The sequence below is a fragment of the Nyctibius grandis genome, chromosome 30 (assembly GCF_013368605.1).
Source record: "Nyctibius grandis isolate bNycGra1 chromosome 30, bNycGra1.pri, whole genome shotgun sequence".
Taxonomy (NCBI): Eukaryota; Metazoa; Chordata; class Aves; order Nyctibiiformes; family Nyctibiidae; genus Nyctibius; species Nyctibius grandis.
The window spans coordinates 2,553,272-2,659,807 of NC_090687.1; the positions used below are offsets into that span (position 1 = coordinate 2,553,272).

A 106,536-nucleotide genomic window follows, 5' to 3' on the forward strand; every position below is an offset into this window, starting at 1 on the left:
CATGGAGGAGGACAGCAGGCTGGGGACCATGGAGAAGGACAGGGGGTTGGGGACCGTGGAGTAGGACAAGGGTTTGGGGACCGTGGAGTAGGGCAGGGGTTGAGGGCCATGGAGGAGGACAGGGGCCTGGGGACCATGGAGGAGGACAGGGGTTGAGGTCCATTGAGGAGTACAGGGAGTTGAGGTCCATTGAGGAGTACAGGGAGTTGAGGTCCATGGAGGAGGGCAGGGGTTGGGGACTGTGGAGGATGGCAGGGGTTGAGGGCCATGGAGGAGGACAGGGTGTTTGGGAGACCAATGAGGCGAGCAAGTACCTGGAGCGCAGCCCTGGCTTCGGCTGGGGCTGGGGCTGCAGCTGCAGCTGACTCAAAATTTCCATGGGTTGCAATGGGTCAGAGGCGGCTGGGGCTCCTTTCCTCCCTGCCCAAGCCCCTGCGGTCGGGAGCTGCAGGCAGGATTAAGGAGAAAAAGCAACGTACAGGTCATGGGAAGAGGGAAAAGCGAAGCAGCTCAGCGAGCCGAAGAGGAAACGGCGGGCCACAGCTGTCTGTGGAAAGCTGAAGCCACTTACAGAGGATGCGTTTACTCTTATTTCCTTCCACTATGGCTTAATTGCAATGGTTTTTAATGACAGGTAGGAAAGGAGCTGGGCTTCTGCCTAAACACTTCTCCATCCTGCATAAAAGCGCTGAATTTAATATTAACAACAATTAATCACAGCTACCAGGAAGCACCCGGCAGCGTTCCCCGTTCCCGGGAGCGTTCGGTTCCCGTGCTCAGCCCCGTTAATTCCCATCTCCAGGCAAACGGCACCGGGAAGCAAAGACCTTCCCCATCCTGCCGAATTTAGATCCAGAGTTGAAGTCACAGCGGCCCCTTCTCTCATTAGCAGCACTAATCGCTCATTGCATATTTTTCATATGTATACTAGGATTTTGGAACAGCTCATTTTTGCATCCTGTAATTAAATGACCACTAATGAACGCGTTAGAAAAGGAGCAGCCAAATGAGATATAACACGTGCGGGAGTGTTGGGCAGATATATAACTGCGTGGGGATTCCCTACAGCGCAGCACCGAGCTGCTTCCCGCGCTGCCCCGGGAGAAAGCGGCGTGTGAGCACCCTGTGATCCCTCTGGTCTCTGCTCTGCTTCAAGGGACCCCCCAGGTCCTGGCCCACCACCCACCTCCCTCTCACCTCTTTCATTTCCAGCATCCAAGCAAGCTTCTCGGTTGAACGTCCCCCCACCCGCCCTCCATCCCCCCATTTTGCAGGGGTTATGTTTGCTGGACCCCAATTCTGGGTCCAAGCCCCCTTTGCAGCCTGCGACCCTCCTCCCATGGGTATCACTTGAGGGAAGTGTCCCCAAAGCACCTGCACGCTCCATGGGACACAGCTTTCCTTGCCCTCCTCATTCAGTGTCCTGCACATGCACATCTGGGGCAAAACGTGCTGATTTTCGGGCTCTCCGCAGACACAAACTGCCCGTAGGGCTCTGGGTGTTCGGCTGATGTGACCTGCAGCCACGCGCTGCACGTCAACGCTCGATGTTCAAACTCTCCCAACTCCGAGCAGCGAAGCAGTGATAAATCTGAGCCCGGGGGACGGCCCGAAGGCTGGGGACGGTGGGAGCCAGGGTGTCCTCTGGGCTGCAGAAAGCTTGAAAGTCCCAAAAAAGAGGGACCTGCATGAAAGGGGTGTTTTGTTTGCTCCGGGGGCTGTAAACAGTGGCTTGAGCCGGTCAGGTGGGTGCAGCGGGGAGCCTAAAATTCGAGTAGAATTCGGAAAGATTTTGCTGGGACCACAGAGCCGCTGAATAACTATTTTTTCTCCATTGCTCTCAGACTTCGTCATCTCGTACATAAACACAAACTGCCAAAATGTGAGTCAGCTCAATGGCAGTTTGGCGTCCGCACAGAACCGAGCCGATAAACGGCAGGACTGCAGTTTGCAGAAGTGAGTTATTCCTGTTTCAGGGGTTTTGTGGCAGGTAGAATACACTCCCATGACACACACAAAAAAAAAAATTAAAAAAAAAATTATAAAGACATAAATTTTTGTTTATTAGTTGCTTCCAGTCAATAAGGGGAAACTTTTCAGTCTCTGCTAGTGGCCAAACACACTTTTTTTTAGCTCTGATGTACATTAGAGAGCGGAAAGAAACGCAGACGATATCTTCCCATGAGCAGTAGATTTAAACTATATAAAGGTGGGGGTATTTTTTAATAGCTGCTACATAAGTTTCATGGCCCAACGCCGTGATCGGGCACAACAAAAGCTCCCATTCACCCGAGGGAGCAGATCTGAGACTGCCTCAGGAATATTAATGCCTGAATTTCTCAGCTTTTTTTTTGTTTTTCCCCCTAACATAAAGAATCTCAATAAGCCAGTTATGGAGACCTTGATATAACAAATGCTATAGTTCAAACTCCGCTCTGTAAACACTCGGGCTCGTACTCACACCTACACGTGTAAATAATCCCACACAGGTCAGCAGAACGAACCACGTATATGAAGTCGAGCGCGTGTGAACAGCGTCTGCAGGACTGAGGCCAGTGATTGCAAAACAGTTTAAACTCCAATCCTCCATTTTCACAAGTTTCTTGAAAAACTTTCACTGTGGGCTCGAAATTCTTCCCATTTTCTTGAGCCAAAGGTGATTTTTCTCCCTGGGCAGTCTGAGCTAAAAAAACTTCCTGGTGTTTTTAAGCTGTTAGGCTTCAAAAATCACATTTCCCACTAAGGACATTCTGTCTTTTTAATTAGAGAGTTCAACGTTGACGTCTATCGTGTAATTAAGCTCACTAAAGACAGTTATTATTTGCTATACATAAAAGTCCTCCACAGTCCGATACATTTGGCTCCTTTTGCTAAATAAAGTGGTACCCGCAGGCACCGGGAGCATCCTTTATTCCTATAAATGAGGTGTCAATATTTCAGCCTAATATATCATTTAAATAACACCTCAGCCTCAAAACTCGACGTGTTCATCCTCTTCCAGGATGCTGAGCGGCGCAGAAGTGGGGGGCTCCAGGCTTAAGCTCTGTTCTCTCGAAGAGGGGGACATCCACCCATGAACGGAGCTAAAACATCGCTGCCGTGCTGTGCCGTGCTGGGAAAAAATCGAGGCAGTGGCCAGGGGATGCTGAAGTTTCCGTGGTTAATGAATCACGCTGCTGGTTTAGGGGAAGAAGGTGGGTCGCGGGCTGGTTCGCAGCCTGGCTGAGGTGAGGAAGATGGTAATCTCTCCGCGTTTCTGGCTTTTAAGAAGAAGTTTGAGGCTGTGGTGAAGCGATGAAGCGGGTGCCTCCTGGTCTAAGCAGCCCGGCTGGGAAGGTAAGACAGGGCGGGATGAAAATCAGCACAGCTCCCTTCCAGACAAACCGCCTCTGAAGGAAGACGGCACGTGCCTTGAGTGTGAACCGACCGTGGCAAGAAAAGGAGCCAAGAGAGCCAGATTAAGGGAAAATCCTTCATTAGGAGCTTAAAGGGTCCAGATAAAAAATAAAATACAGCAATCATTATTTGGGTTATAATAAAATGGGATTTAATAAATGTGTTACACCCATGAAAACGGAATAGAATATTTTCGCTGCTCTTCCATGGAGCCGAAGCTGAGGAAGGAACTGAAATGAGGACGGTAAACGAGGAGAAAGGAGAAGAGAGGAAAAAGCCCCTTAGCACCATAAACCTGCTCCTCAGCCCCCACCTGCCCCGTTTATGGCCGGAGCTTTTTCTCTCTCCATGGCCACGTGTCTTTGCCTCCTGAAAGCGCTGCAGGGATCTGCAGAGGACGGGGCAGCCTGGTTGTGAGACACGGAGCCCTCGAGGGAGGCGCGAGCAGAGGAGCCAGCACTGAGCATCACGTACCCCCAGTGCAAGGGCACATCGCTGCCGCACGGCACGGCCCCATCCCGGGGCAGAGGCGAGGCTGCCCTCGCTGCCTTGCAGAAACAGCACCTGAAGATGGGGGGAATCTTTTTTTATATATATATATTTTTTATATATATATTTTTCAGCCACCCTTCAGCTTTGTAGCTTATTCAGGTTCTCCAGGCACCCAGGAGTTTAATATTAATAACTGAAATGTTTTGACTACACACATAAGACGTACAATCTGCTTGTTTGTTTGTTTATTTGGACCGAAGAAATACTGAGAGGCAATTCCAGCTCCTTGTTTTGTTTTCTAAGCGTTCTAGGAAATAATTTACTAAATTAACAGGCAATATGTGGGACAGTTTCAGGCACACGGTGACAAGAAGGGGTCACACGTCGTAGCACAGCAGCCAACTCGGTCTGCACCGAATTCCCTCTTAGAGAAATCCTTCGGTAAATAACTCAGATGTCTAAATCTACCGAAACGTACCCGGGGAGCAGCTCCCGTGGGTACAACTCACGCAGAGCCTCTGAAAGCTGCAGCCTGGAGGAAACCTGTGATGGGAAGTTACCGAAAAGCCTGCGATGGGTTATGGTTTTTCCTGACCGTGTCATTAAGAGTTTAGCGTGTGCCACGAAGCACGAGGGTTATTTGATCTGTGCTTATCAAGTGTGACTATCAGTCCTCCTGCTCCCCAACTCAAGGAGATTCCTGGGTTATGAAAGGATTAGGGCCCCATTCCCAAATCCTGATTGCATCTAGCCAGTAAGTGCTGGATTGTTTCATTCCTTCCTCCATGAGCTTTCATTGCATCCTCTATGCCTCTTTGTTTTGCCCCCCAACTCCCCTTTTTAACAAACATTTGCTGTTTTCTCAGTACCCCAGGACCGATATTTCCCCTTCGCGGCAGAAGCATGTGCTTTCTCTCACCTTCATCAAAAGGTATTTAATGTATTTGCCCAGTCCACAAGCAGCAGAACTCAGACCTCAGTGACTTCACATTTTATTTCCATAATATACCGCAGTTGTCAGGGCAGCAACACAGGTAAAAATGGGTGGGAGACGCGATAACCGCCTCTGCCAAAGCCTTCTGCATTCGTGTTCTCAGCAACATTTTCTTCCCATCTCGTTCCCTGGAAACAAAGCTGTGTGCGTGGCAGAAACACACGTTCATACTCAGCTTTAGACACGGTTCTTTGGAAGGTGTTTGCTGCTCGTTCTGCACTCACGGTCCATCGATAGCCCAGCAAAAGTCCTGAATACTCAGCGAGCATCAAGCGCTCCGTGGATACCATTTGAGAGTGTCAAAGTGCTAAAATTAATGTCACCTTTTTGTAATTTTGAAGTACTTGACTCTCAAGCCTCAACAATAATCTTGTAGTGTCGTCTTGTCTCTGTGCGGTGTAAATAAAACCTGGAAGTCGTAAAGTGTGAAGTGCAGCAGTGACAACTTCAGAAGGAAATCAGGTTTTAATCAACACAAATGCTGAATATACCACCTGGCAGTAGCATCAGTGGGCTGCGTTGGGCCTCCCCAATTTTAGTCAAATCACCCTGTATCATTTCTTCGTGTTTCAACAAAGGCTTAATCCCACCACTGCAATAAAGTGAAATAACGACCGGTTCATGTGTTTGCAGGCAGGAGAGGAGAACTCTTTCCGAGCTTATAGAACACAAGTGGGTAGAAACCATCTTAAATACAAACTAAAAATTGATGTAATACTTTCTCGACACCTCATCACAGCTCGGTAACTTCCACATCATTGCTAAACTGCTCAGCTCTGTGCTGGCTGGAGTCGTGGGGGTCATCTATATTCCTAGACAGCGTCGGAGTTGCAGGCACGCAGGTGAAATCTCCAGTACAGCGGAGAAGAATGCTCCCTTCTACCCTTTGTGAGGAAAAAAATAAAAAAGAATATCACCAAAAATCCAATATTACTGAGTTGGGTTATTTTTAAAAAATTATTCTGGCACACGCAGTGCAGAATAACAGATTTGTAGTTAAAATCCACTGTGACAGCCTGCGCCAGGGAAAGCGAATCTATTCAGGGACACGGCTGGGAACGCTCTGAGCGAAGGCTCAGCTCAGACACCAACGGCTCTCGCCACATCCATGCCCAGCTCAGCCGTGCTTGGGGTCACCTTTCTGTTGCAGGTCAACAAGGGATCAAGTCACAAAAACACCACAGCAATTCTCCCCAGAAAGCCAAATTTAAAAAGGGCTTGGTGCACACACAGCAAAGGTTTTACCAAGTTGTGTAATTCCTTGCGGCGCTTACAAGCCCGTCGCCAGGATTTTCGGCAGTCTTGCAGCAGGTCTTTCTTCCAAACCTGCACAAGATGATTGCACAAGCCTGTAATTGTGCCGGTAAATTCCCATCCCCACCTCTTTTCGGTTGAATAATCCAAAACACTGAATATAAAACGTGTTGCAATTTGCAACTGCGCTGTTGCAAAGATCAGAAAATGGTAAAATTGTGCGCTGCAACGTTCACACCCATTGCAGAAATGACAAGCTTTCCAAATCTCTGTCGTTTCCTCCGTAGTACTGCAGGAAAACCCCGTACCAAGCGTCACCCTAGGAGGAAACTCACCTGCGAGGTTATATGGATAGTTTAGACTAGTTTAGTTCTGAAGAGTTTACACTAGTTTAATTTTTCTACTTCTTGGCCTGACTTGGAGCCACAGAAACTCCTCCCTAATTTATATCACACAGGGACTATTTTTACACGCCTTTTCACTGCCTTCCATCTGCTCACTGAAGCCCTGCTGATGACTTTACAGTGTCACTTCCCACTATCTGACTGCAACTGTTGGTCATTTTCCCTGTTTTTAGCTATTTTATGCTGTGCTACAAAGCAGAGTTACGGCATGGCAGCGAGAGTGACCCAGCTCCCTTCAGGAATCCTGGAGCAGCACTGCCGTAGCTGATCTCCTGTCGACTGTCTTACAGCTTCTACCCCGTCTTCTTGTCGTCATTTCTTAATAGCTTAAGACTTTCCTTTAGCCTGGCTGTAGTGGAGTGGGAGCTTGGTGCTTGGCTAGTCTAGGTGACATCAGTGACTGCCACCTGTACAGTCCTTCTCCTGCTGTTTACGCCTTGGTGCTTCCACACCCAGCCAGTCGCATTCACAACGAACTCAGCACTCCGATTTCAAGTAAGAAAATGCCTTATTTTTGCCCTTTTTTTTGCCTTTTTTTTTTTTAAGAAGCAGAACGTCATGCAAGTTCCTCGACCGAGTGTTCGCAGTTACAAAAGCAGGTTCGACGTGGCTGTATTTGCAGACAGCAGTGGTACTTCCTCTCTTCGGAAACAGAGCAAGTTTCTATTTCAGGCTTTGCTGACTCAAGGGTGAGGTGCCCAAGCTGATTCAGCAGCTTGGCAAGCCAGGAGGACTTCTGGTTATGAATGGAATGAGCAATAAATTTTGTCTTCATCTTACAGAAACGTATGTTTGAGTGAAGCCACCTCCTGGTGGCAGACATTTTGCCAAATAAGTGGTATGGTCTGCGTTGCTTTCGGTGTAGAATGAGACAACCACAGAGCCTGCAAAAAAAATCCCAGTCCTATGGGAGCCAGTGATTCCCACTCAGCCAGGCCAGGTTTTATCCTCCCTCTTGAGGTCCAAGTCACATAAAAAGATCTTCTACTGCTTACTCACATATTTTATCGATGCATCTCATCAGGGACCTGAAATCACGTCAGTAATACACATAATTTGAACCACGATTTTGGAAGGATGAAAATACAGAACACAAATAAAAGCAACTTGGCTACCCCAAGGAAGTGAGAAGAACGCACCACTCACTCAGCTTCCGTGGCTTCATATGGAAAAGATGTCAAAGGTAATCCTTGTGCTCTTCTGTGATGGAAAAGTGAAACAAACATCGTGACACTTTTCTGAATTTAACAAGCATGGGGGAGTAACAATCCTCCAAAGGATTTTCTCATGTTTACCTCTTAGCCTGTGAAGTCAGAAAAGTATTTTTTTTAATCCATAACATGAGCTCTTTCACCTAGAGGTTACCAGGGCTCAAAACAAAGCTCATCATGAACGCTGCACGTGCCAGCAAGGATGGGGACACAGAAGTTTGTCAGGGAGTGAGATCCTGCTATTTATTAAGGTAAGAAGGCAGGGAACGGGGCACCTGTGCTGTCTCCTTTGTGCCTTTCTCCCCGTGGATGGACTGAACAGGTTTTAACACATTTTCCTCCCATATTTATGCTGTTTCCAGAGCCAGACAGGATGAATACCCTCCACCCATGGCACCCACCATGCCTTTTCTTCCAGGCTGTAAGTTTTCCTTTGACAGCATACAGTAACAGCCACAAACTTCTAACCAGCCACACCAACACCGGCGTTAATACACGCTGCTGTTCTAGCCAGCAGTTCCCACGTCATATTCTTCTGCCTCGTGAAGGTGGTTTGTGAAGCCTAAAAAAGCATCATGTGGGTTGTCACATTTCAGAAATCCCCCCCGAACAGTTTCACACAGCTCCATCAGATAAGCGGTGAAGTACAATATTGTGAGTGTCAAACAAAAGCGAATCATTAGCACTGACAAAGCTGTGCCTCTGAGAAGGGAAGTAAATCCAATTCTATAGACTAAATACGTATACTTCGTGGCATGAAGTTAAAAGAAATAACAGACACCACTTCAAACCACTTCTTGCCCTCTATGACAAATTTTACTCACACTTGAAATAAATACAGGCATCACTGGCATTTCTTGATCACTGCTTACAAGTATTTAATCTGCTTCTTGAATTCAACAGAGAAAAATATTCACGATAAAAGCAAAGTGAAAGAATAATGTCCATGACATAACACTCCGTTTAAAAAATTCAGCCTTTCTGGAGGCAGCAGGAGGTCTTTCCCTGCCAGTAGAGAGCTCACAAAAGTCAATCTGAGGTAACTGCTCTCGCTACTGCATACACGGTGTGTGCTTCCACAGGACTTCTTAATAATGACAGAGGAAGGTGGGGAATGGCTGGGCTGGTGAGGAATGGTGGCTGTTTCACCCAAAAGATCAAAAGGAGGAGCAGGACGGGAGCCTACGAGTAACAAACCTAGTGGGCGCTCCTAGAGGAGCAAGGATTCTGAACAACCTCGAGGTCGTGCTCTGAAGCTCACCAAAGGAGGGTTTTGACAAGTCAGATGTCTTCTTCGGTCCCATTTCACTGTCCTTCAAATCAGTAAATGAGAGCTGGGAAAGAGGGGACTACTTCATTAGTGGAGATCAAAAGCAGTCTCTGACTAGTAGCCAGACAAAATTTGGGATCATGTGGGTCACTCAGTTAAAACTTGTGATGTAGCCAGTATCTTTGATGTGATTCTGGCTATTCTAAGAACACACAAAGTCCCGCTTTATTGGGCACAGGGGGAACAAGACACACTTCTCTTGCTTCTCCGTCTGAGCTTTGCTTCTGCTCCTCCTCTGCCTCCTGCGCACACGTACCTCCATGCCCAAAGTGTCGGTCTCCTCTGTGTGCACGCAGGGGACACACGTATGAACGGCCTCTGTCCTCCGACTGTGTGAGCACACTTGTGCACGTGAGCACCCGAACCACCTCCCTCCTGCGTGCTCACTTACTGCTGCACGCACACACACCTGAGAGTTTTATTTTGAATGAAGGTAGGATCCCGCATCTTCATTTCAGATGAAACTTGAGTTAAAGCCTACCCAAGTAACAAATACCAGTTCGAAGGGCCTCAACTTCTGCTACACTCTAGACCGTGTTTTATTTATTTACCACCCATCACTCTTAATCCCCCTGGACCAAAGGCACTGGATGAAATCATGACTTTGTCGGTACCAGAGGGAAAACTCACATCTTCAACTGGAGGAAAACTTACCCTGGTGTTCTGTTCAACGACACCCCGATTTACTTAGAAATAATAAGGGCTGAAATTATTTCCTGTTCCCCCCCATATTTTAGCTCTTGTAGTTTCTACCCTTTTCGGAGGGACATGCAGCTGACCCAGACTGGCAGTTGAGTAAGGGTGTCATAAGCAATAATAATAAGCCAATACTATCATACAGCAAGGCTTTGAACTTCAGTCCCTCTTACATCTTGATGTTCAAATCACCCAATCTCTACAACAACACAAGTCTGACAGGTTTACAGAACAAAGTTAAAGAACACAGGTAGTTTTACCTTAAATTCTTTGCCATTGAGGTAAAAACTTTTTTCCTTTTCCCACCAAATTTCTACAGTATCTTTGAACCCTTGGAAGTTGTCACACTTATTTCATCCTCCAGATTAAATAAATTCGTCGTCCTTTATGAAGTAAAAATGTCACTTGAAGTACATTTAGACGAATCAATAAAAAGGTTGCAAAGAAGTTTTAGTAAATTTAGCAATAGCCAAGCCCAAGAGGCCATCCCTCCTTTCTGCTCTGTCAGCTGAGGGATTTCTTGCTTCCTAACAACGTTTATGTAAGAGCGGCATGTTGAGCAGCACTCACGATGAAATATTGATGAGCCGAGTCATTAGCTGGGATTGGAGAGACAGCTATGCAAAAACAAAGCAATTATTACTATTGATTGGAATTTTTTATTACAGATTGTTTTGCTATTTGTCAGGAAATACAAATTTCTTCAAAATAATAATAAAAACACATTTTACAGCCTGGTTACTGCACAGTGATATCTTTACAAAGGAAATGGAAAAAAATACGGGTTTTGGTTCCAGTAACTGTGTGGCCACATATTTTCTGTTACTCTTCAAAAAAAGGGTGTATTTTACTGAATAGTGCTGTCTTCAGAGCAGAAGGGGCTCGCTGCTGGGTAGGAAGCACTGTTGGGTGTCTGCTTTGCGAGCAGCCAGCTGGGAAAGGCTCACCTGGAAAAGAGTAAATGGGGTTCAGGGCAGCAGGAGCCCCAGCAGGGCCGGGGGCTGCAGGCAGGGACCGGAAAGGGGCCGAGCGACGGGGAGAAGGTGGCGGGACCGAGTGCTTGGGCCCATCACCTGCGAGCAAGGGTGAGGGCTGGGGAGAGGAGGGAAGAGGCTGAAGGAAGCGCAGAGAGAAGCCCCACGAAGGAGGGAGAAGATACGGGCCGTCTGGGAGGAAGAGATAATAAACCGAGGGAGCGGTGCGGGCGAGACAGCGTCAGCTACGAACAGGCGAAGAAAGAGGAGAGGAGAAAAATAACCCCGCGCGTTTCCAGCTGGCCGCGGGGCCGCGGCACGGTGACCTGCCCGCCGTAGCGCCTGTGGTTCGCGCATGGCAAACGCCAGCGGTGCCAGCGGCGGCGCGTCCCGCCCCCCCCGCGCGACCGCGGCCCTCAGGGACCCGCCGGGAGGGAGGGACCCCCCGCACGGCGACAGGCCGGGCCGCGGAGAGCGCGGGGGGGACACCCCGAGGGAGCCGCCCGGCCCCGGTTACCCCGCGCCGTCCCGTCGCTGCCTCGCGGCGGGACCGGCCGCCCCCGGCCCGTCCGTGAGGGAAGGGGCGCCCGGGGCGCTGCGTGCGCGTGCCCGCGGGTGTGTGTGAGGGGGCCCCGCCCGCGCCCCTCGGGCCGGGAAGCGCGCGGGCGGGGTGCGCGCTCCCGCCGCGGCGCCGCGCCCCATTGGCCGGCGGGGACGCGCACCCGCAGCCCCCCCCGCCCCCCCGCCGAACCCTCCCCACCAGGAAGATGGTGGCGGCGGTGGCCGCCCGCGCCTGAGCGCGCCCCCGCCGCGCCGCTCCCCTCCGCTCCCCTCCCACGGCGGGCGGGCCGGCCCCCGCCAGGGCACGGAGCTCCCCGCGGCGGCGCGGCACCACCCCGCCGGGAGGGGGGACGGGACGAGCCCCGCCGGGCCCCGCGGCAGGCGAGGAGGAGGAGGCGGCCGAGCCCCGCGCCGAGGGGCGCCGCAGGGACACTCGCTCTCTGGCCCGGGCGCTGCCTGGGGCGCCAGGAAAGCGCGGGGCGGCTGAGGGCGCAAGGCCCCGGCGGCGGGGAAGGGCCGCGCAGGCCGGCGGAGGGGCGGCCGCCGGTGCCGTCCCGGCTGGGCGGGCGAGGGAGGGAGGGAGGCGGCGCGGCGGGAGCCGGCCCCTTGGCGGCGGCCGCGAGGGGAGCGCTGCCCGGCGGGCGCGGGGAGGAAGCCGCGGCCAGCTGCAGCCGACATGGAGGAGCGGTCCCCTCCCGGCGGGGGCCCGGCGTCCCCCCCGCGGGACTGAGCGAGCGGCCCGCCCGCCCCGCGCCTCGGCAGGGCTGCGGGAGCGAGGCCAGTGGCGGGCGGCAGCCCCGGCCCTGCCCGGCCGGCGGAGCCGTGCGAGGCGAGGGGGAATATGCGGGGCTGCCCGCGCCCCAGCGCGCCGTGTGCCGAGCCCGGCCAGCGGCGGAGCGCCGCGGCGCTGCCCGGCCGCCCCTCCGCGCAGGCGGCGGTGGCAGGAGACTAGAGGCGGCTCTCCGAGGAGCCCGGTGGCTTTCGCAGCCCGAGAGACCCAACTCCTGAGCGGGCTCTTCGGGAGGAATTGACAACATGGCTTCCCCACCGCACCAGCAGCTGCTGCATCACCACAGCACCGAGGTGAGCTGCGACTCCAGCGGGGACAGCAACAGCGTGACGGTGAAAATCAACCCCAAGCAGCACCAGGGCTGCTCCTCTGCCAAGCACTGCAAGTACAGCATCTCCTCCAGCTGCAGCTCGGGGGAGTCGGGGGGCACCCGGCGAGCCGGGGGAGGTGGCGGCAGCGGCCCCGGCCTCCGCCGGCAGAAGAAGCTGCCGCAGCTCTTCGAGAGGGCCTCTTCCAAGTGGTGGAACCCCAAGTTCGACTCCAACAACCTGGAGGAGGCATGCATGGAGAGGTGCTTCCCGCAGACCCAGCGCAGGTTTCGCTATGCCCTCTTCTACATCGGCGTGGCCTGCCTTCTCTGGGGCATCTACTTCGGCATCCACATGAGAGAAAAACAGATTGTTTTCATGGTGCCGGCTCTGTGCTTCCTCTTGGTATGTGTAGCGTTTTTTGTGTTCACTTTCACTAAGACTTACGCCCGCCATTACGTATGGACTTCGCTGATACTCACCCTCCTGGTTTTTGCTTTGACTCTTGCTCCGCAGTTCCAGGCTCTGAAACCTATCTCAGGAAGTGGTGACATGTCCAATCGGACTCCCCCGGCAGATCCCACAGACACTTGTCTTTCTCAAGTAGGCAGTTTTTCTATGTGTATTGAAGTGCTCTTGTTGCTTTACACGGTGATGCACTTACCCTTGTATTTAAGCTTGTTCCTGGGACTGTCGTACTCGGTCCTCTTCGAGACCTTCGGTTATCACTTCCGCGATGAGAACTGTTTTACACCTCTCGGAGCCGGTGCGGTGTACTGGGAGCTCTTGAGTAAAGCCTTCCTGCACATCTGCATCCACGCCATCGGTATTCATTTATTTATCATGTCCGAAGTCAGGTCGAGAAGCACATTCCTGAAAGTGGGGCAATCCATCATGCATGGAAAAGACTTGGAAGTGGAAAAAGCCCTGAAAGAGAGGATGATTCATTCTGTTATGCCAAGAATAATAGCCGATGACTTAATGAAGCAGGGGGACGACGAAAGTGAAAACTCCGTCAAACGTCATTCCACCTCAAGCCCCAAGAACAGGAAGAAGAAGCCCTCCATACAGAAAACCCCCATCATATTCCGTCCTTTTAAAATGCAGCAGATAGAGCAAGTGAGCATTTTGTTCGCAGATATCGTTGGCTTCACGAAAATGAGCGCCAATAAATCTGCCCACGCTCTGGTGGGACTCCTGAACGACCTCTTTGGGCGTTTCGACCGTCTGTGCGAGGACACTAAATGCGAGAAGATAAGCACTTTGGGAGACTGTTACTACTGCGTCGCTGGCTGCCCAGAGCCCCGGGCAGACCACGCTTACTGCTGCATCGAGATGGGCTTAGGTATGATTAAAGCCATCGAGCAGTTTTGCCAAGAGAAAAAAGAAATGGTGAACATGAGAGTCGGTGTTCACACCGGGACAGTCCTGTGTGGCATTTTGGGAATGAGGAGATTCAAGTTTGATGTGTGGTCCAATGATGTCAATTTGGCCAATCTGATGGAGCAGCTCGGGGTGGCTGGAAAAGTCCATATTTCGGAAGCTACTGCGAAATATTTGGATGATCGTTATGAAATGGAGGATGGAAAGGTGACGGAGCGAGTCGGTCAGAGCGTGGTAGCTGACCAGTTAAAAGGTACGTGCCTTTATTTTGTGCTTATTTATTTTTTTATTTTGTGTTTATTTTTTACTTTGATGAGGGAATATATTTTCCCTAGTGCATGTTTTGTGCTTGTTGACTTGCAAATTGAACGCATTTTGCGTTTCACTCCATGTGCTGGTGATCAGAAACACCATGGAAATTACAGAATAAAAGATGCCACGGAGATAAGTGTGAAAGATCTTCTGGGGTACTCAAAATGTACTTAGATTTCAAAACTCCTTAGTGCTCCTGGTGAGAGTATCGCGTCATAGAGAGGAGAAGGTTAATGTGTTTGCTGTCTGCAAGAGGTTTTTGTTTTGTGTGTCATCCTTTAATGCAGTAAGTAAACTTGTTAATTGACTTCATGTGCCATACATAGAGCATATGTGTTTTGCAAAATTATGTATATCTGTGAAAAGGTTTTTTTGGCATTGGGAGAGTTGGGACTGCGAAGGCATTTGGGAAAAATGACAGCTGGATTCACAGAAAGAAATGAGCACTGTAGATTTGGCAGTTTGATATAGCACGTTGCTGCAGTTCGAAGTTAGGCTGGAAAAAGTTACTCAGGTGGTTGAGGGAGCTGGCAGAGGCTCTTGGTTCTGCAGCGCTGAGGATTTGGGGATGAAACTGCAAATTTGCCGTTCGGAAAAGAAACTGAGGGATCCTTCGGTTCCCCGTATGCCTTGGCTGAGGGTCCCGTTTTCATTTTGCTAGAGAGTATTCGTTTTGAAACGAAACCCTCGGCTGCTTTCTAGCAGCGCTTAGGAGCGCGTGCAGGAGGATTGTACGTGCTGAGGGTTTAATTGTCTCTTCAGTAAAAGCTGTGTCTCTAGTGCTGTGCCTTTGTCTGGCCGAGGTTGTATGGTTGTCTGCAGTGCTTGTAGCCCAAGGTGGGGAGCAGACAAATCAAAACGTGAGTGGAATATGTTGAAAACCCTTTTATGTTATATGAGTTTATTAATTCTGTTTATAAATGCACCCATTTTTTAAAAAGTAAGCGTGGAAAACAAGAGTGGCAGGAACTGAAGGAGTCGTAGGACAGCGTTGTGATGGAGGAAGGAGATATTTGCTGCAACAAATACAAAACGAGGCCAGGATGGTTGTGGAAAGGTCAGTGAGTAAGGACGGGGGGGAGAGTGTTGCAAAACAGTGGTGGAAGCGGCAGCGGCAGGCCGGTCGCCTGTGGCAGGTGCTTATTTTGATGTGACACAAATACTTATTTTTGGTGAGCTGGCTGTCCGCATGCGTGTGGCAGCGGGGCTGAAAGGAGGGCAGGAAGAGTATCGGCAGTGACATTGGTGGCTGGGAGCCATGGAACTGAAGCAAATGCGTGTCCCTGGGCTTTGGTTTGCTGTTTGGCTCCTAAAAATACAAATTCAGTTAATTTCTTTGAAAACTGTTGACGCTGATGTGTTTCAGTGCTTTCAAGAAAAAAGGATCGGACATAGTCTCTGCGTTACTCTAAGCTGAATCTTGCTGTTCTGGTGAAAATAAGCTGAATAGGTTGTAGAGAAACAACCTGGCGATATTTCCCCCTTCCATATACCTTTAGAGCCAGATGCAGTGTGAAGGCCGTGTTCTAGAAAGAAACAAAATTAAGTATTTTTGCTAAATTTCTAACTATACTCAGTATCATTAATCACAAAATGACATGAACTTACTTGTGGAAACTGATGGCGCTGCTCTTAAGTATTTTTATTTATTTGTTTTTATTTTTTAGGAGATCACAAGAGCACTGTGTAGAGCAGTTGTACCCCATGCCAGGAGAGGTTTTTTCATGGTCTTTCTCAGACTTCTGTTCTGTCCTTGGTTACATTTCTTGCCAGAGAGCACAGGCTGCTGTGTCTCGTCAGTGCAGTGGTTCGGATTTTGCAGCTTTGAATGCCTTTCACGGGTCCTGCTTTAGCCAGGGTGCTACAGATGAACAAATCGAAATGCAGTCTGGCTAAGATGAAGTATGCTTTGTGGACTGACATTTTAATGGTCTCTTCTTACCCTGAAACCTGGCTATGAAAGCAACTGGAGCATGTGGTAAGAATTACTTTAACGAGGAATATGGGTTGGGCTGGTTTTTGTCCCCTTTCCCTTCTGTATTTTGTTGTGGAACTGTAATTAGCTTCCATTTCTGATCAATATCTTATATAAATCAGAGTCTGTGTGTACTTTTAAACCACGTCCCTTTCCCACCCATGCCCAGGCCCTCAGGGGCACATGGTGAGTGCTGTGGAGTTGCCCGTTTTTTCCTGTTTCCTCAGTACTTTGTTCCGCAGTCAGGTTACTTGGCTGTCAGGTAAATGGCATCGGGGAGGGGGGGGGAAGGCAATGATAAAAGCAGCCTAACAGCAATGCCACAGGCTGGCGTCTAGAGCCTGCTGCAGGGGAGGGTTTTGTTAAGGAGCAGCTCTGAGATTTAAGAGAGTAAACTGAGATTTCACCTCTTAATGAATTGTCCTCTGCCAAGCACCTGCTCGGTTTTGTGGACGGAGGTGCTGTTAGGAAGCTTTGCTTTGCTGTTTTCCCTGAGAATTCGTTGATAGCAGCGATAGAGAAGAGGAAGCTCGTTGTGGTTGTTTAATTATGTCATGCGTCGTACTCTTTTCAAGTATGAAAGTGCTGCGGAGATAACAGACAGAAGCTTTGTTTCCCCACCGCTACTTCATTTCTCAGCTTCCTTTCAACCTTTGGTATCTTAATGATATCCTATTTTTTATGTTGTATGTCTAGTATATTATCTCTTAATTGTCTGAGGTGCCGCAGTAGTAGCTATCTTCCCAAGGCTGAGTCAACATGGTCAAGTAAACTCTTTAGAGGGCAAAGTGGGAGGTGCCGAGGGCTCGGTGTCCACGTTACGCACGTTTTGGGACTTCTACCTAAGACTGGTTCTGGACTGGGTCTTTGAACAGAAGTACCTCTGTGGTCAGAGCACACCAAGCGTGCTCCTGGAGCGAGCCTCGTGGCTCGGTTCACCAGAAGGAATCCAGGTACAACCCCGCAGCGTGCGCCAGAGCAGGGTACGTAGGAGTGAGCTGGGCAAACGGCTTCAAAGCCCTGCTCCCCGTTCCGTTTGGAATGCTGATGTAGATGTACACCGACCTGTCCTAGTACTGCTCCTTTTTTCTTTGGAATAGATGAGACGGAACAAAATTTTTCTTTCCTCGTGCTGTTTTGTGGTTCATGGAAATTTTTTAGGATGGAAATATCTTTTCTTCCTCCTTTGATGCTTCCTCGGCTCCTTATTGCAAGAAGTAGGGCCCTGGTATGTTCCCTCCTGTTTCTGACTTCTGGATGAAGTAGCTGGTGTGTAAAACCAACAGAGAGAGCGAGCCGTTGGGTGACCTTACAATGCTTTTGCCTGTTTCTGACTGCTGTTTGTTTCAAGATTGCTTAGGCCGTGTGTTTTCACAGCACCTGATCCCCTCAGATGTGAGGGGAGCACAGGAGAGCAATGTTGCGGTGATTTTTTGAGGTCCACAGATAAACCCTAGACATCAGTTCATTTATACCTTCCGTGATGATTTTTCCATACAATTTGAGACAATTCACTTTTTCTGTTTTCTTGCTGAGCTGCCTAGCAAATTTATTGAAGACCATGAGATACTGAGAGTCACATAATACACGTTAATGTGTCCCTTCTGAACTCAGTGGAGTCAGAGGTCTCTTCTCAGGATATAAAAAGTTCTGCTTATGGAAATATTTTTGTTTTGCTCTGTTATTCTTGGTTGTTTGCATTTTTCTCTCTGGTTACTTAGGAGGTCACAATATTGCTATTTGCCAGCCAGCCAGCAACTCTTCCAGAAATACCAGGGTCACCGGCATCTCTTTTTGAGTGCTCAAAATACGTAAGCATGTTGGGGCAGGAGTGCTTTCTCTGTGTTTATAGAGCATAGCACAGCGCAACCATGATTTCATTTGGGGCGTTTGTGTGTATTCTGGTACTCTAGTAAGAGTCGTTGTTAAAGTTCCCCTTTAAAAAAAAATTCCCGAACGTTCTGCAGCAAGGCATCTCCTTAAAGCCTCCTCAAGGAATGGCTTTATCGCTGAATTTCTGCTAGAAGCCCTTGAAGATACAGACAGGTTTTCTCTGTGATGTGCTGTTTGCTTCATCGTGGAAAAAATGTAAGTGGATCTTGTGCACTGTCACCTGGCTAACAAAGCAAGCCGTCGATGGCTTCAGAGGGAAGGTCAGCTTCCACAGTGCTTGCTGGGGGAAAATCCGCCAGTTCACCTGTGGCAATGGAAATATGGAAACCTTTTAGCATAATTGAAGGCTATTATTTCCCCATAAATAGCCTCGCTCTTTGCGTGGTAGCCACCTGTAACCGATGGGGTGCTTTTCCCTTGGCAGACCGTGGGATGCTGCTCTGCCCGGTGACTTGATACTCTGCTGCTGCTTCAGGTTTGGGTTACAGGGAACACGGTGCGGGTGTTCCTGAGAGATAAAAGTCTCGGATAAGGTTATGAAGAGATAAGTCATGGAATTTTTCTTCTCTTCCTCCCCTCTGCGGCTGATTTGGGGGACACCCTGACTACCCCCTGACAGCAGCGAAGTCTTCCCCGCCTGCCCCGTCTTTCTGTCTTTTACCAGACCTGTGCGCAGAGGACCCGTAGCTGTCTTGTGCTTCTGGAAGTTCACAGGTAGATGAAAGATAAGATGGAAGTTTTCCTTAGCTTTTCGAGCCCAGCCTGCTGGGCTTAGCCTAAATCTAGAAGGCTTGTGCTTGTGCCAGCAGGACAGCTCTGCAGAGCTCTGCGCAGATTCAGCTTTGCTCTGTGGCTGGCCAAGAGCAGCTTTAGTCTCTAACTGGTGAGTGGTTTTGGGGTGAGCACAGGAGGTTCGGGCGCTTGTCTTGTGTCTTGCCAGCTGCTGTGCAGCTCTGCCCGTTCACCCTCATCGTGTTCAAGAAATGTAAATCTTTAGGTACTGGCTTTTTATAGTTATTGAACTCGTTTGTGCCAGACACTGTAATTCTGGATTTCATGTTTCTGATCCTAATCTGACGATCAAGCAACAATTGGTAGATAGAACAAATGCCTTTTTTTTAAAAAAAAAAAGTGTTAATGAAGTAAGCATGTGTATGTATTTCCACTTCCCCACAAAACAAAATTTTGAGTGCTGAGACAGAAAATTTTAGTGACTAGTCAGTTTATCAATTTTACATAATCTGACCTATTAACTGTTGTTATTGAGGTAGTGGTTCATGATCTGATTTTCAAGTGTGAGGCTGAAAATAAAATATCACACAGGTTGACTTCACTCCTGTATTTAAAAAATGAAAAGTATTCGGTGACAGATAAAGAAAAATAATTAGAGGTAATTTGCATGAAGGCATATTGCCAGGAAGAAGTGAATTCTACACTGATTTAACGTTTTGACGTGACCTGTAATTTTACTGTGTAATAGCAGAAAGAAAAGGAGTAAATAGTGAATGTGGTTGCTCAACCTGGTTCTTGTCAAGTTTTCACACGGTGGAGGTGTGTTTCGTAGCTATAAACAAAAGAACGAACTTTGGAGGGAAACCTAGTGATTATTGAGATTTCCAAATATTGTACATGATGCAATAACAACTTTTTCTGGAAGTAAACCTAGGTATTTGTGCATTAGTACTGATCAGCTTTACTGCCAGGTGGGTCTTGTGACCTCTGCGGGAAGGATTTCTCCTCATTTTGAGGGAGATTTGTTGAGTTACTCTTGGTTTTATTTGTGCAAGACCAAGTGGAAAAATACCTCAATTAAAAAATATTCACACTTAAGCTGTTTTTATTATTGAAGGGAAAATTGGATGTTGGCTTTTGAGGCTTTGAGTTTTGACAACATGCTTAAGGGCTTATTTGACTGTGCACAGTGAAAAAGAATTTATAAGGATGGTTAGTATCTGTGTAAGATCCTCCACTTTGTACGGGATGGAGGTGGGCTCTAACCATATACTTTGTTTAACAGCGTGGGCTCCAGTTTCAAGGTGTTGTGTGTCCTGACACTAACTAAGAAGTAAGTCAGTGCAGTCCTGACAGTCTTACAGGTTGTGAAGTGTTGCAGCTCTGCCTGCTTGAGCCCTGTGTAAGCTCTGTAGAGTGAAGTAACAGTTGCAATAGACCTTAAGACATTTACATCCTACAAGAGCTGAAGTGAGCATGGCAGGAGTGGAGCTTTGCTCTAGACCAGGAGAAGGATCAGCGCTGAAATCCGAGGTCCTGTGATGTTGGAGGGACGCCATGGCTGCTTCTGCATTCGATGGTCATCATCTGCAGAGTCTTTCGCTTCTGGTTCTCTCTTTGGTTACCCAAAATGTAGGTGCTGCGGTGTAAACAGGTATCCTGCAAATAACAAATCTGAGCTCTCTTCTTCCTTCCTTCCGTTTACATCAGTCAATCTTCAGAGGTAGGTGAGGTACTATTTAAATGCAAGAGAACTTCTTTAAAGAAAAGCTTTGATGCAGTGGCTTTTAGGGGGAACAGATTGATGGAAAAGACAAAACAAAGTCAAAGACACGTAGTTTTTATTCATCTTCTGTCCTGAGGAGGATGCATGATTTGAACGGGTTGTTTAAAACTTTATGCAGTTATTTCACAATATGTGCTTCACTTTTCCTTCTGGCAGGCAAGGTACATAAGAATTTACATTCACCACTTTAAAACAATGCAGTTTCATTGGATTTCAAGTTGCTGTAGGTTGTCCTGGAATATTACTAAAATTAGTAAATTAAAATGATTTTCTACCATCTACAGCTTGTGTGTAAGCTCGCTCTCTGTTGATCCTGAATCACAAGCTCACTCCGTCCATCCTGGCTCTGTAAGGAGAGACAGCCATTCCTCTTTCCGTTACAGCTGACACTTGAAAATTCTCTGCTATTTTTAGATGATTTTCAATCTCATTTCTGTCCTTTGAAAAGAAAGGAAAAAAAAATTCCTAGCCTTCAAATTTTTAACTTCCAGTGGGAGCTGCTATTGCGAAGAAGCCAGCTAGTCAGTCGAGTCTCATTAACACATTTTAACAGGTTCTGGTGTGTAAGTTTGCATTATTGCGACTGCTGTTTCATCGGTGTGTAGGAAATCGTTGGAACTCGGTTTAAAACAAAGCCATGCAGGTTTTGAAAGTGTAGCTGCTTGCTCCTGGGTAATAATTTGTGAATATATAAAGTAGCAGTGGGAAGAGAAGTGTAGGCTGGAGATTGTACCGTGGTGGTACAGCTTTTCCTTCACCCAACCATCGTGTTGGGGCACTGGTACTGTCTTAGGCAGTAGGACAGATCTGCTGGTTAGGCTTATCCTGCTAGGCACTTGTCGGTATTGGACTGTACCAGAAATCTCTACTGCCCTTCCAAGCCAAGTTTTTTTTCCTCAAATGAATAGTCTCTTTCAAATTTTTTTCCCCCCAATGTTTTAACCTAGAGCAATAGGCCTACTACATATATGGCTTTAGGGACAGGTATTTTTCGTGGTTCTGAAGTTACTTTGTGAAGGAACAAAACGTTCTAGGTACATTTCTTCAGCTAGCATCCCTCAGACTCAAATGCCCCTTATAATTGCCTGAAAACTTTGGGGGTTTGTATCTGCTACAGTAACTTAATGTGGGAATTCTTAGCAAACCACATAAATAACAATAATTATGTTACAAGTCTTTATTTCACTGATAGCACTTACTGTTCCTCTTGTTCACTTCTAAAGCTGTTGTCTTCGACTTAATTTGATAAATTTAGAAATCACGTTGTTATCATCAAATAGCATTACTTATAAAATCTCCAAAATCGCAGCAGTGCAGAGGAACTAGTGGAATAAAATCCACTAGCTCGCTAATGGAGCTTTCCTTCTGTCTGCTGCTTAATGTATGCAGAAATATGCAAACAAGGGAGAATGTCTTTTGCTGTATGTGTAAACATCTTGAATATCTACTAGTCAGAGAGCAATTTGCTTTCCTTTTGCTTTTTTTTTTTTTTTCCCCCTTCAGCTGTCAGCTGAACTGAACTCAAATTGACTTGTGTGGATGTCATCGTGGGCTGGAAGGTTCCCGCTGGCCACGTGATTCCTTAAACCAGAGGTTCTCCCATTGCACGGGGAGGAGAGCAGCCACATGGAAAGAGAGCCAAAAAGCATCCAAATCCAGCTGTCTGTGAAGCCTTAGTTTCCTTCCACTCTTGTTAGGTTATAGGCCTTAACAGAAAAATTCCTTTTTTTCCTCCTGAGAAGAGAGGGAGGAGGAGAAAGTGGAAAGCAAAGCTAATCAATAATCAATAACAACAATATTAACAACTGTTCATAGGTTTTAAGAGCCAAAATGGTGGTGGTTTGGTTGACTGTGCTTTAACTGCACAATGAGTGAAAAAAGGTCTATAATGGAAATCAAACATGCTATTAAATAGTGATTCAGCCTACAGGAAATATAGGAAAACTTCTGCTTCTGATACTGGATGCTTAATCCTTTACATTCGTTAGCTAAACAAGGATATTTGAGTCAGAAATGGAATCTTGTTATTTTTTAAATGTGCAGCTTTGATGTTTGACTTAGGTGCGTCTGCCTAATATACGGAATGGAAGTTAATTATTTTTTGCTTTACAGGGTATTACATTAGGTACGCTATTTTCAGAAGACCTCCCTGGTAAGCTTGTGCGTAGCTGTTCCCAGTAGTCCTTGGAATCAGATTCTTGCGTTAAGTCTTGTTTAATGGACATGTGAAGTCTGTCCTGGAAGGTACGAAGTGTCTTTAACCTCTGACCGACTTGGACGAAAGTACAGCAGATAAATCTTTTGGAAATGCTCAGGGCTTGACAGGCCCGGTGTTACAGACAGGATGTCATGAGGAAATGTTCCTGTAAGGGCATTATTTGCAAAGAGGCCAGGTACAACATCAGCTCCAAATTTCCTTTGTTTAGACAGCGTGATGCTTGGGAAGAGCTGTCTGTGTTTCTAGAAGGTCTGCGTTTGGACTGTGCTGAGAGAAGAAATGGCCACAGGCTCCCAGAGGAAAGAGGGAGACTTTGCAGTGTTGCACATGCCCGCAGTGAAATCACACCAGCAGATAACCAGACTTTGCTCCAAGGCTTCTCTAACCTTTCCCACCTATATCCAGTTTTTAAAACTTGGCTCTGATTTGTTAACAATATGTAGGAAAGCAAAAGGATTTTACTTGTTTTGCTCTGTCCGACTCCCTGGTTGGGACTGACCTTGCTACTAAGGCACAGGTTGTGAAAGAGGTTCTATCTTGTACGTACATATAAGTTACTAATGAGACAATATGAATAATATTTAATGTTTTACTTGCTGCCTGGCAATGTGTCATCAGCTAGAAGCAGAGAGCATTCTTAAAAATACCACGTGAGGATGAGAAAATTTATTCTAAGTTGTTTCATAATCCCAATAAACCATTTAAGAGGAACACACACACCCCACGCCTCACCCCAGGTTCTGGAATCCATAATGATCAGTAACTGGATTTTTCTGCTGAGGATGTTAAAATAACATGTATGTTTTAGGTTATGAAACATTGCTGCTGCTGGAATTTGCTGTGGATACAGCGGTAAACAAAAGGTCTGCTAGTCTTCGCTGAAGTCACGTTTTCTTACCTGTGTCGGATGCTTTAATTTGGTATTTGACGACAGTTTTCCACAAATAAGTCCAAAAATCTTAATTATGTAAAGCTGTTACTTGCTTTTTATACATATATATATGTGTATATATAGCATTTCAGTCAATATGTGCATCCTTAGGATGTTTCTCACGTGAAAATCCTCTGCGTTGTCTTTGCAGTCTGTTATTCCTGAATAATCAGATGCTTGAATCATGTTTAATCAGCTTGGCAAGTGCTCAGTTCTTGCAGCACAGATGACTAGGTGTTCATCGAGTGGGTGCCATTTCCAAATAGAAGTTTTACTTAGGTGCCTATATTGAATAGGGAGCATCGTAAAACCTACCTGTTGGTGACTGAAGGTGGGAGCCGTGTCTAAGAGAGGTTTTTGGGGTGCACTTGTCTTTAGCCATGGTTGTTTCGGCACAACGTGGGATCTGCCTGGCTCTGCAGGAGAGCGGCTCTGGAAAGGGAAGGTGGTTGGTGCTGTAGTGGAGGTGTGTTTGAACACGATCTGCATGCTCGTGGTAACTGAGCCTGCGACCTCTTGCTTTGTCTGATGTAGGGGATGGAAAAAAAAAAAAGGAGATAAAGGATGGCATTTGTTTTAAACGTACAGATGGAGGCTACCGAGAGGAAGGTGCTGGTTTCTGAGCCCTGGGGAAGCACTGGGGTGACCGTTGTGCTTTGTCGCTTGCCCCTGCTCGGAGGTAGAGACAGTTTGGTGATGGCTGTTTGCTCTGCAGGCGTTGGTAATGATTTTGTGTCTGTAGTCAGGTACTGCAAGTGATACAGAAGACATTTTTGTTCAGGCACAGAGTTTTCTAAGTGTTATAAAAAAAAAATGCGTGCGCGATGTGGCTATATTTAACATGTAGGACATCTGTTAAGCATTTAATTCTTTCCAAGATTTCAGGAACTGACAAAGTTGGAAATTGTCTTGAAAATTTAAATTAAGATTATTTTTTTTTTCCAAATTAGAATATTTGCGTGCTAGGCTTCCACACTTACCAGTGCTTCATTAAGTAGTGTATTTGATTAAACACTTAGATAAACTGCATTACATATGTATTTGGGGACTTAGATTAGGGTTTGACTTGTATGAGCCTAATATCAGCCATAGATGAGGGTGCAGCCAGTACGGTCATAAATGTGTGTGAGTTGTTCTGGTGCTGCTGTAACGGAGAAGGCTTTGTGGTGTTAGGTTGTGCTGACAGTGCGTTATTTGTCCGACCCGTTTGGAGTAAAGGATTTGTTAATTCTTGCAGTGCTTAGTAAGCGCAGGAGTTGGACCGTGCCCCACCAATGTTTTGAGCAGCTTTTTAGACACTAAATCGTCCTAATTCGAGTGGCACTCTTTGTTAAATTGTTTGCATTTCAAAGAAGAGCCAGTTGTTTTTAATAGCAGAATTGTCAATTTGTGGAAATAACTTGATTGTGCGTGTGTATTAAATGCGATCTTCGGGACGTTACGGTATCACAACAGTCTGCATGGGGGAAATACATAATAATTCAGGAACTGCAGTTACTATACCTTGAGTATGTCTATAGTTTATCTAAATAAGACAGCTTTAAATGTAGCAAATGACTTTCACAAATATAAGCAAAGCAAAATGGTGTTCTGAAAGTCCTTGCTGCTGTATTTAGGTGATTCAGTACAAAATGAACACAAAGTACAAGAGTTCCAGCTATAAACACAGCCCTGGGGATCGGAAGGAGGAGGGCTGGGAGTATTTATAAGAGTTTTTATTGCCCTTTCAATGCATATGTAAAATTACAACTCAGCTGCAATGACTATTAGAAGATGATCTTGTGGAAAATTAACCAGTAAAGTGTAGCTGATATTAGCTGGTCATTGACAGGGTTCATCCTTTGATCTGTATTTATAGGATGAGGCACTCCTCAGCCAAAAAGTGGTATTGAATTAATTAAGAAGGCTGTGCTGCTACCTGGGCTTTTCAGCTGAGGAGGAGGCGGCGGTGCCGAGCCCCCTCGCGCCCAGCCAAGGCAGAGAACAGCGAGCCCCAACCCGATAACTGATTCCAGATGTGCTGCCCCGCTCCCCGCCACGGAGGGGCCGTGCGTTACCCAAGCGGGGAAAGAGGGGGAAGGCAGCTTGAATTCAGCATTGGGCCGTAATCTGGCAAAACCAGCGAGGATCCCATCCCTGCACCTGGGCTGGTAACGGCTCAGTTAGAGCCTTGTAGGATAATGAAATAGTTTTCATTTTTTGAGCGTAGTTAGCTTTTTTTTTTTCATTATGTGACTTTGCCATGTCTCGTAAATTGAAGAAAACTCTCTTCCAAATGCCTTTGTTTCAAGAAAGCTTAAAATAAATGTCTGGATTTATATACATTTGGATATTTTTATACTAATATTTAGTGAACCATAACAAATGGAGGATGAAACTTTACTCTCTAGTATTTACAGGGGATAAAAATCTGCCACCTAGGCACAGTACCCAAACTGGAGAGATCACCGAGTATTTGATAACTAGCATGGTTTATATGTCTGTTACTCGTCCATGGGTACTGTGGTAAGAGTGAGCCAAGTGCTTGGTTTGAAAACTGTCTAGAGCCCCTATCTTTAGTTTCTTAATGAATAAACTCATCTGTGGCTGTGTAGCCCATTCCTGAAAAAACATTGTCTAGATGTTTGTCTGGCTGAATGTATTATTTTTCTGACGTGCCCATTCAATAACCTGCCAGAGGAGGTAAGTCATCCCTAATCGAACTCCAGCCATAGCTGTTGTCAGGTGTCTCGGTGTTTTGTGGTGTTCCTGCTTGCTCTAACAAAGCTTCTGGAATAGTTTACTTCAGTTTCCTGTTCTGTGAAGTTTAACTATTGCTAATGTAAGGGGTTTTTTAGGTGAAGCTTACCAGACACATCCTGAAAATGTGACGATGAAGCATTGGCTTGCAGTAACTGAGATTTTGACCGTACATTCTACTATGTGACTCCTAAAACCAGGTTTAAATCCCTAGCAGTCATACGTGTATTCACTTCTACAGCGTGTTTGTGGTAGAATGAGCGACGTGGAGTGCTGATATGTGCCGAGGTCAGGTAATGAGCTCATTTATTGACTAGAAGCTGTGCTAATGCTTTGTTGACAGCAGTTCCCAAAACGCTGTATTTGAGGTTTGTCCAGAAATCCAGGTGCTTGCTGCTGTAGCTGAGTTAAATAGATTAAATAATGAGTAGTTAAAATTAGTAGTACTGTTCCATGGGGCACAGGGTGTATTGCTTGATAATTCTGTGTTGGACACAGTTTGTCTGCAAAGACTCTTTTTCTGCCGAGATGGGAATATTTTCTCATATCCCATCACAGTCCCGCGTTTTCTACCCATAGCGTTTTTCCCCCCATGTTGAAGTAAAGAGGAATATAGGGGAGAATTGTATAAATAATTCGAGGTCTTAAAAAGGTAAATCTGTGTCCAGATATTAGAATGAGAAGAGATAAGGGGATGTGGCAATACCAGGTGTCATTGTTTCAAAAACAGCACGAAGAATTGCAGGTTCAGCCCAGCAGCATTTGAAATCTCTTTACGGATACGGGTAGGTGCAGTATTTGTAAGGAGAAATGTCCACGTTATGGCCTCAGTACGTTCTCAGCGTGCAGTTCTGCTCTCCTGTGCTTGGGGGGCAGGTACTCATTTTCCCAGTTGCTCGTCTGCATCTTTTTGTTTGGTTTTCAGTTCCTGTACTCGTGTTATGCCTCAAGACTTAGAGAGAAGTTGTCATGAACATTTTTCAGTAGGGTTTTTTTTCCTCTTTAATACAAAACAGATAATGATTTATCTTTCTTACTGCGTTACGGTAGTTCTAGGAGAGAGAGGATTTTTAAGTGACATTTATTTGGGAGGAAGGAAGTGATTCTTTCATGGTCTAAAGTTTTCTGATGCTGCCTAGCGTTTGGGGTGATTCCTGCTGTTTCCTGAAACAGAATTTAGCTTTTTGGTTGTTGGGAGATGGAAAAAGTATATTGCAGCAGCAACAGTATATCCAAGATGGTTTTTATTGTTCCCTTTTAATAAGCTCTCCCAAAAGTAATTTCCAAGAGCTTTAAAACATGGAGGAGCCTCTTCTTGTCCCATGTGTAGAAGAATTGATTGATTCCGTAAATGTATCCAGGTAATGTTTGGCTATTTTGAATACAGACACTACTTAACATGATTGTTTATGTGAATACTACTTCTGATGTGAACATGTCTCCATGTGTTTGGTTTTGAAGTATCAGTATACATTGTACAAAAAAAATTACATATTTTTAGTTGCAGTTTTATCAGCCAGGACAGCAGAGACGAGTGTATAATAATTCATGAAAATCTGAAAGGCAAGCACTAATGCGAATGTTTACAGCACAGTCAGTAGATTGTTGAGTTCCCTCATGTTTGCCTTTAGAATATACAGTTATGAGATTTGGAGCTTTAATTACTTGATTTTTAAACATATTGCGTTTTTTTTAAATTTTAAATATAAAAAAAAATTTCAACTAAGAAGTTAGTTGGGGAAAAAAGATGTTTTAAAAGAACCTGACGTGAGACTAAGGTTAATGGCTGATTTTTGGTCCAGCGGGAGATGATTAGCTCCCATGGTCTTCTGAGCACGGGGATGATGGTGCTTCTCTATTTTGTGAGCTCGGTCGCTGGGGTCTCTCTGTGAGGGTTAGTTCTTCTTCTTGGATGCTCCTTTACATTCTTGACTGCAGATTTTAGGGGCCACAGAGGAGGGGAATTTTCTCAGTGAAGCACAAGCTACTACCCATGATAACTTGTGCACTTCTAAAGAAAGACTGTTTTTGCTGGTAGATCATTCTCCCTCCCTCTCAAAAACCCTGACAGCTGTTTTAAGAAGTTATTTTCAGGCTGGAACGTGAAACTTGGAAGAGACTCAGACTCCTTCATAAACAAACCGAGCAGTTCCCCCCCCATTAAAAATGACTCTGTGCTTTTATTTACAATTTAATGTAGTTGATCATGTTACTGCTGTAGTTTATTTCCCTCCTTTTATTTACTTTAATGTTCTTTAGTATTTGTTTGCTAATAATTCGAAAGCATAAACAACTGGAGGTAGTGGTGGACTTTGTGGTGGGAGTTGTAATAGTGTTTCCAGTGCAATTTGCTGATGTGAAATACGTTGTGAAATAGGAAAGGTAGGGCTTACAGATACTGGTGGTGTTATGGTTTCTGGCCATAGAACTGAAGAGAAGAACTTACTTCTGAGCAATACCTCACATATTTTGCTCCAAGTTTCCAAGGTCCCATAGCACCATGGTGGCTTCTCTCAAAATATTGTGGCTTATTTAGATAAATTTTCAGTGTTTGTTTTCTTTGTTCTCTTGCAACTGAAGATAAACCCCGTAGGCATCATAGCAGCAAAATATTTTAATGGGATGGAAGCTGTTAAGGGAAAACAGTTATTCCTGAATTTTCTTTTGTATTTTTAATTACCCATTAGATTGTATCTTCTGAGTAGTAAATTAGAGAGGCATTTTGTGGTGGTATTCAGAAAAACTGGGAGGGAGTAGGGAAGTGAAAAATCAAAGGGCTGTTGGGTGACAGTGTGAGGAAAGAGACTGTAAGAAGTTGAAATCTGTAGAAAACTAACCTGAATCACTTTGTTTCTTGTTTAGTGAAATCTCATTAATTTTGCTGCAAAAACACTAGCACAACAGCAACTTAAGGAACTCTGTAGGGACTGCTTCGGGTGCCTGGCCTTGGGGCAGGTGAGTGCCTGGACTGGCCAGCAGTCTTTCAAGCCTTATCATTTACTCCTCCTGTGTAGGTAACTTACCACCTTCTAGAAAGGATCGGGAAGCTGGGAATAGTGATTGATGGCTGCTGATTACAGCCGTGCGCTGTAAATAAAGGCGCAGTATTTCAGCAAGATGGCATTAAAAGAATTTTAATCCTCTTTTTGAATAATGTGGCATAGAACAACATGTTGCAGATTTACTGAGGGGGGCGGGTGGGAAAGATTGTTGTTTTGGGGGTGGGTTTTTTGTGTTGTGAACTGACTTGTCCAGGACACAGAATAAGAGAGAATTGCTCCACTTGAAGTGGATAGAGATGATGTTTGCTCTCATCAGTAGCTGCATGGAGTAATAATGTAATGCTAAACCTATGCCTTTCCTTTCTCCAGAAGTTTAGTACCCAGCAGTCTCGGTAGCCCAGCCCAATAGTGTGTTCCCAAGGAGCCCAGGGGTGCACACGAATGCAGGTTTGCCCACACAGGTCGCGAGATGGTGACCCAGATGTGTTGGTATCGTGGTACCCATTTCTGGCATGCAAGTGTGGTGTTGAACGGGTGGTTGTCCACTCGCTCTACCTCCCAGTGACAGCTGCCCAACACAGCAAGGCGCTTCATAGGGTCAGCGTTCCTTTTTTTCGTTTCTTTTTGTGACACTTAATCAGTCTCTTCTCATTACCAGAGTTTTTCCTATAGGTAGAAATTCAACATGCAGTGGTATTACTTTTTATATGCACACATGCGTAGGTACATAAATAAATGCATCGATTCTGTTAGTTCAGAGCTGTTAGTTCTGAAAAAAACACACTGCAAACTAATGTTTTGGGGGGTTGTTTCGCTTTTAACGTGAAAACCTTTGGATGCTGCAGCTGTATAAAACACCACGGTAGAAGCTGGGTGTCTGTTTCCATCCGAGGTGTCGGTGAAGTGGGGCAGAGGCAGGTAGATGTGACAGGCCGGGTCAGTGCTGTCCGGGTGTGAGCGACTCTGGCTGTTGTGTCTTCTCTTTCTGGGCTTATCTGTGTTTGCCTTGGCCAGCGGAATCCAGTTCCACTCCAGTTAGCCAGGCCGCGGTTTGCAGCGCTGGCGATCCCTGCTCTGGAGGTGGCTTTGTTGTGGGTACACTTGTGTGATAAGTTTTTGTGATTGCAGACGTATTTGTTGTTGGAATTTATTCCGCTCTGGTCTGCAAGCCCTGCCGTAATGGTTCCAGGTCTGGTTAACTGGAAACTTCCCTCATCCTGTCTAAACTTGCAAAAACAAACCAGACGTAACCATTTGGACAGGTTGTTGTGTGAGCTGTTCTTACTGTATATTTTCCAAATTTATGTTGCAGACAGTAAGATGAAAGTGAAAACATAAGTGATTTGGGTGAAAGTATGAGCCATGAATAGCGAAAGGTCAATTTCCTCTTGGGTTTTGTGTAAACAAGGGCACAAGTGTATCATGAAACATTCTCAAATATTTTCTCTTCTTATTTTTATTTTTTTCTTATCCACTAGTACAATTGTATAGGCTTGCTTATTGATAAGAGGGTACGTATCAAAGTGCTTGTATCAAAGATTAAGAAAATAAACTTGATTTTTTGATTGAGACTAAGTTGGCAAGTGATGGAAACAATAAATGTGTGTGAGAACATTCTCTGAGGTCAGTGAGCCTAATGACTTTATTGGTAATATTTCAGACTTAATGCCTCTCTCAGCTATGAGGGGAGACATCACATAATTAATTTAACATCATGTTAGCAGTTCTCTCCTTGCAGTTACCTACAGGGAGACTAAATAAAAATACCGTAGAAAAAACATGTGACCAAGATCAAAATATCCTTAGGGGAGGATCACTTCAGGGGCTGTTTTTAGGTACCTAAAACTTGAGACTGCCTCCCCCACCCGTTTGGGTTTGTGTGGTGTTTTGGTTGGGGTTTTTTTTGTGTGTGTGCTTTTTTTTTAATCAATTCTGTTTATTTTCATAATCAGGAAAATTGTTGTCTTGAAGTAATGTATTTTTAAGGGTCTTGGGAAGTTTTAGGGGACTGTATTGTTTATATTAATCAATTTATACCAGGTCTCTTACCCGAAGATTTCTTTGCATCTGTTTTAGTAATTTTTAGATCTCTTTAATTTTCTTGTTGAATTGCACAGGGCCATGTTTAATACGAAAGGCTGCCATTGTATATATCCAGTTTCCTCAATAATTTGTTCTCTCTTTGAGTTTGAAACTTGAGTCTTTTATTTGGTTTTGTTCAAGTCAGATGTAACAGTGCCAGATCTAATTATTTAAGTTTCCAGTTGTGACCTCTTTACAACTTAAACATTTTATACAACATTGAACTTTCCCAAGTCTTGAACTTACCCAGGTTATACCTTGCATGTAGTTTGCAATTTGAAATCACAGTGGGAGCTGTGTCCTTAACTCACTTCGATCTATCTATCTACAGGTTGTGGAAATTGAGTTTTAAACTCAGTTTGGGGAAGAAAATCAAAGTATAAATATATTTCGCTCCCCTCACTGGGGCTGTTTTACTAGAAAGCAAGCTGTGTTGAGAGCAATTTGAAGTCCTTACTTATTTGGTACAGCGCGTTCCCAAGAAGCACCAGGGAGAACTGGTGGCCTGTTTCTCCAGTCTCCCACGCGTGTCGGATTGATGCAGTTGGGATAGACCTGAGATTTAGTCCAGTAAACTAAATCCTGTCTTTTAACATAGAGAGTTTTTTAATTTCTCCATCCAGTTGCCAAGCGCAGTTTATTCAGGATTGCTGGAGCTGGACGTTGTTAGCTGGAGGACAAGAGAACACCTACCAGGCTGGTGGCCACGATGCATTTCTCTGCAGGACTTTCCATTACGGGAGGTTCGGGGTTTCCCTGCAGTGTCTGCAGTTTTCCCATGTCCGTAAGCTTGTGCAAATAACTAACCAGCAAAGCTACACCCCTACAAAGTGTCATCCAGGCTCGGTGTTAACACTCCTCAGGCTGGGTCCCTCAGTTGCTTCCATGAGTTTGCCTCCATACAAAATTTCAGCTTTTGCTTTTAGGAAAGAGGCAAAGCGAGATAAGGGTTTCTAAGGAGGGGAGGTAATGAGGCTTTGCTGCTGGTAATGTGATGCAGACAGCGTTCGCTTGGCTGCGTGGCTTTTTTTGCCTTCCCCCTCCATGTAGATTAGGCTTGTTGAATCGCCTTGGCTTCCCAGTTGCCATTTGGAAAAATTGTTTTACCTTTAATAAAATCTTAGAAATGTTTTCCTCCCCCGCCTCCAGCTCCTTACTTTTCCTTGTGCCCCTTCCCTTCCTTCCAGTCCTTCCTTCCAGGTTTCCAGTCTGAGATTGAAGCCACAAAAAAAAGGTTGATGGGGTGTTTGGTACAACTCGAGGAATGAAAAGCTGAAGTGAAGGGAGTAAATGACGTAATGGGAGTAAGGAGCTGAGGTAGGGGGGTTGGAAACTTGAGCAGCAGATCTGCTGGTGGACACGCGTTCCTCATCGGCCTGCAGCAGATCCTCTACAAGGGGTTCCCTCTTCCTCCAGTCTCTTGTTTTCTTCCTCATGGTTGTCCAGCTAATGTGCCCATCAGGACAGGATTCCCGAAGAAACAGCCAAGATCTTGGTTGGAAAGGGTCACAGTCATCTTTTAATTTTATATGGGCCCTGATCTGGAACATTATGCGATCTCAGTGTTGATGAATTGGCAGTGAATCTCCAGGCCATTCATTCTTCAAAACCCATTTTAGCTGTTTTTAATAGCAGGAAAATTTAAAGATGTAAGTGGCAGAGTAGCCGAGCCCCTTGTTGGTTCCTTTGCAGGAGAGGAGCCCATCTCTGGTGGGCTGGGAAGCGCCCGTAAACCTTCTTCAATCCAAGCAGTTTGTTTTAACTCTGGATTTATAGACAATATCCGATCTGGAGCATCTCTTTTGCGTTTGAAAATGAGTGAGTACTAGGCAGGGAAGAAGCAGGGTGGCTGTGGGAAGGACGGCTTGCCCAGGGATGAAGCGGAGGGGGCTCGCTGCCTCCCCCCGCGCACACCACAGCCACCAGCTCTGTGGGCCGTAAAAGGAAACAACGTTTCTTGTCAAAATACAGCTGCCCAGCCCGTCCGCTTTCTGGGAAAAATGTCCAGTAACCCTGCTGATCCAGCCCCGCGATGTGCAGATTGAAAGTATAAACATTTACTTACTCCTCACTACGATCATCGGCTTTTCAGAACTCATAGGGCAAGGGAATAACACAATGCTGCCGAGTGATGAACGGCCGCCGTGTAGCAACATAAAGCCTAGACAGAGGTTTAAAGTTCAAAACAGTTTGCGTTTTTAAAAAGTCCTTTATTTTATCAGGAGGAATCTAGCAAACAAACTCATTATTTGCAAAATTCATGCATCTTTGCATTAAATTCAATTTTGGATAAAAAGTAGCAAAGTTTTTTTTTTTTTCCCCTCATCATTTAATTTGAATTATTTTGTAACTCTTTTCCTTATTGCTCAGAGAATTTTAAATTTCTATAAGCTGTTTAAACGACGCAAGAAAGTACTCTGTTGGCATATGATGTAAACTAAGTGAGTGGAAAAGTAAATATTTAAGGTTGACATATTGAAGTATAAATAGCGGTTACTTTGTGTAATGTTTCAATTGTGGAAATATTTCTGGGAGTCCGTTAGTGTGCACCATCGCTTGCTAAAATGGTGGTGTTTTCTAAAAGTTGCATTTATATTTTGGAGAGTCTATCTCAAATTGGTCACAACTCCGTCTTGGACAGCCATGCTGCCTCCGACCCCTGACGCGTTCGTCCCTCGTCTCCTGAGAATGTCTGAACCCCTTGTAGCGAACACAAATTGATGGGTGGTGAAGTTTATCATTCTTGGAGGTTTATCCGTGTATTCCAGGCTGGATTTGGTTTTTCTCCCTCTCCTTGGAACTTGATCTTTAGCACTTGTGTTTTGCAAGAATAGGGTATTTATCGTACCTTGTGTCTCGAGGTACCTTGTCCCGTGGCCTCGGTTGAGGGACTCTCTCTGGATTTCCTGTTCTTGTGGATTTAAGGAAGATCCTGAGGGTTGTTTTAACACAGTTCTTGTGTTCAGCAGTGATGATACAAGCTTTGCTCTGTCCCATCTGGGTCATCAAGACTGGCGGGCTTCCACGTGGGCACGGAACCGGTGAGGTGGGAGCCTTTAGCGTGCTCTGACATTGCACAACAGCTGTACGCTCCTTAAAGCTAAAGTTTAGCTCAGAGGGAGCCAACCTGACGTTCGAACTTAATGTTTAACGTGGTTTACTTTAGAAATAATACTACAGGGAGGCATCCCTCTATTGAAAAGAATTATTATGATGGCAGGTAACACATAGCTGGAATTCCAGTGATAATTATAGCTAAATCAGCTTTGGGAAGTTTATATTTTGTATGTAAAACATGTTTTTACTAAAAGTTTTGTAAAAGGGAATAGTTTGAGAGATCTTTCTAAATTTCAGCTTTTCCAGCTCTTAAAATACCGAGTTTAAAATGCAAAAATTCAGTCTTGGATAACACTGCAGAATGTGAATACACTGGTGCCTTTCAGAGTGTTTTCTTACCTTTCTGAAATGTAGCTTAATAAATTTGCCAGCGATGTGCACAGTTATAAATGTTAATTCTCATGGTCTCCATAGATGCTGCTGCTATCTTTGTCAGCTCCTGCTTTCTCTTGTTTATTCTGTCTTTAATACTGAGGCATATTTTGAATTTCCAGGACCACAAGCTCTCCACCGGTGAAGCGCTACCTTGCGTTACCTCCTCTAGGAGCAACTTCTTTTGGTGGTAACTCCTACCCCCTTGGTCTCCTCCTGAACCGCCTGCCCTCTTCACGGCAGAGTGGGATTTTGGGTCAGAGTAGCTCAGTACACGATGAGCTTTGCATAGCAGCACGGGGACGGCGGCCAGGCAACTTCTGTTCCTACCTGGCTGTCCTCGTGACGGGATTATAATATTTATGGTAAAGGTGTTTTCGTGCCACTGGCTGGGTCCAGCAAGAGGAGATGGAGGATGAAGGGCAACTGCTTCTGTTTGAACTAAGTCATCTGGCTGTCACGGCATGAGGAAAGGCAACTGGGAACAACACAAACGTCCCCAAGTAACGGTCGTAGTTGTGTTGTTTGTTGACTGAATTCTATCAGTAATTCTTATTCAGTGAAAAATGAAGTGGTTCATAAAAGCTTTTGTGGCCAAGAAAGTCATCTCCATTTTTTTTTATTTATTGGTTGTTCAGATGTGCACAGTGAAACACAGTTATATACTTGACAATAAATACTTGCTCTACCACTCCCATACCTGTGATCAGGGTGATTAGTAGCATTTTTATTATTACCCTAATATAAATAATTTATTTAGTAATTTGTTATTTTATATATTAGTTTCTAATGTAGTATATAATTATATAATAATGCTAATGAAAATCAAGGACATTCTTTTAAGTGCTCTAAAAACAAACCAGAAAAATCTCGCTCCCTGAGAACTCTGGTTTAAACAAACAAGATCGATGCAACAGAGCGATACAGGCCACAGCAGAAATAAATCTGTATTCAGGATATGAATATACCTAAATATTTTCTTTTAAAATGAGGTTTTAAAAAGTACTATCTAGTGTCCTGTCTTATATATTTAAAAGTCTAAAAGCTTTGTTCATAACCCTCAAAGGCGCTGTGCTGATCATGCAATACAGATAATTCTGAGGCTGTTGAACACTTAACAAAAGTCTCCTCTTGCCAACTTTTCTGTTGCAGGTTTGTTCTCTCCATCTGATCTGCTGCAGATCGTGCAGCCTAGTGCTGCTTTTCCATCTCACTAATTCTGTAATTTGGTTATTTGCTCTCTCTGGCATATCTGAACCAGTGTTTGGAAAGCTGGGATGAGTGAGGGTGCCCTGCAGCCTGCTGTACGGCAGGGACATCCCCAGGCACGCCGCGGTGTCGGGACGGGCTGGTTGTGCTACTGCAGGGCTCACCACAAGCTCTTCTTACCTTCTGTTTTTCTCTAATGGCGCTTATTTTTTTTTAATCCCTTCTACAGACTGCTCGTTTGCTATGTTTAATCATACTCATGTACTTCATCCACATGGCTGTTTGGAAACGAGCTATCCAAACTCACGTAGATACTAAGTGTGAGCTGTACATTTATATCCCATTTTACATTTTATTGTGATTTGTAAATCCTGTCAGTAATTCATTAGAAATATTCTTCAGGGAGGCTAGATATGGTACAGTCCGGTTTCTGAAGGCGCTTACTTTATGCTTATTTCCTTTCTATTGCTAAAAAAAATAGATTTTCCTCACCATAGTACTGACCGTCGTCCAGCTGTGTGAATGCTGCAGTGATACACGTAGGGAGAACATAAGAGTGGCCACCAGATCCTTCCCCAGGCTCAGAGCTCGGAGAGAGCCAGCACGCTTTGTGAGCTAGGAATCACTGATTTGACTTCTGTGAATAGTATTTATTTCTGCCTTTAGTAGTGTTAGCTCCAATACATTTGTGCAATTTATAAAGCTTTAATCCCAACAGGTTTTACAGGTTATACGTAGTTAATTCTAATCCCACAATGATACCTTGAGCAAATACTTGATTTCTTTTATTGCCAGAGAAATGCCAAGTGCTAATTTACGATGCAGTTGCATTCAGGTTGAATCTTGATTTTATGTGTGTGTCACTTAACAACAGATGCTTTGGGGAGTAAGGACTCCTATAATTAGATTTGGCATATGTTTTCATGATAGGTGAAATAGTTTGCATGCTTCTAGAATAAATATTTTCTGCAGCCCGTATTTATAATGACGGTAAACAATTGAACATGTTAGCTGTAGGTCCTGCATGTTTGGGGTAAGCTGTGGCTTTTGGAACATGTACCCTTGTGATTCGAAAATATTGAGTCCTTTCTAATGGCATTTTTTGGTTGTTGTTTTATACGCCAAAAAAGGGAAAGATCAAAGTGCAGTCTGTTCTTTCCTGCCCTTCTAGATATACAAAACAGCTGCGAAGCACAATCAGCTATTGTAGTGATATGTGCCTGAGGTCTATAAATAGATGGAAAGCTTCAGGCTTGAACTGTGCTGCTAGAGAGGCCAGGGGATTTTTGCTTGGGGTTACTAAACATTCCCTCGCTTCTTTGTGGTTTAGAACCATAATTTCCTAGGCTGCTATATTTCAATTAAATTTGAATTCAAAATGATTTTACTGTGAAGGCTTTACACGAGTTCACTGTTTGCAGTTTTCTCATTCCCTGTTTTTTTTTTCTAACCTATTTTTTTTTTCCAACACACAAGAATTTTGCCAGCTTCTAAAGTAAACCAATTTACATACAAGAACTAAATTGTTTACCAAAAGAATAGTGCTGTGATGTATGGCCTTAGTGGGAAGCTTGTGGAGGTCTGTAACGTGATTCTGATTCTCACTCTTCATACATTCGGTTGTGGTCTGGGCTCTCCTTCGACCTGGAGATGTGTAGTGTGGTGCTTGATAAGAGCTTCATGTTCTTTTGAACTGGAAAGTAGGCGGCTGCTGCGAGTACACTCTGCCTCGCTGTGCAGAAGAGTAATAAAATCTGTATGGCATATTTCGAGCTGTTCCCAGATTTTTTTAATTCAATATGTCGCATACTTTTTATTCATCATTTTAGCTCGTATTGGAAGAGCTGTTGCGAATGTGAGAGCTAGGGACTTGTTAGATGATGAGAGAAAAATTAGTGTATTTGGCAGCAGTAAGGTGTTGGAGATAATTTGGGGTTTGAGTATCCAGGATGTGGTTGGAGCTGCTGCTGGCAGAGGTGAAGGAGACTTGAAACTGCTCGTCTCCTTTCCACGCTCTCCCTTCCCGAAAAACTATTGATTCCCATTGCCTTTCAGCAACATGAGCACCGAACAGTATCAGTAGTGCTGTCCTGCTTTAAATTTAAATGAGCTGGAGTGCTAAAAATAACTACTTTAGTGGTTAAAATTGGTACTTTTCAGATGTAACCTTCATGCTTTGAGTCAGGTGAACCAATTCATCCCTTGGGTCTTTCTTCTTTCCACAACAAGACTTGAAATTTGGTTTGTCACTGCATATCAGGAGGGATTTAGAAGGTCTGGTCCCATATAGGCACCTCACTGAAGGTGTTGCATGAAGCTTTCGGTGCATAAATACAATTTCAGTGTATGTGGTCAGCATTTTCCAAGGCCATGTGATGTTATGGTAGAAATTCCTCAGTCAGAGAACAGAGTCGGAATTTCTGATGCACTTGATGTTAAACAGTGTTGTTTCTGAAGAAATAGCAATAAAAATGTTGAAGGAAACATGTTGACATTTCAGCTGAAAAATATACTTCTTTTTTTTTTTAATAATGTACATGATTACAAATTTTATTGCAGCACCCAGAGTTTCGTTGAAGATGCTGGTGTCTTTATAGGGCTGCCGTTCTGGACGGTGGTGTTGGATGCTGAGGGCTGTTCGCCCACGGATTTTGTCAGTCTGATAAAATTCACAATGAATTCAGATTTACCTGAATTGATAAAATTCGTCTAGTACGACCTTTCTTTGTGAAGATTAGGGCGTGAAGGGGAATTTTTAAATCCAATATGATGAAAACTGGGAAAACTTTGTCCTCCCTGTGTATTCTTCTGCTCGATCAATGAAAATCTGAACCAAGCAGGCACACGGCAGATCTTTGTGACAAAGCTTTTCCTATAGTTTTTATGTGGCAGCCATCTGGCTTCACAGGATAGCATTGGTTGTTCAGGGACCTCTGGAGGTGTCTTGTCCAAACTCATGCTCAAAAGAGGTTTCGTTAGAGCTGCTTGTTAGGAATCTCCCCAGCTGTAACTTGTCCTTGTCGTACCTTGTTCTCTCGCTGTGCACCTCTGAGAAGAGCCTGACTCTGTCATCTCTAACCTCCCGTTAGGTAGTTGCAGTCTTCATCTCTCAAAGCTGCCAAAACCCAGCTCTGTCCTCGCCCATCGTGTGCTTCAGCTCTCTAATCGTCATGGTGGCCTTCCCTGGCATCACTCCACTGTGTCAGGTGTCTCTCTGGTCTGGGGAGCCCAAAACTAGACATGGTTCTCCAAGTGCCGTCTCAAGTGCTCACTGGTATGCTTTCATTGCTGAGGTCTCACTGAATAGCACCCTGGTCTGCCAGTCTGTTGACTGCTTCCAGCATGTCATCGTGTCCCATCCACACCAGTTTGGCGTTGGCCATGAACTCAATGGTAACGTAGAGTTGTTTTCTTACTCCAAAATGAGATCTGCAAATTGAGGGGCTCCTGCTCTTTGTAGAGAGGAGGCAGACCAAACCTGTGTACCAGCACTAGGTGACAAGTAACTCCATCTGAGACATCTCCAGTATTTTACCTCTTCAGCTTCAAGAAAACAGACCATTTCTAAAGCGCAGCAGAATGGGGAGGGAAAAGTGCCAAACCTTGCTTTCACGTTGAGAGAGTTACGAGCAGAGAGGACTCCTTTCTCCATAACCACTGTGACTTATCTGTGTGGAGGCAAGCGTAGTAGAAGAGGCTGAGAGAGGAAAAATCAGTCTCCTGCCCCCTTCCTGCAAATTGTATGGAGGATTTTAGCTGTTTTGCAAGGACTTGGGCTCTTCCTTAGTATATGTTTTGGTGAAACCTGGTTCCTCATGTAGGAGAGAGTTCCAGAGTGCAGCTGGAGAACTTCATCACAAACACTCTTGCACTTGATGCAGTCAGTGGCTCTTCTCCACAGTGGAAGGATGGGTTGAGCCTGCTCAGTAAAGTAGGGAACTTTCACGCTGGTTTGCTAGAGCCAGTCTGATACATTTAATTTCTGACCATCAAGGAGCTTTCTTTGTAGTAGTGCTGGCAGCAGAGGAGTTTGCGGAAAGGATCTAGAGAAGGCAACGTGCAACTTGGTAAGTGATCCTTGGAGGCCATGGTTGTGAAGCATGTCCCGACGGCTGTCTAACCTGTTGGTGGGTCAGCTTTGCTCGTGGGGAAGAAGCTGGCCAGAAGTTCCCATCGGACTGCCAGGCTTAGAGCCTGATTCTGCCTCCTCTCTCGTGCGACCTGCCTTGTGTTGTCTCTTGAGTGCAGCGTAAGACTTGCAAGTTCCACTCTGTGCTCAGTTTAACACAAATCCATGGTTTTATCCCACTTTTTTTCAGGAAAAATATTACAAAATATAATGAGAAGATTGACTTCTTCTCTTCTCATTAGAATGAGAGAAACACGGGGTGAAAAAGTGCAGATAGAGATGTGCAGATCCATCTGGTCACAAACAAAAGCAGAGGGAGGGAGAGGAGCATCTTTTGTTTTCATTTTCAGAAGAGTGCAACAAGGGGGGTTCCTCTGGAGGCACTGCTGCAAGCACCGTGTGAATCTGCGTTCCTCACACGCGTCCATCCGCGGGTGCCCGAGGAGATACTGGCCGTCAAGAGGGGCTGAGTTGCTCTCGTTACGCGTTCTGTCACAGATAATAAAGACGAAGAAGGGCCTTTGGGGAGGTCAGTGGGTTCTTTGTTTTGGACTAGAAGAGGATGTTGCCCTCTAAGTTTCTTTTCCCAGGAAAGAGCGTATGAACTGAAGCATTGTAGGGCTGGTTTCTCAGGGCAGGTTCCGTGTTCTGTGCTCTCTTCTGGGATCAGGGTCTCTGCCCAGCATTTTTAGTGTATCAGGCAATTCATTTAGCCTTGCTTCAGTACCTGGTGTTTTTATTTGCTTTTGAGAGCAGCAGCTATTCTGTGTCTTCCTGAAATACTGTTTCCATGAAATCTGATTTGGTTTCTGATGTTGTTACTGGCCTGTCAGCTGAACTCCTGAAATCACCTTGTTATCTGGAACAAAGCGTAGCCCTTGTGATAGTCCTCGCAACAGTTCCCTGTTTGAGTTGGCAAATCTTTTCCTGAACTTGCTGTACCCTCCGGTAGATACAGTGGCAGTCTAAAAGCAACACAGGCTTCACACCAAAAGATCACATTCAGGCTTCACTGAGCGCAGCTACTTTTTATTATTTTTTTTTATTTTTTTTTTACCTCCAGGCTTCTGTGCTTGCTCGTTTGCCTTGGAGAGAAAATGCAGCTGCCCTGGCTGTGCGCACCACGCTGCTCCAGCTGAAAAGACAAATGCTTTGGTGCTAATGGGAGAGCAGGCTTAAAATAATCTGTTTTCTTCTAAAGTAAACAGCTTTTGTGCTTCTGACATAAAAGATGGGAAGCACACCTCCTTTTCAAACTGGAGCTGGCTCCTTAAGATTGTGTCAGCTTCATAAATTAAAAAAAAATATATATATATGCTTCATCTGAGAGATTATTTTTAAGAAACACTATATGATTTCCATATTCTATATATTCTTCATATTCTACAAACAGGACACCCAGCTGTTGTGTAATACCTTGGGTAGATGACTATGACTCAGTGGAGCCCTCCAGTAACTATTAGAAAAGTATTTCCTCTCTCAGTTGTAAGTTTATACGCTCCCGGTCCAGTTTCCCAAGTGAACTCTTGCGTGAAATTCCAGTGGCCTGGATCAATGAGAAATTAAAACGTTCTTTCTTGGACTAGGCAGCTAATTGGGGAAAAAAAGACATTGAATGATGGGTTTAGCACAAGAAGTTTGTTTTCAGTTGGATTTTGTGCTCTGCAGGAGGATAATGCTGTTCATTTTGAAGTTTAGTTTTCCTGAGAGACATGAATGGAGGTTTCCAGCCTGGGGAAGTGGAACAAAAGCTGCTGGCCGTGCGTGTGAGCTGTTGGGCCTTTCTCTGTTACGCAGAGAGCTGGAGCTCTGTGCTGGGAGGTCAGTGAAGCCTTCGTCCAGGATTATTAGCTGCATAATGCAATTAATTTTACCTTGCCCATTTTGGTACAGCTGTTGATTTTTTTTTTTTTTTCTTGCTGCAGAAGTGATCAATCTATAAGCTCCAGTGTAAAACTGCTGTATTAGCAATATATATGTGCGTGCTTATATATATTGTAATATAATTCTGATTTTCCTGGTGGTTCTAAGATATCCTATGATGATGCTTTCTAAGGGAGAAAAATCTCTCCCTTCTACATGATAACCACAGTATTGACGCATCTTCCTTTATATCAAAAATTATTTTCACAATGTATTTGTTTAATTTGAACTTTTTTTTAATAAGTAAACTTCTATTAAACAAGTTTGTTAACAAAGCTTTTTAGATTTAATCATTTGAGAGGGTACTCTTTATTTTGACATAAAAATCTTCTCTAATTTTTATATTGCTGGTTAAGGAAGGAGAGTGTGCAAGAGCAAGAGGCAGAGTGAAGTGCGGTGAGAAGTCCACTCAGGAGGTGGGTGAAATGCCTATAAAGAGTAGAGATCTCACTGTGCACAAAAATGTTGTGAGAACTGAGATGTAGACTTGCGTGACTGAGGTTTTGATGTTAGTGACAGGGAATACGTGTACTGAATAACCTGTGAACTCGCCTGTAAGCCACATGCTCTGTTTAAGAGTGTTTGTGATATCAGTGTCTTTAATTTCACTATGGTGTTGTTTAATTTCTGTTTCCTTGAAGGAAGGCATTGCCAATTTGAACCCTGTCAGTTTTTCTGTTTGGAAACTTCCTCTGCACCCCTGAGTCCTGCAGCTGCCTTGCTGTACTCTAGATACGCTGTTGCTTCTAAACCAGCAAGAGATAATACTGGGTCAGGGTGATACTAAAAAGTGTCAGTCCTTGGTTATAAAATGCTCCCTTTATATAAAATAGCATATACAAGTGTGAGGGTAACAAAAACCATATCCTCTTTCTCATTCAGACAATCTCATAGTGTTTCTTAGATATTTTTGAAAAAAGAATTGTTATCAGTTTAAAAAAAAAACCCGCTTTTTAAGACGAGTAAGCTAAAACCGCTGTGGTTGCTCATGCTTCTCAGAAACCTTGATCCCTGGCCTCGGGGAAAGAGTAATCCCACAAAATATTTCATTCTTCATTGAGGAATTTTGTTTTTGAATGCTTGGATCTTCAAATAAATAATGAAAGATTTCAGTAGGCAAGTGATTCGGTAGAGTTACAAAGAGCTCGGACCAGGGAGGTGCCCCTTCCAACTCTAACGCAGTTCTGACAGCAAACGGCCACAGAAACACAGAAGCAAATATGGGGTCGGGGAAATATTTGAGCCTTTAGATTTCCTTCAACTTTGCTGAGTATAGCCAAGAGCCCTGTTTTAGGGTTTGGTAAGGGAGGTGATATTTCTTTTGCTTCTGTGCTTTCACTTGTTTTTTAGGGTCTCTTTTTAGCTCGTTTCCACATATATAGCTACCATTAAATACGTAATTTTCACAAGAATCTTCTTCTGGAGATCTGAAATGTGATTTTTACTTTTCCCAATGTCCTTTACACCTTACTTCGAAGTGATTAAGAGACTTCTAATAACTCTACATATAAATGAGAAGGGATTTAAGTTATGCAGGTACAGCACATCACCAGCCCCAAGCCCCAAAAATCAAGCTGGAAGGGGGGCTGATCCCCTAATTTCCGTAGATACCTGGGCCTGTTTATGTAGGTACTTTGCAGGGCTACTTTCTTGCTATGAGCTGTAACGCCCTTGGTAGAGGGGCTGGAAAAAGAGAGCAGCCTTTCATGCTCTGTGTGCTGGTCTCCTGGTTTATTGCTCTGAAGATGCTCAGGCACTACAAGGTGGAGGCTGAGGCAGGAATTTGCATGGACTAAAGTAAGTTTTTGTAACAGAAACTTTCTGTCAATAAACCTGTTATGTGGTATCATTTAACCATAAAGAAAGCTTCCACAAGAAAAACTTTTTCCCCATTTCTTTCCAAAATGTGAAGTATTTGGCATATCCCAAAACTACTGTCTCTTCCATCAGTTTATCGACAGATTACTCAGGGTAGTTAGCTATCTAGCATGCAAGCATAACAGAAACAGTATTTATATTGTCTTTTCTGTAGATAGGAGATGCCTTTTCCTAGGAGACTGGCTGAATCAGTTCACCAGTAGATTAACTAGAGGAGATAGTGGGCCAGTGTCTTGTGGTTCTGGTTTTTTGAGAGATGAGTTTCCGTAGTGAACTATCTATTTATACCAGCTCAGAGCCCACTGATTTTCACCCTGGTTGTTTTTGCATTCCAGACACATTCCTGTACTCCCCAGTAATAACTCTTAGCCTGAGGGAAGTTTGAAATGTAATCAGCTAGTTATTAGTATGAAGTCTGAGAATGTTTTTGCAAAGGATGAAGAAATCAAATACGGGACGTGAGCTGACAGAGGAGCTGGTTGTTGGGGGCTTGCTTTGGTATGAAGCAGACTGCCAGGTTTGGACCAAACACAGAGAATAATAATAGCTGATTTATGGAGCATTCAAACCTTGGAACAACAGAAATGCTCATTTTTACCCATGTCTGTTTTATGTCACCTGAAAGACTTCTACTTGCTTGTCAGCTGGTGGTGTTACTATCTCCTTCGGTCTTAAAACTAGATCTGAGTATCAGCACTGGGCAAAGGCTTGTTGCTCTTTGGTATGAGGATGAACTCATTTCAAACACGGTAACAAGCCAAAGGAACATGTCAACGGACTTGGATTTGGAGAATGGTTATTTAACTGTATGTTATTTCATGTCATTCACACTAGGTAGATTTAGTGACATGACGTAATGATGATCAAGCAAATCTGTTGAGTAACAAGTGACAAATCTCAATATTCATTTCATCAGGCAGTTTACCATTTGGGCACATGAAAGAATTCATTACATATGTTCTATATTTTATGGGCATGTTTCATCTAAGTTATGATTAATCTATCACATTATATTATATGGTGAAGTACAAGTTGCTGAACTGGATGGTGATACAGCATTCGAAGTGAATGCACAGACGTAGCATGGGTTAAGTCTGGGCATGAGATACCTGTTTGCTCTAGTGGCTCTTGACCCAGGTGTTTGGCTCCTGTATGCTGGGAGCTTTGAATGATGGGATGAAGACCCTCAACTCATGTGACAGAACGTTTGTTCTCTGTCCTTGTAGTTGGGTGGGTGGGTCATCATCCTTCTTGCCTGTTGTGTTGTTTTCTAGTAGTAAGCAATGCAGCTTACTCAACTGGACAGTGGTATAATGGGATAGGACAGGGGATGATGTCCTAGAAGATGCCATATTATGTTGCTGGTGGTTGTGGTTTGCAGACCTCTGAGTATAGGTGCTTTGTCACGCTTAGAGAGTCAAAGCCAGTTCTCAGCAGGCTTGTTTTCCTTGGTTTTCATTTGCAACCCCCTAAACAAATACTCCATAAATTAACAGAGCGTAAGGATCACATGCTGAAAACATCTGAAAGTCAAATCAGCTGTTGGATAAGACTCTTCCAGTGGAGACGTTGGCTGCGTCTTTCTCATCGGCGTGACTAGCCAAGGGCACGGCACCCTTCGCGTGAGCTGGCTGGTGTCATCTTGCAACCAGCCATTGCAGGAGTCATCGTGTCCTTGAGGGTCTGCTCCGTGTGTAGCAACACATGGTCAGTCTCCCCGGTGGGTTTAGTGCCGTGTCCCAGGTAAAAGGGATCAGTGTTGGGAATCCAACCTGGAATCCCAAACTGTGGCTGCCGTGGGGAGAGGAAGGGGACGGTTAATGTGTTGTTAGGACTAGAGGTTGTCTGAATGTTGTACACCGAGGAAATGGAAGGAATCTCAGAAACGTTTTGACTGTGTGAACAAACATAGTTCTGGAACTTTGTTTTGCGACTTTCAAATTCTTTTTATTTTAGAGAGGGACTGTTTGTTTATATATTTTGCTTAAGGAGGGGAAATAAACTGAGAAGATAATACTCTGCGCTTGGGGGAGACAACACTCAGTAGCTGTTCTCAGCGGTGGCTCTCAAATTAATCTTTCTTTTGTGCTAGAAACACTGCAAGTACTCTGTGGTTGAAGTTTGCCAATTAAATTAAAAATACAGCTGTATGGTGATGCATACTTACGTGGTGGCTGCACTTAGGGATTTCTTCACCACCTTACCAGTGTTTATAGTATATATTGTTATTCTGAAGTGCCTCCTGCAGCAGTTTTATTTGCATTAGTTTTATTTTTCAGTACTGAATTAGTAACCATTTAAAACTGTCAACCACATGTAAACAAGTGGTGCATAAGTTGTGAATAACAACTTACCTTGAGCTACAACTGCCTGCTTGTTATTGCACAAGGCACGGTGCCGGAGGAGTTGTGAAATGACTGAAGTCAGTAGTGCAAGATCATTTCTATTCATCTGATTTCTTGTAGCCCATTTCAATAAATATCTGGATGCTGACACGGTTCCCACAGCCGGCGAGCCTGGTCGTGGGCTTGCTGGATTGCCACGCTGCGGAAACGCGCTGGCTCCGCTCCCGGCCGGCTGCCGCGTGATGAGCAGCGTTTTTGCAGGCTCTGTAGAAGCTGTGCTTGCTTCCCTCTGAGGGAAGAGCAACAGAGCTTGGATGGGTGGGGGGGAAAGTCATTATTTAATGGTTTAACAGTAATAAATGTATTGAACGAACACTTGATCTAAACATTAATTCTTCAAACGGTGCTGGTAGGCTCTGATGACAGGTGGAAAAATGGTGATCTCTTTCTTTGAAAACTGATACAGAGATGTAATTTAAAAAAATTAATATCCTCTTATTTTTAATGCAGGAAATATCTGATATGCAAATTCATTTCTTTTGATTTGGTCCCTTAAGGACAAATCTTTTATGTTCTCTGAGTATGACTTAGGCTAATCAAGTTAATGAAGCATTATTCAAGGTAACGTCAGTGCATGGACTTCAGTAAAATTTCACAAAACGTTCTCATTGTCTGGAGAATATTTCTGTCCCGTTCTTTTCCATTAAGTGTTTAGGGTTGCTTGCAGGGTGAAGGGGTCATCTGCAGATGCCCCAGTGCAAATGGATGTGGAGAAAAGCTGGCCAAAGTTTGTAGTGAAGCTGAGTAGCAGAACCAGTGGCGCGTGTTCCAAAAGCCCTTCCATAGCTTCTCAAATAATTGCTTTTATTTAATTACCACATTCTGTCATAGGACGAGGTGACAAGGAGTGCGTGTGGGTAGCCAAGTCCGAGGAGAGGTTAAAGGAGAAGGATCATATACCCATATACCCATCACATACCCATATGTGATGGATATTTGAAAACATGAGTTAGGTTTTGTTATATGTGGTCACAAAGATGCCCGAGATATTTTCATTTTGACTTCAGTGAAAATGTGGGTGCTTGCTGTGTGTTTTCAGTATTGTTTGATCAGTTGCTTGGAAAAAAAAAAAAAAGAGAACTGCTGATGCCAGTGCGACGTCTGGTTGTCACTTTACCTTTCCAATGTCAGACTGTGGATTTTTAACAGCGACCAACCACAGAAGTTCCACGTGCAGAGCCCGCCAGCTCGTAGCAGGTTTGCACGCACATCTTAATTGATTTACATCTACTTGCCTGCGAGTCCGTGGCGAGTGCTGCAGTCGCACGGCTCTGCGCGAGGGCATAATTAGCCCGTAGGATTGCCCTGGCATAAATAAAATGCTGATTTAGCATGTCAAATCCAAACTACCTGCATTATGCAAGAGGGAAAGAATTTGCCTGATTGTAGTCCTGTCAACACAGAGAGAATTGCACCAGAAGAACAAAATAGACTTCTAAAGTCTTGTTTAAATTGGTGTGTGCTCTTGTCTGGATTCTATTAAAAAAATGTTAGTACCGAGAGCCACAATAGCTCACTCTGTTACCAAGGGCCGGAGCAGGCTCCAGTTGCATCAGACTATTGTTTTTTTATTGGAATCTTTTTCGTGCGTCCTGCACGTTTGCTATTCATCATTTCTACAATATCAATCAAAAAGATAGGTGGCATCATTTGGTCCCGAGTGCGATTTTCCTGGGTGGGATTTCTAATAAACTTCTAACTGCTTTCAATCTGGCCATGCCTTTTTAGTTTAAAATGAATAAATTCCCATTCCTGAGAGCCTGGAGCTCACAAAACTTTCACTTGGAGCCTCTCTCTCTTCAACTTATTAAATTCTGCCTGTATTTAGCAGAGACTGGTACAGCCATCTGTAGTTCCTGACATGCCAGCCAGTATGTGGGCAGAAGAAAATTTAATATATAGGATGTCTTTCTGGAATGCTTGTGGCTTTGTATAATTATCCCATCTAGAGGAGTGGAATTTCTCTTGAAAAATCCTCATCTATCCATAGATCCCTGTTTTATAATGCTGCTGTTTAAACAGATTGTTTGAAGTCCTTGCCTTGGAGACATCCCCCATGCAGTTTTCCGATCTCTTGTTTCCCTCCCACAGTAAAATGTAGTTTTAAGTTGGAAACACTTTTTGTGCTTGTAATAAAAGGAAGTTTTGGAAGTATGTGCTGTATGTCCCCAAAGGATCGTTGCACTCTGAGCGATCTGGAATGTCAGAACTTCCCGCTTGTGCAAATTCACCAGGGAAACGTTGACAGAAGCTTGGATTGAGGAGACTACACGGGAAGCTACTCCCAAAGGCTTCCTCCATCGTCTTGCTGCCTTCCATGCCGTTATCGTGGCCTGGCCACCAGCAGTAATTTCATGTAAGTACAGGGATACACGTAATACAAGTGCATTATGGAGGAACTCCTGGGTCTCGTTATGTGGTCCTGCATTTGTGGAGGGCTAGGCAGAAGTTCAGGTTTTTTATTGCCTTAGCCATCTGGTTTTGAACTTTGGGTACTTTCTTGTCAATTACAGAATCACAGAATCAACCAGGCTGGAAGAGCCCTCTGGGATCATCGAGTCCAACCATTGCCCTGACACCACCATGTCAACTAGACCATGGCACTAAGTGCCATGTCCAGTCTTTTCTTAAACCTCTCCAGAGATGGTGACTCCACCACCTCCCTGGGCAGCCCATTCCAATGTCTAGTGACCCTTGCTGAGAAGAAATGCTTCCTGATGTCCAACCTGAACCTCCCCTGGTGAAGATTGAGGCTGTGTCCTCTTATATTATAAAGAGGAGGAAAAAGAACCCCAAACCCACATTTGCACCCAAAAAGAAGAAGAAACTAGAAAATGCCTCTTGAATGTCTTCAAAAGACTTCAGTGTTGTGACCTTATCATTTTTCTTCAAGAACAGAATCCCTAGCATGCCAAAACAGGCATGTTGTGTATCTAAAATGTATTTACATCTGCTTTACATCACTGCAGCCATGCAAAGCAGGCTGTATGTCTCCATACCACAGCTCACAATTTACAGTGGGTGTAGCAGTGAGCAGGGCAGTGCCGGAGAGTGGCTTTACTAGGGCTGAGATTGCTCAGATGTCATCCCTGCTGCAAAGCATCCCTTCTGCTCCTCTGCAGTTTCTTCAGCGCTGGTGGGAATATTATAATTTCTGAAGAAGTTTGAAGCCCCTGAAGAAGCCGTGCTGCTGCATGCTTGGTTGACTCCTGTTTTGGCAGCAGCATTGTTCAAAAATTTCATTTTCTCTCTTCGTGCGTATTCCTTCCCAGGTGTTAAAATTAACACAGAGGGCAAAGGGATAGTCAATAAATGTGAAAAATGATGCCAATAAGATAATAGCAGATGCTTTTTCGTGCACGTAATTGCATCATGGAATTTGTTTTCACAAAGGTATTACAGAGACCAAGACTGCAGGAGAGTTTACAGGAGGATTGAGCAGTGTGAGTAAAAGCCAGACAGTAGCTACCAGTTAATCCCAAATATCCTAGAGCTGGAATTAGGCCCTCTTTTTGCTTTAAATGTAGGAACATCATATATCTCTTAGGTTGTGTGAGGAACCCTTAGGATAGAGATAGTCTTTTTATCTGCAGCACGTTACTAAATTTGCTGGACGTGAAGCTTCCCTTGTGGAGCACGCTATTTCCCCCGGCAAGCCTGAAAAATCCCAGGCTTACCTTTTGACTCAAACCTACTTTTCTTTCCTATTAAGGTGTCAAGCTGTGAGCTGTATTGAGTACAAAAATGAGTTCAAAACCCAGAGAGTCACTCTGGAGAACGGGCTCGTCTGCCGTTCGCTTTCAGGCCATGGGCACTGGCAAAGCTGGTGGAGCAGAAAGTAAATAAGGGCAGTTGTAAACCCCAGGATAGGGATCAGTCTCGCTCGTCAGCCCGTCTTTCATTTTGCCAGTGGAGTTTAAAAATACAGATGTAAATATATTCCTGAGCCAACAGCGGTATCTAGACCATTGTGTTTGAGCTGCGTGTCCGTGCTGCATTTGCCTAGGCATTTCTCTCCCCCGTGTTTTTTGTTTGGTGGTTTGTTTTTTTTTTAATCTCACACAGGTGAGAAGAAGATAAAAGAGACTGAAGGTGGAGAGACTGGTGGCCTGCAACTTTATTTCTGGAGTTTAGCTATAAATGTAGCTTGTGGGTTTGGGTACAGGGTTCCCCACTTAAAGCTGGCGGATGTTGAATACCAAAATTACACATGTGTTGTCGATCAGCATTTTCCAAGCCCACTGTTGTCTGTTAGCTGATCAAAAGTAAGCATTTCGCTAAACAAAAGAGACATAAGAAAAACAGTGGTTTTCCATAATACAGAAGATGCCTCTGGTTTCTTTGGCTCTTTGCAATTCATCTTTGGAGGTTATAAAGATCGGTTTGGGGGGTTGTTTTTTGGAGTTTCTTTTGTGTTTTCAGTCTGTAAAGTTCTGTTTCTTATTATCATTGTTTCTGCTTTCCAGAGACCAAAGATAACAAGTTGGCTCATAAATTTCTAATTTTAGCCACAGGAAATGTTGCTCCATTCATTCGAAGCGCTTTTCCAGGTAGGCTGGTTTGTTAGAACCCAGGCGGTTTGGGTTACGTGCTGGTGTTTGCGCTGAGCTGGAAGTGGTTTCTACGGGTTAGAAGGTGGGACTTGCTTCCTCGGAAACGCAGCTTTGCAGGTTGGAGAAAATTACTTCTATTGTTTGTAAAATCATCCAGCGTCGTCTTGCGCCGTGTGAGTGATGGAGAAATGCCTGTTGATATAAAAGACAGTGATGTGCTGTTGGTTTCCAACTATATTGCTGAAATATCTGGAGATAAGAAGCTGAAATTCAGGACTACAGCAGGACAATTCTACAGAGTATTTTTAGAGCTTTAAAAAAAACACCAAAACAAAAACCTCGTGGAATTTTTAAAATGTCTTTCTACATAGCCATTTACCGGCCTGGTGGGTTGTGTTGTGACTTTCCTGGCACTGCCACCGCTGTTTTTCAAGAAGGATGGATATCATCATGTGGGGGGGTTTAGATTTTATGTAAAATCTTTGCGTGGCCTTTGGTGCTGCACGGTCCTACGAGTTCTGGGCTTCTTCAGAGATTCAAGCAGAAATTGATTAGTTTTTTAATTATTATTATTTTTTCCTGACATGCTCGACTGCAATTTTCTCTTCAGGCAATCTAATTACAATGCAGTCGCTTCCTTGAAATTAAAAATGGACCTATAGGCCTTTACATGCCTAAATTTCTGAAAGGCAGAAGCCTAAAGTTCACCTTCAAAGTCAGAGCGACTTCATTGAGTTGTGATGTAGAATAACTACTAGAGCATCGCATTTCTGCTCTCACAACGTTCAGTGGGCTGAAAGATGGTTTGCAGGGATATCCAACCCCTTTGATTATCCAGTTTGTATTTGCCAGGTGCTGTTGCCCAGGTAAGGACATTCCTCTGAGCTTTTGCTTCTCTCTTCGTTTCTGCGTACTTGAATCATGAAATTATTAGAAGCTTCAAAGAGAAAAACTCATTGTAGTTATTGAAGTGTTACAATCTTTTGGCAAATTAAGATTGCAAAATAGGAAAAAAAAAATATACATAATGACCCTTATTTGCATTTAAAGTTGCACACTTTCCGTCGTTACGTTCAGTTTGGTTACTGGGTACCTCTGGATTTTAAATTTCATATTCACCTGTTGTCACATTTGCTCTCTAGTGAAATAAATGAAAGTTTCTGTCATTCAGTAGTTCAGTAGATGAGAGCGTTGTGCTCGGGGGGAGGAAGAGCTTTGCATGAACTCTCTGCAAGAGCGAGCCTAATAAAGTGAGAGAACAGTCCCCATAAACACATATTTGGCAACTATTGAATTTTAAGAACGAGGGAGAGTATTAGCTATTGAAAATCATCTTTAGATTCAGCAACAGCTTGGACCCAAAGGACACGACAGCTCCTGCAATGATGGTATGCTCGATATTATTTCTTGCGTGCATGTTAGGCTGGGTTAGTACCTGAAAAATTATTTAAGGTTTGACAAGGGAAAAAAAACCAATATGTAAAAGTTAGGAGAGAGATGCCAAAAAGAAACTGTAATTAGAAGTAGTAAATAAATTTCTGGTCAGTTTTTTACTGTTATTTGCCTGTCACATTACATTCCAGAAGTTGCAGTTAATAATTCATTTTGCAGAACAAGTCAGAGACTAAGGAAAGTGTATAGCAACATATTTTATTATATGAGGAAACCTAAATTTAGGTCTCCGTTTCCTTTCCCTGGAGTGGCAGTGGCTGAATACCAGTATTTTCACTCCCAGATTTTTGGCAAAGTGTGAAGATGACGCCTTTAAAAGGCACGGAGAAAACTTTTTATTATATTTCTAAAAAGAGAAAGCAAGAGCCTGATTGATTGCAGAGAAGCATAACCCAAAAGTGAGTTACTGCCCATCAGCTCAGAAAGAAAGGAGCTAAAGCTGGTCCTGAACCACAAGCTTTTTTTATGAGCTTGCTATACCACTGCTAGTTACTTATATCAGAGTTAAATTAAACAAGATATTAAATTATTGAAAGATAATAGCTAACTCTTCCTCACAGCAGGCTGTGACAGGTGATTAAAATGACTTTCTAGCTGGCAAGTAATTCTTGCTCTCACGTGGGAGTGACAGTCACTGGTTTTCACACGACGAAACCGTTTTCATGCAAATTCTAATTTTGTGAGGCAGAAGTAGAGGATCGTGAAAATAGAGCTCGGTTAGTTTTGTAAATTTATATTTATTTATTTGGAAAGAAATGTGATTAAATGGTTAAAGTGTGTAGACACTAAGGGAAGTGATGGAAAGAGAAATAATGAAGGAGAATTGTTAATATAAAGCTATTTGGTAAAAGGGGCATAATTAATATAATTTGGATTTTATTACATCAATCCAAGGAGTGATGTAGGCTTACAGAGCAGAGGGGAAGCAGTTACTCTGAAAAGGAAGGTCACCTGTTAGTTAAATGCTGTTTCCCCGTACTGCGACTAAAAAGGTGAAGCGGTTCATGGAGGGAGGAGCAGGGATATATAATAACAGTGGGATTTTATTTTTATTAAATGAATCAGTAAGACCGTGACTGAAATATTGTCATCATTTTATGGTGTCTCTTAGAATCAGTGCTGGAAAGCGTTTCAAAAGCATTTGAAGTTCGTTAGATAGAGACGTGAGAAGTGTGACACGTTCACTTTGCCAGAAAGTAATTTTCCTGTCCGCTATCAATAGGTGGCTAAAAACTTTCAATTCCACAGAGGTGGAGCATCAGAAATTGAAACTTGGCTCTTACCTTACCAAGGAATTGCTTACCGGTGTTTGTGTAAATCTTGAGATCTCCTGGAGGAGAAGGCAGCCCATCTTTAAGAGATGCGTGGAGGGATGCGCTCTGCTTGTGTGCAGATCAGATTAGACCAGCATAACAGCTGCTGTCCTGAGGATAAATGAGCTGAGAGAAGGGAAATAAATGACTTAATTAAGGACTTGAAGGACCAGAACATCTTTTTTCTCCCTTTCCCCATTCCTTCCCAGCAAATGACTTCCCACTAATTACCTGAGATGGTTTTTCTCTGCAAACACACATAGTTGAGGATGGCAGAGTCGCTCCAGCTGGACCCATCTCGGTATAACCTGGGTTTTCTCACGCTACCAAAACCACGTTGAAGACTGGGATGTTTATACACAGCCTTGTTTATACTTTTGTTTATTTTTGTGCATACAGAAAGTAATTTGTGCGTGAGTGCACACATATGAAGTTTGTTGTTGTTGCTGTTAGGAGTATTTTTTAGTGTTTGGGATGATTTTCTGTTTGTACGAGTTCAGAGAAATGCCACTGATAAAAAGAAAAGCTGACTGAAGAGAGGAGCCAAGTACAAAAATTCCCTAGTGCTTCTAAAGTTCAATGATGGTAGGACTAATAAGCCCACCGCAGTTCTATGGAGATCTCACCTGTTAACTGTTGTGTCAAAAATACACTTTACAGACGCTGCCCTGTCAATATTCAAAGTGGTCAAACTCAAGAAATGAGTGTTTTGGCTCAGCGTGCAGGAGCTGGTAATCTTTATAACGCTTATAGATTTTCAGAACTTGAAGACAAGTGAAGGAAAAGGCTTGTGTTTCTCAAAGATAAAAGATGTAGCTAATTTTTTGTCCCCAGGGCAGAAAATACTACGTATGTTAAACTGCTGTGTTGGGGGGTGGGTTGTTGTAGGCAGTTCCCCCCTCTGCTTCCAAGAACCATCCCTGGAAAAAGCAGAAATATGGTGCAGGGTAAAGCCTGCCACAGGACAGATTTGCTGCCAGGCAGTTTGAGGTCGTCTTATTTTTCAGCATTTATTTTGAATCAATTTGGGGGAAGGAAGCGAGCGTAAGGCTGAGAAGGGCAGGAGGGGAAGAAGGGGTGAGCGTTGCCTTTATAAATGGCACTTTCTTCATCGCCGTGTCTTGGGTTGCGTCGTTGTGCAGCAACACGCACCGAAAGTCACCCCGTGTTTGCTGGTTTTCCCATAAAACAGCAGCTCCTCCGTTGTCGGCTTATTCGTTTCATATTGCTGCGTTACCTAATTGATTTAAACGTGCTGCGTGGGGATGTGAGTGTTTCTCACTCCATACACTGTTTGTATGGAAAATGACAGTGTTGATCGTACTAATTCACTGGAGATGGAGAAGGAGGAAGAACACTGTTCTCGTATAATGCGTTTTAGTTACAGCGATACAGTTCTACTGAATTAATGATCCCTTTTTTATACCGAAATATTTCAGACTGAACATAGGAGTTGCTTTGTGAAGCGTCACAGAGTTGCAAGGAATACTAAAGCAAATTGAATTTTCCTATTTTAAGGAGGATTTAATGACAAACAAAGTATGAGGTAGGCGATGTTAGTAAAGTTCTGTAAAGGTGAAAGGTTTTTACACCTCCTGATTTTCCAAAACTTCCCCAAAATAACCTTTTTCCCTTATTTGCTCTCCTCAGACCCTGACCTTGCGGCAGCGGCTGTGGGCTGGTGGATTTGCCACGGATGGGCAGGACGAGGGGTGGAGCGGGGTCGAGGAGCCGCAGCCCGCTGTGGTTTCAGGTTGGGGCGAGGGTGGGTTCTGCTTTCCCAAACACGTTTTCAATTACTGCCGTGCTGTAGCCTTCTCCCTTTTTCCTCGGTGCGGAGCTCAAACTGGAGATAATTTTGCTGTGTGCAACAGATTGACAAAATAATTATACTGAGCAGCACAGTAAGACAGAAAAAATGCCTTTTTGAAAATATAAAAAGCAAAGAAAATATGTTTGTTTAGGAAAAAAACAGAGGAATAATAGGAGTGGTAAAATAATCCTGTTCCTTTAAGATAGCTTTTAAAAATAGGAGGAGTAAGCTTAATGCTCCAGCTTTTACCCCAGTAAACATGTAATTGTAAGCTGATTGTGGAGAATTCCTTAAATGACAGCCCCCATCGATACAGGTTTTAAAGAGACAGCCCTACATCTGGAAGCAGCAGCTCAGGGTTTTATTAAGTGGCATTGCCAAATAAAATCCAGGCGCTACTATAAACGATATAAAAATAAAGACTGGCTGTAGCGTAACATCTCAAATACCAAGCGAGCGCTCGGGGTTTGGAGCACGAGGTGAGAGCACTGTAGGTTTCCCAGCGGCTTTTGAGGCCAAGGGTGAAATGGTCGATACGGATGTGGGTTTCTGCGTTGGTTGTAGAAGTGTTCAGGAGCTTAACTTACTAGTGGAATAAACAGATAATCTGCAAAATTGCTATTAGTGTGCCTAACTTATTTCTTATTTGATTGGAAAGGTTACAAAGTACTGTGTTACATGTTAGATGAAAAAAAAGTTTACAGAATATGATTTTTCTGTCTGTAAAGAAGGCTGTGAGTGAATGACCTTATCGTAAGGACCAGAAACCTGCCCTCTTCCAAGGGCTGTGACTCGACGTATTTATTTCCAGCTTTCATGCCACGGACGGAGGCAATTGAGTGCGGTCGATGGCTGTGACAGTCATGTGTCTGACTGCAACTGGGTGATGAGTATCCGTAAAAGGGAGGGGGGTGAAGCCCAGCTGACCCAGATACAAACCCAGCAGCCATCCCGTGGGGCTCGGGCGGCGAGAGCTTGGCTGCAGCATCGCACGGGACAGCAGTCTCCGGTACCGCAGAATAACGAGCGCTTTCCAGGTCTGCGAGCTGGTGACCTCCACACGTTTTGGAGCACGTCAGTGCCCTTCCTTGCTGAGTGGGAGATTTCCCATACAGTGGCAATAAAATTAACTCGTTTGGATTCAGAAAGCAGCATCATTAGTAGCTCCTTCTTAGTCTTTGTGCCTAGAAATAACCCAGAACATCATAACACAAAGGTTCAAGGGAATAAAATAAGTGATATTCTGAACAAAACTCAGATCTTTTCTTTTTTGCACAGGTTTTTGATACAGCCCAGCTTGATACAACATGGTATTTACCATGGCCTTTAATATTGGATCTGCTTTCCAATTATGCTTCAATTCATACAACAGTTGCAGAGAGAGCGTGTGGGTGTGCGTGTGAAAGAGATTTGATTTTGATGTGAAGCCTGCACTAACTATGAAAACCCATCAGAATTTCTAGCACTTAAATGCCATTTCCTTTCTCTGTGCTACCGGCATTAAGCAACCTTCACGACATCTCTCTGACAAATGGAGAGTGCAAGCGGAGGAATACATGCCGAGTTTCCAGCAGTAGAATATTAACACAGATATCGCTGAAAACCAGGCTGCAAATCCTTTCCAGAAGCAAAGAGTTAATGTGGGAGCTCAAATGACAACTTGGAAGCAAATACATAAGGTCTTAGCTCTGTTTTTCAGAAGCACATGAGTGAAAATGGAATAAAGAAAGTACGTGTCAGTCCTGGCTGTTGCTGTGTGTTGAGTAGTCTCTTGTGGCCGGGACAGCAGATGTTGGACAATCCTAATTGCTGCCACTTTACACAGAGCATCTTTATGTTCCTGCTGGCTGTTCCCAGCCACTGTCTTTTTGTGTGCTGTGTTCCCAAACCTTAGCAGTGCTTTGATGGTTCCTGTATTTCATATCTGAGAAGTCCCAAGGAGTGTTATTTTTGTCCTTCTGTGGTTCTGACCGTTCATTTTGTTTTTTCTCTAGGTTTGAAGACCTATCTGATCTCAGGTCAGAAGGTGAAGGAGCCCCACTGCAGCTGTGCACAAGCGTTGCTTCCTGGCCTGGAGCCCGGAGATGGAGCCAGGGTACAGGGAGCGTCGTCAGCCGAGAACGCCGGTGACTTGACAAAGACTCTCAAACACGTGGAAAAACCTAAGGTGAGTTCTTGTTTCCAACACAAGCAGCGTAGATCTCAAACTGTGCAAACCAGGGAGAGGTGTGTGGGTGGGGAAACCTCACAGGTTTGTTTATCACAGGTTTGTTTATGCACTGCTTTATGTTTGTATATATATGCATGTATACGTATATATATATAGTGACAAGACGTAGTTCGAGGGACAAAAATATTTACCAAGTAAAATGCCTCCCGAATTGACAAGAAATCCCTGAAGTAAGGTGAACACTTTTTAAAGGTGGTTTCAGATAAATATTTGGGTTTTTATATTTCAGGACTGAAAGGTCAATGCTGCTTTTTTGATGATCTGGATTTTATGGAGGAATAAAGAATATGCTTTATGCAGCTACTGTAATTCTCTGATTTTCTGCCTTTGCTGCAGCCTGCTTTTGCCATTCCTCTATCGTGCATATCATGTACCTGTGAACCTTTTCGTATGAGTATATAACAGAAATCCCTGCAAAAAGACAACGGGATTGTTTGTGTGGTGGAAGAAAATGCTCTGGTAGGCTATGAGACTGTGCTTTATCAGCTTGCTCCAGAAACCTATATCTAGAACTGAGGGCAATGATTTGTAGGGATTCAGCTTAGAGAAATGATGACATTTTGTTATGTTCACACCTCTCACAAGATCTCTTGACAAGGAAATCTGTGAAACAATGTGTATTGCTTCGAAGCTTTGCTGTTACTCTCCATCTTCCAGCTCAGAACAGATTTCCCAAACAACAGATGTCTATTCTCTGTTTTCATTTGTGCTGAGAGTTTCCTCGTCCTGGGCTGCCTGAGCTGGGCACAAATGTCAGAACCATGGGTGGTCATCTGCAAGTCGCTGTCCTCAGACTTCAGTGTGTTTAGTCCGGAGAGGATCTCTTCAACACATGTTTGGGATTGAGCTGACAGGGTTGATGGGGGGGGTGACTTTCATGCTACTCCATGCTACCTTTACCCTGCCTCTGTGCCTGGTTTCATGTTTTGGAGTAAAAACACTGAATCGTAAGCAAGATCAGCTGGAAGCCTGGCCCAAAGATATGGTCCAAAGTTAAGCAAGCTCCTTGGAGAGCAAGCCAGGACTGTTTAACTATGAAGGTAGCTGTAGTCATCTTTATCCCTCCCCAAAACATGCACCGTGTGTGGTTTGACTGAATCCAAGCTGCTGGTGATACTTTTCTATTCCTTCTCCCATGTAAGAAAGAATATATTTGGCATCCCTCAGGTACCAGCTTTCCAGCTCGCTCTTGTCTTTCAATGAAGATACTAGCAAATAAGGTAGGAAAATACATCTCGGAGCAGTCAGTGGGTGTCTGTACAAATCAGTCTGTCTGTGCTGCCCAGCACGTGGCCGTGCAGAGGTGCAGATGTGGCAGTAAGGGCTAGAAACTCCTTCATTTCGAGTAGTGAAGGAAGAAGAATGTAGCAGGTGGAGCGGTACTGCTGAGCTGCCTGTCCATGGGGCAGGGGGGAGAGAGGAGGGATTAAACAAGGCAGTAAAAGTAAGGGTGCTGTTGTGAGAGAAAGCAAGGGTGCCTTGTTAGTGTCAGACAGCAAAGTGGTGACTGGAAGATCGTGAAACTCCAGCGAGCTACAGGTCTGACCTGCCTGCAGCCAGGATTTGGTAAAATTTGGTGTGTGTTAACTTGGGGTACATGCTGTTAAAATAATCCAAGTCCAAATTGAAATCTGTTGTTAAGGCTCGGCTGCGGTGTGTGTTTCCTAAAACACAGGGTGACTTACTCTGCGGAGGGGTAGATACAGATGCACCGCTGTTCCTCAACAGCTGGTGTGCAGTGCGAGGCATGCTGCGGGCCCACGACGCTTTGTTCACTGCCTAGTCCCTGATTTTCTACTCTGGGACCATCTTGGCTGGGTGTTAATTGTTTAAATGCTGAATGATGGTCTGCGTGGTGCAAAAGTGCCAACGTGGCTGTCTGAATAAGTGAAGGAGAAGCTAAAAGTAGCTGCTTGAGAAGAGCATCTAGGACAAGTGCCAGCTCAGTTTCAGCCCTCTCGGATACCCTGTCTGCTGTTGTGCCACAGCTACTGCATCGAGTCTGTGCTTACAGGTACCTGGTTTTATTCATCACCATGAGCACTGCAGCTCTGGCCAGGGATTTCCTAAGCAGCCTCACAGCTCTTCGAAAACACGGTGCCTGTCTTGCCCAAAATATGCCCAAAATGACCCCAACCTCAGCTTTCCCTGCGGTCTGATAAGCATCTGTCTGATGCGTGCCACAAACCGTGCCAGGATGCCTGTGGCATAGTGATGGAGCAGTCGTGTGGATGCTGAGCACTTGCTTAAAAATGTGTGCTGCGACTGCAGTTGCCGCGTCGGCGTGCAGAGCGGACTCGCTTCTCGCAGCGTGGCTGGGGACGGGTATTCCAGACTCCACAGCACGCTTTCGGGCGTAGATGTGCACCAGCCTTCTCTCTGCTGGGTAATCCCTTATTGGAATGGTTGCAGACCAAGCAGGCTGGGTCAAGCTTTCAAGGAATGTTTAATTTGCCAGCCGTGCTACAGTAGGTCTTACAGTGTTAAAACAATAAATATATATGTATTTTTCAAAATCCCCACAAAGAATAACTGTAATTTAATCACAGATCATGCACAATTTTTGAAAAGGTGTGGGTTTCTTTCTTAACAGGTTTGGTGGTGGGTTTTTGTTGTTTTTTTTCTAAAGCCTGCAGCTTGCTGGTGGGGTCTGGAGATCATAATTTGCAAAAGAATCATGTCTTACGTGCCAACTGTTTTAAATACAAAGCTGTAAACAGTGTGAGCGTAGGAGGAGATGACTCCAGCTCTGCAAAAGAGACTTAAGTAGGAGGGGCAAAATTACAGGCAAGTTGAAATATTTTCATTTTAAAGGGAATAAGTGGCCACATTGGATGCAAAGGATGACTTTCACATTTTGGGCTTGAACAGATGTTCTAGCGGACATGGTCTGTTAAGGAAAGTCAGGAAGGAGAATGCAACAGTAATTGATCCATGAAAGGAATTGTATTTCCTCCTCTCCTCCAGTGTATCTGCAGTTCATTTAATTGCAAGCCTTGTTGCAGGATGGACATCAATAAAATGTGTGTACATAATTAAAATGGTGAAGATAGAGGCTAAAAACTATAAGTAAATCTATAATAGCAGCTCATTTCTTTGAATGAAAATGCTATAACCTGCTTAAGTGGTTTTGGTATCAGTTTATTTTCCCTGTCATATATTATAACATCCCTTACTTGACTGGGAATCTTAAGCTGCTGTAAAAATGTTTTAATCATCTCTTGGTATGAAAACAGAAAGTACTTTTGCTTGTCCTGGTGTTTGCTGGAAGTGCATTAATGTATTATTCATCGCGATGAGGTCGCACACACGCTGAGCTTGTGTGGACGTCTACAATAGAGAGTGAAGTTAATGATGTTGGCTGGAGCACGTGGGTAAGGCAGAGGGGCTTCCGCCGCTTCTCCAAAGGTCGGGCTGCTCTTCTGAGATCTTTGTCTTCTAGTTCAGCCCCAGGAGCTAAGCGTGTGAGGTGGTCTTGCTGATTCATTAGCAAGATCAAACAGAGTATTTTCTTTGTTTTTTGCTAGAGGTATTTGGGTTTTATTACCATTAACTGATGGTTAAATATACTAACTAGTGCTCTAGGAGCATGGAAGACTCGTTAGCCCATTGTCATATTCGTTTCTAAAGCCATCTAATAGTGCCTTCCACAAAGCGGCCAAGGCATTCATGATATTTAGTCCTAGATTATTTTTAAACAAAACCATCTGAGAAACAACTTCCTAGTTTCTTCAAATGTGCTGGTATTTGTCAGGCTGTACTGGTTCAGAACTGGACGTAGCTTGCTTACCTGATACCAGATTAGGAAACTCACAGTAATTTCAGTGCCCCAACCCGGACCATGCCCCTGAGGAACAGCAGATACGATGGTCGGCTGGCTGCTACGAAGGCTCAGAGTCTTCATGAAAGCCTTTGAGAGGCATTGTTGAGTGATCAGGTGGATCAGCAGGCACAGGAGGAGTGGGCTGGGAGAAACACCACACCATAACAACCTGAACATTGAAGGTGCCGCATTATTCCATTTCAGGTGCGACACCAGAGATGGAAAAGGGGCTTTGGGTGAAAAGTCAGTTCTGAAAAGACTTACACACTGGTCTCTGAAATTGGGAGTGAATGTGAAGGCAGAAGTTTTTGTGGTTTTAGATCAGGAGAATGATAGAGTACAGAGGCTTGAACGAGTGCCCCTGAGTCCAGAATAAACAGATAAAATAGACATGGGGTGTTGAGTTTGGGACAAAAGGCTCAGGTTGCTGGTTGGAAAATCGATCAAGATGTTTAGTGGTTCACCTGCCACCATTTAATATATAGTGAGCCAAATTTAGTGTGCTGTTCCCTGTGACTGATGTCTCTGTACCCATTAGTAGACTTCTGGCACGCCTGGTAGCAGTAAACCATCTCCAGAGCAGAGGAATTGCCAACAGGGATCAGACACAGGGTCCCTCTGATGCAGGATCCTGCCTGTACGTTGCCAGGACTGGAGAAAAGTATGAAGAACTTGGAAGATACAGATACAGGGTTAATGTCCCTTAAGAAGATCACGTTTTAACTCTAAGGGTTAGGTGGTTTTAAAAGCTGAAGTGCCACATTTTAGGTTGCTTCCAAAATGCATAACCTGCAACAAGTCCTGATGATTTTGCTTTCCTTGTTTCCTGTGACATTTGCTGGGTGTTTGGCTTCAACAATGTACCATAGCCTGAGCTCCACTCTGCTGTCTTAGAGCACTACATGAAAAAGTATTTCCCTTTATTATTTTCAGATTTGTTGCTTTCCATTTCCCTGTACTGTTCATAATGCATCACGGTGTTTTGTGCTGGTTTTGAATTTTGCTGCATTTTGTGCTGTCTTCCCTCATAATGCCATTCAGATCCTTCTGCAGGCAGTTTTTAAAGAAGAAAATTGCCTTCCTCTCACTAAAGAGTATTTTGTTCTTCTTGGGGAGGTCCTTTGCTAGGATGCAGTGATTACAGTGTATCTGTGATCTTACACTAGCAAAGCTTTCCTGGATTAGATTTAGCTTCAGTAAACAGAAAATCTGCAATTTATTTTGGAAATGGTGCATTCTGTTCCAGTCAAATCTTGCTCCCTGCTCCCCATTCTGTAGCTTTGTTTATCTTTTAACCGTGCCGCAAGTACACAAGTGGACCAAATTATAAATTGCATAATACTACGAGGACACCAGAACGTTCCTGGCTAAAATTTTTTTGTCTCATTGCAGCCTTGCCCTTCATGTAGTACCACCCTTGCTCCCCACTGTGATGTCAGCATAGACGAAGGAGCTATCCAAAATGGTTGTCAGGATGAGCATAAAAACAGTACGAAGGTAATCTGAGTATTTATCACTTCCCTTCTTTTCCCTTATTTCTCTCCTTCACTTAGCTTTCTAACATTTTGGCATTCCTATTCCTTTATTCAAGCTCTTAAGCAGCAGAACTCATTTCGATTTTGAGTGGTTGTGTTCTAAAATTTAGTTGAGCCACCTCCCAAATTTTCAAAATTATTAGTAATTTTATGGGTGCAGTCCAAAATTTGGACTCTTTATGCTGAGGCTACCCAAAGAAAGAGGCACAAACAGCACTACCACGCTCTGCATCCCTTACACCAAATGGCTGTGTGTCACCTGGCCACCAGTTACACCTATGCCTTGCCAATGTCTTCTGCGTCGTAGCTCTAAGACAGTCATTCCTGTTCACGTGCACAGCTGAAATTCACAGCCTCTAAGTCAGTTCACATCCTTTTTCTGACCGACAGACAGCGCCTTACACACTCAGCGTGCTGCTGCCCAGATTGCTTTCCTTGCCTGTTGCTTACATAGTCCCACTGAAGCCACCTGCTTCCTCTGCAATACCAGGCGGTGCCTATTTGTCGTCTTGTTCGTGGCCTTTGTAGCTTCTCTGCTCTGCCTGTCGCCTCTCGCTCCTTCCTGAATATTAAGCTCCTGCCTAAATGCAGGCTGGATACCCAGTGCTCATCACCTGATCATTATATTTTCAAATAAGTTTAATGCATTCCCTCGCTGGGGAGAATCACTTTATAAACATGCTCAGAGATAGCTGTCTTGTTCTTCACATCAGTCTTTGCAGCTCTTCTCACGTATAGAGCTAATGGAAAAACTTGCCAGCACTTATTCTGCTGACGAGCTACTGCGTTAATCTGTCTTTGTCTCTCTGCTCTCTGCCTGTATTTGACCTGTTGTCTCTTATGCTGAAATTGTAAGCTCGGAAGCAGGGACTGCCTCACTGGGCTGAAATGGTATGGAACACAGCAGACCATGTTCTGTGCCAGGAAACACAGTTCCTTCTCCTAGGAAACAGCCTAGGGAAAAAATAAAATCAGCTCTGAGCTGAGATGGATAAAATAAAATCAGCTCTGAGCTCTGAGCATCAGCTCTGAGCTCTGAGCTTCAGCTCTGAGGGAGATGGAGCAGAGTGGCCAGCAGGTACTGGTCTCAGAACAGCAGGAGATCTTTCAGACAGAAAACACTGTGGGAGATGTGCCCAGGCTGCCAAGATGGTTTGCGTGAGATGCTTCTTCCCCAGGCTGCCTCTGCCCACGTGCCAGGGGTCTCCAGGAACCGACTGCAAACAGAGATTTTCCTTAGGTACCCGCTGCCTCGTGTCATGTGTTGTCTTCGTCAGAATTACCCTTAAAGTTTCTTCCTGCCACAGCTGTATTAGCTTCATGTGTGCTAATCAGCAAGTCATCTAACCTTGCTTAGAAGTCATCTGTACAGTCCTGAATAAAACGTCTGTAATTTCCCTGGAAGAAACATGCTAGTGGAGACCAAATCACATGTCCTTTGATTTGGTTTTGTTGTTGCTAAGTCAAAAATGGGACTGGTTAAGTGGCTCTCCCGTAAGTCTGGGACGCCTGTTTAACTGAAAGCTTAAAGAACAGCTACATGCACGAAGTTGCCGTGGCATTTAATTTCCAGCTCTTCATTGCAGTCTGTTTTCTTGGGAAGAAGAGCCATAAGCTCCCTCTGCCCACGTCTGTTCCCTTCCCTTGCCACGTCGCTGCGCCTGGCCCTGCAGCACCCATGTCCCCTGTCTATAGGGAATGTTAATGATGTTAACCACGTCCTTGGACCTTCGTGGGTCCCAAGAGCCTCTGGAGCCTCCCTGTCTCTTGAGAGGAGACTGTCCCAGGGTGCATCAAATCTCTTGAGTGCTCAAAAAAACCCGTACAGCCTGTTGCCATCAGAAACCACAGTAACACTGGAGCTAGCAACATTTAATAAATAGGGATTTTCTCCTCACACACAAGCGGTTTCACACTCTAATCCCCTCCTGTTAAGATTAACAGAGTGGAGACAGCACAGGAAAACCTTGAGCTGACTGAAGGGAAGAATTTTCTTAGGGATTTGAGCCTTTGCCAAGGAGCTAAAGAGAAAAGGCCAAGAGACGTCCATGCTGACCTCTGAAAGAGCAGAAATTTTCACTGCATTTTTCAGATGAACTTGAAGAACAGACAGGGAAGGCAAACAGTGCCCAGGAGTCCATATCTTTTATTTGAGCTGCTCATAGCAAAAATTGTGTTCTCTCAGTTACAGCTTTTGAAGTAACGACATCTGTTGCAGGGGTGAGGAAGAGGAGGAAGATTCTTTATCAGGAAAAAAAAAGGTGATAACTACGACCACCTTTTTTTTTTTTTATTTTTTTTTTTAGGCCTCAAGTTGTTCTGGAAAGTGCTCTGAGCAAATATAATCTTTAGCATAAATTAAAAAAAAAAAACCAAAACCAAAAACAAAACAAACCAGACAACAAAGACCCTTCACTTCTAGCAACTTGCTGGACAGTTCTCTTTGGTTTGCCTTTGTTAGTATTCCTCATCTCAAAACCAGTGAGGTTACCCAGGCACTGCAGTGCCTCTGGTGCTCCATAGCCGGGTTCCCTCTGGGCAGGCTGGAATAACCTGTTACGGTTGCAGGAGGACGTGCTGGGAAGCTGCTGAATGTTTTCCCTTAGAAAAGAAACTGGTGACCTTTTAATGTGAGAAGTTCTTGTGCCTCTGGCTTACCCAGGGGAGTGCCCTTCTGTCATACACAAGCCCCTCTCCGCTCCGAGGTGTTTTGATCTGCTTTTGCTGAGATTTGTGTTGCTGAAATCACCTTTCTCTCCTGTTGATTACATTCTTCAGCAAAACATTGGCAGCGCACCAAGGTAACTACTAAATTCCTATTGTACTTCGTCAGCTCCTGTCACTGGGCTGTGAACACCTGCGAGCTGCCAAAACAACTGCTGTGAGTGGTAGAAGGGGCTAGACTGGGAATCCTTCCATCACGTGGCTCCAGGGGCTCACGCCTCCACCGGGGCAGCCCACAGGGTGGGGATCCTGCGTCTCTCCCGGGCAGGAGGAAGGGGAAGCACAGCCCACCTTCCTCCTGCTTTTCCTGTAGCTCCAGGGAACCATTCCAACACACCTTGTTATGGCTTTAGCTCTCGAGGTCTTGGCAGCGATAGGGAGCCAAGCCTCTGTGTGCTTTCTGACTCTTCCCTGCACGAGGTGACGTTCTCCTGCTGCCCCATCAGTCTTGTACCTTCACTGCTTGTGTCTGCACCTTTCCTTATCTCTCCCTGTATTCACGTGCCTCATTTGCTTTACGGGATGGATACACAAGGAGGTTGAATTAATTTTGCAAGTGCAACCACAAAGCAAATATTTCTTAACTTTAATTCAGTTGATTTTACAATCTAAGTAACATATTTCAGTGCATGGTGGGGGTGGTGATGATACTTCTGGTATTTATTTATGGTCACTGCGGTGGCATCCAAGAATAGTCTTCTGGAGGAGCTTGTCATTGCTGTGCTGACTGCTGTGCAGGCAGAAAGGCAGAAACTTCTGTCATGAGTGGGTTTAAGGATGAGGATAAATGATACGTGACAACTGATATGACATGGAGAGGGGAGATGAACATTCAAATATGCAAAGTTTGATATATGTTTGCATTTGAAAATGATCCTGACTAGCTGCAGTTGATTTGCATTCTCACTGTATTTAGTTGTCTAATTTTTTTTTTAAATTACTTCAGTGCGTATTGATCTAGGTCAAAAAAAATGTAAAAGAAGGAACTTCACATTCCATGAAAGTAGAATAGGTTTTGGTTAAGTGTAATCTGTGTTCTCAAATGAATGAAATCAGAGTTGACAATACTGTGTACCTAAGCTGTGTTGCAAGGTGGTGTCACAATTTAAAAATGCAGTATTAATACAAAGGCAAAAGAAAACAAGAAAGAAGAAATATATCGTAGTGAAGAAAACGTAGTTTACTTTGTAGGATAAATTTTTTGTAGGATGATGAGACGTACAAAAGGGCTGTTCCCACAGGTAGGAGAAAGGAGGGAGCTCTCTCTGGGAAAGCAGCAGGGCTGTAGTGGTCAGTGGAAGGATCACCAAGGGTTGGCAGAGTAAGATCTCTCATGACCTGTGGAAAAATAGCACAGTTTAAGTAGGTATTTAAAAAGCTTTTGAGAAGAAACTTGACCTTAAGATGAGCAAATGAAATTTGGGCTTGTGGTTGGTGGTCTTTGTGTGTTCAAAAATGTACTTTGTTTTCTGCTCCCTGGAAATCTGGTACATAAAAAGCAAAAAGATGACACCTAAATAGGCATGCTCCTACCGAAGATGTGAGTGATTTCAAGGCAGGTGGGATTAGGTCTTTGATGTGATCAGGTAAAAGCTCAGTGTGTTGAGGGAAGAACTTCTTTCAGCTTTTGCTCCATGAAATCTCTTCCTTCTGCTTTCTCAAGCACTAATGTTCCCCATGTACATTTTGCTTTCTGTCATTCAGGCTCCAGCAGGACACAGTCCAAAGACCCAAAATGGACTATTGAGTCCTCCACAGGAAGAAAAGCTCAGCAATAGTCAAACCTCGCTTTATGAAATGTTGCAAGAGAAAGGAAGATGGGGCGGAGTGAGTCTGGATCAATCAGCTCTCCTTCCTTTGAGGTTCAAAAACATCAGAGAAAAGACAGATGCTCACTTTGTGGATGTGATTAAAGAAGACAGGTAAGGAAAATTGTGCAATGTAAAATTGTATAAAGGAGCGAAGGCAGTAACAGGGGGCTCCTATCTTTAATCTTTACTTGTGTGCTTTTTGTCTATTAATGTCAATAATTATTGTTAACGTGTAATATGTCCTATGTTTTCTGACCTTAGTCTATGTTCTGTTTAACCTACGGTAGGAACTTGATGTCAGAAACATTCTGCTCAGGAATATACAAAGCCAGGTTTTTCATCCTTTCCGTGGTGAAGAGTTATTCTTCAGCTGAGTCTTCGAAAAGGAAAAATACTCTTTAAATGACTTGTTGTGAGGTTGAACTCTTATCTTTACATTCGAAAGTCCTCTTAATGCACATAGTATGGACCTGCCTCTGCAGTTAAAAGTGCAACATAAAATCTGAACCACAAAACTCAGGTTTTTGTATAGCAAAAGAACATCTGATATCTTTGTGTGACAAACTAATGCCTAGAAATCATACTGGGCTTGGAAGCAGAATTAATAGGAGTGAATTCTCATGGGCCACCTACCTACGTACAGCATTTTGTAAAGTTAGCACCTCTCTGTTTCAAATAGAAAAACCTTATTTTGGGCAGAGGAAAATACATTCTCTAAAGCTCGGTAGTGTGTGATTTTTGTAAACACATAACCATATCTCCCTTACTATGGCAGTGACTTGACTGGAGCAACTAAAGAGATAACTTGACTTTGTTGTTATTTATGGCTATTCTTATTTTTGCTTCACTGCTTCCACTCAGGCTAGGGGTATGTTATCTAAATATCCTTGAAACTGTATGCTCGTGTAGACTCCAGGCTGCTTGGGACAGGGACACTGTCGTCTTAACTGAAAACAGCAAAAGCAGGGAGAAGGGAGAGGGAGGGACACCAGTCCCTCTCCAGTCTCTTTAGATTTTTTCAGATTACTTTTCTCCTGTGGCCAACTTCAGTTAAAATTTAGGTTCCTTTTTTTTCCCCCTCTATGTGTGGTCTATCATTAGTGGCTGAGAATAGGTGTTTAGCTGATATTGTCAAATATTAGAAGACAGAAGGACTGGGAAAATCCAAATGTGGGCAGAAATCGGCAAGAACAAATGGGATTTTTGTTCAGAATGTAACTAGCATGCTGCAAACTTTAAGTTAACAGCAGTAGCTTAATTTGTGCCGTTGGTTTGCTAAAGATACCTGGCTCAAGCTCTTGTGTTCCTGGAGCTTTCCTCCTCCACTTACAAAATGGATAATTCTTTCTGATTCAGAAGAAGGAAAAAGAAGGACCATGGTTTGCCATCAGTCAAAACCCAGCTATTTTTTTGGTCTCAGTTACATCTCATCATACCATATTAAGTGGGCCATTTCTTGTTGCCAGGGAAACTTCTCTGCCGAGTTCAGTTCATGTAAACATAACTTTCCAAAAATAATCTTCTGATTAATTAGGTCTGTGCAAAATGGTTTAAGCCTACCGTTTTACATTAATCCTTTGGTAACATTTCTCAGTGTTAAGTTATATGTAATAAGTCATTTTAAAAACATTCTTCATCACCTACTGTAAAACATAATATATTGTCTCAACAAATCTAGTGTCTGTGAGGATGTTTGAATGGGAAATTTGAGTTTTTCTCGGGGAAGGGGATGAAGTCCACAAACTTCCCCTCGGTCATCTTACGTGAAACCCCGTTTGCAATAATAATGATGGAGTTTTGCTCCTCTGGTTTTATGTTATGCAAACCCAGCAGCAGCGAAGTGTGAGCTTCCCCGAGCACTGGGCAGAGATTTCCACTGTGTGCACGATGCTGCTGTTCTGATCTGTGATAGAAATTCGTATTAACAGAAAGTACCTAACCCAGATATGGTGATAAGGTGCATAAATTAATCACACGGGCTTCCTGTACAGCTGGGAGGAGTGAAACACATCCTAGGGAGTGTGCAGGAGCCTGTACCCTGCGTTAGGAAGCTCCCCAAGGCTAGCTAGGAGGAAATTCCAGACACCAGTGGTATCCTTCATTTCCCAGCCTCTTCCTAGAGTTGGGGTGTGTGGCTGAGAGTTTCATGAGCGGCCGTTGCCAAGATTTCACCTTGGAGCTGGTACCTCAGCACGGTTCCAGTTGTCTTTTGAAATAACAATAATAATAAAGCCGGTGTCAGTGCGGCACGTTTGTGTTATTGCATTAGCCAAGAATCCTTTTTATATAGGAGTTATCAGTTTGCATCTTCTTGCAACTTGATTATATGTATTTGGCAAACAGTGTATAGTCTGAGCTTGGAGTCTGGCTTTACTACAACCACTATAAAAATACCATGCTTTGTTCATTGTAATCTGCGTGTTACTGTGTATTTTAAAAGAAAACTATAGTGTAAGAGCACAAAATGTTTAAACTTAAATTCATTGGGGATACCTTCAAAGGATTCTTGCTTTTTAGATTTTTGTTTCCAAGAAAAATTACATATTCCTTAGGCTATAAACCTTTTGAAGTACAAGAAACAAGTACTCATGTGCTAATTGGGACAGTACTTACAAATGATCTCTTTAGACTTACAGAGCAGAGTCCCAGGGAAATACGAAGCTCCCCCAGAAGCTGGGTTCTGTGCAGCCCTTCATCCCCTCCTTGGGTCAGTTTCCTGTTTAAATACCTTTAAAATTTATTACATATTATAAGATGCTCTTAGAAACATTGAAGAGAGGTGAGGGATGGAAGACAAGGAAGAATGAAAGAGAAGGGGGACTCAGGTGAATGTGTCCTGTTGTTCCTTCAGAATATCCTGGTGTTTTTAATATATTGTTCAGGATGTTTAAAGGTTATAAAGTATCTGCCATGTTCACGGTTGAAGTCTTTTGTCTTCTTGAGCTTCAGTCTAGGAATGTGCGTGTGGTTGGTCTTGGCATCTCAAGAAAAAATGCTTCCCACATGCCATCTTGTGCTGGGGAGCTTGTACTTCCAAAAAAACCTCTTTGTCGAGTGTTCGTAAAAAATAAAGAGAAAAAAACCAAAACCAAATCCCCTGAAAAAAAGAATTCAGGCACAGACTAGCTCTGTAGGGTCTTTGAGCTTCTTCATCTGCTTAGGATTTGATCTCATGTGCATCTCTGGTTTTGCTTAGAAAATAGCCCGCTCTAGTTACTGCTCCGGTGCTACAATTTTCAAGGTAGGAATAACACTGGGAAAGAAGCTGCCCCATTTCAGATTCAACAGCAATTTTAAAAACAGTTAGTTCACTGTATTTCCACCAGCAACAGGTAGAATTGTTTGCTTGAAAACAAAAGGAGGTTCATCACAAGAGCATGTGTTCTGAAGCCTGGGGTGAGGAGTGCACAGACGAGAGGGTGACGGGCTGTCCCAGCAGTAAATGGCATAAGCAGGCGGGACCTCACTCTGTGACCAGCAGGCACAAAGCACTCGGTGCTCTGTAGGTCGGGTCCTTTCGGCTCTTTGACACCTTCTAGAGATAGAAAAGGTTTGCAGATCAAGTGCTGTAGATGTCGTTAGAAAACTTGTTTCATAAACCTCTTACAACTAATGTAAAACTCAAATAATGTTGTATTTTTGCTCCAGCGGGTGGGGAATAGAAAGAAGTTTTTAACAATTGAGGCCTCTTTTATGTTTGGATTTGTTTGGGTTTTTTTCCTGCACCTGACGCTGGCAGAAAAGGTGAAGGAATGCATAAACACCCTTGGGTAAATGCTGCCTCCTGGTTTGTTAGTCCTAGTGAGGTGATTTCATTATTTGTCAGTGCCTTTGTTGGGGATTCTGGTAATTTCAAATCTTGTGTTTCAGAAGTAGATGCAAGCTCTCCATCTCTTCAGGTTCCATTTCTCTGCAGCCCGAATTGTTAAGGGAATGTTCCCAGCTGAGTTACTGCGTTATTTTATCACCTTTGAAATAACAAGTGCCGTCTCCTAAAACGGACAGGGTTTTTCTCTGACAGTTTGTCACTTTGTCATCCTTGGCTTGCTTTGTACGATAGAATTCCACCTAAGACACAAATATCCCACAGCCACGCGTCTCCTAAGGTTGTGCCTCTGTAGCAGCAATTAACCTTTACTATTTCTGGCTTATAGTACAATTATCTGTAGTCACCTGCAGTTATAGCTGCTAAGTTTCTGGAAGGACTTGTTAGTCTCTTCCTGAAAATATAAAAGTTTGCGCTCTCGTTTTTTTGTAAAGTGTTTCCTTTGACTGAGCGAGTGAAGAAAAGCTACAGGAACTTCGAAGCCAAGCGCCAGCATCCCTGGAAGCAGAATCCCCAGAACAGGGGGCTCTAACAGAGTTCCAGCTGAATAAACTGATGGTGGTGTCTTCTTTTCTCTTTAGCCTCATGAAAGACTACTTCTTTAAACCGCCTATTAACAAGCTGAGCCTGAACTTCTTGGATCAGGATTTGGAGATGACCTACAGGAAGAGCTATCAGGAAGAGGTGTGTTTCTCCTGGCGTTGGTTTCCTTCTGGAATCTGTCTAAGCAACTGTCTGTCGTTGTTTTTAACACATTTCATTGCGGCTGATGACAAGTGTCATGAAATGTCAAATGTGATTTACTACTCGGTATTGCTGCCTCTGAGAAGTCTCCTGTCAGCTTACCTGTTTTGTGCCATGCCCAGAGCCTAGTCCAATGTTTAGGCTGGAAATACATTTTCACAATCCACCAAGATACACTAATTACTTCTCACCTGCCTCTTCTCCATTCTCACATTAATATTTTAAGGCTTTAGACAGGCCAGAGAACCATGCTAAGACAAAAGTAAAGGACTTGCCTTCTCATCAAATATCCTGACTTTGAGAATGGTAACTTTGAATTTGATTCTTGTTCATGTCTCAGCCTCACAGTTATCGCTGTGGAACCCAAACCTGCTCTGAACTCAAATGTCCTAAGTGTGCTGCACTCAGAAACACAGTTCAAAACTCGGTGTAATGGTAAGGAACAGTGAGTAAATTGTAAAGAACTTGGTGCCTTCTTCAGGATTCTGCACTGAGTATAGAAAGTCCTTAATCCCCATGGGGACTATAGCATTGAAGGCTCTCCATGTTAGTAGATATTCCTGCCTGGTTGATATGAACTAGCGAGATGTTTAAGTTTACATATAGTAACATTAGGTGTTGGTACTAACTGAGGCTGCATTTCCACAAGTGACTGGAAAGTTGCTGCCGAAAGAGGGCAATTGCTCTCCCCTCCTTGTTCCTACTCCTCCCTGCTCCTTCTAATGGCTCTGGTGCTTGCCAGGCTTCCCTGCTGCGAGCCAGTTCATCTTACTAGCCTAGCATAAAATATTCATGTTTTGTTTTACTGTTTGGGGCTTTTTCTTTTTCCATCTGGGTCTGTTTTCTGCTGTATTGAAGCAGCAGCTCACAGAGAGGTTGGCAAGTGCCAGAGCCAGTGCAAGATAAGTGTCCGGCAGCAGGAAGGGGAATGGGCCCTTCCCTTCCAGCAGCGTTGAGCTATTAGTTTGGGTCATCCATCTGCCAGAATTGCATCGTGATAAATGTCGGTGTTGATTTCTTTTCTTCCCTGTGTGTCCTACATGTGAGGGCAGGTAGGATTTCTGCTTCTGCTGCTTGTTGCTGGCTGTTCATGCGCTGCTTTCTGCACAGTGTTGTCCCATTGTCCTTAGCAACAGCCCCTGTTCTCTTGTTTTCCAGTGTTTACAAATGAGACCCAACTTACATTTTTAACAAGGGGAAGCGTAGCTGTGTTGCAGTTCAGTTTGTTCACTGTGTTCCGGAACTCCATGTTCATCCCACAGCGCTGTATTCCCGTGGTATCTCTGAATAAAGCTCATGTGGCAACAACAGGGAGAAACTTCTCGTGGGATACACCCTGCAAAATTTGCCCAAACTATACAGAAAATACTAAATCAAGTTCTTTCCAATGGAAAGATTGGAAAGAGAAGTGGAGGAGTGATAGTCAGACATGTACAGATTGACCTATTAGTGTGGGTGTGTAGGAAATTCATAGAAGGAGCAGGAATGTGTTCTGTGAATTTTGTTAGTGGCAAGCGATTAATTTGAAAATTACTACATAAACCTTCCTGGAGACGGGAAGGTTTCACTCTCTAATAGTAACTCTGCAGCATTGGGGCAAAACCTGTTAAAGTTTTAATATTAGTGTAGTACTGGTCCAAAAGAACAGCAACAAAAATCTTCTCTTGGGAGAGTTAAGTGATTTGTCAGCCCTGCTGGTTCTTTAATTGCCTTGCAGTAAACTGTTGCTGAAAGTAACTCCCAGCACTGCTGAATTCACCTCTAATTACACAGTGCCAGCTGCACGCTCCGTTTGTGATCCTTCTCTGCAAGCGGCTCGGCTTCCCCAGAGCTTGCTTAGCCTGTTCTTGTTCAGAAATTAAGGCACTACTTAATGCTGTTAGGGCATCCTTAACGCTGTCGCTTCAGGATACAGTGCTGCTTCCCTTAATTCAATTTATGTGACTTTCTGTGTGGACTAACAGGATTCTGCCACAGCTCAGATTAGAAGGTAATTTTGGCACTGAAGGCCGCTTAGCGAATATATTAATTTGCAGAGAGGTACAAATGAGGAACAAGTTCGTTTCCCAGTATTGCTGAGTGCAGATAGTGTTCTAAGGAGCAGAAGAAATTTCCAAATTAAACCAGAGTACAAGACTGTAGTATTCAAACTGGGCTGCTTCATGGTGATATGGATAACGTCCTTTTTGTTTTTCTTTGGGACTTGCTTTCTGCAGTCCCTTGGGCAGATATGAGCACTCCTAAAACCGGGCTCATCTGAGGAAGCCAGGATGTGGAGCTCGGGATCTTGTTTTCAGCTGGACTGGCCAAAGCAGCACACAGCACAGCTGTGCAAGCCCTGGGGCCAGGCCAGGACGGGATGGGAATGTGTGGTAAGGGGTGACGGAGGAACAGAACTTGGTGTCCTGGGCTCTGATCAATTCACATTACATGGTGTCCTGATTGTTGCTTTTAATCTGGTCTGCGAGGGAGATGTGAACTCTGCCACAGGCAAGGGACTGTTGCTGTAGAGTGGTGTTTGGAGGGTTATCTTAAAGAACCATTGGAGCTAAAAGGTTTATTGTAAAATCTATTATTATTTTAAATGAAAATCCTTGAAGAAAACTTCTTATAGCTTTATCTGCTGGTAATTATGGGTTTGATGTTTCTTTGCATAGAATAGGCAATTTTCATATGGTTTATTTCTGTATCAATCTGTAAAAATCACCCCGGACCCAGGCGCTGTGTTGCCAGTGCTTTTTTTCAACACAGATCTATTCGTGGGAACTATGGTAGCCGCTGAACTACCTCCTCTGTTCCTTGTTTCATAACAGTACTTATGTTGGATTAATGAAGTGGGGAGAAGTCAGTATTCCTTTGTTTTGCTTTGTGAGCTGCTGTTTATGGTACAGTTGAATTCAGCAAAATAGCATTTATTTGTTTTCATCCCTTCCCTCGACCTCTGTATTGCACACAGGTTATGAAGAATGCTCCAGTGAAGACATTTGCCAGCGCTACCTTCAGCTCGCTCCTGGACGTGTTCCTCTCCACCATAGTCTTCCTCATACTGTCTATCACGTGTTTCCTGAAACATGGCATGGTCGCGTCCCCGCCACCACCTGCAGCCGTCGTGGTGTTCGTCATCGCCATCCTGCTGGAGGTGCTGTCCCTTGTCATCTCAATTAGGTAAATAAAGCGTAAGAAAGGCTTGAAATGGCAGTGAGAACTAAAATGGTGACTGGCTTGGGGGAACATCTTGTCTAACATTATCCCAGGAACTCACTTGGACGGTCTGTAATATTTGGAGAACAGTGTTAGTGAAGCCGAGAAGGCTTGCAACAGATCTTGTGCAAAGAGAGGTCTAGCTACAGAGATTGGAGGAGAGAAAGGTGACTCTGACAGAGGCCACTCAGGGAAACTGAATCGACACACCGTGCCTGCCCCTGCTTATTGTTCCTTGGGATGCCACACACAACTGGGTATCTTCTCCCCTCACGGGGCCATCACGGGGAGGGAATTCAAACAGAAAACTTCTATCTGTCCTTCAAGAAACTCCCCCCCCCGCCTTTAAATTCCTAGATAAAGTGTGCCATTCTGGTGTTAAAACTGAAATGATTTATCAGAAATGCAAAGAGCAGTCCTTTATAAAAAAAAAAAAAAAAAATCCACACAAAAAGAAATTGCAAAAGTCACATTGCATCTGTCCAGAATTAGGTTTCTTAACGATCTCTATTTCAAGTCTCATGGGTTTAATATTCAAATAGTTTGTGTTTTCTCTGTTTGATGCGTAACTGGAGTTCAGCATTTCCCCCGAGCCCGGGGCTGTGTGACAGTCAGCTGGTGCTTGCAGAGTGGCTTCGCTGGCTGGGCTCGGCGGTGCCAGCCCCCACACTGCCTCTGCTGAGCCAGCAGCGAAGAACCCCCAGTCCCTGAATTCTTAAATGAGTCCCTGCAGCCCCTGCACCTCTGCCTCTCCTCTGCCCTTGGGGGTGAGGCTTGGCTGCAGATGCAAATACATGATATTTAGCAGCGACTTCTCACGCCTGACTTGTACCCAGTCCCCCAGAGGATGTGTGTGCTGGACTTCTAGGGTGCTTGTGGGCCTTACCCCAGCGTTGTTAACTAGTCAGCGAGTGGTTCCTACGTAACGTGGGGTTTCCCTGAGGCACGCTGGAGTTCCTAAGACATTAAAGTGCAGCAGAAGGCTGGAATTGTACATGCATTCAGTGAAGTTCATGCTCTCCAGGGTGTGTTGTCTGATTTACACAGATACCCCATGTAACCTGTTATTAACCCAGATGATAGACCCAATAATAAGTTGTTTGTTTGCCTATACTTGTGCGAGCAAGCTTATTCTGCCCTCCTCATCCCATTTTCACTGCACTTCCTTCTGACACAAGAGCACGTTACAAGGGTGGTGTGTGGAAACGTGTGTCCTTGCTTGTAGTTCTGCCAATCTGCCAGGTGTATGTAAGGTAAAACGCTTTGGTAATTACAAGTTAGAAGCAGTTCTGCTGTTGTTTCAAAAGAAACAAGAGATTGCAGTTTGCACTCTTATTGTAACTTTTCAGGGTCAAGGTAAAAAATGCTAAATTAGTACTTCAGTCACTGAAGCAAGCTTGTAACTAACTCAGTGTGCATGTAAATATATGCAAACATATTTACATGAAAGCTCTCATTTAGGAGTAGAGAGGTGTCGTTTGTGAACAGTGGAAATGCTTTTAAGGGTAGTATTTCTGAGCAGAAGTATTTGATTGTTGCAATTTGAATAGTATTGTAGTTCTGGAGGTTTTAGAAAATCTAGAAATTCAGAAAGTGTTAAGACCTGTACTGGGAGATGCTTGAAGTGGTAGGACTGTCATTCCAGTGCATCCTAAACTGGATTAACTGTTGCTCTGTCCTCTCTCTCGCACCAGAGATGCATCTTCCCCTTTGCAGAACAGTTTCCATACTCTGTCTTGGGTGAGGGGAAGTTTTTTTTTTTGGTCACTTTAATGTGCCCGGGCAGCTCTTTCATCGCACCAGGCAGGAGAGTAGGAAGGCAGCAGTGAGCAGGTAGTCTGGGTTTGGTGGCCATGGCATCGTATCCTTGAATTTGTTCAGCTCTGAACAGCTCAACCACTTGCAGAAGAGCTGGTTTCTGCTATCCAGGTTTGGAGAAGATTTGTGTTCATTCACTTTGCAGGTACCTTATCAAAATACTCCATTTTAGTATTTTTCAATTCATTATTGTTCCCACTTGTTTTTCCAGTGCTACATTTCAGTTGCCTTTTCTTATTTTGTACATTTATAAAATATTATTTGCTGTAATCTTCGAAATTTTTATGTGTAGGTACGTAAGGTTTTATTTCAGTCCTGTTCTGTAGTTGGTGGTGTATGGTTTTCTGAAGGAGGAGGTGAATTGCTGTTTTCAATATGCTGTCTGTATAGTCAAGAATTTGCAGAGTGGTTTTGTCTTTGAGCCGTGTGTGGCTGTGCAGAGGTTGAGCTTCATGGCAGCACTCTGTTGTTAAGAGCCATGCTCTCCGGTAGTGAGCCTGGGCCATTACCGAGGTGAGGTTAAGTGGCTTTATAATGTTTTCTTAACACTATTTGGTTTTGCCACTGACATTTCTAATATTTTCATGAGACAACGTTGGCTTAAAGCCTGCATTTTACTTTCTAAGCTGGCTTAGGTGCCTCATTTAAAGTCAGATTTAACAAGCAAGTGTTTCAGGATGACTCCTCTTAGAAGTATATATATTTTTTAGTATTAATCATTCTTTTGTGCTTAATTCTGATTTGAAAAACAGATTGAGAAACATCTCGCATTGTGGAGAACACCTGTAGCCAGCCATCAGAACTCACACAGTCCCACCTGGGGTAGTAATACGGTGTTTATTGAAAATCTGTTACTGCCAGCACGCAGGACTGGCTTTATCCTACCGGGCACTCACGGGAGGTTTGGGCGTGCAGGGAATGCTGCAGTTCCTGCACAGCTCCCACGGGTGCAGATGATCGGTGGTCGCTAGCACTTGCTGCATTCATTGGAGTCAAGATGACCATTAATCTCAAGACCCCACAAATCGTCCTGGTTAGTTTGGGAAACAGGAGTTGCTGGATGGGGTAAGCGGTTGCTGCCCTTCCCTGCCCTCTGTCAAACTGGCAGTCGAGGAGTAGGGACGTAGGGATCAAGTCACCAGCATCACTTGCTATTGGAGCCCTGGTCGTGCAAGTGAGATGTGTTGCTCCTTTCTTTTGGTGGGAGGGGACGTGTCTGCAAATTACTCTGTATTTACTTCACAGTTACAAGCAATTGATTCTCAGGAACTTGCTACCGTGGGCTCGCATTTGTGATCTTTCCCCTGTTAATCAGGTATGATTTGTATTTGCCTTACCTCTGATCACTGCATCTAAGGTGACACTTCAGTAAATCTTTTAAAGTACAAAACAGGATCATCTCAGATCTGAGTAGATCTTAACCCAGGGTACCTTCTTGAAAATAGCCTCATACTATACACCAAAGAAGAGCAGTCTTTGTAGATGAAAATCTCAGATTCTGGTAGCTTTCAGTTTTAAGTGTAATGACGATGGTGTATTAGGGGGGACTTTTGTAGGAAAAGGTACCTGTTAGGGCTTGGAGGTTTTTTTTTTTAATTTTGAATTTATAATATGTAATTACTTTATAGAAAATACATAAAATAAGCTTTTGGGCCACTCCAGTCGCCACAACCTGAGACACACGCTTCTGTACAGTTCCCTTGAGCAGAAAGAAGAAAATTGTCTTTATCCTCTTCGAAGTGAGGACTGCTCACTCTGACCACTCGTTATGCACAGAAACGGTGCAGAGCTTCCTGTGCAGAAATGTCATCCCAAATGACAATCACAGAATGCCACCGAGATATCTTCAGGGAGGAGGCTGGACTACAATGCTGGGCACAATCCCAGAATTTCAGGAAAAAGGATTATTTTAGGACCAGAAAATTCTTGCCTAAGTTTCTCATTGTATTTTCATTATCATGATGTGAAACACCCTGCCTTTAAATCAGTTTTAATTGAATCCAGGACTTGGCCTAGGAGGTACTCGCTACGGCTCTTGTGGCTAAGACCTTTGGCCCAGCTGCAGGAGTGGGAGAGGAGAGTGCTATTGCTGCCTGCACAGTGAGAAATGAGTAAAACTTTTAAGTTCTAGAAGAGCAGAAGTCCTCATGGAGCAAGGCATACAAGGGAGAAGGGTGTTTTGATTCCTCTGAAGTGTCTGGTAATAAATCACTGGAGGATCTGTAGATGAGGATCCCACTGTTATCACAAGTGCCACTCTGGAATTACTTGTATAAAGCTGCACACAAAAGGCTGCACACTGCGTTTGCAAGCGTGTGGAAGATGTCATCTCCTGTTCTGGAAACGTAGTGCAAAGAACATCCTTCTGCCCACTTGAAATGTGACTACTTTGACTTCCATGAGTTGAGTTGAAGTGTAAGAGGTCCTCAAGTTTTGCTGTTTTACAAAAACACCTTGGGAAAGGTCATTGAACATACAACAGTGTGTGTGAGACTTCACTTGGGATTCTTAGGAGTGCTTCTGCAGGAATTTGGGCAAAAGATATCTGCCCACTCTTTTAGCTGTAAATACAGGATTTTTGGTAACTAGATACTTTTGACATCTAGTTCTTATTCTCAAGTAAAACTTATTATAAATAAGTTTGTTTTTAAAAAAGTGTTGCTTTTGATAGCATCCTTCAGTGAAGACTTGTGAGTGAAGAGGTGAGGCCAGAGTAGTGGGTGTTTCAACCCTGTTCAAAAGAGAGGTGGGAGCACTTGATGAGTTGCTTTGTGAATTCAGAAGTACCTTTCTAGGGGGCAAAAAAATATTTTCTGGATGAAGAAAGCAAGCAAGTACAATCAAAACAGTAGAATGGGAAACTGCTGTTGTCTGACTAAGCAAAACTGCCCTTTGCCTGGTACTTCCCCTTCCCAGGCCCTGCTGAAGTAACACCCACGCTCTGTCCACGGCTGAGACCCTGTGGCCAACCCGTTGGATCTTCTTAAGATCCAACTTAACAAGTTCCTCATGACCAGGAACAGAAATTGTTTCCTGCAACTAGAGCTTAATGAACCAGTTCCATTAACAACGTGACTGCTACAGAGTATTGGTGCAAGGGAAAACAATGTATTCTGTTTGCCTTTATTTATTTCTAACATCTGGGACTTTGGTATTTAATATCCCACCAAATTGCTGCTATGCCAAAAGCTTTTGATTTAAACTATGGGAATTGATTTTTAAACTGCCAGTAAATACAGAAATGATGGTAACATTCTCCATTACCCATTAATCATTTATGTCAAAGTTACTAATTTGAACTCCAGCTTGGGTAAACATCTTGGATGCTTTAGCATTTAAGCCCTGTTGAGCTACCCACTGACACTGCATTATTTACTGATACTGCCCTGTAGCCATTAAATCTGTCTGCAGCTCTCACTGCTGTCTGGATTTAATGCGATGGGAGGGTTGTGCTGTATTCACAGGCTTTCGCTGTTCCGTGAAGGATGAGATTTTCAATCGTTTTAATTCCAGAGTGCAGAGCAGTGCGATAAATACCGGATCCAAAAAAAAAAAAAAAAATCAATGCAAGAAGGTAAACATCACCACGAGAAATGTGGCGTTGTCCTGGAATTTGCACTAGCTTTTTTGAAACACGCAGCTGCCTAAATAAAGACGTGTCCTCATCGCAGGATTAACCGATCGGGTTCGCTGATGGATTTGTTGCTATAGTTCCCACAAGAATTTGCCCTGGCATGGAGGCATGGCAAAAAAAAAAAGAAGAAAATATCAAAAAAAGCTTTCTGCACCCTGTAGTCCCTGTTGTGTGGGTTGGGGTGAGAGACATGAGCTGCGCTAGGTATCTGCCACGCTTGGCGTGCCCCAGAGCGGGTTCCTGTGCCAGCCTGCATGGGAGCGACACGGAGGAGCACACAGAGTGTGGGCAGAGCTGTCGCCGCTCTGCCTGTGCGGAGACCGGCTTCTCCTGGCTCCCCCCCGGCTGCCCGCAGAGCCTAGGGATGGAGGTTAGGCTGGGATGGAGGTTAGGCTGGGATGGAGGTTGGCGTGGGGATGGAGTTTCACCTAGGGATGGAGGTCGGCACGGGGATGGAGGTCAGCCCCAGGAGCGCTCTGCCTTGCAGCCCAATTCCGTTTCCTTTCTCACAGTTCAGCCTTGTCAATGTTAATCCTAATTCAGAGGCTTTGGGAGAATTGAACTTTATTTTTAGAGGCATGAACTTGGGTGGCATTTTCAGCAGTGCTCCATCCTGGGCTCCCTTGGCTGCCAGCGTAGTTCTGTCGCTGATGTTAGAGGCAACTGAGCTAGGGCAGTGTATAAAGCTTCAGAAAGCCCAATTCTTCCTCTGTAGTGCTTTTTTAACATTTTATTTTGCTTTGTATACAGTTTTTAATTTCTGTGCTTTGTTGGAAATTCTTCATTGTGATGGAATAGAGCTGTGATTTGTAATGTAAATGGAAGTTCATTAAACCAGGAACTAACAAATGTGTGAGCACCCTCTCGTGGGATCCTGGTGTATTACAGCATCTTCCATCCTGTTACCCCTAATTTATCCTTTTCTTTACATTTAAATATAATTTCCAGATTTTAATATATTTTATATTATTATATATTTAATATATTAGAGAAGAGCTCTTGAAGCTTCAAAACAAATGCTTGAGGTCACAAATTTCACAGCAGTCTAGATCAGAGAATTCAGGTATCATTCATAAACAGTACATATTTAAAAGCGTGGAATAAGCGACAAATTCACGTAAAGAACTTTAAATTTATCCTGGTTTGTGTCAGGTCTTTATCCAGTGTAATACCGTGTATTTTAGACAACAGTGTTAAAAAATCAGTGGATAGTTTTTCTCTTTTAAAAGATATAGGTAATATGGAATCATTTGTGTAACTTTGGGAGATTATGAGTTTTGTATTTAGTGTATGTTGTATTTATACTTGTTTTTTAGTTGTGGGCATCTCTGTCAAAAAAAAATAGTGATTATTTGCTGTGTGAGCTCTGCTGTAGTCCCCTGTTACACTAGCAGAATTCTGATAATTACATACATCCCCAACCAAACGCTTTGAATGAAGCTAACTGTACTATATTACTTTTTTATGCTTTCATAAAAATAATTAGAAACTTGAACAGCAGTTGCCATTTTTCTAGAGTGACTAATGGTTTTGAGCTTCTTAAGAAGCGAGTTATCCCGAGGATTTGTTTCCGTAGGTAAATAACAGTTTTCTGTGCAGCGTCCTCGAGCGTTGAGCATCCTTTTACCCTTCCTTATTCATTGTACCAATTAGAAGTGCTCTCACTTAGCAAGTATCGCCGTTGAGCTGCTCTCCAGAGCTCTTCCAGTTGGCTCCTTCAGCACTTCCCAGGTTTGGGCTGTCGTTTTATCAGCAGCTCGAGGCGAGAACCGTTCCTTGCCGCGCGCGGAGCCAGCTGGGTGGGTGCGCTGGGCCCCGGCGGGCGAGCGGAGGAGCGTGTTGGCTGCCAGCTGGCTCCACCGTGCTCTCGCTTCTTCTGCTCGTCCCAACGGCTTCCTGGGCTCTGCTGCCTGCCGAGGGTGCCAGCTCGCAGCCCACGCTCTCCTTCCCCATCCCTCAGGAGAGGGAACGGAGCCTGATCGAAGACGGGAGCTTCTGTCGGGGTGGTGGGAACTGGGAGAACTGGTTTCAGTTGCAGTATGATGTTGGGACGGCGCGGATTTGCACAGCCTCTGGGTGATCTGTTAGCAGGGTCTGCCGCCCCGCTTGTCAAACATTTCTGATGTTATTTTAAGTCTTTTTTTTTTTTTTTTTTTAACTTGTCAAAGCCTTCCCTCTCCCCACTGGCTTTAAGGCTAAATATTTATGAATGGAGAGGAGTCTTTCCTACACGTACCTTCCCAGTAAGTGACATTTGGCTTTCGGTTTGCTTTCTCAAAGCCCACCGTCCCGCTTGCTCTCCCTCCCTTTGCCGGAGCAAACAACCCGTCCTCTTTCAGCAACGGTGGAGTATTTCCTGAAATTCCCCACAGGTGCTATGAGATGTGATGTGCTGTGATCGCTCATATGGTCCAAGCGAAGGATTTGAAGTTGTATTATTACAGGTAAATCAGACGTACGAAGCGATGCGCTGAAATTAACGCCTCGATGTGTGATCTCCTTGGTTCCAGGATGGCGTTCTTCCTGGAGGAGGTGATGACTTGCACCAAGCGTCTCCTGGAGGTGATATCTGGCTGGCTGCCTCGACATTTCTTCGGTGCAATCCTGGTGTCTCTCCCAGCTCTTGCAGTTTTTTCGCACTTCACCTCTGATTTTGAAACAAATATACATGTAAGTTGTCGAACTCTGTTTCATAATCTGCCGTTTTGGATCTAACAAGGCTTGTTGCTTGCCTGCCGTCTTCCTTCGCCTCCCTCGTGCTTTACATCTGTTTGATACAGATCCCTTAGAGGGATAAGGCTTTTGTGTATGATGAAGTGCCTAGTTTGTTATGTAAATACAGTCACTTGCTTATTTAAAAACTCTCATACAAAAGAGGAGAAAGATACCTATAAATGTATCAAAAACACAATCTTTTTTTTCTTAGATCAAACGCTTCTGCAGGGGTTTATTCTAGATAACGCAAGTCTCAAGCTTTTCATTGCATTCATTCTGGTTTTGATTTAGAGTTTGTAGTCAGAGATGCTGTGTGTACTTAAAAACTTTGCGTGTACATTAGTGAATCTCAACAGCGAGGACACTGTTAGCAGTGGATGTTTTTTCTCTGCAGGGTTAGATGGAGAAACTCAAAGGAGAGAGCTGTCAGTACCTAGAAATGATTGCCCTGCAGGGGCTGCGGGAGTGGTTAAAGGCATGCAATAGCTGTCCTCTGAAAAGGAACGGGAAGAAATTGGCATATTTAGCCCAGCCACAGAGAGGTCCACAGGGGATTTGGTGTCTCCTTTAATAAAAACATTCAGAAAGGGGGAACAAGGGGTTAGATAGTGAGGAGGGGGAAGAATAGTTTAATTTAAAGGCTAACTGTAGCATAAAATCAATGCTTAAGAACAAGTGAATAAAATGGACTGGAACCAGGGATAAAAGTTTGTTTCTCTGCAAATTTCTCTTAGGTAGCACAGTGTACGATCCTTCCTCCCCAGGATGGTCAGGGAATTGTGTTTCACAAATCACTCGCTATTTCAGGGCCCCGGGCATAGGGAACGACCAGATCCTCCTCATTCTTCCTGTCCCAGTTTATTACTGGGTGTTGGGAAGTGTTTGTTCCATGGGTATGTGTGGAACAGATATTTTTTGGTCCTTCCCAATTTAAACATATATTCCGTGGTTATCACAGTCACAGAAGAGTGTATTTGATATTCTTTCACATCCCACGTTTAAAATCATTCTGCAGCTTTTACCTTTTGTGAACTTTAGTTAATTATTTTTTAAGCTGTAATTTTTTTTTTCAGTGTAATGATGGTCTTTCTCCCTCATGACTCCCAGTAAACTCATTGTAGGAATGTTTTCCTCACAATGAAGGGAGCTCAAATCCAGTAATACAGTGGCGTTCATCACCAAATAGAGAATGAACTTTGCTTTCTTTCCTCTTGCAGGTCCTCCAGAGTCGTGGGGTTGTTGGCTCACTCTCCAAGAGATGTCCCAACCTGTCTTGTGCTCAGTGTTTCAACAGTCATGGAGCTCTAGGAAACGGAGTCAGTCTATAGAGGGTCAGGTAAGTGTCGTATTTTACTGTGACATGGTTTTGCGAAGTTTTTTTTTTATTCATAGCATTTTATACCCTCCCTGGATATAAAATAATTAAAATCAAAATTAACAAAAAACAGCAATGAAAAAAAAAAACTTTCCAAAGCCATGCATCCATAGTAAAACGCAGCACTTAGTGACCCTCTATAGGCTGGCTTCGTGCTGGGGCATCACTTGGAGTGAGAACCAGTGCTCTGCCACTTTAGGAGACCTGAAATGGGGGAAAAAAAGTAAGTTTAAGTTATGTTTTTTTTATGGACACTTCTGAAATTCCTTTTATCCGTTTTTGAGTCATTAAAAAAAAAAATACTGTGCTTGTGGTTTAAAAATGGTAAATTATGTAAGGTTTTTTCCTGTACACTGTGTCTACTTCGGAATCACATGCTTATTTGTTATGCTACAGTATTGCTAATCTGCAGTCTGTGCACTTCAGCTCTAAAGGAAATTTAAAATGAGAGAGAAAGGGAGAGAATGATCATTTGATAGTGTAAAATGCAGTGTATAGCTAGAACAGAACAGCATAATGCAGTTGTGGAGTCTCTGTTTTAGCTTGGATGGTCATGAATATTCTTGATAAAACCAAAATTTGCACATCAGCTTAAGAGTTTTGACCACTGTAAGATTGTATCTCAGGGAAATGAAGACATTGTGGGCAATATATATCCATCCTGCCCTTCCTTTTCTGTATCCAGTAAGGATGTGGAAAGGGAAAGACTTTTGAGATAGGGCATTTGGAACAGAAAATCTAAAATTATCCTTTCAAATCAGCACAAGCAGTGGTGTCACCGAGCATCAGTTGACAATGACTGATACCTGCCTTTTGTTATCAAAACAGATTTTTTCTGATTTGAATTCACCTGTTGCTGGCCAGTATGATAGTGTCCTCTAAGAGTGTTGTTAAAGGTAGGCGGTTGGGTGAAGTTTTGGGGGGTGAATGCATTCCACATTTTCAATACGGTGGAGTTTTGACGTTCAGTTTAAAACAGACAGGATTTAACTCCAGCAGTTGAGAGGAGGTTACCATGAATGGTTACCTTTTTTTTTCCTTTTTTTTTCTTTTTTTTTTTTTCTTTTAATGAGAAGAGGAACTGAGCTTTTTGCAAAGGTAAGCTGAAGCTATTGAAAGCTACGGAAATAATGATTCTGTAATGAAGTAATACAAAACTCCATTTAGGGAAAATTGTGACAAACTACCTGTGCTAAAAGTTTTTTTGCTCTTTGAAGGCAAGACCTCCATCTTCAAGTGCTGTCTCCAGATACAGACACCATGAGGGATTACTTACTGTCCATATAATACAGACAAAATTAGATCCTTCTCTTTCATATCACCCCTTCTCTAATTTACGCTGGCGTTTGTGTGCAGGAGGGCTCCAGTGGGCACGAAGCAGCTAACTCGCGCTCTCTCTCTCTGTTGCAGTACACCATGTTCATGTGTTGCGCGATTCTCATCACCATCGTGCAGTACTGTAACTTCTGCCAGCTTAGCTCCTGGATGAGATCTCTCTTGGCAACCGTAGTAGGAGCAGTGCTTCTCATTCTGCTCTACGTCTCCTTGTGTCCAGACAGGTGAGCATCGCACCTTAGCACTCACAGAACATGTTTTAGATGAACAAATTTGGTTTTCTCCACCAGTGAAATGAAAGTCTAATGTGTGGGATTTTAGTATCTGCCATGACTTTCCCCAGCATCTCTCACTTAATAATTTTATTTGGGAATTCTGCTTTTTTTATTTGAAGGATTTTGGGACGGTGTCTGAGGGGCCCTTTCCTGTAACCTGTTTTGAAATGACACTCTGTCCTCAACTGATGTGTTTCTAGGGCACATGTATACTTACCAGACCCACAGAATTGCCTTTCACTGTTTGTTTGAAAATCTGTTTTATTAAGAAATTTCTGAGGCGTCTGGTGATGCCAGAGAGACCAGTTGTTCCTCCACACCACTCTGGACTTATTTTTGCCCTTAGGAACCATGTATCTTTCTTCCACCTCCCTCCTCAAGGAGTTTTCCACTGTGGAAGGCAGGTGCTCAGATTTAATAGGATTCTAATACCTTGTTTCCTTTCTCACTTTCCTGCATTTTCAGAGGACGCTGCAAGGCAGTAACCAGAGGGATCAAGTTAATGCAGCTTCTGTGCAATAACCTTAAGGCTTTTCAGTTTTCCCTCTGATAAGCCATTTTCACCACAGGAGAAGCCACGTGTGGTATTCTTCTATTTTCTTGCTGGGATAGCCAAGGGAGTCCTTCCAGCCATCCACTCCTGTTGTCAAAATTTTATAATCAACTTGCACTTCTCAGCAGCTTAGGAAAAACCATGGCCTTTGGCAGTCGTACAATAGTGTGGACTTTGCAAGGACTTCTTACGCTAGGTTATTGTAGTTCCTACCAAAAGCCCTTCCTCCTACCCTTCTTCTTTTACCCTGCTGAGCTGTATGGTGAAAAACATGAAAAAAAACCTGAAACAAACAAAAAAGAGTTTGCAGATACGTGTTTTGTGTGAGTATTTAGCTTTTAATTCCCTCTTCAAATATCTTCAGTGGTCTCTTTTAATCTTGATCTAATTTATATTAAAAAGGAGAATCAAAGTCACCCCTTCACACCTGGTCACATCTGCAATTTGGAAGTGGCTGTAAGGGTTGTAGGATTAAAGTCTTCCCTTGGAAAAAAAATGACTTGGAAGTGGAGGCAGCTGACAAATGATTTCCAGATCATATTAAAGAAAAATCCCTTTCTTGTCTCTCTGCAGAGCACTCGGCCAGGGAGTGCTGGAGAGTTCTCTCTAGCTTCAGTGGAGGGATGTAGTGTTCAGTTTCTGGATGCCTCCCCTTCCTCATCTTTGATTTATCCCTTTGGTTTTAGTTGTCCAGCTTACCTAACATCACCTCTCCTCCAGCACCCTGTGACCCTCTCCCAGTAAGAAAGCTGCCTTTCCACCCCTTGGCTTTTTCCCTTGTAACACTGATGCTCCCACTGCCCAACCACCAGCTCCACCGAGAAGCTAGCCCCGGGTTTGGTTTTTCAGGGAAGTTAGTGAAGAGCAAACCCTTGATGCCATTTCTTGACTCTTCCATAATTCCCCCTGAGCAGGAGTTCTTGCAGCTCATTAAGCTCCATGCGTGCTAGCACGTCTGCATGGAGCTAGCGTGGCACAACTAGATGCTGGTTCGCGTCAGAGGCTTTTAAAATAGGGTAAGATAATATATTTGTAGAACCAAAAGCCTTCATACAAAGGCAGGCACTCAAGCCAAAGCATGACAAAGGTATCACAGTGATTGGCATTCCCCGAGTGATTGAACAGACCTCTGCGCATCCGTGTCACAGAAGAAAATCAGGTTTGGTGCCATAATTGTAACTCCTCCTAATTCCTTGTTCAAAGACAAAATTTTAGAACAAATTGTATGTGTGATTACTAAATCGGCTTGTGTGTAAGCGCTGCATTAAGACTTTGTGCAGAACGACAGACACAAAACTTGGCATTTTCCCTGCGTTTCAACTTTATTAAGGGACTGGGAAAGGCTGTTCCCAAGCAGAGACGCAGAGACCTTGGTGTTATATCAGTTGATGGCATCAGCTTTTGCTGACTACTAAAGGCTGGTATGAATGTTAAAGAAACATTATCTTAAGAAATTTTGCTAATGATAGCATATTTTTGCCTGTGGTTTGAATAGCAGTGACCATTAATGGACAAAGTACAGAAATCATGGAATATGTTGTTATTTCGTCTTTTAAAAATAAATATTTGAAGTAATAGACAGAGCTGTTCAAGTGCAGGTCTGAAAAAGTGATTTACAGAATTGATCACGAGCAAAAATAGTACAGGTTGAATTAGTGAGACCTGTAACTTTTGTTTGCCTAGATTAATAACAACTTTTTAGTTCCTCTCTTATCATTAGTCTGGATAATATTGTTTGTCACAGGGGTAACTGCAGCTTTGTACACATCACGGGCAAATCCCTTCTGCAGATTTCTTTCTTTTTTTTCCCAGAAGTAACTAATCCTGAGGGTTGTGGTAATTGATTGTGGTAGAGAAATTGTAACGCAGGTAAACGCCAACATTGTTTGAACTACTTATTTTCTGTAATGGCATAGTCAAAAAAAGGCTCTGTGTCTGTTTGGGGGGGGGGGGTGTTTTGGGGGTTTTTGGGGTGTTGTGTTTTTTTTAACCCCTGTGTTGTGTGGTCAGATAAGATTAAGGCATAACTGGGTTTTAGAGTTCTGAAATTGCTTTTCCATGTTTCCAAGGTAAGATCGGATTGTTTAACGATCACTCGTTCCACGCATCGTCCTGACTCCGTTCTCATCGGTTACCCTTCAGAGGTGTTTGCATCTCTGTGTCTGACTCTGGTTGCAGATAAGTCATGTTCAAACAAAGTTTGTCTGAAGCTGGTGCAGTGCAATTATTGGGCCCACAGTCTATGTAATAGAAAAGTTTTTAAAATGCTAACCGAAATTCTGGCAGGACGATTTGTTTATTGCTTTAACTTCCCTTCTGATATCAGTGCTTTTTTATTTCAGCTCCGTGGAGACTTTGCATCTAGATTTGGCACAGAACTTCAGGTAAGCTTTATATAAAATTACCGTCTTTGTGTTTAGGGATAGAAGCTTCTTCAGTCAATTGTAGTAGCAAAACTTTATATCCACAGTAATACACTTGGGAATTCAACAAATTGCTTCAGCAAGTTGTCTTTAAGCTCCTTGTGTACGTAATTTCCTTTACAGAGGACTTGGGTATGACCAAAAATCATCGGAGAGCTAATCCTGCAGTCAGAGTTGTGTAATGCTATTTTCTTTTTAAATTTGATTTTTAGGAAATAGAACTATGGAGGAGCTGTATAAAACAGCATCTGTGTTTCTAGTAGTAGCAGTTTTTAAAGCATTATCTGTATGTCATGAGCTATTTATTTGAGACCTGCTGGCTGTGACAGTCTGGGTGCTGTCTGCCACCCCGTGCTCGCTTGGGCAGAATAGCAAGTCACAGCGTTGAGAGCAAGTGACTTTAAAATTAAACAAACAAACAAAAATCTTTTCCTGGGTTTTTAAAGGCTCCTTACAAATCATGTTAAAGATTCCCTCTAATTATTTCAGCACTGAATTTCTCCTGGGTTTATTGCAAGCTTTGCAATACCATTTTTAAAGTGTTGGTCGTTGGTATTAGAAAAGTTATGTGTTTGCTAATTGGAGATTTGGGGGCAGTACTGGGGCGATACTGTACTTGATTGAACTAATGACCCTGTGAATATGTGACTCAGTAATTATCTGAAGTGTGTGTTCAGGAGGATGCTGCTTTTTCTGAGAGTGTGTATCAAAACAAAATTAATTTTTAAAAGTATCATCTACAGGACCGCTGTGGTACAGAGACATAGCAACTATGCTTTCATGTTACATATTTATTCACCAAGAAGTTAGGACTTACTACAGTTACTTTTTTTTTTCACATGGGTTTTCCTGTTTGTATGGCTTTGATTCATGAGAGATAACTTCACTTTCATAACAGAATTCCATTTCACTAAAGCTAGACCAGAAAGTTAAAGCCAAAAGAACAGAGGTGGTTTGATTTTATTTTTTTTTAATAAGCTAAAACACCGAAGGGAACTCGCTCAAAATGCAATGTATGAAATGTTAAAGCATGGTGATCACTGCAAGTAATGCCTTAGGATTAGCCCGAGTTTGGATCTTTCGTGGTTTATTATTAGTTTGTGAAATCACGGAACCTTTTGTGCTGCTCAGAATTACAAATGTCTTGCCCAGCATCGACAACAGCTTAGCAGGCTCCTGACCAGCTGCTAATCCCTAATAAATAATTCATCCTGCCTTAAATAATTGACAACCTCGTCTTCTGTTCAGCAACTGTTTCTACATCATCATTTATTAGAACTACGTCAAAAATCAGCTATCAAGCATTGTTTGCATGCAAATATTTTTCTTCCAGAAATGTAGCATATCACTTCAAACTCATGCCAAGTAAAAGGTAAGAGTGGGGAAGAAAACAAACCGTGCAGAAGACGTTACTGCGAAGAGGCGTGGAGCGCGCTCTGCCTGCTTTGCAAATCCTGCCTTGGGATTTAAATACCCAATAAGGGAGTGACCCAAATATCTGGCTCATTAAACATTTCTAAACTTCATTTTAAACTTTTTTATTATGCAAAGTGCTAGGTTTGTATTTTGTCTGTCACTCCATCGGTTGGGGAAAAAATGCATGTATATTGTGTGTGAGTTAATCCTATCCAGCGCTGCCCTTCCTGCGCGTCGGCAGCGGGTCGGTCAGGTTAGTTGGTGGCTGTCTCTGTTCTAATGCAGGAGTTGGGTCAGTCCAGCGTGATCTTTGTTGACAGTCCAGGCTCCACCGATCTGAAACTGCCCAAACTTACAACTTGACGCAATGCTTCTATGTGTTGGAAGTTGGAGTTAATCCTATTCTGTTTCTACCCTTAATTTGCAACAGAGCTTGGCTTTTCTTTTCAGGGCTCTTTTTAATGTGCATTATTGTATACCACATTTCTAGAGTTCAGTGCAAACAGAATTTCCCCTTTTTCCTTATGATGAACTAAGAAAAAGTTGAAACTCCCTTATCCTAACAAACTTTTTTGCTGTTCCTTTCTCACTGAAATAAAAAAGGTTCCTTGCTCACCCCAGTCAGCACAAAAGCTTTTCCTGTGTCCTAAGAGGGCCAAACAAACTTGTTTTGCATGCCGTTAATGAGGTTATTCCCTTTTCTTGATCAAGAATTGAGATAATTATTAATGTCACATGGGAAGAGAGATGCTAGTAATGGTAATGAAGTCTTAGCACAGAGTTCATCTCTGGACTGTCCACACTATGCTCAATACATCAAAACACAGAATTTGCCTTGTTTTCCAGACAGACCAATTCTTCAACCCAAAAGGGACACAACTATAAACATTGTCTTCTAAGCAGGAAATATTTCTCGTTTTCATTCATTTCTTATCTCGGAGCAGGTAGGGTGTGTTGTTTTCTGGTTTGTGACTGCTCAAGGAGGAGCAGCGATGGGCCACTTGAGGTGGAAGACTAAAATCACTTGATGGTGGGGGCTTTTTTATATGCATCTGCTACGTGTTCTTCATCGAAAGCAGCAGTTTGATTTCCCTGTTCCACCATTACGTTCTTTTTTAAGATTTAGCAGACATGCATCTTCTTTAACTACAGCAAGATATCCAATTCCAAGCATCGGTTACTGGCTCAGAAACAAGACGGCTTTCCAAAAACCTGTATAAGTGGAAAGCCATTATCTTTATGATTTGTGATCGAGCCAAAGGAGATTCTATCTCCGGAGCTCTCATATCTCCGGAGTTGTTCCATATTCAACACAGCCTGGATGAAGATGCCAAGTTAATAGTTGGGCGTCTGTGCCAGGAAGCACTTCACCAGTTTGAGTTAAAGGAACGTTGTTGGCTTCAGATTTCAATTTGAATGATTTTTAAAATCAGTTTTCTTCTGCAGCGCCTCGTAAAAGTAGACCTTAAAAAGATTTAAGTGCGTGTGATCCTTTCTGTTATAGGTACACGGGTTTTTTTTAAATTCTTTTCATTCTAAAGGGTAGCTTCAGGTCATCTTTGCTACCTGACTGTGTAAGATGACTTACAGTCCTGTAGGTCCTGTAACGTGGTCGCTGCGACATCCAGAAATCTGATTTCCAAATGAGCGAGATGTCATTGTTCCCTCCTCCAGGCCAACATCATGGCTTGCAGCAGTTGCACCGTGATCAAAAATGCCTGCTCTGGAGAAGATACTGCGCCTTCTTTTTTGAGATACTAACCCATTAGCTTGTTAATGAAATCAGGTCAGCTTACAAGTGAGTCACTCATTTCCCATGCAGATCTCTAAGGTTGTACGCCCACGTGGGAAACAAGGTCAGGCCAGCGCTCGAGGAGGAGACTGAGAGCTCGCGGATGCCGGTGCTTCAGGGGTGGTGAATGGAGGCAGCAGTTTCATCTTAAAAAGCAGATCTTGCGTTCCACACAAGCCACTTCTTGTAACGTAAAATTTGTGGTGCTCGCCTCATTCATTTAAGAGGAATTAAAGTACTTTGAGGAGTATTTTGTACAAGAAACTGTAAATAAAAAGCCTTTAAGGCCTTAAATAAATCCCTGTGGCAGGGATGTTTGATGTTAGAGCAGATTATCTGGATCAAACTCGTACTCTCCAAGGAGTAACATGTCATTGCTCAGATCCTCTAGCAGGACTCTTCCCACAAGATACAGAAAATAATGAACTGTTCTGAAAAGAACCTGAGTTGTGCTCCTTAACCAAGATTCATTCCTCACCTTCTCCAGCCTTATTTATTTTCTGAGATCTTTTCTCTTACTTATTCTCCCCTCATTTTGTTCTATAAGCCCATCAAACTCGGAGGATGTTTTGCCACCTGCAAAATAGGTAGCAAGGATTTTATTTTAGGAATTGTTACCATTCTGGTCATTAATAACATAGCCTTTGTCTTAGTCTCTGCCTTGTCTTTCTAAGGAGAAAATGAACAGGTTCATAACAGGGGTTCTGTTGAGAAAAGTAGTTGTAAGGGAGAAAGGAAGGAGTCTTAGTACAGCAACACACCAGCAATTACAGGAACCTGATTGTAGGGACCTGTTCTTTGAGTTGGGAGGAATCTTCTTTCATTCTTCCCTCGTGTTGTTTTTTAATATCAGTCCAATAAAATTAATATACCTTCACTTCTCCTGGGAGAAGTATATTTATGGTTGAAAACCAAAGGGCTAATTTCCAACATAATACGCGGTCTTATCTTTAATCTGAAATTCAACCTGTAAGCTCACTTTTGTAAATATTTTACTTAAAGGAAACTTTCTCTCCTGTAAAAGCTAATGGATACAAACAAAGACCACAGCACATCCAAGTGTTTTCAGAGATTGTGCACATTCATCTGGTTCACAGCTGTGCCGTGTTTTTGCTTCATCACGCTTTTCTGTCAATCAAATATTTGAGAGCGAGCATTCAGAAAAAGAAACTGGATCTGTAATAGAGCAGACATTTTAGCAGTGGAGCTTCGATTTCAGACATGGAAGTATGTCCCCCATGGACATAAAGAAATAAATTGAACTTAGAAATATTTTCACATGTTACAGAAATAAATTTAGTCTTCTCTTCTTGAGCTGTTGCTACAGTTGTGCTTTGAGTTTTAATCTCTCTTGCTAACATACCTTCATAAGAGGAATACAGACACTGAGACACGGATTGCCTTTCTCTTTTTCCAAGAGCAAAGTTGACGTGATGCTTTCCCTAATCAAACCATCTCTTAACTCGAAAAACTTCAGCATGTGTCTGCTCATATCAAATCTTAAGCTTTGGCATAATTTTATAGGAAAAAAATGCAGTTAAGTGACTCCAGAAGTCACTGCCTGCTGTCTGGGCTTAGGCTTAGTTTCTAGGATTGCATAGGTGGTGTCTTCTCAGATTAAACTGGTGTCTTTGCATCTCTCCAGGAAGCTGAGATCGCAGATGCCTCCTTCCTAAGGGTGGTTTGGCACTGGAAGCGTCCTCCCTGGGTGCTCCGTAATCTGCACAGGCAGTCAACGAATTGTCAAAAGGATTTGAAATATTACTCTCCATCTATGCGAGACATTATTATTTTTTTTAATCTTGGCACTTTGAGAAACTTTCTGTCTCCACCCTAAAAAGCTTCAGTGGTTGTTATGTACAAAAGATGTCAACCCAGAGCTCTGTATTCTCCACTTTCATGCAGTTCTCCATGGAGTGCCTTGTACAGGGTTATCTTCTTCCAAAACCTTCATGTGTTAACACTAAACACATGCTGCGAAGGCTGCTGGCCTTTGCTGAGACAAGGGAAAGGCACTAGGAGTGTAAAGCAGATGTTTCTGAATATTGGAGGTAATGCAAAACCAGACAAATTCCACAGAATTTACACACGCCCACCCCCATACGGACATAGATGTGCACACATAGATCTAAACACACACACAGCATCATTAAGTGTTTTTATATACGTATTTACATGTAGTGCTTTTAGTTATATGTTTAGATATAACGATCACTGTTTCCTTGGTGAAGTCCTTAAAGCAGGACTGCCGTAAAGGCTGGGCAGTTTCTGTGCTGCTGAACATGATGACATCCCTTTAAGGAAGTACTCAATGAGATTAAGAATGAAATTAATTCTGTAGCGTGCTTAACAGCAGATTAAGTTATCAAAGCATATTTTATAATTTAGTATATAACATACACTTCCTACACTTCTCTTTCTAGCAAAGGATCTCTAACTGCGGAGCAGAAATGGCAGTGCCCTAACTCTGTGTTTTTAAATGCACCTTTCATGTTCTTCCCTTTGTTCTACTTCCAGCTCCAGACAGAGTCCGTGCAACAGTTCGGTGCTGAACGACACGAAGAGGCCAGCAGACCTCATTGGTCAGGAAGTGATTTTGGTTTCCTTCCTTCTGCTCCTCCTGGTCTGGTTTCTGAATCGAGAGTTTGAGGTCAGTTACCGTCTCCACTACCACGGAGATGTGGAGGCTGATCTTCATCGCACCAAAATTCAGAGCATGAGGGATCAAGCTGACTGGTTGCTGAGGAATATTATTCCGTACCACGTGGCTGAGCAGTTGAAGGTTTCCCAGAGCTATTCCAAAAACCATGACAGCGGTGGAGTAATCTTTGCAAGTATCGTGAACTTCAGCGAGTTCTATGAAGAGAACTACGAAGGAGGCAAAGAGTGCTACCGAGTCCTGAACGAATTGATTGGGGATTTCGACGAGCTGCTGAGCAAACCGCATTACAGCAGCATCGAGAAAATCAAAACGATCGGGGCAACCTACATGGCTGCTTCGGGACTGAACACCTCGCAGTGTCAGGACAGCAACCATCCCCACGGACACTTGCAGACCCTTTTTGAATTTGCCAAAGAAATGATGCGAGTGGTGGATGACTTCAACAACAACATGCTGTGGTTTAATTTTAAACTTAGGATTGGCTTTAACCACGGCCCCCTCACTGCTGGGGTCATTGGCACCACCAAGTTGTTGTATGACATTTGGGGTGACACTGTGAACATTGCTAGCAGAATGGACACCACCGGCGTCGAGTGTCGTATACAGGTGAGTGAGGAGAGCTACCGCATCCTCAGCAAGATGGGGTATGACTTTGACTATAGGGGGACAGTCAATGTGAAGGGGAAAGGTCAGATGAAGACCTACCTTTACCCAAAATGCACGGACAATGGGATCGTGCCCCATCACCAGTTGTCTATATCTCCAGACATTCGGGTTCAAGTGGATGGCAGCATTGGGCGATCTCCAACGGATGAGATTGCCAACCTGGTGCCTTCTGTACAGAACTCTGATAAGACAGCCCATGGCACAGATAACTCAGAAACCAAGGACGTCCTTCCTTCCGCCAAGAAGCTCCAGAAAGACGCGGCGAAAGCAGAGGAGAGGTGCAGGTTTGGCACAGCCGCGGAGAAGCCTGACTGTGAGGAAGTGGGAACTGAGGAGGTCAATGAACTGACAAAGCTAAATATCTCTAAGAGTGTATGATGCACTGTCAGAGTTGCATGAAGTGCTCTGTCAATAGAAACACAAAGACATTTGCAATTGGCAGTTTTCTTTTTCAAGAGAGACCTTCTCAACACCTGGGTTGTACGTTTGTGTTCATTTCAGCGCCTGGTGCTGTGTGGATCACAGCTCTTCAGGGCTCGGTTTCATCCATCTCTCTCCTCCATGCCCCAAATCGCATCCCAAGCTCCCCAGCTCCCTGTGCAACCATCTTACAGCTGAGTAGAGGATATTAAGTGCCTTCAGATATACTCCATTGGACTCCCTGTCAAGGTACAGAGGCCCCAAGTGAAATCATAGCTTTGGGTATTTATCTAATTTTAAAGAAAAGAAAAGCTGTGGTTATATCATTTTTATTGTTGTTTCTCACAAAACACTTTTTTTGGCTAATGCAACTCCTTGGGTTTTTTATATCTCTCCGAACAATGTTTTACTGTTATCAGACCTTTTGTATGTAAACACACAGACAAACGTGCGTGTATCTACCATATGAGACTGACATAAAGTGCCAGTAACGTACCACAAAAGAATGTCTTGGCGAGGGGGTGACACAACTTGACTTTGTGTTGGGCTGGAGGAGGAGTCCTGCAGTGGCTCAACATTTAGTTAGAGCAGGCTGAACAACTGCTGTAGTTTTTATTCTCCTTTACCAATGCTTTCTTCAACCTTAATGTGCCATTGTGTGCTTTGGATACACTTCTTTTCCATATAGCCAATGAATTACTGATCTGGGGGAATGGAATAAGGGTTCAGACATCAGCAGCTCTCGGGACAGGTTTCCAGAAGCAGACAAGTGACCACGAGAGTGTTACAGTTCAGGTCTTACGCGTCTAAAGCAGTTGGATGTTACTCCATATGCTAGCTGAATTTGCGAAGGTAGGTGAAGTCGGGATCTCTAAGCTGGTCTGATTTGAGAGAGGGAGAGAGAGAGAGAGAGAAAAAAGCAAAATAAATGTTTTGGGAATGCCTTTATTTATTTATTTATTTTATTCCTGGTTTTATTTTGTTTGGGGGATTTTGTGTGCGTGTGTGCGGAAGGGATCAGGAGAGATGAATGGTTAATGGGTTTAATAGGAGTAACGAGATGGTGTTTCAGCCTCTTTGAACTACCAACCACTGTGAGGATGTTACCTAGGCAATATTTGCTTCAAAGCTGGTGAAACCTCCGAAGCCACCAAACGCAGCTGAGTACCCCGGCTTCCCTCTGTACTGAACCAATGGTGCTGCACAAGGTTTTTCAGGATTTCCACACACACACACTGTGCTTTTGCAGCAGGGAGTAGAACAGCATCCTCCCTGCGTGCCGCTGAAAGCAGGACGAGGGAGAAGAGTCCTTTCTAGTGAGCTGAGAAGCACAATAATTGCCCAGTCCTGCAGATGACTGTGCAGGTCCCTGGGACCGGGGACATACGGGGAACTGCCGGACGGGGGCCTTAGACTATACCAGTTTGCCCTCTGCATACTTCCATCACCTTCACTTACATGGGATGCTCTGCTTTGGATAATGTTAATTATTCAGCTATTCCAGTTCAGCCAACTCCTTGGGACGCCAAATAAAACGAAAGCAGTTTTACACCCAGAGTAAGTTCGTTAGCCAGGGGAGAGCTGGTGAAACGCGATGCTGTGCTCTCTGCATGTTGCTGTGGGGTTTAATTCTTTCCGTCTGAACTAAAGTCAGAATATATTGATGCTTCTTTTTATTCCTACGTGATTTTTGGCATTTGAGTAATAAATATATACGTTGTGGAGTTCCCGTTCAGCTGTTTGAGGTCCATCTGCCCTCCACGGTCAGCACAGAGTCCTTGAAGCCTTTGTCAAATGCAAACGTGTGAGATTTCTGGATCTCAGGTAGTTAAACAAGGCTCTACACACTGTTCTCCCAAAAGCTGCTGTTTATGTATGTCTAAATTGCGTTTGATAGGAAAGCTATTTAAAATTAATCTTACTTGCTCAGTCTGCCAGCACACAAAAAAGACCCCAGGGGATACTCATCCCCATACCCCGCTGTCACAGATGCTGTAGCCTGTTTGGGGGCTATTCCTGACGAGCAACAATAGGTGGTTTCTATCAGTGCACACTTTTACAGCAGCCTTCCTTCTCCGTAGGCTCAAACTAGCCCCCTTCTGCCGCCCTCCCCTCTGGGGGTTGCACTCCCAGCTTTCAGGTGGTATCATTCTGCAAATACCTCTCGCATCCGAGGAATGTATTCTTGAAACCATTTCTAGGGTTCTCCTTTCAGTGAAGTGGGGGTCAGTATTCCTTTTCTTACAGCAGAGGAGTTAATGTGGTCCAGGATTGTTTACATGCCTTCTAGGGTGATATTAGTGTCTCAAAGCCCTTCAAACCTTTCTCCCTTTCACTTCTTTCTCCCAGTTTTATAGCTGACTCTACCCAGCCTTTCTCTCTCGTTGATCAGCCATTCTCAGTGGCAGAGTTCGGTCGAGACGCGCCGGCTTCTCTCTCGCATGAGACACTGCACGGTAACTAAACCTCCACCAGCAGCAGCCCTGCACCCAGGGAGGGATTTGCACCCTGTGGTTAAACCTGAGTAGGGCCCCGCACCCTTTGCGTTACTCAAGCAGAATACAACAGCCTTATCCTCCAGCCTGGACAGTCAATAACGCTGTCGTGGTGCGGTGCTGCGGGAGGATTGTCGGGTTTCTGGTAACTTTAGAATACCAAAAAAAAAATACCAGGGCCTCTTTTTTGTTGGTACTAAGCAAATAAAATGCCTGAGGATGGAAGCGTTGGTGGACTCTGAAGTCAAGGGCTGTTGTGTGCTCTGGGAACCGCTGGCGACGTTACTCTGCCTTAACGCTGAAGCTGGGAAAAGAGTCAGGAGAAGCTGGGTAGCGAGCGGTACCCCCGTGTGCTTGTCGCCAGCAGAGCGGCAGCGAGCGTGCGACAGCTCAGGCTGCAGGTCGCTTTTCGGAGGGTTTAAATCTCCTTAACGCAGCGTAGTAACAAAATGAGAAGCTGAGCTCTCAGCATGCAGTTCGGATAGCGAGGTTTACCCAGGCACGAGGAGATACCTGTTTTCTGTTGTAACCCAGCGGGAGCTGAACCTTTGCACCTTCCCTTTGCGCCTTTGGAAGGATGCCCCAACGCTCGCACAGATCCCTCCAGAGGCGTTTTTAACGGCGTTGGGCGGTTCTGCGTTCCCCTCCACAGCCATGATGCGTGTGTGCTCGTGAGAGGTTGGGAGCAAAGTTCCCTTTGTTAAAATCTTGTTTATGCTTGTTACATTAGTGCCAGCTCGATTCGCGCGGTGTAAGAGCTGAGGAGCCGGCCGGGTGCCTGGAGGTGTGTTCTGCAGGAACGGTCAGTGCGTTGCTGACATTGAAACACTGTTTTTAGGGTGTTTTAATGGGCAGATTGCTGAGTGTTTGCTAGCCCCATGTTGCCTTCTGCCACGGTTCACTGGCGGGAGCTGTTCCAGAGCGTAGAGCAAGGAGGAATCCGCTGAATATTTTCTGCAGCGTCATCTTTAATCTGTTGCTAACACGAAAACACGCTTATTTTTCTCCCAGCTACTTCTGTGAGACAGATTTCTCCTTCGAAAACAAGTAAATGGCATTCCCACCGATTTACTGCTGGCTTTTATGATTTTGAGAATGGATTTCTGTGGTGTTTCCCAGGATTTGGGGCTGTTCCCCTTCGCTGGAGGTAGCGCGAGTGATACAAGCAGGGCAGGACGGTGCCTCGGCCTGGCTGCGGCTCCTGGTACAAAGCACAGGAGGACTTTTAAAATGAGAAAATGAAGGGAGAGAGGATGGACTCCCCAAGGGCTTTACGAAAAAATCAGTATTTGGATACTCTTACTTCAGGGCTAAAACACGGAAAAGAGGCACCCGGAGCAAAAATGAGAGGAGCTATACACCAAACGCTGTTCCTGTACCAGCTTGTCACTAAAGAGCTTATTCTTGGTTAAAGAGACAAGCTTTTAGAGTATCTAGCATTTTAAAATTACTAACTCTGACCTGTTTCTAAAACCTTTAATTTCTGAATACAACAAAAAAAGTGTTTCGAGGGAGCAGTTATTAACTTCACGTCTTTATTTTGCGACATCGCAAGAGGCTGAGAGCGCCTGAGGCTGGGGGCAGCTTGGGGTTTGGGTTTGGGGTTTTCTTTGCCAAATTTAAAGGCTGTGTCTGTTTTCTCCCTTCTTCCTGCTGTGGTCTTGTCTGGACGGGACGCACGAGTGGTTCTTGCCTCCCTGCTCCTCACCTTTGCTAAACTGCATCTCCCGCGCTGCTCAGCAGCGTTTGGGCTCTGCCGCTGCCCCATCGTGGCTTCAGGTGCTGCTTTCGCTGCTGTTTGCTTCTCTTGGTTTCCTGATATAAAGGGGAAGACTGTTTGCTTTAATATCTTGGTCCCCTCGTGCGGTCACAGCTGCAGCTTGCTCCTTGTGGTGCTGTTAAGCTGCTTGGCAGAAGATACAGAAGAGTAGCAGGCACATCCCAGTAGTTAAATTTAAGAATTCTCTGAAAAAACACATTTTTCATCACACCAAAAGTGGAAAAAAAGTCCTATTACCTTGAGCTTTGGCAAGCGTGCAAAAGCAGAAGAGGGTAAGGAATAAAACCCAGTGTTTGTTGTCAGTGTTGGGATTCGCTGAAGCAGCGTTCCTGTAAGTCCTGTTTTCGTTAAGTATTACAAAACTGCTAAAAACGCAGTAATTATTTATTGCTGTGACTTTCCCAATTGCTGAAAACGTTGCAGGGGTGGTTTGACTATAAATACACAATGATTTTCATGTGGCAAGAGAAGCAGTCAAGGTGCAGGGATCTCCCAGCACCGCGGTGTTTCCACCTTGATCCCCGGGCAGCTGCGAAAACCCCGTCGGGGTCTCGGGGCAACCCCAAGGCTTGGCTGGTTCTGTGTGGGGAGCAGCGGTCTGGGCAGGAAAGTCATTTATTCCAGCATTTTTCCTTCTGAGTTCTCCACACAGGCTGTAGCGGTCCTTGTTTGGGTTTCTAGGGGGACAACACATAAGGAGAAGAACCCGAATGAGTGTTCGCTGTTGCTGAGAACCTCTCCTGCGGGATGCTGCAGTGTTGGAAATTATAACCACTACACGCTAATTTTGACAGACATTGTAGTTGTCCAGGTTTTAATTTGAGCACTCTGATGGCCTGAAGATTTTTTTCAGTCAACTGTGAAACCGTGGACCGTTTTCTGCTGAAATATACCAAAAACGTGAAGGAAACTGGAGAGGTGGAAGATCCCGGGCTGCAGAAACGTGGCGCGAGCGGGGTAGGCCGCAGCATGATGACGGCGGTTTGGCTCGCTGTGCCGACGGACGCGGCGTGGGAGATGCTCTGCACCATAAATGTGTGCTTCCAGGCCTGAAATCGGTGGGAAAAGGAGAAGGTGAACGCGAAATGTGGCAGCGGGTTGTTTTGGAGGCTGCTCTGTGATTACCAGGTGCGATGGCTGGGGTGGGAAGCAGAACCCTGGCTGCCCAGCAGCGTGTGTTCTGTGGTGGGATCAGGGAGCCTTGAAACGGGCTTATTTTTTATAAATCTCCTTTAAAGCCACCCTCTGAACTCTGTCCAGAGTGACGAGGAGTTTTGCCCGTGAAAATCAGACACCAGGAGCTTATTGGCTTTGGCTTGTTAGAGTTCATTTAAAATCAAATGTCAGGCTCTGAAGAGGTTCAGGTAGAAAATAAAATAGTGCTGAAATGTATTTTGCCTTACCAGCGGTTCAGTTCGAGTGGTGCCGTGGGGAGGAGTGTTGAGTTGCTTTATAGACGCTGGATAAAGCTCTGCTAGAAAAAAATAGTGCAAGTTTTCTGTATAAAACCTGTTTCAAGTCGTTACCAGGCGAGCTGAGCTTCTGGCTTCAGCACAGGTAAGTGGCTGGGCTGTACGACGCGTACAGAAGCGTTTGCTGCTTCCCTGCGAGAGCCAGCATCAGCTTCTGAGAAAGATGATTTTGGAAAATAGGATGAGTCGAAACAAAGCGACTTTCAGGAGTTTTCCTTCTTTTCTCCCTCAGTCACTGGTGTCTTTGCTCATTTCTATCTTAATGCATTGGCTCAGTGTTAGTTTGCGGTTGGAGGACAGTTTGTATCGATTCCTTATTGACAGATTTGAGCTCAGGGCAGGGGAGGTGCGGTGTGGGGAGCACCTGTGGGTGTGCCCAGGGGGAAGGTGCCTCCTCAGCGTCTTTGAAACTTTGCCTTTATTCAGTGAGACCAGACCCTCGTTTGTGGCTGATTTCTGGTATGAGCTGTGTAACTCCATTTGCTGCTGCCCCTAGAATGGTCCGAAGGAGGAGGCCTGCGGTGCTGCAGTGCTCTGCTCTGCATCGCTCCCTCAGCCAGGGCTTGGCCACCGGGCAGGTACCGGCACAGTCCCACCGGCACCGGCAGATGTTTCTCTTCATGTTCAGGAGTCCACCAGTTGCCAGAGTAACCCTCTCTCCAATTTAATTTCTTCTCATTTTCAGAGACCATGTTGAGAGAGAGAGATAGATACACAGATATATGCTGAGAAAGAGGCTTGTTACACCCTACTGCGAGTACAGCTTTAAACTTCCAAAGTAATAAACTCTTTAAAGCCAAGAGCCTTAACAACTCCAAACATCTGCTGAGAGACAAAACCCAGTTTCAAGTTCACGCTGAATATTTGGGATTTTTTTCTGCTTGATGGTGGGTGTCTCCTGTTTGCGAGGAGGCGGCAGCCGTGTCCAAAGATGATCAGGACCTTGGCCACCCTCAGCGAACGACCCAGGAGCAGGCAGACAGTTGTGCTCTCGCCCCTTGTGCTCTCAGGAAACCCACCTCGCTCCCCCAGGGCTGACGTGATGGTTTTACATATTGCATTGCTTGGAAAAGCTCCTTCTTTCTGGGAAACAGTGTTTTTAATTTAGCATAAAACGTTGTCTGTGCTGGCGGAGGGGCTGGATTCCTCCTTTCCCACCCCCAGGGTCTTTTGATCACTGCGGCGTTGAGACGGAGCAGGCAGGGATGTAGGTGATGGGAAAGCCAGGCGAGTGGGGCAGGAGCTGGACGTGCCCCTGGAGCCGGACCTGGCAGAGGGACGGAGCTGAGGAGCCACTGGGTCGGTCCCATGGCAGTGCCTGGGTAGCCGTGGGCTTGGGTAGCCATGGGCTTGGGGCTCAGGCAGCCATGGGCTCGGGCAGCCGTGGGCTGGCACATCGGCCCTGCTGAGCCACAGGGCGTCTGGGGAGGTTTGCTCTGGGGGCAGCGTCCCGCCGCCCTGCTCGGTCGAGCCGGTCCCCGGTCAGCCCCACGGCTGTCGCACGCCTCTGTCGATACGTCTTCCCTCCTGGCTACATTTCCTGTGTTCATGGGAGCAAATCTCAGCTGGTTGTTAAAACTGTGCACTGGAAATGGAGGCGACGCTGTCTGACCGCGGCCGGGCGGCGCGGTGGGCCGGGGTCGGGTCCATCCAACCTCAGTCTGTACAGTGTGACACCTACACGCCACCCTGATTGTTCCTGGTCACCAACAGCCTGCAAGAAGTTATTTTCGAAGTGAGAAACTCAGAGCAGGGGTGGCTTTGGTTTCCCGAGGAGCTGCCCGCGGGCAGCGGTGCGGACTCTGTCCCCTGCTTTCCTTAGAAGGTGCCTCCACAGTATTACCCGAGCCTTCAGCACTGCCTGGCCTTGCATAAGCACACGTGGAGCTGGTACAGAAAGTGTTAATTGAGATGTTATTGAGTTATGAATTGAAACATTAATTGAGAACAGTTTCCAGTTAAAAAGGAGGAAAAAAAAGGAGGAAAAAAAAGAAGCCAATTAAAACATTTTAAGCTCTCCGAGTTAGCTGGAAATTGTTTCTTCACGCTGTCTCTGTTTTCCTTCTCCCCCCGCCGCAGCGAAGCCCCTGTCCCCACCACCTTCTCCCTCCCTCCTCGCAGAGAGAGAACCGGGCTGTTTACACGGGGGCGGCCGGCGGCGTCTGCCAGGGCTCTGCTGGGGGACGGGGCTTCCTCGCGGCCCTTCCCTTGTACATACTCTGCCTCCGCTTCGGTGAGAAAACTGAGATGGAAAAAAGTTGTATCTGTGAAATATTAAGCTCTATATGTATATAGATAAAGCGCGTGTTATCTCGGCCTCGTTACTCCGGCTCTGTAATCAATTGTGTATTAAACTCTTTTACTGTATGGCAGATCATTTCACGCTACCTTAGATGTAGAAAAGCTGAGAAAGTAATTCACAATACACTATGTCAACTGAAAACGGGTTTGCTTTTTTATTTGGGTTCCAGCACGACTTCAAAGGCAGTCCCGTGCCCTCTGCACATTGTCTCGAAGAAGAATAGTTTGGAACAGAAGTTTTTTGCAGCCCTTTGTTTTGGATTTGGCTTTTTACAATGTTTCTTTGATAAATCATGAAACCACCGAGTTAATTTTTGATTAGGTGCATATTTAGAAGGCATTTTAAATGCAAAAGGAATTTGTCGCATAGACCCGCTGCGCTTTGATGTGTTGGTTGGCGGTAAATGACCTTCATCTTCCCAATGCTGGCTGAGAAGACGACTCCTTCCTAATTTTTCCTTGTTTTAATACTGGGCTGAAGCGTTGGGAAGGGGCTGTGCAGCAGCCTGGCCAGCAGCACCTCTGCAGCCCTTGTACCGTCCCTGCTGGCTGCGGCGGGAGGTCTCGGCAGAGAGCTTTTCCACGCGGGGAGCTTGCTGTGGCCAAAATCGGGGGTGAATTTTAAACAGTTATTTTTTTTCTTTAGCAGAGAGCGTGGATGGGTTATTCTGGAATACCAGTGCCTTGTTCAGATTCTCTTAATCCGCTCGGAAAGCGGAGTGAGGCATTGTTATTCTGGAGCAAGAGTCCCCAGGAAAAGAAGCGGCTGTCCGGGAGCGGCTGGCCGAGAAGAGGAGCCGGAACGCTGAAGGTGTCGGACTGCTGCAGGCTCTGCTGCTCGCCCTCCCACACAGCCCGTCCCCTGGGGGCTCCTTGAAGCATCCCATTGCGTTTGCAGTGGGTTTCACTGGGTTCCAAAAGCCCGTGTGAAGCCCCGCGCCCCTTGCGAAGCGAGGTTTTGACCTGGAAGACCCGCGGGTTCCCTCCGGCCCGTGCCCAGGCACTCTGCTCCTCTCTCCAGACCCGTGCCCGTCGCGTCCTGCAGCACCGAACCCTTCTCCTTCCGCACGTGCTGGCGACGGGACCGCGTGGCTGTGAGCTTTGGTACGGGTCCAGCCGGACACCTGAGCCCAGGTGACTCCGTTTCCCTTTCCCCGGCTCTCCCTGCGGGTCTGAGCACACCGAGAGCTTTGTCGTCCTGGAGCTGCGGAGGGGCAGAGTCCGGTTTCTCCAAAGGTGCCGATTTATTGTTTTCCTCCATATTTTAAATAGCTTTTTTTCCCCAAAGCTGAGGTAAGTATCAGAGCACACGTGAAACGCTTGCGCGGCGCAGTTGGCCCTGCAGCCGGCGGCTGCACCTGTTCCTCAACGCCCACCCAGGGGTTTTCATGCCAATAGGTGTGTGTGAGCCCCGCTCGAGCGTTCCTGGGTGTTCGCCTTCTGTTGTAGGGGAAAACTGTCCCAGTGTTGTAGGTCGTGGTGATTGTCAAGTGCCAAGGGATGTTTTTTAATAAATCTTACAGAGGCATTTCAAAGAAATCCAGCCTGCCTGTTCTCCTTTTCAGTTCTGCGTTGTCTTCCCCCCAGGTAACCCCACAGTAACGTCTCTTCTGTGCTTTGGTTTGTGGTCAAGAATGCGCTGTACACCGACGCTGGGTCTACAGACAGATACAGCCTGTGTGTGTTTAGCTTATGTGGCAACTGTGGGTACAAGAAAAGCCCAAAGATCTTTCAGGGACGCGTTTCCCAGCAGTTCCCAAGAGGCCGGGCTGCCTTTGTCCGCGGGCACCCTCGGGATGGCGCGGGACGATGAGGCTGCTGCATCTCTCCCATCCCCAGGTGCTGTGGGAGATCCTGCACCTCAACCAGGCTGCAGCAGCCGG

At 44.3% G+C, this 106,536-nt stretch overlaps 1 protein-coding gene across 6 annotated transcripts; it reads left to right on the forward strand.

Moving 5' to 3' along the window:
• Positions 1 to 12,185: 12,185 nt before the first annotated feature.
• ADCY9 (adenylate cyclase 9) lies at positions 12,186 to 106,192 on the forward strand. 6 transcript variants are annotated; one of them, XR_011049837.1, is made up of 11 exons: positions 12,186 to 14,046; positions 57,622 to 57,794; positions 63,073 to 63,177; positions 67,644 to 67,861; positions 72,158 to 72,260; positions 75,277 to 75,485; positions 83,484 to 83,643; positions 86,474 to 86,622; positions 89,569 to 89,610; positions 95,375 to 97,457; positions 105,300 to 106,192. XR_011049837.1 is itself a non-coding variant. In XM_068420066.1 (10 exons), exons 1-10 carry the CDS (start codon positions 12,348 to 12,350, stop codon positions 96,561 to 96,563), a joined length of 4,047 nt encoding a protein of 1,348 aa, XP_068276167.1. In that variant the 5' UTR covers positions 12,186 to 12,347; the 3' UTR covers positions 96,564 to 104,795. The 6 variants fall into 6 exon arrangements, 2 of the variants coding, with proteins under 2 accessions (XP_068276167.1, XP_068276169.1); XR_011049838.1 differs by having other exon boundaries at positions 95,375 to 96,854; XR_011049839.1 differs by having other exon boundaries at positions 95,375 to 96,854; positions 105,303 to 106,192.
• The last annotated feature ends 344 nt before the right edge of the window (positions 106,193 to 106,536 follow it).

What these genes read in the sequence shown, in the direction of transcription:
- ADCY9 (XM_068420066.1), top strand. Translation starts at nt 12,348, where the DNA reads ATGGCTTCCCCACCGCACCAGCAGCTGCTGCATCACCACAGCACCGAG. An exon ending in ATTTTGAAACAAATATACAT is followed by an intron (nt 83,644 to 86,473) that starts GTAAGTTGTCGA and finishes TCTCTGTTGCAG; the next exon opens with TACACCATGTTCATGTGTTG. An exon ending in GTCTCCTTGTGTCCAGACAG is followed by an intron (nt 86,623 to 89,568) that starts GTGAGCATCGCA and finishes TTTTTATTTCAG; the next exon opens with CTCCGTGGAGACTTTGCATC.